Consider the following 123,154-nt stretch of genomic DNA (forward strand, 5'->3'; position numbering starts at 1 on the left):
TCTCTACTTCCACCCCACCCCCACAAACCCAGCTTCTCCCCCCAGCCACCTCCACAGACCTATCTACCCCCAGCTTCCTCCCCAGCCCTTTGCCCCGGCTGCCCTCATTGTCCCCCTGCCATTCCTACAAACCCAGCTTCCCCAAGCCCCACTCACCCAGCAGCCCCCCCAAATCCAGCTTCTCCCCTAAGCTACCTGCACCCGGCAGCCCCCCCACCTATCTGCCCCCAGCTTCCCCCCCAGCCGCCCTCATTGCCATCCCTACAAACCCAGCTTCCCCAAGCCCCACTCGCCCAGCAGCCCCCCCAAGTCCAGCCCCCCCCCTTATCTCCAGCTTCCCCCAGCCACTGAGCTTGTCCCATCTCCCCCAAGGCAAACCCAGCTTAGCCACCGAACAGCCCCCCTGAAGCTGCCGCCTTCCCCCCAGGCACCCCCACAAACAACTCCCCCCTTGCCCCCCCCGCTCAGAGACTCCCCCCCCCACGACCCAGGCCCCGCTCAGCCGCCCGGCGCGGGGCGCTGTCTGAAGCCGCAGCGCCGGGCCCTCGGCCCCTGCTCGCTCGCTCGCTGCGGCCGCCGGGGCCGCTCCCGGTCCCGGTCCCCGTCCCGGGCGCTCGCTGCGGCTGCCCCGCAGGCGGGGCCGGGGGTTTCCCGGGGCTGGGGGAAGCCGCGAGCGCCCAGCCGCCGCCGCCGGGCCAGGCTCCCCGAGCCCCGCCAGGAGCTGCGGGGGGCCGCCGAGCGGGGAGCGGCCGCGGGGAAAGGGGGCTGCTGAGAAGGAGCGGGGCGTGCAGCCGCCCAAACGTCTCCGGCCCCCGGGGGTCCCCTGCCCGGCTGAGACGGAACGGCAGCCGCCCCCTCGTCCCTGCAGCAGCAGCTTCCCTCCACCCCACCCCACCCCGGTCCTGCAGCAGCGAGCCCGGCCCGCCAGCTGGGCGGAGCGAGCTTCCTGCGTTGATAGCTCGCCCTCTGCCCCTGGGGGAAGGGGCTTCTCCCCCCGCACACCTAGGGGGAATATCCCCGCCGCCCTCTTCCTTAGTGTCATGAGCAGCCCACCCCCAGCCTGCATAACGAAGTTGTCGTCCGCTGAGCAGCCTGGCTTTCCTTTCCACCTCTTCCCCCCCCCGCCAGGCGTTTAACTCCGGGTTTTGTTTGCAAGGGAGAGTCCCTGGCAGAGCGCAGGAGCTGAGCCCCGGGGTGGGTGGGTGGGTGCACGCTGCACACGTGTGTTCCCGAGCCATGCACTTGTTTGATTTTATTTTCTCTTCAATAATTTTAAGCTACGCCCATTCCCTCTCCTCCTCCATCATTTTTCTGCTGGGTGTCTGTGCTTGACAGATTCCCACCCACCCACCTCTGCGCACACGCTCCAACAAGACACCCAGTTGGGCGCCAAGGGGAAGAAGGGAATTGTCACCAAAAAAGCAGAGAAAAGAGAGAGAGAGAGACGGAAAAACACACAGACACGGCATCTGCCTCCCAAGACACCAGCTGCTGGGCAAGGAGGAGGAGGATGCAAAGAGAGGGACGCTGAAGATGGATGAGCGGAGAATCCAGAGGCAGAGTATGGACTCTGAATGGGGTTTTCGGCTGAGAGGGGCGCTCGGCTCTTAAAGAGACGTCTGTTTAGTTTGGACTCTGCCACCCATCCGTCTTCTCCTCCAGGCAGGACGTGGGCTCGCCCAAGAGCAAACAGAAGCCAGAGCAAACTGGTGACTGGCAGGGAATGCTAGCAGCGTCGTGGGGCTTCCAGGATCTGCCCACGCCGTCACTCTCCCAGGGTAGGAGACCACCATTTCCCACAGCCCTGCTTTAATTTCAACAAGGCCTAAACCAAAGAAGCCGAGAGGCTCTTCCCCACATCCCCTCCTGTCAGCACTGAGATGGTGAAGGGGGAGAGCTGGCCTTTTCCAGAACAAGGCCAGGGAACGGGCTACCTGGATTGATGGGGGAGCTGAAAGCAACAGTTGGGAGCCTTCAGGGTTGACAGATCAGTGCCTCTTCTGCTGACTGTCCTCCCCACCCCCCACCCCTTTTTTTTTCTTGTTGGCGACCCCGGATACAAACAAAATCTTCCTCCCTTCCCATTAACAGCTGGATGAGAATCAAAGACCTGCAGGGTGCATGGAATGGCCGGCCAATGCTATTTATGCCTTTGCCCCCACATGGAGGGGGGAGCAGGTGCGATTTGGGGACCTGAGACCCTAGTGCATTGAGGAATATCATCCTGGCATTCAATTTGCAAATGGTTGCTGGGGACGAAAGGTCCCGAGAAGACCAAAGGGGGAAAAATTGGGGAGGGAAAGGGGGAGAGAGACCCCAGATTCTGGCTTCTCTACTAAGGAGGCAGTGAGACATTTGTCTTTTTTTGTATTCTGTTTTGATTGCAGCCCCCGAGAGCACGGGGACTGGGGAGCGACTGGAGGAAGCTGGGTAGTTGGAGTTGCTAGTTGCAGCTCGTGATTCTGTTTGTTTGGAGCCCAGCCAATTGGTTTTAAATTGAATTTTATTTTTGGTGACATTTGAAAGGGGCGTGAGTGGGAAGGGTCGAGGTGTTACAGAGCAGCCAGTTGAAGGCTTCAGTGCAGGGGGAGGCAGCTGGCACGCTCCCCCATTTGGAGCCTGGGTTTCTGACTGGAACGTCTGGGTTGGGGAGGACGTGGGTCAGAGGGGGAGAACTGAGATGCCATTGCTCATGCCTCCTTGCCCTTGCCTGTTGCTTGCCCTGAGGTAAATGGGAGCCGGAGCTCCTTTGGCGTAACCGTCGGCTGCAGACGGTGCCAGTTCTCCAAGGGTTGGCTGGGAAAAGAGGGCAGGCAGAATGCCCGGGAACAGGGCCTTCTCTGAGCCGGAGTACTCGGCCGAGTACTCGGCTGACTACTCGGTCAGCCTACCCTCCGACCCTGAACGTGGGGTGGGCCGGACCCATGAGGTGACGGTGAGGAACTCAGGCTCATGCCTCTGCCTGCCGCGCTTCATGCGGCTCACCTTCGCTCCCGAGTCCCTGGAGAACCTCTACCAGACTTACTTCCGCCGGCAGCGCCATGAGACCCTCTTGGTGCTGGTGGTCTTCGCTGCCCTCTTCGACTGCTACGTCATTGTCATGTGCGCTGTGGTCTACACCACCGACAAGCTGGCCACCATCCTGGTGGCCTCAGTGGGCCTGGCCGCCCATATCTTGCTCTTCGTCCTATGCAAGTACGGGCTCCTGCCGGACCGCATCTCCCGCAAGTTCATGCCCTATGTCCTCTGGATTCTCATCGCTGCCCAGATATTCTGCTACCTGGGCCTCAACTTTTCCCACTTCCACGAGGCCAGTGACACAGTGGGCTGGCAGGCCTTCTTCGTCTTCTCCTTCTTCATCACCTTGCCTCTGCGCCTCATGCCCATTGTGCTCATCACGGCCGTCTCCTGCAGCATCCACACCCTGGTGCTGGGGGTCACCATTGCCCAGCAGCAGCAGGGCGCCATCAACGGAGAGGCCTTGCTACGGCAGGTAAGGGGAGCCAGGATCCTGAGGCAGAGGTAGGCCAGCGGGAAGGGGCCTACTAAGGGCAGGAGGTTGGAGGGCCTATAATGTGGGGGAGTCAGTGGGGCCAGAGAGATATTTCATGTGTAACTGACCTTCAGGGATGGGTACAGGGAAGTGAAGGCCCCTGTCACACACTTTGCAGGCTCCTGGGGTGAGGTAGTGAGGCAGCCTGTGCTTATGTTGAAGTGGGCCATGACTGGAAGCTTGGTCCAGAAGAGCATGTACCACCAATGGTGTCGCCAGCAATACTGGTCAGACCTTGGGTCCGTCTTCCCCACATTAGGGACATTTAAACACCATGGCCCTTACCTTACATGCACTCCAAGCCCTGTGCACCTGGATCTGGGATAAGGGGACAACGTTTCTGTCTTTGGGGCTGTCTAGTTGCCCAGAGAGCAATGGTTCTCGAGCTGTGGGTGACCATCTCCCCAAGAGGGGCTCCCCACCAGTTATTCAGAGGATCAGAAACCACCTCCTGTTCTCAGCTCCTGCCAAAGCAAAAATAGCCATTGGCAACGGTAGCCAGGGCCATTGTATACATCATCACACAATTCCCCCAGCACCACCTGGCTGCCCACTGTGCCCTGTATATTAAACTCTAGGCACCTGCCCATCACGGCGATGGGCATTTTAACGATGTCATCGGGGAGAGAGTGAATAGTCTGGGGTGCCAATGTCCGTTTGTGTATATGGATAGTATTTATCATCCAAAGATCTCAAAGTGTGTCACAAACTGGGGAGGTATCATTCTCTCTGTTCTACGCCTGGGGAAACAGAGGCCAGGGCAAGGAAGTGACTTGCCCAAGGTCGCATTGTATGTCGGTGGCCGAGTTGGGGGCAGAACCCTCACTCCCAGTCTGGTGCCTTCTTTGCAGGTTTACTACTTATGGTGGCCATACAGACATGCCAGGAGAATCCCAGCTCCTTTGCTGTTTTGGCCTCCCAAATGGCTGCCTGGGGTTTTAAACCAGCTTAGAGAAAATATAAACACAGATGCCCTAGAATTATTGTATGCGGGGATGGAGTTTGCACCGCTGTGAGAGGACATGCCCATCTTCTAATCTATCACAAGGATGGAGCTTCCACCAGCAAAGTGGGCCGCCACTATTCCAATGGCCAAATGCTGGTGCCGTTGGAGCCACTGGGAGTTGTGCTGTTTTAGATCAATGGGAGCGGGCTGTGACCCCAACCTGTTTCTCTAAAGGAGACCCTCCTGTAAGCAATCTGCTCTAGTGTGATTTTTTTTTTTTTTTGTAATGCTCCAACCCAGGCTGGTCTCCGGCTCGTGGATGAGCCAATTCCTACTAACGCTGTTTGCAACGGGACCAGCAGTGACTTCCATTCCACCGCCCGCTTAGTGCTCTCTGTTGGGCATTCTGCAGAGGAGTGAGGCTGCTGCTTTCACCGCTATTCAAAAAGACCTTTATTTGCAAAACCCATTGGTGGTTTCAGGTGCCCAACCTGTGACCCCGTAGAGTTGTCTGATTGTCAGAAATGCTGCGCGCCCCCCAAGTGAAAGTCAGGCTCCTATTAGGCACCCAAATTCACTAGACATTGTTGAAAATTTAGGCCAAAGGCTGTGTGACGAGAGTGCCCTACTTCTATATATGGGTCAATAGGTAGTTACAAGCTGAGGTGCCAGGAGATGGTGCTCCGGAGCACGTAGCATAGCTCTGGGCTTTGTAGGCCTAGTGAAACTTGCTGTTACTGTGCACTGCAAATGGCTTCCCTTGTGTAGTGCTTTGCATTGGCTTTTAGCAGACCGTGAGCTTTTAAGGGCTGCTATAAGAGTACAGACTGCTGTGGGCTAGATCCAGCTCTCATTGGCTTCACCAGGATCAGGCTCCCGGTGCAACAGTACTAATTGGGATGGGCTGGTGTGGGAGTCAAGGGCTATATTTTTCCCTTCGGTAGTGCCATGAGGAGCTCATCCCTCTTTACAGCGGTGGGGAAGTGTTATTACCACTGTTTTCCAGGTGGGAAAACAGCAGCTGCATGACTTGCCCAAGGCCAGGCAGCGAGTCAGTGACAGAGGAAAGAATAGAACCCCATGCCTGCCAGCTGTGTGTCCTAACTGCTTTGCCTCTGCACCGATACACAATTCAAAGCATGGCAACGGCCTGTGATCTCACGCCAGGCATAGCCACCGCCCCGTGACTTTTCCATTGGGACGAATTCAGTCAAGTCTGACTTTTGCAGACAGCCTGTATCTATATTTCTATTGTTTCTTTAGTCACCACCTAGTCATGTCCATGCGTCTCATGTCTGTGACGCTTTCCTCCTCGGCCCTTGGTCCTTTTCCAGATGTGCTTCGTCTGGTCTTGAATGGTCTCAGCTGTTTGCAAGGGGGCATTTGGTTGTGAGTTGCACTCAGTGGGCTGTCTTCTCTTGTTGCAGGTTTTCCACAGATGTTTTAGTGCAGGGGTTCTCAAACTGGGGGTCGGGACCCCTTAGAGAGTCACGAGGTTATTCCTTGGGGGGGTCGCAAGCTGTCAGCCTCCACCCTCAACCCCGCTTTGCTTCCAGCATTTATAATGGCATTAAATATGTTTAAAAGTGTTTTTAATTTATAACGGGGGGCGGGGGTCGCACACATGCTTGCTATGTGAAAGGGGTCACCAGTACAAAAGTTTGAGAACTTACTGTTTTAGTGCATCTGTTCTCTTTGGATGACAACTGGACCCTGGTGTGTGTGTGTGAGTGAGTGAGAGAGACCAAGGGGTGGGATTGCAGTTTTGGAAGCAGAGCAGAGGCAGGGTGTGAAAAAGCGTGAGCGTGTTTGAGGATGTTGCCACAGTTTTAAAAAACCTCGGTACAAGACTGTTCCCTGTTTAACTGTTCAGCCCAGCCATTCTTTAGTGGTCTGACAATCTAGGCAAGAGCTGCCGAGAGGTCGATACAATACAGTACATCAAGCATTTGCCCAGGGAAGAGTTGCACAGAACTAGTGGGCTAAAGACTATCAGATGCTTGTAAATATCGGGACAAATTCATCCCTGCCGGAACATCAGTGTAATCGATGGGGTTTTTACATCAGGAAGTGAATTTGGCCCGAGACATTTTAGACACAATGCCAGGCAATTGAAACAATAGCATTCACCATTCTCTTACTGCCTTGGACCTGCTTATTGGGGCAGCCTTTATATTAAACCCCCAACATCCCTCTAAAGGATAGGTATGGGCAGATCCCATCTCATGAACAGAAATCTGCACTGGGCAAGTATAAACTGACCGATGCACTAGACCACATAGCTCTTTCCTGCCTCAGTGTCAATAACTTTATCAGCATGACGACAAATGATGCATTGAGTTTTTACAGTATATCCAGTGTCTGTGTCTAGGTTTGGCTTTCATAATGGGCATGAGTAGGCCTGAACTTGGGGAACTGGACTGAGCCAAATAGCTCAGTGTTTGTATGGGATACCATTTATACCGTCAAAATAATAAATCTGGTGTGTGCTTCAGACCCACAAATGTCTCCTGGAGGCAATTTAAAAAAAAAAACAAGCTGTTGAAAATATATAGACTCATTGTTAGCACATAGAGATCCTGGCTATAAATTCAAGCCCTGGACATACACAGTAAGGGACGGTGTTTGCCCCTGAAAGCTTACAGTCTTAACAGACAAAATAGATTATTATCCCCAACTAGAGAATTGAGGCGCAGTGAAATTAAGTGACTTACCCAGGGCACACATGAATCCATGGTAGAGCTGGGGACCCAGATCTCAAGAGCCCCAATCCACTGCCTTCATCACAAGACCTTCTCCCCACAACGACAGTACAAATCCTGGAACCTTCCCACACCTCTAATGTGCCCGTTTTGTATCACTGGCCATTTCAGATTTGGTGCTAGCTGCCACATATTAGGAGACTGTTTCTGCAATACTTTTCTTTCTTCCCAAGTCACACACCGTTTCCCTTCCTTGCCTCTTATCAGGAACCATCTGCGTCTTTCCAAGAGCTTCTTTGCAAAGCAGAAAGTGTCTTTCATAGTCAGTTTTTGTCCCACATATGAGCTACTAATTCTTTCCTCCTCAGCTTTCCTGTGGGCCCTTTGTGGCCTGGCTTTTATTTCCAGTTTGTACCCATGGATTCCGTGTAGGGGAAGAATCTGACTGTGTTTTGCACATTCAGCTGTAGTAAGATATCTGTGCACTGGATTTTTGAAAGGTTCTGTAGTAATCCAGCTTGTTGTGGGGTTTTTTGCTCTGTTTTGTCCAGTAGGCAGTATGTTACCTTTGTCAAGGTTAGTGGAGCCTCTTGGGCACCGCTTATCTTTGAGTAGGGTTGTTTACATCCTGGCTGTGGATGTGCTAATGATTAGGGCCCCACCAAATTTACGGTTCATTTTGGTCAATTTCACGGTCATAGGATTTTAAAAAGAATAAATTTCATGATTTCAGCTATTTAAATCTGAAATTTCAGTGTTGTAATTGTAGGGATCCTGACTCAAAAAGGAGTTGTAGGGGGTCACAAGGTTATTTAAGGGGGGGTTGTGATATTGCCACCCTTCCTTCTGCGCTGCTGCCTTCAGAGCTGGGCCCTCAGTCAGCAGCCGCCACTCTCCGGCCTCCCAGCTCTCAATGCAGCAGCGCAAAAGTAAGGGTGGCATGGTAAGGTATTACCACCCTTTCTTCTGAGCTGCTGGCAGGGGCGCTGCCTTCAGAGCTGGGTACCCGGCCAACAGCCACTGCTCTCTGGCCGCCTAACTCTGAAGGCAGTGCAGAAGTATGGGTGGCAATACTGTGATTTCCCCCCCCCCCCCCACCCCGCAACTCCCTTTTGAATCAGGACTCCCAATTTGAGAAACGCTCGTCTCCCCCTTGAAACCTGTATAGTATAAGGTAAAAGCACATAAAAGACCAGATTTCATGGGGGGAGACCAGATTTCATGGTCCACAATGCATTTTTCATGGCTGTGAATTTGGTAGGGCCCTACTAATGATGTTGAGATCGGAGTGTGTCTTTAGCACAGCTCTGTCCCGGGTTCCGCAGTGCTATGATAGGTGGAATGCTCCACTGCTCTCTCTCTGTTTCTCTCTTTTGCACGTGTGTCTGTGTGTGCTGCAGACCCAGTGATCAGAGCGCACGGGACCTCCAAACCGCAGGGTCATCCAGCAGTGGTCAGGGCATCGCAGCAGTCATGTTGTGGAGTCCTGAAGTGGTCTCCAAATGGGCATGGCTGTCCTGTGAAAAGTGGCTGGCCCAGCATAGTCACCTTAGCCTCTAATGGAGGGCTCGAGGCCTGTTAAAGAGGTGTGACATGTGGGTGAAGACAGGCTACCCACTCCATATGTTTCCAGCCTCTTTGAAGAAGTGGCCAAACCCGTGAGGTTTAAGGTTTTGTCATTCCCTGGGGCTTTGCCCTGATTACCAGTAGTGACCAGCAGCTGTGTCATGAAGACCCCTAGTGCAGATAGCCAAAGCTTCTATTTGCACTGGTATAAACTCATCCCTGGGTGCATGGCACCACTGTAGAACCGGCTAATAGTGGCTAACTCTGCCTGTACTAAGCCGTACTGTGGGGTGGAATTGGAGCAAATCCCCAGGCCTGAGAGTTTACGATGGGCCTCCCCTTGTAATACATTGCTGTGAATCCCAGGTAAAGAGATGATCCGTTCCGTGTCATCCACTGAAACCAAACCCTCCAACCCAGCACCAGCCTTTCAGTGCTCTGTGTTAATTGTTTCTGTCGTACAGGGCATACGGGGCCAGGAAAACCTTGGCAACTCGGCAAGCCTGAGTCTCTGCACTCTGGAAAAGAGGAACATTATGTCCAGAAATAAACATATGCGTTATTATTAAAGACATTTATATGGTTCCTGGAGGGTTTTGCTATTAATAGGGTGTTGCTGGGGCAGTTCTAATATGGGCTGGAAGGCTATAACGAGCAAAGCCAAGAAGTTCTGCTCCTGATCAAGCTGACAAAGAGAATGATGCACCGCAGCAGGGGGTCAGAGTTCAGGTTCCAGTAAGAAATCAGGAAGGATGGATGGCCCAGTGGTGAGGGCACTAGCTGGAGACCAGGTTTCAATTTCCTGCTCTGCCACAGACTCCCTGGGTGAATTTGGGCAAACCACTCTGTGGTTCTGTGCCTCAGTTTCCCAGGTGTTCTATAGGCATAATAGCTCTGCCCTGCCTCACAGGGGTGGTGTGAGGATAATTAGATCCTGCAGTTGTGAGAACCAGCTACTTCCGGGAGGTAGGAGAAAGTCAAATGTTCTCCAAATCTCTGCAGTCCGCATTGTCATAGGATCCAGTCTCTGGTAGGTTGGGCTGTTATATGGGAAGCATGGCTGCGTTCATGCTATCTTGGTGCTTGCAGCCCCCAGAGTAGCCTGGAGGTCCTGGGGAATGGAACAGAATGGAGAAGAAAAAAGAGAAAGAGAGTCAAACCTCACAAAAGCTTTGAGTTCACAGAGAGTTTTGGATGAGGCAGTTTCACCATAGGGGGTGGGTGGTAGAGGCTTTTATATAATTCAAATAGCTTGGTCCTGTCTGATGCAAAGTCCCTGGAATATAAATAGTGAGACCCACAGGGCTCTCTTGTCTTTGTGCCTTCTTCCATACCACACTAGAGGTTTGGAACTGTCTGCCTCCTCTGAGTGTGTATGTGTGTGCTGTCATCCTCCCGGGGCAGGCCCAGAGACTAGCCCATGCTTGGAGGGTGGGACCTGTAGATTGCGTTCCCCAGTGGTCAGATTGGAAGGAGGGGGAAAAGGGGCAATACACTAGTCAGACTCTATTCACAATCCTAGAATAGCTGGATGTTTTTGCTAAAATTAGCAGCAGCAATACAGTTAACAATGTTGACTTTGGAACAGTCACTATTAGGTTTCAGAGTCAACACCAACATTGCAATAAATGAGGGGAGGAGTTCACCCTTCTCAGACACATTGCCACAAACTCTCAGGAAGTCAGTGCTGCCTTGGGTCACACTTGCTGAGCCCCCAGAATTCCCAGGCCACTTAATGAGGTGCCTAAATATGGATTTTTGATGCCTTATTGTAAGTGATTAAGGTAGCAAATCTTGGCCTGGGTTTTTCTCCCTGCTGCCAAAATGCAGCAACTCTTGCCAGCAGCTCCATGTCAGCTCTTAGGGCAGAGCCTGCCTGTTTGTTATATGTTCGTACAGCACCGAGGACAGGGGTCCCACTAAGTGCTGCGTTAATATAAATAATAAATACCTCCCTGGTGTCCTCGAATTCTATGACCTCATCCTTTCCAGCCGATCCAATTGCCGCTTTTAAGATCTTCTCCCTTCTTGATTCTCTCTACTGGGTTCCCAGTTTCTTCTCCAATCACAAGTGTCTCCTAACTTTCAAAGCTCTCCATACATTTGCTCCTGCCTCCATCTCCCCCGGCTACGGCCAATCTCCTCTCCTGGCTGCTTCTCTTGACAGATCCCATTTGAAGCTTCGTTTCTTCTTTCCTCCCATACCTGGGATGGCCTTCCAGGTGTAGACCAGGTTCCTTCCCTCTCCTCCAAATCCCACCTGTCCCAGAGAGCCTATTGACAATGACAAATACATTCCTGTTGGCCATATCTACGCTGCTACAGGGCTAGGGGAAGCGGGCTATGAAGCGGTTCAGGGGGGCGGTGTAGATGGGATGGTAACTATGTCCCAAGTCCAGTGACAGCCTTGGGTTGGCTCAGATCCCCTGGCTAGTACACAGGGGAACACAGGGTTGTGACTAACCAAGCCTGGGGGACAGACATTTTTGTCCCTGTTCCTCAGGTGGTGTAAATCAGCTCTTCTGAGGTCACTTTACACCATCTGAGACTCTGGCCCATGGTGCCTAGAGGCTACAAGCGCCTTGGGGCAGGGACTCTCTGGGTGTCGTGCTAGGATGTGTCTCCTGTGCAGGGCGTTGTGATCTCCCAGCGCTATGGTGATGATCGAAGCAGGGAGGTTATTAACCCTGGTTTCTTTCTCCCCGCCTGCTCCCTCTCTCAGCTTGGGAATTGTTTGTGTTTTAGTCTCTCCTCCCATTCTCTTTAAAGCCGGCTCTCGCTAATTGTTTGTATTTAGCGTTAAGTAAGTGAAGCCCTGGGCAGCCTCTGCAGGGAATTTCCTGCCTCCCGACCCACAGGCAGTGCAACAGCACCTCTGGGGCTGAATTAAAGGTGTTAGCAGGGATGAAACTAATGGGGTCCTAAAACCCTTCCACTGCGGTTAGGCTTGGAGTGTAACCCATAAGCCCTCGAAAGTTTATGCCCAAATAAATTTGTTAGTCTCTAAGGTGCCACAAGGACTCCTCGTTTTTTTTGCTGATACAGACTAATACGGCTACCACTCTGAAACCTCTTTCTCCAGGCGCTTCTGTTTCTAGAGCTTGTGCTGGTTCTGCTCGCCTCCTCGGTGTAGCTGTTCCCTAGCTCCCTCTGCTCCCTGCTTTCTGACAGGAGATTGTTGGCAGAAGGACATTGAATCTACCTACTAGTTTAGGGTTGCCTTGGGCATGGGGTTGCATCTCTGACCATTTTGGCTAGTAGCCATTGATGGACCTATCCTTTATCTCTTTCTTCACTGCACCCAGTTATACTTTTGGCCATCAACATCCCATGGCAATGAGTTCCACAGTTTAACTTGCCATTGTATGGAAAAAGTACTTCCCCTTGTTTGTATTAAACCTGATGCCTATTTAAAATAAAAATACCTTTGCGTGTGCCGCTGCTGTTCTTTCTTACTCTCTCACCCTGCCCCCTTCCAGATGTTCTTAAAAAAACCTTATTGGGGTGCGGTGGGGGGTTAATGAAGAGCCGCAGAGCCTTCTGCCTCCTAGTCCCAGGTGTGAGTCCAGCTCACCTGGATGCACACCTGGGAGTGAGTGACTGAAATGACCATTTGGTGGTCTGTGTCCAGTGCCTAGTGGACAAGAACCAGATTCGAAGGAAGGCCACTCGCTTTAAACTTGTTTGTTCTTCCGTTCCTCTTTGGCACGATCAAGAGGACAGAGGATTAGAAATGCCGCTCTTCTTACCCAGGAGGAAAACAGACCTAGGAATCTCCTCTGGGATGCTGGCCGTAGAGGAGCCCCCTTCGTTTGAGCCTGGGGGTTGTGTCTGATGAAACTTTCCATTCATTAAATGAAGTGGGAATTTATTTATCTTCGAGGGTAGCAAAAATTCTGTGCTTTGGCTCAAACTTATTTTAACCCCTTAGTTCTGTCACAGGGAAAGGGAGCGACTCGGTCCAAACCTGCTCCCCACACTTGTCAGGCTAGGCGTACGCTGAGAAAGACCTTCTCGAACGCAAGGGCTGCACTGGACGTTTTCCACACATGATCGTACGGGAGTCACCACTGAAGAGGAGTCTAAAGGCCAGATTCCCAGATGCTGATGTAAATCATTGTAGCTCCATTGTCATGAGACAAAGCACAGAAACCCGAGAGCGGAGGCATGGTTGGCATGGGGAAAGGAGACCTCGGGGAGGAGGAGGAAATTCCATCTTGCTAAGGTAGCCTGAAAGGACTCCACCAGCCAAGCCCAGCCTGGGCCCCCCTCTCTGCAGCGGTTCGTTACTGGGCTGAGGATCTCTGGGTTCAGATGCTGAATAATAATAAGTGCACGTGAGAAGCTCCCTTGGAGAGGTGGATTTTGTGCAGCTCTGGTGCTTGCAGAACACTGTGGGGGCCTTCTGAGCAGACACAGCCTCCTCAGAACAGTTAGTTGTCATGACAACGTGGGGGAGTTGTTTAAAATAGCAAGTGGCCGGCGTTTGGATGGTTGTGCCCCCGCCACCCCCAGAACCTTCTCCCTCCATCTCCTAGGAGTCTCTGTTGAGGGGGTTTCCCTTTCGTTGGGAATCCCCCATCCCCTCCTGCCAGCATGATTGCATTGCGCAGCCATTCCCGAGTGGTCCTGGTGGGAAAACCATCTCTGTGGACCTGTCAGCCTGAGCTGACACTTGTGTGGTGTCTCGCCGGCTCCAGGGCAGATGGCTCCCTCAGAAAGGAGAAGGGTGGGTTCTGTTCCCCTCTGACTGCCACCCCTCTGCAGCCCAGCTCTGGGAGTCAGCCTGCACCTCTTCCCTTCCCCTTATCGTCACTGGGTCTGGACATCACTTAGCACAGCAAGGCCCCAGTCCTGGTTGGAGTTTCTGAGGGTACATCTATGCCGCACTGTAAACCTGGGTCTGTGGGACCCATACTTGTGGACTCGGTGTTTCCAGGTCTGGGCTTGAGTGTCCACACTACACTGTAAAACCTGGGTTTACAGTGGCTGGACCCAGGGCTCACAGCCGTGCTGGCGCATCCATTCTGCACTACACCGACGTTCTAACTTGGGTCTGCGTCCACGCTGCAAAACGACAGGGTTTGGACCTGAGTCACAGCAGGAGTTGGGCTCAGACCCAGGGGGACCTGGGTCCTGAGTGTTTGCTGCCGAGTCACACTGATTTGTGTATGGACAGTAGGGAGGTTTGGGCTCAGACCTGAGTCAGAGCCAGGGTTTACAATGCAGTGTGGATGCACCCAGAGTGCTGTCAGAGCAATAATGCGCTAATAGCATCTGGATTGGAAATGCCATGTGGACAGGGCTTGGCGTTTGGGACTGTGATGGGGTGTGTGCCCATGCTGCAGAGAGGAAGATCAGGGTGCTGCTAGTCTGGGACTTGGGAGAGCCAGGGTCAATTCCCTGCTCTGCCAAGTGCTTCTTGTGACCCTGGGCAAGACACTTGGCCCTCCTGTGCCTTATTCCCCAGGTGGAGCATGGAAGTAATGGCCCTGCCTCACCTTGCAAGAGGGCGGTGAGGATAAATACACTAAGATTGGGGGGTGCTCAGATGCTGCAGAGAGTGAGACCCGGCCTGCTCAGTATGCTCACACCTCGCTCCAGTGCCAGGAATCATAGATAGCATCTTGCGGCCGGTAGCTAAAGATCTCCCATAGCTCAGGCAGTGCCTGGGGGCTTACTTTTGGTGCTGAAGATCATGGGTTCCATCCTTGCTGGTGTCTTGTTTGTATGTGGCCACGGTGTGTTAGCCTGCACCCAGCTGGTGTTAAATCCTGTCCCCCAGGGGAGAGCAGAGATCGGGAAGGCTGTGCATTAGCTGCCAGGCTGGAAGGGAAGGGTCTTGGCCTGTGTCTTGGTAAGAGGCATTTGTACTAAGTGGGGTGGGGGAGGACTGGGTGTTTCTGACGCTGTGTTTTCCTCTCCCGCCCTGGGAAGATCTGGGAGCAGTTCCCTGATGCCATGGGGATCATGGGCACTCCTGGGTTTGCCAAGGAGCAGCCATTTGTTCTTCTCCCCTGGCAGAAGTGGGGAATGAGAAGAGGAGTTAGACTTTGTCTCTGGGCACCAGCTAAGGATGGAACTGGCCTGCCTGTCCAGAGGGGAAGCCTGAGAAACTGCCCCAAGCCTGGAGGAGAAGGGGCATTGCTTGCTTTAAACACCCTGTTTTCCCCACCCCGACCTCTCTTCATGTTAGCAGCCCCTTATTGCCTGGGGGGCTGGCAGGAGCCCTTGCTGCTGAGAGTCTTGGGTTTTGTGACCTGGTCCTTTCCGTCTCCAGCCTGGAAGGGACTCTTGGTGTTTCCTCTTCCAGAAGGGAGAGAGACCAGCTGTGTGGGGTGGGGGGAGAAAGCCAGCACTGGAGAGACTGCTACGGGCAGAGTATGGTGGAATCGGGGAAGGGAGCTTGTGTAAAATCTGCTGTCCTGACTAATTGGCCACTTGTGCTTGAATCTCTGGGGCTGCCTAGTAAAGCTAAAGACACCTACGAATACTCAGCATTTTTACAGGACTTGACGAACACCAACTCCTTAATCCTCACAGTGCCCCTGGAAAGGAGACAAGTAACTTATCCCCTGGTATGGGTGGGGAAACTGAGGCATGGAGAGGTCAAGTGACTTGGCCAAGGTCCTGGGAAGCCCATGGAAGAGCTGGGGTAAGGACTTGGGTGCTCATAGCCCTGTGCTCAGACCACTAGTGGCCTGACTGTACAACTCCATGTTCTGATTGGCTGCCTGGATGCTGTCTCAACTGCGCACCAGCTCCCATGGGTGAAGAGCTGAGACCTAATCACCACCACACACACAGTTTCCCTGTGCCCCAGGGACCACAGCACACACAATATCCCTACACCCAGAGGGACAAGGTAGTGGACAAAGATTAGGGCAGGCTACAAAGTGAAAGGGGTAGAGGGTCAGCTTTTCGGGGTGGGGGGGAGCTGAAGGAGAAGATAGTTTTTAAATGTCTCCTTCCTCTTAATGGGTCAGGCTGCCTAGTCTGCAGAAGTTGGTGGCTCTTTGCACCACCTTTGACTCCACGTTAGACAGGAGCCGCTCCGTATTCCCAGGTTGGTGTTTATAACAGAACATGAGTGGCTGTTGGGCGAGCGGGGTGTCAAAAGCAGAGTTTAAAAATGAAGACGAGGAATAAGAACATAACACAAGAACGGCCCTACTGGGTCAGACCAACGGGCCTTCTGGCCCGCTGTCCTGTCTTCCGACAGTGGCCAGTGCCAGGTGCCCCAGAGGGAATGAACAGAACAGGTAGTTATCGAGTGATCCGTCCCCTGTTCTCAGCTCCTTGCGTCTGGCAGCTAGAGGCTTAGGACGCCCAGGGCATGGGGTTTGTCCCTGACCATCTTGGCTAATAGCCATTGATGGACCTATCCTCCATGAACTTCTCTGGTTCTTTTTTGAACCCTGTTATAGTTTTGGCCTTCACAACATCCCACAGGTTGACTTTGTGCTGTGTGAAGAAATACCTCCTTTTGTTTGTTTTAAACCTGCTGCCTATTAATTTCCTTGGGTGACCCCTGGTTCTTATGTGAAGGGATAAATAACACTTCCTTATTCACTTTCTCCGCACCAGTCCTGATTTTATAGACCATATTCCCTGCCTTGGTCGCCTCTTTTCCATGCTGAACAGTTTGTCTTTTTAATCTCTCCTCATATGGAAGCTGTTCCATACCCCTAATCATTTTTGTTGACCTTCTCTGTACTTTCCCCACTTCTACTATAGATATATTTTTGAGATGGGGCCACCAGAACTGCATGCAGTATTCAAGATGTGGGTGTACTGTGGATTTATGTAGTGGCATTATGATACTTTCTGTTTTATCATCTTTCTGTACCTTATTATTACCTTTCCTAATGGTTGCTAACATTCTGTTCGCTTTTTTGACTGCTCCTGCACATTGAGCAGATGTTTTCAAAGAACTATCCACAATGACTCAAAGATCTCTTTCTTGAGTGGTGACAGCTAATTTAGACCCATCATTTTGTATGTATATTTGAGATTATGTTTTCCAGTGTGAATAGGTTCAAACTTTTAAAGATGAGGCATTTCTAGCCTTCCCCCTGCTATTTCACTTATCCTCTTGGTAGGAACTATTTGTCAGAGTGGAAGGAAACATTGCATCGTCCCACCAAAAGAGGGTGTTTTTGTTTTTGTGGGGTTTTTTATTATTCAAGTGCAGCTCTGCTCTAAAAAGTGACTCTGCAAAGATGCTGCTGTGGCCCTCAGGTGACCAGATGTCCCAATATTATTGGGACCATTCTGATATTAGGGGCTTTGTCTTATATAGGCAACTGTATCCCCTCCCTCCTCCAAAAAAAAAAAAAAAAAGTGTCCCCATTTTTCACATTTGCTGTCTGGTCACCCTATGTGGCACTCAGTGTTTATTGTGTGTCAGCAACTCCAGAGCAAATGGGCTCCCTTTAAAAGTAAGACAGTTTTATTCTCAAAGGAGAAGGTCTCCCAGCTCCCCTGGGATCTGAGTGTCAAGCTAGGTTTTTTACTTCTCCTGCACCATCACCTACCGTAAAGGCTCTGCAGGTTAAATTATGCCCTTGTGCTTTGCCTGGGATAGGATAAAAAGGGTGGTGTTAGAACGTATAAGCAACCATATTTGAAGAGTCTAGACATGGAACTCCAACTTCGCATCTTGTCCGTCCGAGGCATGTGCTAGTTAGATGTGTTAAGTAACATCACCCCTAGTCTAGACAAAGCCTCAGTCACTCCCGGTGTCTTCAAATGAAGCCCTCAGTGACCTCTGTGCCTTCCATGTTTTTGAACAGGTGTAACTGATTGGAACTTAGTGAGCAATTCTGTTGCTGCACCAGAAGGAACAGACCAGCTCATTCCTGGAGCTGGGCTGGCTCTGCAGGGTTAATGGAGAAAAGAAAGCAGTAAAAACTTACCTGGGTCTCCCAAGGCTGAGGGATACAAGTGGGAAGCAGGATCTGGGGAGTGAGAAGGGGCTATTTTTACATGCTCTTCAGAGCGGAACCGCACTTCAGGGTTAATGATTCCTGCTCTGATAGCAATGAGCCATGCCAGGGTGTGCGTTAATAGGCTGTTGGCCTTTGACCTCTGAGCTGGCTACACACCTGAGGTGTGCAGCAATAAATAACAGAGAGAGCAAGAGATTGAGGTGAGGGAGGAGGAGTGATGTTTAAAATCTGTTCGAAGCCTCTCTGCAGTGGCAATGCGGCACCAGAAGGCAGGTGTTGCTCAGAAGATTCCTGCACCAGAGGTGGTGATGCTGTGGAGGATCACAGAGGAGGCTGGTGCTGAATGAATGGATGGGGTATCAGGTGTGAGACTGGGGGCTAGGCTCTCAAGAAGAACAGAACAGGAGGGGCAGCCTGACGGATAGGGGGCAGTGGTGGCTTTGTGCCGCCAAGTTTCTGGGCTGCTATGGGGCTGGGAGGGTGCACATCAGAGCATCTCTTGGCTGCCTTTGGGTTGTTGTGCAGCTCAAGGTAGCTGGAGAAGAACAATCGTGCCTCTTCCACCTCCCGCTCCAATATACCCAGGCTGTGAGGCGGGGAAGCATAAGGCCCAGCACAGCAGTCCCTGCACTGGGGGAATTCCACTGCTTTGCCCCCATATGACTCCTGCATGCTGCTGGAGCTCCATAAGGGCTCCAGTATCTGGACCTTGCTTCATGAGGTTGTCCAAAGAAAATCCACAGAGGGCCTTAAAAACAAGGAAGGTCTAGAGCTAGCTCCTGAAACGAACCGGGACCCAGTGGAATTGTTTGAGGGTGGGAGAGGAAATCTGCAAAGCTGCACTCTAGGAGCTGCTGTAGAGTTTGGCATAATTTCTGCTCTCCCTCCTCCACCCCTATCCAGCACGACAGCTGCATTTTGCAAGTGTGGGTGGATTTCTCTTTGAAGCAGCGAAGTGCTGGGGCCTTCACGTCTTTCCAAGGGTCTGACCTGCTGGAGAGGGCTGGGCTTTCACGACACTGTTTTCCATGCAGAGGCAAAGCTCAGTGCATTTCAGAAGAGGGCCAGGAACGTCACTGAATAACACTGGAAGATGCAGTGAAGCTAGCAAGGACGAATGAGGAGGGTTAGCCAGTCCCCATGGCTCAAGGCGTCATCTGATTGACAACGAGGGTCATGTAGAAATTCCCCCTTATCCCTCTGGGACAGTGTTGCAGGAAGGGGCGGTCTGACATTAGCCGCTGATGGGGACAGGCAACTGGACTAGATGGACCATTGTTTTATTCATTGTGCTAATTCCTATGGCTTAACAGTAATTGCAAGGAATGTGCGAGGCAGGGTCCCCGCTGAGGAGATAATGTGCAAGGAGTGGGCCAGAAGGGTTGGGAGATCAGGGTTTCCGAGAATCATGAGTGTTTCCTTTCCCAGTGCACTAAAAAGAAAGCCAGGGACAAGTTCCATCGCTTCAAAATGAGCTTCCCCATCTCTGGTCCTTGAAATGACTCATCCTTCTTATCTGTGTCCCTTCCATGTGCTCCAGCCCAGGAGTGATATGGAATGCAATGGCGATGCAGGCTGTGAACAGGGGTGGAACCATCCCTCTCTTCTTCTGAGCAGCGGTAGGGGTGGGTGACAGAAATTGTACCAGAATTTGCATTATTCATCTGTGCCGATGCACATCAATCCAGTAATGCTGCTCCCTTCTATTCCAGCCCTGGGCTCCCCACAGACAGCTCTGTCAATGGCCCTCAATCCTGACCTCCGCTATTCCAGTTCTGTTCTTGCCACCCATAGCTTTGCCGATGCCCCACACTCCCAACCTGCAGCCCCTCTGCTATTTGAGCTCTGGGCTCCCCACATGTAGCTCTGCCGATGCCCCTCAATGATGACCTGCTGCCCCACTGCTGTTCCATTCCTGGGTCTCTCCTGAGCAGACGTGCCAATGGTACTGAAATGAGCATTGTTTTTAATGTGGCGACATGTCCACTAGGGATTGGTGAGGTGTCAGCATTTGTGCCTATCCGTCTCTTCCACAGACCGAGGATTCCTGCAACCCCACTGAGATGCCTCCCAATCACTGTAAGGCTAATGACAGCTCAGCCTGTTGTACTCAACAGCCGTCCTTACTTTTCCTAAGCATGGGGCTCGCATAGACACCTCTGTCATCCAGAATGCCTAACCAAGGATGATCTTGGAGTTAAAGCACGGGGCTGGAACTTGGGAGGTTTAAGCTTAAATCCTATCTGGGCAAGTCACTTCCTCTCTCTGCATGTGCTTCCCCATCTGTAACACGGGGATGATTCCACTTCCCCCACCCCATGGAGGGGCTGAGGGATTACATCCTTAGCGTTTGGATGGGGCTGTGAGATCCTGTGAAGGGAGGTGCTTGAGGAGTGGATCGGATTATTATGCATCACTGGGATCGAGGAAAGCTGGCCAGCTATGGGGTTGAAGGACCCTTACCAGTGGTTTTTGCTTTTTGAGAACTTAAAGTATGATGAGTGCAAATAAACTGTATGTTCTCTGTTGGCTTGACCAGCTCTATAGAAGTGAGTATGATCTGAATTTGTGCCTGGAGTTGTTTGTATCTGGACCTAGTGTAAATGGGTGCAACACCTTTCCGTGGTGCTGTATCGGCGTAGACCTGGCCCCCCTAGCCTCTGTGTTCAGCATAGTAAAGTGCGTAGCTTGGGGCAGAACTACTCAAGAAGTTCCTTTCCCCTGGGGCCTTCCCGGGAGATTATAGGCCTGATGACTTTTTCCAAAACAGCTAAGCAGGTTTTAATGAAGAGAAGTTAGAATGTGTCTCCCCGGGGTGACTGAAGGGGCCGTAAGGCCAGTACAGAAAACAGAGTGCGCCGGCTTGGCAGGTGTTACAGCAGTGGCTTTCTCATATCTGTGATCTTTAACGGGGTGCTGCCTGGGAACAAGTAATGGCCAAGGTGACTAGTGGTTGAGACGCCTTATAGTATCGGTCTGACTTTTTTTTTTTTCAGAGGGTTCAGCAATTCTGAAAATCAGGCCCCTGGAAGGTGTCTTGAGTTGGGCGCCCAAAATCACTGCTCCCTGTCTGAGAGGGAGGCCAATATATGTAGATGGTAACTCGGCTCCCTGGCTGAGTCAATAACCACATCCTGGCCCAAATGCAGGGAGGCTGCAGCCTGTTACAGGCAAGGGGGGATGCAGAGCGAGTGTGTGTGCATGAGACATGGTCTGCTCCCGGTGGCAGGCTTGGGAGAGAACTTTTGTGGTGTGTTTTGAAGGGCAGTGTAGGGGTTTAGGAGGCCAGAGAGGAAGGGCCGGGTCTTTGAGGGTGGAGAAGGAAACAGCAGAATTTGTACATGATGTGAAGGGCCTAGGTGTGAGTGGTGGATGAGAGGAGAGGTAGAAGACTGGCAGATGGGTTAAGACCAGAAGGGACCAGTGTGATCTCCTGAGTAACGCAGTCCAGCCATTTGAGGCCCTGCACAGCGGGGAGGAGCAACTTGGAAAGGGCACCAGAACAAAGCTGCATTTGTACAGCACCTAGCACAACGGGGTCCTGGTTCATGACTGGAGCTCTTAGGCACTACAGGAATACAGATAATAGTACTTGTACAAAAAGTAAGAACATAAGAATGACCATACTGGGTCAGACCAATGGTCCGTTTAGCCCAGTGTCCTGTCATCTGACAGTGGCCAGTGCCAGGTGCTTCAGAGGGAATGAAGAGAACAGAGCAGTTATCGAGTGATCCATCCCCTGTCGTCCAGTCCCAACTTCTGGCAGTCAGATGTTTAGGGACACCCGGAGCATGGGGTTGCATCCCTGACCATCTTACCTAATAGCCATTGATGAACGTATCCTCTGTGAAGTACCATGTCTGCCCAGAACAGACGTTTTGCAGATTTGCTTTCAATGGCTCTCACTCCAACCTAGACGACTCAGCTTGCCTACCTTGAGCAGATGCAGATAGGCTGCTGAGATTTGAACTGGTGGTTCCAAGGAGACTAGGAATGTCAATCCTGATGCTTAAAAGGGTAAGCCACCCCCTTCAGTTTACACAGCACCAACAGGCCTTGCTTACGTTACTCCTAAATCATCAACATCATCATCATCGTCTCAGATTTTGTTTATACAGCACTGTGAATGTGCGTGACACTTTAGAGGAGGAAAAGACACCCTCCCCCTCCCGAGCGAAGGCAACTAATCTAAACGAGCACATGGCATGAGGAGGGGAGGGCAAGGATGAACATAATAAAAAGATCATGTCCTTCTGCTAGTGTTATTGATCATTTATTTAACATCTATATATAGCAGCACAGCAGAGTATGTCCGTGCTGTCACTTTGAAACCCTGCTAAAGAAGTTACCATGGTTTCAGATTGACAGTGCGGTGTGCCTGTCCGACAGACTCTAAAAATATGAAGTCACACTGGAACCTTGCTGAGCAGGGAGCAGAAATCACATCTGGTAGCATGGATGGGCTCCTCTGTTCTTGCCAGAGGTTTGACTCGCACTGCTGCTACACAGTACAGGAGCAAGCCTATGGAATGCTGACCCTTTGCCCCTCTGGGGGGAGGGATAGCTCAGTGGTTTGAGCTTTGGCCTGCTAAACCCGGGGTTGTGAGTTCAATCCTTGAGGGGGCCATTTAGGGATCTGGGGCAAAAATTGGGGGTTGGTCCTGCTTTGAGCAGGGGGTTGGACTAGATGACCTCCTGAGGTCCCTTCCAACCCTGATATCCTATGATTCTCTCCATGTGGTATAGGATCCTAATGAACTGCTTAGTGTACGTGTCTTACTTCCTTCTACTAGATGGAGCCAGAGCTGTTCAACTGTGTGTCATAGGCCCTCTTCTGTTAGTGGGTACAAGGAGGTTCTCCCTTAAATCAGGGTGCAGTGCAGGAGGAGCTGAGATCTTGTTGCGCAGTCACCATGAAGTTGCAAGTGATCATACTGTGCAGCATAGTGAGAGCCAGGAAGTCCTGGGGCGTTCCAGATTTATTACAGAATTGATCTATGGAATGTTCAATGACATGGAAAGGTGGCAAATTTAAACCTGATAAATAGGAATACTTTCCTACACAATGAGGATTTAGACTGTGGATCTCATGGCCATGTGAAGTTGATGAAGCCATGAACAAGATGCAAAGAGGACAACAGGAATATCCAGAGTTATAATGCTAAAGACCAAGAAATGAGAATTTAAGGAGGGATATAAAGCCTCATATGCCAGGACTATTGTGGGTTAGGATGAGATCTTCCGGGGGCGTTTCTTACACCTTCCTCTGAAGCAGCTGGTGCTGGCCACTGTGGGAGGCAGGACGCTGAGCTAGATGGACCATGGGTCTGATCCAGTCTGACAATTCCTGTGTTCCTATAGGCCCCTGGTCAGGCTAATTCAGGGTGGTGGTGGTTATTCCTTTCTCTGAAACATTTGCAGCAGCCTGCTGTGGGAGACATGATTCTGGGATACATGGACCATGGGGCTGTCCATGTGGCAGTTCTGGTGGTGGTGAGTGTGGACAGCAATGTCCCTGCCTTCTCCCCCAAGCTCCCTCTTGTCTTTCCCTTCTGCACTGATGACGTCACCCCTTCTCTCTCTCTCTCTCTTTCTCTCTTTCTCTGAAGATTCTGTCCAATGTCGCCATCTACCTGTGCACCATCACTGTGGGCATCATGTCCTACTACATGGCAGACCGCAAGCACCGCAAGGCCTTCCTGGAAGCACGGCAGTCTCTCGAGGTCAAACTCAACCTGGAGGAACAAAGCCAGCAGCAGGTAAGAGCAGATCCCTGATTTGCTGCCAGATGCTTGTGTCTTCCTGCCAGAGAACATGTCGCTGGCCTGTCATCTCGCGTGGCAGGAAGGGAGATGTGGGAAACTTACTGAGGATGGAGGAAAGCTGTTCCACTCTGGGGTTGACTCTGTCAGCTCCCCAGATCCCCCCCATCCTCTGCTGTTGCCAGTGGAAAGTGTTCGCAGAGAGACCTTGTGCTAAATGATGGATCCTGACGCTAGTCAAGGGCTGGGCCTTTAGCGTGGTGACACTCTGCTTTCGGTGCTGCAGGTCAGCCTCAAGGTGCATCAGCCAAGTTGTGTGCAGGGAACCTCGGACTGAGAGCGTGAACTTTTTGGTGCAGAGACCGTCCTCATGTTCTGTGTGCGGACAGCTCCTAGCGCGGCGAGGCCACTGTGCATGACTAGGGCTCCTGGAGGCTACTGCGATACGAATAGTAAATAACAATAAGAGGAGAGGACTGAGGGGCACTGGCAGAGCTAGGATGGGGGAGGGCCGGGACTGGATTAGTAGTGGGAGGCTGCAGGTGAGGATCAAGGTGCATTTGAGGAATTGTGCGCGAGGCCCAGTGCAGAAGCCAAAAGATGAGAAATCTGACCTCCTAAAGAATGGCTGCGCTGGGTAGAGGAAGTCGGTTCTTCCCCCACCCATCCCTGGGCTAATGTGACTGTTTTGTGGGGGTGGCCAGTGGGAGCTATGGTAACGGAACTGAGATCGAGGTCACTGTCCTGGCTTTATACTCTACCTTCCTGTCCCTACCGCAGTGCCCATGACTTTAATGTGGCTGAGCTCGTCTCTGCCTGTGTGTCTCTGTGACCTGGCTTTCTGCTGTGAGCGTCCGGTGAAGAGCCCCCCAGGTTCTTATGCTGCCTCCTTCTCTAAAGGGCAATGCATCAGCTGTTTGCGTTCTAAGTCCAAGGGCTGAATTCATGCAGTGAGAGCAGAGGGCAGGCAGTCGGGAGAACCTGGAGTATGGTAGGGAGACAGTGTTGCCTAGTAGGTAGAACGCTGCACTGGGACTCGGAGACCTGAGGTCTATTCCCAGTTCTGCCACTGAACTGTTGGATATCTCTGAGCAAGTCACTGCACCCCTTTATGCCTCAGTTTTCCCATCTCTAAAATGGGGATAATGATCCTGATGTTCTTTGTAAAGCACTTGGAGACCTACTGATGAAAAGTACTATCAAAGAGCTAGGTGGTATTTATTTATTTATTTATTTATTTATGGCTGGTTATTTTTAGGCCATTTGTCCTCTGGGATTTTACCCACTACACCCTGGTAGCTGCAGCAGTGCAAAGCTCCAGGGTAGACATGAGTTGCACCGGAGTGAATCCTGTCTGCTTTAGGGGTTTGTGCCAGTAGCTAGAATCCCAGTGTTGCCACAGCCCCTTTTTGGCAGGGCTGATCATTCCATTCTGCATGACCTCTGATGAGTCACCGGGTGCCCTTCTGCCTCTCCTCCACCGAGCTGGAATATTGAATATAAACTGAGAGCAGAAAATCTCATCTCCCTGAGAACCAGATGCTGCGATAAGTGCACTCCGCTTTCCTGGGTAATTATTAATCATATGCAAGCCATGTGATATAAACCACATGGACGTGACGTTACAAGGGTGGCTGGGAACAGCTCTGGGAAGACACAGCTGCCCGCTTGTTCCTTCACACTGCAAAACCTTTAGCTGTGCAGACGGCAAAAGTCAGGCGAGCATGTTTCCCAGGCCGCATGCTGAATGGGTGCACTGTCCTGTTCCCATTTCAAAGGCTCCAGCTTGCCGTTCCCAGAGGAAACAGTGGTTTGGGGAATGGGATTCAGGATGGAGCAGGAGATACAAACTGGGGTTAAAGAGGCTCTAGATTTCCAACAGAGGCCAGCATTCAGACCAAAAGCCAACCTCTAACTACTGGGGTTAGGAAGAAATTTTACCTGAGGGTAGGTTATCCCATATCTGCTGACTGCAGGGATTCTAGCCTCTTCCTCTGCAGCAACTCATGCTGGCCACTGGTGGAGACAGGACACGGGACTAGATGAGGGCTTAAAGACGGGAGGGTTGCAAGGGGTCGCAGATCCAGAGGAAAAAAACATAATTAAATGTGGAGCTGGGTCCCAGAGGGGTGCACTTTAAGCACAGCTCTCGGGTTATGATAGACCCCTCCTGCTGACACACTTTTTTCAGACCACTTTAAGCACTGACTAGATGGATCCTGGGTCTGATCCAGTCTAGCTGTTCCTGTGCTCAAACCCTGATACTTTCCCACTTGACACTGAGCTCGGTGGGTCCTTTCAGAATCGCCAGTGTTTATAATCCCCCACATCACAGAGCAGTTGGCTCATCTAGAATAGCTCACACTTCTCCAGCACCTGGCATCTGAGTGCATTACAAACTAAATTAAACCCTGCAGCCCCCTGGGAGGGCGGTATCGTTACCCCCATCGTACAGGTGGGGAAACCGAGGCAAAGAGCAGGCAAGTGGCTTGCCCAAGTTCTTGCCACAAGTTACTGGCAGAGCTCAGAAGGGGGCCTGCAGGCCTGATTCTTCTTTCGCTGTCAAGTGGGAACAGCTCCCTAGACGTCCGTGGAGTGACACTAACATAAACAGGTGTGAGAGGAGACTGTGGGCTTGTCTCTGTGGGCTCCCAGCCCTGTGTGTGTAGTTACAGCTGTGTCCATTCACCGAAGAGCTGTTAGCAGAGAGCTGGCATCTCACTGACAGGAACCTGGTTAAAAGCCGTGCTTCCTCTTTCCTGCTTCCAATTATGAGCTGGGCTAATTTTAGCACCTTATATAGGGCCTGTCTCCCTCTCTCTCTCCCCGTCCTGTTATCTGTCCAATGTGCTGCCAGCAATCTGCTCCCAAGAGCGACAGAGGCATGCACCCATCCAGGTCACTGGCTGGGTGACAGAACCGTGCCGGCAGCTTTCTGTTTGATCAAGGACTCTGAGCAAAGCTGTCACGTCTATCCTAGTGCCCCAGGACAAGGGTAGGGTGGTGGGGCAGGGAGTGGTCCGCTGGCTGTACTGCCTGGATATTTTGTGGCCTGTTTCCAAGAGGAATCTCTGGGTTTATTGCACGGGGGAAGCGTCTTCTGGCACAAAGTGGCCATCAAACCAGAGGGATCTCTGGTTGATGTCATGAGTAGCTTTGCACCTCCTACTCCTCCCTGTCCCAGCCATCATGGTGAGGTGTGTGGTTAAGCAAAAATGGGGGGTGACAGGAGTGTCAGAGCTCTCCAGCAATTCCCCAGCTGGCGTCGTCACCCTTGTGACCGTGACCATCCATCCCTGCTGATGAGATCCATCCCATCCCTGCTGATGACAGTCATGTCTGTTCATATGTGGCCAGGGAGACTCTCTCAAGTTCATTGGCCCAAACTAGCCTTCAGGGCTTCTGCATCACCAATGAAAAGGGGGAAGACAGCAGAAATACGCTCAAACAATCTGCAGAAGCTGTTTTATGCCATACTCTTCCCTGTCTCTGCTCCACATTTTGTTTCCCTTTTTGCCATTGGGTTCTCTCTCCCCCCTCTCTGCTCCTTTTCTCCTAAGTGGAACGTGAAGTGTCCCCAGTAATGCTGGCCTTTGAATCAAACTTTTGAACCCCAGATGTCTGAGCTGCAAATTAAGTTGCATGCATTGATCTGTCTCTAACATACAACGTTGGTTAGTGTTTGCAGAGACCTGTTTTTATGAGTCACTCTCCTTCCAGAGCTCTCTCAGTTCAGTTGTCCCTTTCCTTCCTTCCTTTCATCCTCTCCATTTTCCTCTAGTTTCCCTCTCCATCTGTATTTCTCTCTCTCTCTTTTCATTGTCTCTCTGCCTTGAACGATTCCTCACTACTTGCCTGTCAGGAGGACACCACATGTTCCCTAAAAGTGTATCTCTAAGACATTAGAAAAGACCAGCACTAATGCTGTACACTCCATATACAAATACTGGAACCAGCACATACCTCGGTCCGTCATCCGTTCTGCCCTGGGACTGGTATTTTATTCAGGTGAGCATCTTGAGGTTCAAACGTCAGCCATAAACTCCCTACATACTACCGTGATGGGTGTTTGAGAAATATAGATTAGATCCTGTAAAGAAGCAGCTACTGTGTATGTGTAACCGCTACCCTCTACTGGATGGAATCAGAACTGCTCAGCTATGTGTGATAGGCCCTATACTGCCATCTGCTCCGAGTCTCTTTTGGCTCAAGTAGGAGGGGCCTGTGTTTTGGAGCAGGAATTCTATTCCTCCTCTTCACGTTACGTTCTCAGTGGGTCATAGTGCACAGCGTAGTGTTGTCTGTGACGTCCTGGATGCTTGAGACTTTTGTTGTGGTAGATTGGATTTCTTTTTCTTCAAAAGGGTCAGCGGCAGCCACCTTTTCCGCTGGTGCCTTTGAGCTTTGTGGGACAAAGGCAGATCTCTGATAACAACGTCTTTTGTGATAGATTAAGCATGATGCAAAAAGGCAGGTCATTACTGGAACCAGCTCTGCTGTTGCTCTTGGTGCTATATAGCTGTTTCATGGCTTGTTTTGAAAGCATTTGAAAAAATGAATGCAAGCTTCTCCCGCCCACAGCAATAATAGAGCATCCAGGGTGGAAGTTTAAATGCACAGATGTCGGAGAACTGGAAAGGGAAGGTTCCCACAGCAACATACATTCAGCCACGCTGCACATCTGTGAAAGGGTAGAGAATATCAGTGGATGGAATGAAGCAAATGTCAATTTAGCTTGAATATCTGGGGAAAGTGTCTTAAATACAAGGAATGGTCTGTCCCCAGGGGAGTAGGGAAAAGACCCAGGACTTGAGATATTTTAAATCTGAATGGGACAAAACACTGGCAAATAGACTGTAAGGAAGAGTCTTGCACTGATTTGGGTAGACTAAATCAGTGGTTCTCAACCAGGGGTACACAGAGGTCTTCTAGGGGGTACATCAGCTCATCTAGATATTTGCCTAGTTTTACAACAGGCTACATAAAAAGCATTTGCAAAGTTAAGTTCAAACTAAAATTTCCTACAGATAGTGACTTTTTTATACTGCTCTATATACTACTATACTCTGAAATGTAAGTACAATATTTATATTCCAACTGATTTATTTTATATTGATATAGTAAAAATGAGAAAGTCAGCAATTTGTCAAGAACAGTGTGCTGTGACACATTTGTCTTTTTATGTCTGATTTTGTAAGCAAATAGCTTTTAACTGAGGTGAAACTTGGCGGGCATTCAGGACTAATCAGACTCCTGAAAGGGGTACAGTCATCTGGAAAGATTGAGAGCCACTGGACTAAATGATCTAATAGGTTTCTTTCATTTCTAATAGGCCAAATTCTGCTCTGACTTAAAACTGGTATAAAGTTGAGAACAGAGCCACTGATTTCAATGCAGATACTCCAGATTTATACCCAATTAACTGAATTTAGCCCTTGATCCTGCACCATTAAAGTCAATGGGAACTTTGCCACTGACTTCAGTTAGCATAAGATCAAGACCTGTGTCCTATAATCATTGTTAAATGTACACAGTGTGCCAAGTTCTTGTCTGGGGACAGTTCCATGGGGACAGTTCCATCTGCTTCCAATGTAACCAAGGGCTTGATCCAAATCTTTTAAAATGAATCTGAGTCTTTCCATTCATTTCAATGGGTTTTGGAGCAGATCCTGAGAGCCTGGTGGGGCCCAGTATATGTGGCAGGGCTGAGTTAGCGCTGGGGAACTTGTATCATGAATGGCCTGTTTTTAGGTTGAGTGCTGCAGGGTGTCTGTGTGACCATTTAGTATGGACAGCAAACCTGACCTTGCTGTTACATGCTTTGCTAGCTGTCATTTGGACAGGAACAGAACTTCTGTTTCACCCCACCAGAGCTGGCTGCATTTCAGTGATATAGGGGGAAGCGATCTGTATGAATTGTGTGTCAGATTTTGAACTGCTTTGGCGTCATCAGACTGAAAGGCAATATATAAATTATTATGACACTACTGCAGGTTCTGAGCTGGACATGGGGAGAGAAATAAAGTAGACATCTTGGGGTGTGCCATCTGAATGAGCCAGGCCAGGGGAAGCTGGAGGGGAAGATCAGGTGAATAGACGTTAAGGCCAGAAAGGACCATTAAGATCATCTAGTCTGACCTCCTGCAGAACACAGGTTAGAGAGCATCATCCAGTGATTCCTGGCCCAAGCCCAGAACTTCTTGTTGAGCTCAAGCTTTCAAGTGATGGCGAATCCACCAGAATAGGAGTCCACTGATGGGAATTTCCTAACTTTTGAAAAGTTTGCCATTTCCATAGGCAGCGTGCAAGCTGAATGCTGTCCCCTAAAGCAGACCATACCCCACAAAGGTCCATCATGCACCAGTTAGACCCACTACACTTTTCAAGAAAAAGACATTGCAAACCAGAGAGGTTTCGCTCTGTTGCTGGTGGACTGATACTTTGGTGCTCTGACTCGTCCTCTCCCCAAAATACATTCTTTCACTGGGTGCCCTGTCTCAGTTGCATTCATTGTCTTTTGATGGAGTCTGTCCAATTAATTCATTTGCATTGCATCTGCCTTTGAATTTGGTGTCTGGGGCTTTCTGCTAACGGTGCTAGGTATTAGACTGTTGAATAGTCTCCCAAGGGGGCGATAGGAAACCTCACTCCTTGGCATTTAAAACTCGGCTGGACAAAAAACTAGAAACCATAGTGTGGGGAACAATCCTGCATGAGGCACCAGAGGATGGACGGACAGACAAATGGATGACCTTTCCGTCACTCAATTTCTAGAAGTGTGAATATTCCTGATTCACATGTTTTTAGGACCCAGGTGTATCCCTGATTTCTGCATCTTGTTAAAGCCCTGACTCTGTACTCTGCGCTATCCACTGTGCAAAGACAAGCTCACTGGTGCCAACCCCAAATATTCAAAAATCATGAGTCAGGTCCTAAATCGTGACATTCGTCTTTAAAAATCACGAGTTGCTTTGTTTTTTAATGATACATTTTGGATTGTTTTCTTTGCCTTTTGGTGTTGGAGCCTTTTGGGTTTCACTTTTTCAAGATTACCTCTGCAACCACCAGGGCTAGAAACATTCTTTTCTTTTTAAATGCAAGCTGAGATTCTCATGAAATAACCTGACTCCAGGAGCTGGGACTTTAAGAAAACAAAACCCACCAAATATCACAAGACTGGCGATAAAATTGTAAGAGCTGGCAACACAAGAAAGTGTAATTCTACGAAGGGGCCTGAGCTGAACCTACCCAAACATGCTCTCTTACCCTTACAGCTTATTTTTTTTAACAAATTTGTTTGTTCCAAGGGCCAGATTAGACCCCTGATTATTATTATTATTATTATTTATTATTAATCATGTTTATTACAGTTGTGCCTAATGACCAATGATGATCAGGTCATTGTTCTAGGTGCTGTACAAACACAGAGTAATAGATGATCCCTGTTGGACCTGCAGGTCTTCCTGGGGAGGGAAAAGGAGGACAACAGACCACCTGGCTTCTCCCTGAAATCCCTGGAGACTGGAGGAGGGGGACAAAGCAGCCCGCTCTCCTCACTTGATGTAAGAAGTGGTGGAGCGGGAGCTAGTGGCCTTTTGGGGGTAACGGGGACAGGGTGGGCTGGGGGAAGCGCCAGGCTGTTTGGGTGCTGGTTGAGCTTGGGGTCAGCCATACATAACAGACTATTCACCCTTCTTACTAGAGACAGCTCTAGGCTGCTGCTGGCTGCTCCAGGTCTGGGCACCTGAACTAAAAGCAGGGAGACAGGTTTCAGAGGGGTAGCCATGTTAGTCTGTATCAGCAAACACAACGAGGAGTCCTTGTGGCACCTTAGAGACTAACATTTATTTGGGCATAAGCTTTCGTGGGCTAAAACCCACTTCATCAGATGCATGGAGTGGAAAATACAGTAGAGAGGTATAAATACACAGAATATGAAAAGAGTGGCCTTACCAAGTGGGGGATCAGTGCTAATGAGCCAATTCAATTAAGGTGGAAGTGGGCTATTCTCAACAGTTGACAAGAAGGGATGGAAATCACTTTTGTAGTGCTAATGCGGCCAATGTAAACAAGGTGGCCCATTTCAAACAGTTGACAAGAAGGGGTGAGTATCAGCAGGGGAAAATTAGTTTTTGTAGTGACCCATCCACTCCCAGTCTTTATTCAGGCCTAATTTGATGGAGTCCAGTTTGCATTTTAATTCCAGTTCTGCAGTTTCTGGTTGGAGTCTGGTTTTGAAGTTTTTTTGTTGAAGAATTGCCACTTTTAAGTCTGTTATTGCGTGTCCAGGGAGGTTGAAGTGTTCTCCTTCTGGTTTTTGAATGTTATAATTCCTTATGTCAGATCTGTGTCCATTTATTCTTGTGTGTAGAGACTGTCCGGTTTGGCCAATGTACATGGCGGAGGGGAAAAGTTTGGCCACTACTGCTATAAGGCATGTTTTCTAATCCTTTAATCATGGCTCCTCTCTGAAAACTCTCATATTTATAACTCCTTCTTAAAGGGTGGGCACCAGAACTAGACACAGTATTATAGCAGCCGTCACACCAGTGGCAAAGACCGAGATAAAATAACCTCTCTGTTCGTATTCGAGATTCTGCAGTATGTGTGGCCCAGGATCCCATTAGCTCTTTTGGCCACAGTGTCGCACTGGGAGCTCATGATCAGCTGATTATCCACCACAAGCCCTAAATCTTTGTCAGAGTCTCTGCTTCCCAGGATAGAAGTCCCCCCAGCCTGTAAGTACGGCCTGCATCCTTTGTTCCTAGATGGACGCATTTACATTTAGCTGTATTAAAACGCATATTGTTTGTTTGCACTCAGCTTACCAAGCAATCCAGATCACTCTTCCGGAGACCTGTTCTCTTCATTATTTACCATTATTTATATTAGAGACAGATGAGACTTGTTAGATCATCGAAGGCCCTGTCCTGCAAGGTGCTGAATGCTTCCTGCGAAGTGCTGAGCACCGTCAATGACTTCCACCGGCCTTCGTCGTCCAGCTCCCTGGAGCCCATGCAGAATTGTTCCCTGTAGCCCTTCAGTCTAGTATGAAATGCCCTAAATGGTGGGGTTTCTGTTGTTCCCCTGGAAGGGCTGTTCCACAGATTGATTGCTGGAAAGGATTTCCTCATCAGAATTCATCCTCAATTTCCCTTTGCTCACTTTCATCCCACTTCTTAGCCATGCCCTCTTGGTATCAGTCACCCCCACTATGTAAGGGGGAGAAAGATCATCTGTACCCGCTGAATACCTATAGAAGGTTCTCATATCCCAGCTCATCATCTCACCAAGTGTTACAGCTCTAGTCTGGTGCTAATTGAGTCTGATGACTTACCGTAATCAACTGGCCCCCTTCACTCGTCCTTCCCTGATCCCAAATGATCCTTATGGAAAGCAAATCTGAATCCAGCTGCTTTGACAGACAAAACCTTGTTCCTTTGTCATAGCGTTCCTGTTACTTGTGGGTGGGTGAACGAGGTCATCCAAATGTGGACTGAGTAAACATCAGGTCCTGCAAGCTAAGGTTCGAGATCTGGGATGAAATGCTGGTGCAACTGAAGTCAATGGGAATTGTGTCATTTACTTTGGTGGGGCTAGGATTTCACCCCTTATGTGTGTGGTGGTGGGATAGGGTGTTCCCAGTATTTGTCCCACTTGGGGAAATAAGTTAATTGAATCATAAGAGGCATTTCCATGACAGCTCTTCTCATCATGGGGTCATTCAGAGCCACATCTTGAAGGCAGAGCTGGATGGGACAAGGCACTGGGGAATACGCTGTAGGGAATGATGGGAGAAATGGACCTGGTGACCCAGTGGATCTTTTCCGGCTCTAACTTCGAGAGATGGGCTCTGACCAGAACTCTGGATCCAAACACCCTGGAGATGGGCCCAAATGTCACAGCTTGTCCTGTTTAATTGATTCTGATCATATAAATGGGCCAGAGGTGTTAACATAACCCAGTCGGTGTCCAACATTAAACAGTGTTAAACGAATTTTGGGTTTGGTATGTAGAAACCTCAGCTTGTGTAACCCACACACCTCCTGGTTGTGGTGCTCTGTTCCCTCTAGTGAAACTGAGACCACCTTAGAAATTAATGAGTCTGCTACAGCCTTACCTAACAGCCATGTGACTTTTAGGTTTGATCCTGGGGTCTCTCAGTGTTGTACTTGTTTAATACCATGGCAAGCACACCATTAAACATCCTTTTAACCTTCTATCAAAGAGACAGAAAAGAATCAAAATGGTTAAAGCATTTGGAATACGATGAATTAAATGAGGCTTTCATTTTAACAACAACCCTAGTTCCCTTTAGTTGGAGAGAGATTTTAGAAGGAAACCCCCTCTTGTCTGACAGTCTCTTAGCGGGTGTCACAGACGGCAATAATTGTCCTTTTGGGGAACAGAGAAGAAGTTGAGATGGGCTGGAGCTGCTATTGTTGCGGTTGTTGTTATTGTGTTATCCTAGGTGGAGTTTGGGATTTAGCCAGAGCCGGTGGAGGTGGAGATGTCATCTGGGTCCCTCTCCCTGGCCTGGTCTGGTCAGGCTTAGGATGCAGAAGGTCTGGGGTCCCAGGAGATGGTGGGGGTGGCAGCCATGATGGTGACACTCGCTCCAGGAGCCAGTTTTTCTTCCCTAAAGTCTCTCTCTTCAAGGACCCACAAAGAGAGTGGTGGGCGGAATAGCCCAGCCCCTCATCACGTCATCCACCAGCTAGGACTAGTTTCTGGCACACTAGTTTTGGTTCACTGATTTCTGGTTCCATGCTGTTCTTGTTTACCAGCCATGAGCTTAACGCTGTCCTTGAGTTATACCAGGAGGCCTTTTTGTTTGGACTGATTCAGTCTTTCTCCCTTTTGCACCTTTTCCCATCAACATTTGTTACCATAGGTTATTGTGACAACGTTTGAGCTCACAAGTGGGGTGTAAATTTGTAGGCCCAATTATCACTATAGTCCCCAGACCTTGATTATCTCATTGTAAGATGGTTTTGAACTGCCACATAATTGTGCTCCATGATCATAGTTTTTGTTATCCCCATTTCATATTTAATTGTGATGGCACAGAAAACCCTCCTGGTATGAATAGATCATAAATCACTGTAAGGACGACTGCTGGAGTCTGCAGAAAGCCTGAAACAATCGCTCAGAGATGTGCCATCTGCCTCATTCACGTCAGTAAGGTTTTTACACTGCAGTCCAGTGAAATGTCAACATTAACTGTGTTACTGCTGGTTATTTTAGGCTGGATGGAAGCAGGATGCTGGGACAGAGCGTAGTGGGGAGCTAGCTGTTGGGGTAGGGAATGAAGAATCCATATACTCTCCCACCCCAATTTAAAGCCAGACCTGCCCAAATGAAAGCGTCACTGGTGTGAGTAAGTGAGGAACGATTTCTGGTTTGTTCAGGTTATGATCTCCTGAGATTCATTGGGGAAAGCCTGGGTTTGTTATGCAGCACATTAGCCACCTTAGCAATGGCAAATGACTTCCATCTAGAAGGTCATCCAGTACCCACCTGTTGCTAGGTCATAGGTAGCTTAAAGGAAGAGATGCTGGAAGCAAACACTGCATGCCCCTCCCAGTGTTTTCTAATGGACAAGGAGAACGGGTATGGGGAGGAGTGGAAAGGCTGCCGCTAACACAGCACAGTCTCACACAGTCCATGTTCGGGTACTAGGGAGGTCTGCTACAGTGCAGCAAAAGCATCAGCTACCAGCGTTAGCCAGAGTTGGCCTGGTTTAATCTGGATCTTTGGTGAACTACTAAAAAGCAACAAACAGGAGGAGGATGTAGGACTCTGGACCAGATCCATGGTCCACCAAGTCCTGGCATCCGGGCTCCAGCAGTGGCCAGCACAGGATACTTCTGACAGAGCTGTAACCTTCACTGTGCAGTAGTATCTCATAGAAGGAAATTCCTTCCTGACCCACTGGTGGTCAGCTTCTGCCCTGGAGCATGTGACCTGCTGTTCCGTTGGGACGGCAGATCTCCATGTCAGAAGGGTTCAGCCTTCTTTATATTTTATCGCCAGCAGCTCCCAGGGAAATCGAGAACTTGGAAATGGAGACCAAAATGACAAAGCACGGTTCCCATAGCAACACACTCTCTGTATCTGCAGCTGTAGCAGAGTAACCCCTATAGGCTCTGAGTGAAAACCCACTTAATTAACCAAGTTATTTACGGTTAGTGCAAATCCCCAAATTAAAATTAGAAAGATTTTTTTTTTTTAAATGTTGAGATGCTGTTGTTTGCTGCCAGGACCGTTACCCAGATGGAGTAACAGAGAACTGGAACCTCAGCAGAGCCCGCTACTGCACCGCACATCGCCGCAGTCAGTATCACTTGCACACTTCCACTCCCCTGGGACCAGTAACCGTTTTTTCTTGACCAGCCAGGGATATTATCTTCCCTTCCGCTGTGCTCTCTGTGTGGTGCTGAGAAGTAATGAGAATTGTTTGTGCTTATCAGGCCAGATTCTCCAAGAGTCAGCACCCACTGGATTGTCAACGGTGCGCTGGCACCCAGCAGCTCCCAGGATGACGTTTGCGGTTAGATTTTCAGAGGCCTCCTGTTCAGGTACCTGAATGGGAGGGAGTACTTCGGAAAATCTCACTCACCAAGCTGTTATCATAGAATATCAGGGTTGGAAGGGACCTCAGGAGGTCATCTAGTCCCACCCCCTGCTCAGAGCAGGACCGATCCCCAACTAAATCATCCCAGCCAGGGCTTTGTCAAGCCAGGCCTTAAAAACCTCCAAGAAAGGAGATTCCACCACCTCCCTAGGTAACGCATTCCAGGGCTTCACCACCCTCCTAGTGAAACAGTGTTTCCTAATATCCAACCTAGACCTCCCCCACTGCAACTTGAGACCATTACTCCTTGTTCTGTCATCTGCCACCACTGAGAACAGCTGAGCTCCATCCTCTTTGGAACCCCCCTTCAGGTAGTTGAAGGCTGCTATCAAATCCCCCCTCATTCTTCTCTTCTGCAGACTAAATAAGCCCAGTTCCCTCAGCCTCTCCTTGTAAGTCATGTGCCCCAGCCCCCTGATCATTTTGGTTGTCCTCCGCTGGACTCTCCAATTTGTCCACATCCTTTCTGTAGTGGGGGGCCCAAAACTGGACACTACTCCAGATGTGGCCTCACCAGTGCAGAATAGAGGGGAATAATCACTTCCCTCGATCTGCTGGCAATGCTCCTATTAACGCAGCCCAATATGCCATTAGCCTTCTTGGCAACAAGAGCACACTGTTGACTCATGTCCAGCTTCTCGTCCACTGTAATCCCCAGGACCTTTTCTGCAGAACTGCAGCTTAGCCAGTCGGTTCCCAGCATGTAGCAGTGAATGGGATTCTTCCATCCTAAGTGCAGGACTCTGCACTTGTCCTTGTTTAACTTCATCAGATTTCTGTTGGCCCAATCCTCTAATTTGTCTAGGTCCCTCTGTATCCTATCCCTACCCTCCAGCATATCTACCTCTCCTCCCAGTTTAGTGTCATCTGCGAATTTGCTGAGGGTACAATCCATCCCATCAATTAGATCGTTAATGAAGACGTTGAACAAAACTGGCCCCAGGACTGACCCTTGGGGCACTCCGCTTGATACCAGCTGCCAACTAGACATCGAGCCATTGAGCCCAATGATCTAGCCAGCTTTCTATCCACTTTCTAGCCCATTCATCCAATCCGTACTTCTTTAACTTGCTGGCAAGAATACTGTGGGAGACCGTATCAAAAGCTTTGCTAAAGTCAAGGTATATCATATTCACTGCTTTCCCCATATCCACAGAGCCAGTTATCTCATCCTAGAAGGCAATCAGGTTGGTCAGGCATAACTTGCCCTTGATGAACCCATGTTGACTGTTCCTGATCACCTTCCTCTCCTCCAAGTGCTTCAAAATGAATTCCTTGAGGACCTGCTCCATGATTTTTCTGGAGCATGATTATTCAGAGATCTCAAAGTGCATTCTAAACATGGGTAAGAAATGTTATCCTCACTTTTCAGATGGGGAAACTGAGGTACAGTTCAGGGCTGTGTTAGAAAATCAACAACAGAGCTAGCATAGAACCCAGGAGTCCCGACTCCCTATCCCTTGCCCTGAGCACCTTGCCAATGTAGGGTGGGGACTTTGGCCAGGCTGTAGTAATAATCATGATAAACTTTTAATCAAAATATTTTATAAACACTCTATAGGGATTCCTTATTCATCCCTGGAATCCCTCCACCTCTGTGGTGGAACACAGTAGCCGTTTAACTGATCACAGCAACCTCCTGCAAAGTAGTTTAGGATAGGCAGTGAAGAACGCTGTATCCCACTGCAACTGCAGAGGGATTTTAGGTAGGAATTATTTACTTATCCAAGCTAGAATTTGGGCAGAACACCAGTTTATACTCTTAAGATAGTGAAAAGTGCCATGGGCTCCCTCAATGTCACACCTTTGGCTTCACGTGGCCAGCCACACCTTTCAGGAGCATTAGCTCGGTCCTGAGTCAGCCACGCTCTTTACTGCAGCCCCGCACCTCTTGCCTGCATCGCCCATCCAAGCAGTGACCCGGCCTGATCATGTGTGGCTCACGCTCTCCGACCTGCTCCCAGCATGGACCATGGGAAGCTGGGACGTGGAAGCAGCCTTTCCTTAGCAGCCTCTCTAAGCTGAAGCAGTGAGCGCTGGTGGCCAGCAGCCGGGGGACAGTTTCTGTGCTGCATCGGGTCAGATTCAGCGCTGGCCCAACCGGGTGCCCTAGTCCATGTTGGTCATGTGCTTCTTCCGGCATTGGCTTTTCCTCGCAAGCATTGCCCCGGCCTAGTCAGCGGCAGCCCAATTACCCACGCCACAGCAGGGCCAATTAAGACAATGCTCTTCATCTTGCAACCTGGTAATAGGACACCAGGAGAATTGAGTGGGGGAGAGGGAGGGGTTTGGTCTCTTCTGCCTTAGCAGAGCTCCAGCTGTATCATCAGGAGCTTTCTTCATTGCTGCTGCGCCCTGATTCCTTGACAAGCCGGCGCTGTGGGAAGGTAGAACTCTCGGCAGGACAGGGGTGTCCTCCTACTCTGCCTTGATGTCAGTATTGGGGGGGTTCAGCCGATAGAGGCGAGGGAGCTGATACGAAGGGTGTTGGGAACTGTTTCTGCAATGTGTCATACAAGGAGCAGAGGTGCAGTAGAGGCCATGAACTCCTGGGTTGTATTCCTGGTTCTGCCACCGACTCACTTTGTGGCCCTGGCCACATCTCTTTCCCACGCTGTGCAGGCATTTCCCTGTCTGCAGAAGGGCGGCAGTGACACTTACCTGCCTCATGCAGAGGATTGATTAATAAGAGATGAAGTGTGGCTGCCCCGGGTGCTCGGGTGGTGACCACCATCTCAATTCCTGTGCTTTCCTGACTCCAGCGCTGCTTTGGCACAAGCCGCCCCACAGTGGGAGGTGGAGCCTTGTTTCCATTCCCTCCCTTGCTCGGTGACTGGCAGATAGGGTGACCAGATAGAAAATGTGAAAAATTGGGACGGGTTGGGGGTAATAGGAGCCTATATAACACCCAAAAATCAGGACTGTCCCTATAAAATCGGGACATCTGGTCACCCTACTGGCAGACCATGCAGGGGTGGGGATTGCATAGGGCACTCTCTGAGGGGTGGTAGCAGCAGGCATGCACCTCTTGTCTGTGCATCCTCAGAGCTCCCCTTGGGGCAGGTTGGCTCCCGTCCTCCCTGTGCTCAGAGCTGGGGCTAAATGGCAAATTAGAATCCGTAATATTGGCACAGTGTGTTGAAGGTGTACTTAGATTGCAAGCTCCATGGGGCAGGGACTGTCCCTTTGCTCTGTGTTTGAACAGCACCTAGCACCAGGGGGCGCTGGTCCATGACAGGGTGCTGCTGCAATATAAACAGGGCTTCTGATTGCAAGTATTAACAGATAAAACACTCCCAATTTAAAAAAAAATGAAATTGGTGTTTCTCCAATGAACACCGGGAAAACACTAGACATGGTTATTCGATTTGCGTGGTCTTTGCAGTTTGTTTATACAGGCGATCTCCCTGCTCCCTGGCTTGTATCTAAAGGCTTGCTTGTACAGAGTAGTCATGCCAACTGTAGGGGTTAGATTTCTAAAGGGCACTAGTGTGTTGTGCCTTAATTTGTCCTGCTGGTGTGTATGAAAGGTTTTCTAGTGTGCTTTAAGCTAGTGCTGTTTGAAACAGCACTAAGTGTGTATATAACGAGAGAGCCTGGAAAGCCCCTGATTTTTGGACATCTACACAGAACTCAAAAATTGCTAAAAACAAACCCCTCAAAATGAAATGAATAAACCCCTCAAAACAGAAGCCCTAAATATATATAGTACAGTTATTTCACATGCTCTGAGATTATATATCATCAAAGAGCCTATCGTAATGCATGAGAGAATTAGGGCAGATGACATTCCCATGGGAACTTTAGCTCTGTGTTCCTCGACTTCCTTTCAACCAATACCTGAATCCTAAAAGGTGTGTGTGTGTGTTCTCAGAAAAGGGGTCTGGGTAAAAATGGCCCCCTGTTCACTCCACAGGTCACTTCCCAGTGTGTCTTTGAGACAGATCCCCCGACTTGACTCCCCTTAGGTCTGCAGAGCCAAGCCAGCTGGGTTCTCTTCTGCCTTCTGCATCAGCAGCAGCGTTGTCAGCCAAGTTCCAGCCTCAGAATTCTTTTCACCAGCGCTAAAGTAGGCGGAGAGATCCCAGGCAGAAAGTGATGTTTGGAAGTGTGCAAGTTTGGTTTGCAAGCCATGGAAGGAGAATAAGGGCCCGATCCTGCTCCCATTGGAGTTGCTGCCAAAAGTCCCTTTTCGTATATTGGGAGCACGAGGAGGTCCTAAATATGGATACCTGTAAAGGACCTGATCGAAAGTCCATTGGTGTCAATGGGAGTCTTTCCACAGGCTCTAGTGGGCTTTGGATATGAAGTATCTTTTCTGAATACATGGGTGGCTTGGGCCCTGGGTTCTACTTCCTGCTCGGCCATGGACCTACTGGGCCACCTTGGGGAAGTCACGTCACCTCCCTGTGCCTCAGTTTCCCCACCTGTAAAATGGTCATAATGATGCTTACTTCCTTTATAAATCGCTTTGTGACCCACTGATGAAAAGCACTAGATAGCACTGGGTATCATTATTACTAGGGCCCTACCAAATTCATGGTCCATTTTGGTCAATTTCACGGTCATAGGATTTAAAAAATAATAAATTTCATGATTTCAGCTATTTAAATGTGAAACGTCACGGTGTTGTCATTGTAGGGGTCCTGCCCAAAAAGGAGTGGTGGGGGGATTGCAAGGTTATTGTAAGGCAGGTTGCTGTACGGCTACCCTTACTTCTGCGCTGCTGCTGGTGGGGATCCGCCTTCAGAGCTGGGCACCTGGCTAACAGCCACCGCTCTCCGGCCACCTAGCTCTGAAGGCAGCACAGAAGTAAGGGTGGCAATACTGTGACCCCCTAAAATAACCTTGTGACCCCTCTGCAACTCCCTTTTGGGTCAGGACCCCCAATTTGAGAAACACTGGTCTCCCCCGTGAACTCTGTATCGTATAGGGAAAAAGCACACAAAAGACCAGATTTCATGGGGGGAGACCAGATTTCACAGTCTGTCACGTCTTTTTCATGGCCGTGAATTTGGTAGGGCCCTAGTTATTACTATCACATGATTAATTCTTAATAACCCATGGGATCCTCCCAGCAATAAGGTTTAGTCATGTTAGTGTTGCAAGATCGATCCTCAGCTGCTGCATGAATTAACATACATTCCTGAATATATCTTATCCATCAGCAAGTGCGTAGGTACGTCTCTCACACACGCACAGCAGAGAGAGACTTTCCAGACTGCCATCACTTGGAAGCCGTAACTTGTTTAGTAAAATCCTGTCCCAGGTTCTGCCAGTGTAATTAACTCTCGAGTGTATAATCAAATCTCCAGGCAAAAATGAAATCTCTCTGCTGTCTGATGGCTGGGCAAGATGCTGCAATAATACCAAGTTCTCTTCTGCTCCCACCTCACCAAAACAACCCCATCACCACTGCACTGGGAACCTGGGGGAAGAACTTTAACACTGCGCTTTTATTACCGTTGGGAGAAGAGGCAGTGTAATACCAGACTCTGAGATTCACAGGGCTTTACAGTGGAGCCGAGTATCAGCAATACTGAGTACTGCACTTTCATACAGTAAGGGTCAGAAATGTTTGCTTCCCTTCACTGGTCCAGGACCAGGTCTTGGAAAAGTTTGGTGGTCCAGAAAGTATTGGTACTGGTTTGCTAAGATTTAACCCCCTTGACATATTGTGGTATTGAGCCACGGAGCCAAGATTTTCAAAAGCAAGAGCTTAATGTTAGGCTCCTAAATCCATATTTAGACACTAGATTAGAAGTGTCCTGATTTTTCAAAAGGGCAGAGCCCCCTAAATGCCTGTTGATTTCATTGGGAGCTGGGTGCGCACCACTCTTGAAAGTCAGGTTAGTTCTGTCAGCTCTTTGGGGCAGAAACCGTCTCTGTTCTTAATTTGTACAGAGCCTAGCACAGTGGGACCTGGTCCATGCCCAATGCTTGTAAATGCTACTGCAGTCTAGATCATTAATATTAGTATAAACCTACATCAGGATTTTGGAGCCAACTTTAGGCTCCTATTTTTGACAATATTGACCTTAACCCCTAATTTATGAAAATTACATTTTAAAAAATCCCGTCGATAGTCTTAAATTTCTAAAATCTCTCTGCAGCTCCCCAGAAGGCCCTAACCATGTTCTGGGGGCGTGCACCTCCTGTGGCAGCCTGTGCTGAACTCTGAGGACGAAATGGCACTGAACTCTCCGCGCAGGGAGAGTGCTTGGAAATGCCCGGGAGCACTATAGAGCAAGCGAAGGGCATGACAGTTCCATGGTTTGTACGCTGGGAAGTCCGAGTGGCTGTGGGCTTGTCTAGGCAGAACGTGGCAATGGGTCAGCTAAAGGTGTGAATTTAAACCCATTCAATTAAACTGGTGCAAATCCCAGAATAGACACTGAGGGCTTGTCTGCGCCGGGAGTTATGCAGGAATAGCTGTTCCTGAATAAAGCTTGTGCTAGTGCTGATGACCCAAGCAGGGCCTACTCCCATGCTTCAGAGGAGCCAGATGGGCCCAGTGGAAGGACTGTTAGATTTAAGGGGAAAAGATAAAGTCCAAATATCTTCTCCACTTAACTTCCCGGAGCTAGGTGGCTCCTTTGAAGCAGGAACTGCTTCTAGCTCCTCTGGGCAGGGATTATTTCTGACTCTGTGCTTGTATACAGAGGGACCCCGATCTCAGCTGGGGCCTCAGGCTGCTACTGCCGTACAAAAACTGTTAGCAGCACCATGGATTTCACGCAGGGCAAGTCTCCGGTGCAGGAGGATTCAGGAGGTGGTGTGGATGAGGGGAATAAGGGAAAGATCTGGTGCAAAGATTGGGACCAGGCAGGGATGTATGGCAGTCTTCTGGAAAGGCCTCTTGGAGGATGATGTTTCTGGGCTGGGTGTCTGTTTCAGTGTTGGGCGGGGATGGTGGATCCTGCCTGAACCTAGCTCTGTGGCACATGGATGTGTCATGGGGAGGACAGTTTTAGCTGCTCTTTGGGGTGGCGGTGGGGGGGGGGGAGGGTGGTGGTTACCTAATTAGATCCCATGGCTATCTGCTGACTGTATTACAATCACCCACTTGTCAGGCCCAGGAAAAGCTCAGCTGTAGCCTATTTAAAGCTTCCATTGTTCCTAAAGGCCGTGGACAGGAGACAAGCATGGTCCCATGCTAGCGTTCATGCGGAGCCCAGGGCAGAGTGGATGAACATTCAGCCCTCACTCCCTGTCCACTCCCCGGAGAGCCAGGGATCCCTGCTTGCTTCCAGCCTTGAGGAAACAGGTGCGTCTGAGGGACTCTTTACGGGGCCTGATTCCGATTGCACTCCTGCCTGCGTGGCTCAGGAATCCCTCCTCTGAGGGCAGAGGTGGCTCGTGGTGTGAGCAGGAGGAGAACCGGGCCTAATCTCTCCCACCAAATACCGTATCATTCCAGTCCTCCAAGTTCCCTTTATCCAAACATCCTAGTTATCTGAATCCACAGCGTGTCCCCTCTCCCTATAGTTAATTAGTGTTAGTGTTAGTTAATCATCTTCTAATAACTTCTCCATTAGCCTCTTAGCGCTTGTTTCAGTGAAACTGCAGCTCAAAATAGCACTTCCGTGTATCCAAAGGCCCGGTTATGTGAATGTTTCAGAAGTCTGCCAGGCCATTCAGGTAAACGGGAGTGTATATTGCATCTGGATCAGTTTCGAGGTTCCAGGCCTGAACTGAGTGCCATTAGGTGCTACCACTGGATCCCCTGACAGCAGGGGATGGTGTGTTACATTGTGATAACAGGCTGGTTCTCACTCCTGTTCCACCCCCTTGGTGCCACCCAAGGGATGCAAAGGTAGCAGAGACATGGGGGGGGGAGGGCGGTGGGAAAACGGGAGTGTGGAGCTGGGTTGTACATCCCCTTCCCACGGCTCCCAAAGCCAGGGGCATGTGGGGCTGGGAAGGAGCGGCCAGAATACGATGCACTCCCCAAACCCCCAGCTGATGGATGGTCCCTAAGGTCAGAACAGCCTGGCCCACGGCTGGGCAGATAATCGAGGAGCCGCATTTCCTGCTAGCACCCCTGTTCTGCTGTTCCCAAGCATTAACAATCACCTTTGAGAACTCATGGAGGAGAGGTGAGGTCCCAGGGGACTGGAGAAGGGCAAACTACTACCTATCTTGAAAGAGGGGAACGAAGAGGACCTGGGGAATTATAGACCAATCAGCCTAACTTCAGTATCTGGAAAGATACTGGAACAAATTATTAAACAATCCATTTGCAAGCACCTAGAAGATAATAGGGTTATAAGTAATAGCATGGATTTGTCAAGAACAAATCGTGCCAGACCATCTGAATTTCCTTCTTTGACAGGGTTACTGGCCTCATGGATGGGGTGTGGGAAACTGTAAGCCTGATATACCTTGATTTTAGTGAGGCTTTTGATACTCCCACATGACATTCTCATAAGCAAACTAGGGAAGTGTGGTCCAGATGAAATTACTATAAGGTGTGTGCAAAACTGGTTGAAAGACTGTACTCAAAGAGTAGTTATCAATGCTTTGCTCTCAAACTGGGAGGCCGTCTCCCGTGGGGTCCCGCAGGAGTCAGCCCTGGGTCTGGTACTATTATGTATTTTCATTAGTGACTTGGATAACAGGGTGGAGAGCATGTTTATAAAATTTGTGGATGAGGGTTGCGAGGACTTTGGAGGACAGGATTTGAATTCAAAATGACCTTGAGAAATGGGAGAAGTGGTTTGAATTCAACAAGGTGAAATTCAATAAAGACAAATGCAAAGTACTAAATTTAGGAAGGAAAAATCAAATGTACAACTACAAACTGGGGAATAACAGGCTAACGGGTCGTACTGCTGCCAAGGGTCTGGGGGTTATAGTGGATTGCAAATTGCATATGAATCCAGAATGTGATGCAGATGCGAAAAAGGCTAAAATCCTTTTGTGGTGCATTGACAGGAATTACTGTATGTTCCATTCCATGCATCCGATGAAGTGGGCTGTAGCCCATGAAAGCTTATGCTCTAATAAATGTGTTAGTCTCTAAGGTGCCACAAGTCCTCCTGTTCTTTTTGCGGATACAGACTAACACGGCTGCTGACTCTGAAACCTGTCATTAACAAGAGTGTTATTTGTAAGACACGGGAGGTAATTGTTCCTCTGTACTCGGCACTGGTGAGGCCTCAGCTGGAGCACTGTGTCCAGTTCTGGATGCCACACTTTAGGAAAATGTAGATAAATTGGAGACAGTCCTGAGAAGAGCAACAAAAATGATAAAGGTTTAGAAAACCTGACCAGGGAGGGAAGGTTAATAAAACTCGGCCAGTTTAGTCTGGAGAAAAGAACCCTGGGGGGTGGGGGGCTGATAAGGGTCTCCACATGTGTTAAGGTTTGTTATAGAGAGGACGGGGATCAATCATTGGCCATGGCCACTGAAGGTAGGACAATAATCTGCAGCAAGGGAGAATTAGATTTGATATTAGGGAAAATGCTCAAACTCTCAGGGGAGTTCAGCTATAGAAGAGGCTTCCAAGGGAGGTTGTGGAATCCCTGTCACTGGAGGTTTTTGAGAACAGATGGGACAAACACCTGTCAGGGATGGTCCAGGTTTACTTGGCCCTGTCGGAGTGTAGGGGGCTGGACTAGATGACCTCTTGAGGTCCCTTCCAGCCCGACATTTTTAGGACTCTCTGCCTCTATAACTAGGTGCAGCAGGGAAGCTGGCCTGGTCTTTTGTATGTCCTTAGCCCCTTTCGTTAGAACAATCCATTTGTATGGCAGGAGCAGGGCCCCGCTGTGCTGATCTAGGCTAGTTAGTGGCTGAAGGCTGTATCTCTCTGCAAGCTGTTTGTCAGCCTTGGGGTTGGATTTGGCCTCAGCTGAGAGGCACTAGGGAAGTAGAGGGGTCTTCCTGTTGTAAACAGCCCCTTTCTGCCTGCCATGGGGCCGTCCAGCACTTGCCCTCTTGTCCGCAGAGTTCCTCATGTCCGCCCCTTGGGCGGAGATGAGTGGCAGCAGGAGAAAGCAGCTCGCAGTGCAGCTGGCCAGCTGGTAACCAGGCCTGTGCTTAGAGGCCATCCAGCTCTGTGGCTGCCACTCCCACCCCTGCACAAGTGCTAAATTCATTGGTAGGGGGATATATGTCATAACAGTTCTTTGAATGGGTGAAAGAGCAGCTCCGATAACTAAGGAGCACTCAGGGGCTAATGGCCCACTTCCCCTGCTGGAGAGAGACCTCAGCGCTCCCTGGCTGGTGCTGTGCTCTTTCAGGTTTTGATAATCAGGATCAGGACCTCCAGTTAGGCCCTGAGCCAGATTCTCCACTCTAGCCAAGATCCGTGTGGCACACCAGGGAGAGGGGCCAGCAGGGAGCTGGTTGTGGCTCTGGGGTGGGGACTGGACCATCCTTATGCCTGCTGGGGCCTCCCCCGTGCCAAAAAAGAAGGAGAGCATGGGGGAGCATCTACCCTTCTGCATTCAGGACATGGACTGTCCTAGTCATCACATTTCTCGCACCACCACTGAAATGCAGCCAGCTCTGGAGTGCAATGGGATGGATAAGCAGAGCGGAGGGGGACATTTTACTTCAGGTTGTAGGAGTAAAGCCCTCGTGTATGGAAAAAACAGTAGGACCTTGAACCTCCACACAGCATCTTGGGTTTTTTAAGGCATTGGCTGGCAGGACCCATCCCGCATGTAACATAGCCATCGCGAACTGCCTGGATCTCAGGGCTGCCAGACCCTGAGCCTTTGGCTCCAGGAATTTCACACATGGTGTTTTAACCCCTGAGCTACCCGGGTTCTGTCGCTGGTCCTGCATAGCCGGCTCCGGCCGGATCCCCCCTTTCTGACTCTGTGAGGAGCCAGTGAGCTCACAACTGCTCATGGGGACAGGGTCAACATGTTGTTCTAACCTCTTCTGCCGAGGTAGGAAAGGGCACTTCATCAGCACTTCCCGTTGCCTTGGCGACGGCCGCTGTGGTAAGCATCCTCTCTGCTCTAAAGGCCTCTGCGGACATCAGCCAATGGGCTGCCAAAGGGACATCGCCGAAAGCTGAGTTAAAGAGAGACCAGATGGAGGGCAGGGGTTGTATTCTTAGAGGAGACCAAGACGTGATGCTTCCCCTACCATTGCTGGGAGATGATGATGTGGTAATGAGCTGGCTTAGTGTTTATATGCTGTCTCTGCTGGATAGAAGCAGAACTGCCTAGCTGTGTGTCATGGGCCTCAACTGCCACCAGCGAGTGGAGATTCTCTGTTTGCTCCGGGGGTAGGTTCCCCTGCTCCCAGACACAGCAGCAGCCAGGAAGTCCTAGGCAGGGATCTGCGCCATTACTGGTTAAGTGCTGGCTCAGCTCTCTACAGCCAGGTGTCATGGCCCCAATCCTGGGAGCGTGCAGTCTCTGGCGGGACGTGGGTGGAAAAGTGCAGGTGCACCGCAGGAGACACAAGCCCACAGAACAGATTGTCCTTGACCGGCCTGGTGGGAGTAGCTTCGTTTTAAAAGGGGGAATGATGGTGACTAGGTGCACGAGTGGGAGACATGTCTAAACACCGGGGTGGTGCACGGATGAAAGTCGGGTAAGGATTTAAGGGGATACTTAGGAGATATGGGTGATTCTCATGGACTCTTTGGCCTTTCCTGTGCGTCTTGGGCCAAATTCTGCTCTGCTACCAATGCAAACCCTGAGTAACCCCAGTGACTCCATCGGTCGCTCCAGCTTTACTCCAGAGCGACACAGGAGCACCATGAAAGCTGTGTCGATTGTTCCAGGGCTCCTCTCATGAGCTAATTGGTCATCATCCTAGGGGCAGATACCTGTTGGCTGTGCGAGTAGCAGCAGAGGCTTTTGAGCTGGGCCATCCATCCCCCAGCCCAGCCCCTCTGCAGAGCAGCGAAGCGGGTGTATTTATTTTGGCCCTCTCTATTACTCCCCTTTCTGCACAGTCCCCCCTCAAATCCAACAGAGGAACAGCTCCCAGCCTAGAGCCGGCAGCTATTTTTAGACAGCCGCTTCCGGCTGAAGCCAGGCGTCCCCTTGCTGAATGTTAATGGGAACTGAGCACTGAGCTGGGGGAGGGGAAAGGATAAAGCTGAGCAGGGGTTAGACTCCTCTATCCGTCCACCCCAGTGCAGAACTCCATAGCCTCAGCCTTCAGCAATGGGCCAGTGCCATCAACCCTGCCGCTAGCTGGAGCACTTTGCTGGGCCCAGCGCAGGGTCCGTTCCTTGCCACCCCGTCGTCCCTGGTGTGAATTCAGTTCCCCAGCAGGGTCAAGAGGATCTTGCCAACGCCCAGACCGGGGCTCAGGCTGCCAGCCAGTGCAGTACGCAGCGGTAGTTCCTTGCTGTGCCCCACTGGGTCGTTCTCTGCCTCTGGCCACGCTAATGCCTCCCCTGCATTTGGGCTCAAGCCCCATGAGATGGGTCTAAAGCAGACGCCACCAGGGACACACCTTCAGGCTAGTAGAGAGGAGGCTTATGAGCTCTGATGGGCTCAGTCAGCACTACCCAGAAACCCCTGTGAGGCTTGTTGTGCTGGAGGGAGGAGGCTTGAAAGAGGGAAAGCCCCCCTCCCCCCCAAGGGGTGGTGATTGGGAGGGGAAGACTGCTAGCTACAGAGACAGGTCAGCAAAGAGGAAGATAGTTGCAAACCCTGCTGTCCCTGATGCTGGATCGACTGGGTTTAAAGTGGGGGTTACCAAAATGAGGGGCTGGAGGCAGACCCTGACCAAGGACACGGGCGTGTCCAGATAAGCCAAACCCCCAAGGTGTGAACAAAAGACTTGGCCACCTTTTGTCTTTTTCTTTTACTGTGATTCCCCCTTTCCCAGGGGAGGGGCAAAGAACCCCTTTTGTTTATGGGACGAATCCCCTTTTGTGTCCCAAGCAGGGGAAAGACTCTGTAAACCACCCAAATCAGGAGCAGCGGAAGTGCCCTAAAAGTGGGGGGGCCACCAGGGCCTGAACTGTGGCCCCACGCCCCAAACCCCTGTCCTCACACCTCCCCTTCTCTCCAACCCCCTCCCACACTGCCTCTTACCCCAAGACCCCACCCCCACACCGCCTCTTCCCCCCAAGACCCAGCTCCCCACTCGCTCCTCTCCGCCCCCTCCCTCCATCATTCACCCTTACGAGTGGTAAAAAGTGGGGGGTCCTTGCCCCCCTGTTCCGGCACCCCTGGCCCAAATTGTGGTCTGGTGGGGACTCAAGGGGGTCTTCACCCATCGTACCACACAAAGAGCTGATCGCGTGACCCTTCTGCCACATGAGGCTGGGATCCTGTAGAGGCAGCCCATGAGATTGTGATGCTTTTGAGCCCCACCCCTAGGCCTGATTCAGCCTCAGATCCTGAAGCCCAGCCTAATTCTGTCTAACTCAGAGGCCCCCAAGCCCTCTATTCATGGCTAATGATGATTGTTATTGCTTTTCAATGCTTTTAGCAACGGGTGGCAATCTGGAAAAAAAACCCTAGAGTGGTATTTTCCTAAGCTTCACCCACAGCCTAAGCTCTGCCTACTCCTGACACCAAGATGACATGCCACTCATAGCAGCTGGTGCTGGTCCTTCTGTGAGCAGTCCCCTCCTTTCTTTGATTAGTGCTAAATAAGTTATCAGTGTTGGCATTCAACCGGTCATCTTTAGGTTTCAGAATTCACACACACTTGAAATGGCATGGGGTAGTAGAAGATTGGTTCAGGCTGTCTGCAGATTCAGGCAGACGTGGCTCTGGTGGGTCACATTTTGAAGGTTCTGGAGCACAATATGGCAGCCACCAAAAAAAGAAAACCAGCTTGCTGCTCACCATTCAGCAACCACTGCTCACTATCCTGAACTCCACCATGTCCTCCAAGACAATGGGGAGTCAGATTGTAAATGACTGCAAAGGAAGTTCTGGACAGTGACTGTCCCGGGGAACTCCGACATTGGTTCCTCTCCAAACACTTGAGAGGGATGGGGATGTTCTCACCATATGTAGAAAGCTTTCTCTCCCCCACACTGGTTTATGTGCAGAGCCCTCCGTTGTGCCTGTAAAACCACCCATCACTGGAAGGGGAAAACAGTTTGTTCCTGTTGAGATTTCTCCATTCGGATTTATTAGATTCCCCCCCGATTGTATCTTACTGCCTGGTAGATTCACACGTGCAACCCCACCGAGAAACGGTACAGACTGTTCAGATCTGGGCAGTGAATACAGCCTGCCTGCTTGCATCACAGAGCACTTGAAATCCTATTGCAAATGAGGGGCCCGATGGTGCAAAGGGGCAGAGCTTCCTTACTGCCCGCCTGGCCTGATCCTGAAGCCCAGACTTGGTATGCGTTCTGCCCTTACGCAGGTGAAGTCTGCGGGCGTGCTGCGTGTTGGATTTGTCCCACTGAAGCCAATGGGAGTTGAAGGCACTCTGCAGTATGTCGAGTCGTGCCTGCAGCATCCAGTCTGCCCAGCAAGGCACAGCCCAATAATGGTTTTACTTAACACTGGGGGACTCATGGCGGGAGCGCTCGGGGCAGCCTCACCGAACTGTCAGGCAGCAGAATGGCCACAGCACAGCTCATCTACCCTCTCCTGCTCTTCTGACGGGACACCCTCACCCCACTTCCCCGGCACCGGGCAGGGGAGTTCAGTCTCCAGGGCTTCCCTTCTGAGTCTGCCTCAAGGGTGTTAATTGTGGCATAGGTGATGTGGACACCTGCCCTTCAGGAACTGGTCTGAGACCCACAATGCTCGTTACATATGGGCCACTGAAAAGCTAACAGAGCAATGGTTCTCAACCAGGCCTGGGAGGTACACAGAGGTCTTCCAGGGGGTACATCAAATCATTTAGATATTTGCCCAGTTTTACAACAGGCTATGTGAAAAGCACTAGGAAAGACAGTACAAACTAAAATTTCATACAGGCAATGACTTGTTTATACTGCTCTGGATACCATACACTGAAATGTAAGTACAATATTTATATCCCAATCGATTTATTTTTTAATTATATGGTAAAAATGAGAATGTATTTTTATGTCTGATTTTTGTAAGCAAGTCATTTTTAAGTGAGGTCAAATGGGGTACGCGAGACAAATCAGACTCCTGAAAGGGAAACAGTAGTTTGGAAAGGTTGAGACACATTGAGAGACACTGAGATAGAGGAGGTCAGATTCTCAGCTGCTGAGTGCTGCTGAAGGCGGATCCAAAGGATCCCTTTGCAGCCCCGAAGTCCTCAGTCCTGAGGCTGGCTCCAGATCATTCTGGTCCCTGGTGTACATTAGAACAGCCTTGGGGCTGCTCTAACCTGCACCAGCTGCTAAGGAGCTCAGGAGCCATGCTGGCAGCTGAGGATCCCCGTGACTAAGGGCTGCTATTCCCATATAGTACAGGGAATTCCTCCGCTGACTTGAGGACAGCTTTGCATTAGGAGCCTAGCACAGAGCTGCCCTAGCATACCCAAGAGTCAGAATCATTCAGTCACTGTTGATCTGACGTGGCTTTGAACCAGTGTCTTGGGGGTGAAAGTCCTGGTAGCCCATAGCCAGAGCCCACCTGCCTTGATTCAGCTTCCAGGATGAAGCGGGGATAGAGAGACAATCTGTATCTTGTGCTGGGCCAACGCCACTGGCAGTGCGTAACAAGTCATAGATTTTTTCTTCCCAGGTGCCACTGCTCGCAGCCTGCATCCCAGCTCTGTTATTCTAGCCAGCAAGGTGTGGTGGAGCAAAGGAGGGACTGTTGGATAGCAGAAGGAAGGCTCCCCCTGAATTCTCCTGGGAGATGGAGGGATGTTTCTTTCCCCTGTCTGGGTGTTTGCTGTTGCACGACATAGGAAGCCAGCAGGGGCAACTGGCAGTGGAGAAGTTTGTCATTTGCTGTCATGGAAACAGGTTGCCATAGTGATACAATTTGACATACAAGGCAAATTACAGGAAGCCAAAGGAAATGAACGGAGGGGGTTTGAAATGCACCAGGCGCTGCTCCTGTCAGTACAGAGTGAAAAACCATCCCTCCCTGCCAGATTGCACTCCCTTGCCTATGGCCCTGCCCCCATGAGGGAGCGTGCCAGAGAATCGCAGATTGCCCCGAGCGGCTTTGCAGCGCCAGTGTCATTTTGAGGATGTTGTGGCTCTTTTAGTGGGCCAGAAAGTTGGTGATAATCCAGGAGACTGATTTTAAAAAACCCCAAACCCTCCTCTCTCCTCTCATCCCCAGCCTGAGCTGCCCATAATCACAGGCTCTAGCTAGCAGCCCAGCTCACAGCCCCATTTCCAGACCTTTCCAAGCAAATCTTTCTGCACCTGCGTTTGCGCCCCAAGATTTTCAGTCTCCTGCTTCCTGGTCATGCCCTGCCTCTGTCCCAAAGCCCGAGTAGATGAGTGTGGTGCTGGATGACATGGACGGGGAGGCAGGGAGACACAATCCTGTCGACTTCAGGAGCACAAACAGCCTCTGCAAGTCCCGCTTCCTGGGAGACTTTGTTTGTAGTTGTGGATTCCCTGGCTATGCCCCTGCCACACCCCAAAATGTCATTGTAAATGTGGAATCATCGCGCAGGTTTGAGTGAGGCCCTGCAGGGATTAGGTCTTGGGCCCAAGCTATTTAATGTTTTTATCAGTGGTCTGGAAGAAAACGTCAAATCATCACCGATAAAGTTCGCAGATGACAAAAAGATTAGGGGACTGGTAAATAACGAAGAGGACAGGGGACTGACACAAAGAGATCTGGATTGCTACATAAGCTGGACACCAGCAAACAATATGACTTTTAACATAGAGAGATTGCAGGCCACACTTATACTATCCCAGGAAGCAGTGACTCTGAGAAAGATTTGGGGATCGTGCAGATAATCAGCTGAACATGCACTCCCGCTGTGACACAGTGGCCAAAAGTGCTAATGCGATCTTTAGACTCATAAACGGGAATCTTGAATAGAAGTAGAGAGGTTATATTACCTCTGAATTTGACACTGGTGTGACTGGTACTGAAATCCTGTGACCAGTTCTGGTGTCCATAATTCAAGAAGGCTGTTGATAAGTTGGAGAGGGTTCAGAGAAGAGCTACGTGAATGATTAAAGGATCAGAAAACATGTCTCAGAGTGATAGACTCAAGGAGCTCAATCGATTTAGCTTAACAAAGAGAAGGTTAAGAGGTAACTTGATCCCAGTCTATAAGTACCCACAGAGAACAAATATATGATAATAAAGGCAGGGGTGAAAGTAACTTAAAGGACTTACCGGTACACCGGAGTCCTGAGCAGGGGGCCTGGCCTCAACCGGAAGAGGCAGGGCCTTTAAATACCCGGGCCTTTAAATCACCCCGGGAGCTACCAGCTGCAGAGGCAGCTGGGAGCCCTGGGGCTCAGGGCGATTTAAAGGGCCCAGGGCTCCGGCCGCCATTACCGCAGCGGAGCCCCTGGCACTTTAAATCACTGCCAGAACCCTGCTGCCACTACCCTGGGGCTCCGACAGCAGGGCTCGGGCGGTGATTTAAAGGGCCCGGGGCTCTGGCCACTGCGGGGAGCCCCGGGCCCTTTAAATCGACAGCCTGGGGAAGCTGGTCCAGTCCAGCACGGCGTACTGTCTCTTGCTGGTACGCCGTACCGGACCCTACTGGCTTACTTTCACCTCTGAATAAAGGGCTCTTCAGTCTAGCAGACAAAGGTATAAGAAGATCCAATAGCTGGAAGTTGAAGCTAAACAAATTCAGACCAGAAGGCACATATATTTAACAAAAAGAAAAGGAGGACTTGTGGCACCTTAGAGACTAACCAATTTATTTGAGCATAAGCTTTCGTGAGCTACAGCTCACTTCATCGGATGCTGTAGCTCACGAAAGCTTATGCTCAAATAAATTTGGTTAGTCTCTAAGGTGCCACAAGTCCTCTTTTTCTTTTTGCGAATACAGACTAACACGGCTGTTACTCTGAAACCTGACATATTTAACAGTGGGGATAATTGACCAATAGAACAATTTACTAAGGGTTGTGATGAATTCTCTATCACGGGCCATTTTAAAATCACGACTGGGTGTTTTTCTAACTGATATGCTCAAGTTCAAGTAGGAGTTATTTAGGGGAAGGTCTCTGTCCTCTGTTATACAGGAGTTCAGACCAGATGATCCCAATGGTCCCTTCTGGCCTATTAATGCATGTATCTGTGTCCACCCTGCAGTGTGGTAAGAACCGCTGTGGAGCTGTGGTCTGCAGAGTGCAGGGTTGTGGTGGGAGAGTTGTTTATTTAACCCTGTGCAGCCTCTTCAGAGCTGGGAACCACCCACTTCCCTTACCTTGTGAAGCATGCCTTGGCTCAGTTTCAATATCGGGCTCTTATTGATGAATTGGTGTCCTAGCAGAAGGATGGCAGTGGGCTAGGAAGTCAGATAGAAGCTGCCGTTCTGGATTAGACCATCAGTCCAGCTAGTCCTGTATCCTGCCTCATGCACTGAGGATGCTTCAGAGGAAACCCAGCCCCTTCTTCTTCCCCCTCAGCCCCATAATGCACCTGGCTAGTTGTGCAATGCTGTATGCAGTGGGGAGGGGAAATTTCTTCCTGACCCCACCAGTCCACCATCTTCCGGCCTGATGCATGAGATTGGATTGCCCTTTGAGTGCTCTCAGCTCTGCATAGCTGCAGCTGTTATTAGTGGTAATAAAATTACTCAGCTCCTTTTTAAAAAATCCAGCTCTACAGCTGGTAAATTTTACTTCGAAGAAGTCACAATTAACAGCCCCACTGCTGGTCTGTTTTTGTAGATAACTAAATTATTTTTAGCCAGCTTTAGTTTCCAGGAAGAAATATATGTACAATATCCTATATGACATCATTCGACTATTTACTACGGCTGTTTGCTAGAATGTGCTGTAAATCAACACATAATACACCTCCAGTAACTACAACTCAGCAATAGCACGTGTACTGATTACACAAGGTGGGTCATACGGAGACCTGGAGGTAAAAGAACAGATTAATTGGGATGATCCAAATGCTTTGCAGCTGTATGGCTGCTTTGAGTCACCAGGGTGTACCACGACATCTTGGCCCAGTGATCATACATACATAATAACCATACTTCACACCTTTATAGTAGGGTTTATTCATAGATCACAAAGTGTTTCGCAGCCATCCACCACTATGGGGCAGCCCACTGTATAACGTGGTGCAACAGTTTAGGACAGGAAGAGAAGGAGAATATGAGGCTCGATTCTCCACGGCCTTGTGTCGTCATTCACACCCAAGCACAAGGAGTGTGATGTCCCTGCAGTCCATGGTGGTTTGGTAGCTGTTGATACTCACTTTACGCGGGTGCACATATGCGTACACAAAGGGCAAGGCAGTGGAGAACCAGGTCCACTGTCACCAACAGAAGCTGCCAGGGAGATTTTAGGGAGCCAGCACATGGTCCCCCCCTGCTGGAATTTGGCCAGGACTAACACCCTTATTCTTGCAAAAAACTCCCTGACTTATTTAATGGCCACAGGTGGCTGGGACTTCAGTGTGACGTCTCACCCCAGGGAGCTGCAGCCCAGTCTTATGGATGAATTGATGTCCAAGCAGAGGGATGGTAGTGAGCTAGGAAGTCAGATAGAAGCTGCCGTTCTGGATCAGACCATTGGTCCAGCTAGTCCTGTATCCTGACTCATGCACTGAGGATGCTTCAGAGGAAACCCAGCCCTTTCCCCTCTCCCTCCCCCATAATGCGCCTGGTTAGTTGTGCCATGCTGTACATGGTGGGGAGGGGAAATTCCTTCCTGACCCCACCAGTCCACCATCTTCCACCATGATGCATGAGAATGGATTGCCCTTGGCGTGCACTCAGCTCTGCATTATGTCTCTTCTTCACACAACAACTGAAATATGAAGGAACCCCACAGGCCCAGAAGGGTCCAGGTAACTGTGATTACTAACTCTATACAGCACACCAGGCCTAGCGACAGACACACATTGCTGCTCCGGCTGGTTTCTGAATCATAGAAGACAGTGAGGGTCACTAGAGGACTCACACACTATTTAGAGGAATACTACCCTGCACTACAGCCTCCTGACAACACCCTGAGCCATTGGCTAGCACTGACACTGCTACTAAATCACCTTAACCACAGCATCACAGCACTTTGGTGTATCATAGATTCCAAGGTCAGAAGGGACCAGTTTGATCATCTAATCTGACCTCCGTTACACTAGAGGCCAGAGACCTTCCCCAGAAACTGAAAAATTGTCGGCAATGGAGAATCCACCATGGCCCTTGGTAAATTGTTCCAATGGCTAATTACCCTCACTCGTAAAAATGGACGCTTTATTTCCAGTCTGAATTTGTCTAGCTTCAGCTTCCAGCCATTGGATCGTGTGATGCCTTTCTCTACTAGATTGAAGAGCCCATTGTGAAATATTTGTTCCTAGGTATTTAGAGACTGTGATCAAGTCACCCCTTAACCCTCTCTTTGTTAAGCTAGTTAGATTGAGCTCTTTGAGCCTGTTAAGGCAGGTTTTCTAATCCTTCAGTCACTCTCTTGGCTCTTCTCTGAACCCTCTCCAATTTATCAACATCTTTCTTGAGCGGTGGACACCAGAACTGGACACAGTATTTCAGCAGCAGTCACAACAGTGCAAAGTAACCTCTCTACTACTCAAGATCCCCCTGTTTATGTATCCCAAGATCACATTAGCTCTTTTGGCTACAGCATCACCCTGGGAGCTCATGTTCAGCTGATTATCCACCATGAGCCCTAAATCTTTTTCTGAGTCACTGCTTCCTAGGATAGAGTCCCCCATCACGAAAGTATGGCCTGCAGTCTTTGTTCCTAGAGGGACATATTTACATTTGGCTATATTAAAACACATATTATTTTCTTGCTCCCAGCTTACAGATCCAGATTGCTCTGAATCAGTGACCTGTCCTCTTCATTACTTACCACTCCTCCAATGTTGTGTCGTCTGAAAACTTTATCAGTGGAGATTTTTATGTTTTCTTCCTGGTCGCTGATAAAAATGTTAAATAACATAGGGACCCCACTAGAAACACACCCCTTCCATGAGGATTCCCTCTTTACAGTGACATTTTGAGACCTGGCAGTTAGCCAGCTGTTAATCCATTTAAACTTGAGAATTGGTGTGGCACTCAGATGTACTGCATTTGAGCAGCCCTTCCTCTTGTGGGTGGCCCCAGAGGTCATAACAACTCTTAATTGCAGGCTGTAGAATTACGCCTTTGTCTCAAGCAGTGGGGTCTTGTACTTTTGATGCAGAAGGTCTTGGGTTCCATCCCTGTTGCTGACCAGCTGGGATGAGCCTCTGCTTGGTTGTATCAGCACATGGCTGGATGACTGCAGCTTCCTAAACCTTCCATGCAATGACGTTTAAGTGCCCAGGAGTGCGTTGTTTCAGGCCAGGCTTGTCTGTTATGAATAAGTATTTTGAGCAGACTCCAAGCACCACGTGAAGGGCTGGACGCTCCTCTCACACCCTGGTGTCATTCCATGGTCTGCCCAGGTGCTGCTCCTCCCCCACATCACTGTGACTGCGATCAGCGTCAGGCCCAGAGAGCTGATGACCCAGGTGGCTATGAGCGGTGAAGCTGGCAGCCTGCGAGCCCTGGGGGAGCTCACTCTGGGGCTGTTTGCCACAGCGTGTGGGCTCACTGGGAGTAAGTTGCAGAGGATGCAGTGGGGTTAATATGATCATTCTCAGCTGCTGAGGTTTTAATGAGGATGATTTTCTCAGTGATTCAACAATCCAGATACAGTTAGGAAATAACAGGGAGGCGCTAAACTGGGCAGGACTCCTCCACGTTAGAGAAACAGCTGGCTCTGGCTACTGAGCTTGGGCTTTCATGCCTAGGACACAGGATCAAACCCCGCCCAAGGTAGTAGTGACCCAAATATCTTCCCCTCAGGTGGCTGTGGAATGGGCTGGATATTCTAAATCTAGTTTCTATTGCACATGTAATTATAACACGCAAACACCCATCACAACTGGCCCCCTTGTGAGCTAAGCAGAGAAGCTACTGACTGAATGAGTCTGGAGAATTAGCTCCAAATCCACCCCTAGAGAGGTCTCTCCAAGACATGGTAGGAGGAGCTTTGCCTTTGTGCCCATCACTTTAGCACCTGTGCACCCCTCCTTTTGTCTAACCAGATGCCATCTTGTGGCGGCAATAATTGCTCGGAGTATGTGGGTCACTGGGCTAAATGCGACACGTCACACACCAAAATGTCAACCGGATTTGAAAATAGACTCGCTAATTCCATCTAAAATTAGCTCCTTCTGGCAAAAAACATAACAAAAAACTCCAGGAGCGGCTTCCAAAACTGGATGCTGGGAGCTGCTTTCATGCACATGTCCAGTCTGGTCCCTGATGTCTCTGTGACGGAAATCTGCTAGTATAGTCACCTTATAGTATGATTATTTACAGCATCCGGAGGTGAGCGAAACACTTCTCAGAGCAGATACGATGCACATGCTCCCCGCACACAAAAGCTCACAGTCTGATTTGACACAGGACTTGATCCAGACAGGCTGTGTGGTCTAGTGGCTAGGCCAGTGAACTGGGAGCCAGGATATGTAGGTTCTATTCCTGGCTCAGTCACTGATGTGATGTGAAGCAAATCCCTTCTTCTTCCACCTTTTGTCTCTTCATACTGTAAGATCTTGGGAGCAGGCACTGTCTTTCACTGAGTGTCTCTGTACAGCACCTACCACAATAGAGCCTGGATTTTGGAGTGCAAATAATAATACTAGGGACTGGAATCTTCTCCAGAGGAAAGCGATAGAAGCCCCATTACTGGAGGCATTTGAAACCGGACTCGACAAAGGACCGTAAGGAGAAGCTGTGCCGTTGCCCCTGCAAGATGGTGTGTTCCAGGAGAGACCAAATCGTGAGACACCCCTGGTTTCCGAGAATCTCTGACAGAAGTGAACCTGCCTGATCTGGATGCATTGCCCGTGCTGAGGACCTGAGCGGTCTATGTGTGGAGGTAGAGCTTTTAACCGCTGAACGCCCCATGGTGCCCTGCATTGAGGAGCTTCCCTGTGCACCAGCTGCCTATAGAGATTGCTTTGGCCACTCAGTCAGAGTCAGTGGCTTGGCAGCATCCTTGATAGTCAAGTATGTGTGTACGGTGTGCGGGCTGTTCAGTCCCTGGTAGTACATAGCAGAGGCTCCGTGCTCCTGTTAGCTCTACCTGGATTGACCGTGGTTGGTTCTGGGCAGTTCTTTGAACTTCCCGTCTGGTCCACTGCGGGGAGAAAGGGAGGGGCTGCTTTCCTGGGTGACATCATGTAACTGCTCTCCTCTGTTTCGCATGGTGGGGCAGTTGGCTCCTGCCCATCCCTGCACCAGCTGGACTCAGAAACTCTCTGCTGGGTCCCGCTGAGCTTTGAACGGAGCTCGGGCTGAGATGCCGGATGCCGCATTCGCCCTGATATCTATTGCGCTGTGGGGCATCTGTTGCGGGTGAGATGGGTAGAGCTACTGGCATCAGCGGGCAGGGGTGCGGGCTGCAGAATGTGGCCAATATTCAGATGACACAGCAAGCTATTCAATCCACCCATCCCTACTGGAGGGTCTATTGATCTGATCGGTTGTAGCAGGTGTTTCCAACATCTCTTATCAGTTTGGTTGGTTGACTGAGTGCCCAGTGTTGCACAGTTGGCCATGTTCATCCCAGGTGAGGATATATTCAGCTCAGTATTCAGAAGTCTCAAATACATTTACATATCCGGGGTCCATTGTGCTAGGTTCCCTAATCAGAGACAGCCCTGAACAGCTTACAATCTAAACAGAGAAAGCATGGGAGAAATGAAGTGTTGTTATCCCCTTTTTACAGGTGAGTCACTTAGGCACAGAGAGATAATGGGTCTGTCTACACTGCACATTACACCTGGGTTCTGACTCAGGCTTGAGTCCAAGCCCCACTTCCATCCACACATAAATCAGTCTCACTTGGGTCAGTCAGCACTCAGCTCCTAGGCTTCTGCTAGGGGAATGGGTCAGATCCCAAGTCCCGCTCTGACACAGGTTGAAGCTCTCTCCTCCTGCAGTATGACAGGTTAAATAAATTGGTTAGTCTCTAAGGTGCCACAAGTACTCCTTTCCTCCTGCAGTGTGGACACAGCTCAAGCCAGAGACCTGAGTCAGAAGGTCTGTGTAGTGCAGTGTGGACACATTAGCAAGGCTACGAGACCCAGGTATACAATGCACTGTGGATGCTCAAGCCCAGGGTAGGAAACCCCAAGTCCACAAGCCTGGGTCCCACAGACCCAGTGTAGACATACCCTAAGTGACTTGACCGAGGTCACACAGTGAGTCTATGTCAGAGCTCTGAGTCTAATGCCTTTACCATGAAACCATCCTTCCTAATTTTAAGGCTTTAAATTAAACTGCAAGCTTTTGGGGCAGGGACTATCTTTTTATTCCACGTGTGTACAGTGCGCAGCACAGTGGGGCCTTGATCCCTGACAGGTGCCTTTAGACACCACTGTAATATGATATCAGCAAAATATTAATAACAGCATTGCTGATGTGTCATAAAACGCCCCATCCACCAACCACAAATCCCAAAGGAATCAATTCTTCATCAGATGACAGCTCCTCCCCCCAGCCAAAGCGCCAAATCTTTGTGTCTTGTAACCCATCCTGATAGAGGCTAAACCCATTTTCCTCTAGCCTGTGGCTTCCTTCATGGTTCAGTGATGGAAGTTCCTGTGTTTCTGTAGCCGGTGCCGAGGGTTAGGTTGGCTGGAAAGCTGTTCGTGACCATGGTCCGTCCTACTTCCTCCCTCTTGCCTGCCAGAGATCGCTCCCTTAGTGGCTGAAATGTAAACCTGCCCACATGTCTGGCACTCTTTGGAGTTCCAGCCACGGGGTGTGACCAGAGTGGAATTCTGGCTTTGAAACTGCATCCGGTGTCCCTGGGCAGGAGATTACTGTCAAAAGGCTGTTTCTGCTAGGATTAGCAAGGGCTGCAGCTCAGGAGATAACACACTGCCTCTTTGTCCAGCCTGGCGATGAGCCTGGACCAAAAGGAGCTTGTGGCTTCAATTCATTTCCCCTTGTCTGCTAGGGCATGTCACAAAATGAGCCCCCCCTAGCAAGGCAGGATGGAGTTCCTGCTAGTCACCGCACCTCGTAATGTGGTACTTGGGCGTGAGATCTCTGGGGCAGGGACCTCGGGCCAGATCCTGGCTCCTGCTGCTTTGCATGTATGTGGCAACACAAAAGCAGCCAGAAAGCTGGCTTAGCCTGAGATTTGCTAGAGGGTGTGGAAATCTCCAGGTGGCCAAGGGCCAGGAGTAGCCTGAATCCAGGGTGGCTTGCACTAAAAACCGAAGTTTGTTGGACTGGAGGCAGTAGCGGACACCGCTAGAGGGGAACAGAGCATCGCGCCATGTTAATGTTAATTCCCGTTGCCAGCAGCTTGGCTGGAGGGGTATAAATGAGCGAGCGGGCGGTCGTGGCCCAGCACGGCATTTCCTCAAGGAGAGCCAAAACCCAGGGTCAATTCCCATTGGAGTCAGTAGGCCTGATCTTGTACCTGTTGAGATCGAGGGTGGGGGGTTGCCATTCACTGCAGCAGGAGCAAGTGGGGAGGGGTCTCGCCAGACTAGCCGCTGAATCAGGACTTCGGGATTTGGCCTGAGGGTGCGGACACAGGGAGTGTACAGTGCCAATGCCATGAGGTAAAGCAGGAGGAGCTGGACAGTGTGTGAGTTTTTATGCTGCTGTGTGTTAAGCGGCGGAGCCTGGTTTGTATCCAGTTCCCCCAAACACACACTCTTCTTGCTGCTCTGCTCATTTTCACTGCGTCAGTGGGGTCTAGTCTCTAGTGGACAGAGCACTGCACTGGGGCTCAGGAGACCTTGGGTCTATTCCTGACTCTGCCACTGGCCTGTTGGCTCTCCTTGGGCAAGTCACTTCCTGTTCTGGGCCTCAGTTTCCCCATGTGTAAAATGGGGATAATGATGCTGACCTCCATTGTAAAGCACATTGAGATCTGCTGCTGAAAAGTGCTAGGGGGTATATTATTGCTATGGGTCTTTATCACAGCAGCAGACTGGCACATCTGGGCCTTGCCACAAGGCACACTGCCCATCCCAGAGGTGCAGCTAGTCACAGCTGCTTGGGCTGGCTTGATCTGTGTGAGTGCATTATGCCAGCCAATTGTGTAATTGAACCCTGGGGATTTCTGTTGTGGCTATGAGTCTAAATGAATCCGCTTGGCTGGCAGCCCTGTCCTGACACCTGCTGAGCCTACAGGGCTTTGCTTTGATCTGCCCTGAGCTCTGATTATCCTCTTCCTCTTCCCTCCACCTCAGGAACGGCTGATGCTTTCCATCCTTCCCAAGCACGTGGCAGATGAGATGCTAAAGGACATGAAGAAGGACCCGAGCCAGAAAGAGATGCAGCAGTTTAACACCATGTACATGTACCGCCATGAGAATGTCAGGTAAAGGACATGCCTTGCTCCATGGGTAGAGGGTGGATCTCCATGTGAGACATCACTTTTATCACGGTCACCTTGTCTACACTCAATTCAGTGAATGTGCATTGGAAGGAATAATATGAATGACCTATGTGCTTGTCTGGGGGGTTACATTAATTGTAACCACGCAGGGGAAAAACCTGGACTCCATAGAATCCAGGGCTCAGTGTCACAAGGCACACGAGATGTTCGGCTGCACAAAGAGTGGGATGAAGGATAAGACCAAGGCTCTTTTGGTGCCACTCTGTAAAGCAGTGGGGTATGCGCCCCTGCTGCACTGTGTCCGGTTCTGGTCACCCCCTCTGCCAAAGGAGGACAGAGCAGAAACAGAGGGAATTCAGAGATGGGCAACAAGTATGATTAGGGGCCTGGGCAGATGTCCGGCTGAGGAGTGATGGGAAGGATTGGGGTGGTGTGATTGGGAGAGGAGACGAGTAAGGAGGGACATGACCGGGGTACACTGAGGTTGCTGACTGGTCTCTCCAGCCCAAGAAGGACTGATATCATCACACACAAAGTCTGGATCAGGCCCTTTCTCTCAAGGCTCCATGGATCCGTGGCAGCAAGAATCTTCAGCAAAACCCCCAAATAAGCAGTTCAGCATAAACCCAACAGCTAAACCAGGTCCTTTTTCCTGGCCCAGCAGCTGTGCCAGACTCTTACTCCACCAGGCAGTCCTGCCCCTGTCCTCCTAGTCTAGAGGCTATCTGCCTGGGAGTCCCCCTGCTTCAGGCCCTGCCACCAGAGCCAGCCTGCATCTGATGAAGTGAGCTGTAGCTCATGAAAGCTCATGCTCAAATAAATTGGTTAGTCTCTAAGCTGCCACAAGTACTCCTTTTCTTTTTGCAAATACAGACTAACACGGCTGCTACTCTGAAACCTCCTGCCTGTAGCTCTCCCGCCCCCTTGAGCTCTGTCAGCTTTGTGGCAATCAGGTGTTCATCAGGCAGTCACTGGGGCTCTGCCTCAGAACAGGGCTGGAGGGCCCCAGGCTCCCTGGCCTTTAAAGGGGCAGCCCACCCTGTTACATAGATGAAATAATGAATGGGGTAGAGGAGGTATATTGGGCACTCAGCCGTAATGCAAGAACAAACGGGCGTTCAATGAATTTGAAAGGCAGCTGGCTTAAAGCTGATAAAGGAGCTGGCTGTCTTATGCAATGTATAATTAACCAGTGGAACTCACCGCCTCAAGGTATCACCGAGAACACGAGCTTAGTAGGATTCCAAAAAAGACCAGACATTTGAGGACAATGAGAAAATTCACAGTTGATAGGATGGGAAAAAAATGTGTAAGCAGGTATATAAACTCTCATGCTTCAGGGCGTGCACCAACTGCCAAGTGCCAGGGGTCAGGAAGAAATCCCCCCCCACCCGCCGAAGAGGTGATTCCATTATCATCCCTGGTGGGGTTTCTTGCACCTTCGTCTGAAGCAGCTGGTGCAGGGCAGTGTCAGAAAGAGGATAACGGACTAGATCAGGGGTTCTCAAACTGGGGGTTGGGACTCCTCAGGGGATTGTGAGGTTGTTAGATGGGGGGTCGCGAGCTGTCAACCTCCACCCCAAACTCCGCTTTCTTCCAGCATTTGTAATAGTGTTAAATTTATTAAAAAGTGTTTTTAATTTATAAGGGGGGTCGCACTCAGAGACTTGCTATGTGAAAGGGGTCACCAGTAAAAAAGTTTCAGAGCCACTGGACTAGATGAAGCTTGTCTGATCCACTAGGGCAGTTCTTATGTTCCTGGGAAAGCCCCAAGATTCCTTGGCATGAGGAGAACAGAGTGGGATATTTCACAGTAAGAAAGCGGTGGAGAATAAACTGCAGGGAAAAATCCTACCCTGGACTGCCCCAAATCTACTAGGTCTTCAGCATCGCTACTGCCTCTGATTCTGGTTTCTCCGCATTCCTCTGAGTGGCCATTACAGCCCTGTCATCTATATGGTGCTGCCACTGACCCAATTACACCAGACTGGCAAGTCTCCCTGTGGGCAGCTGGATGGCTACAGGAGGAGCGGGGAGGTCTCCATTGTTCCTGAGTGGAGGCTGGCTCTGGGCGATAGTCCCATTGTTACAATTTCCCAAGGGTCATGGTGGATTCTCTGTCACTGGCAATTTGTAAACCAGGACTGGCTGCTTTTCTAGCAGATCTCCTCTAGGAATTATTTGGGGGCAGTTCTCTGGCCTGTGCTACACAGGGGGTCAGACTAGATGATCACTATGGTCTTCCTTCTGGCCTTGGACTCTGTGAAACCAACTCACGTTTTCTGGCTTGTGTTCTCTTCTTCTCCCAGCATCCTCTTTGCTGACATAGTTGGCTTCACCCAGCTGTCATCCTCCTGCAGCGCCCATGAGCTGGTGAAGCTGCTGAATGAGCTCTTTGCCCGCTTCGACAAACTGGCAGCGGTACGTACGCCCACGCAGCGCCTGTCAGTCTGGACGCTCTGGTTCACAACCGGCACCGCAGCAAACGCAAGCCTCGCAGGAGGTCACAGCTTCTCTGCCACCCGAGTCTCCCCGGGGCTCAGCAGGGTCTGGGAATGCTGTGGTGGCAGAGTAAGCAGGCTTCGCTCCTTGCCCATGGGAGGAGCTGTGCGGGTGAGCTCCAGAGGGGGTCACGTCTGCCCATCCCCGTGCAGAGTGAGGCTCACCAAGAGGTGAGGCCTAGGCCTTGCCCCTGGTCACCTCAGGCTCCACCTGGCGGTGGGTGAACCTTGCTGCCACACGATGGCTGTTAGCTGGGTTACGTGTAGTGGGTTTGGTGGGTCTGAGCCAAGTTCCCTGTGGCCAGGGGTTTGCATAGCGAAAACTGCCACCGCTCTGGACACCATTAGCCCCTGTGGCGGCAGTGGCCTCTGTGTAAAGGCCAAGGGCCGAATGAGCCTTGGATACTGAACTCCCCTCTGACTCCTCCAGGGCAAGCGGAAGGCCTGCTGAGTGGAGGGGCACCGCGGCTGCCTGGACTTTGTCGGTTTGGGGGATAAATAGGGGGCCCCTGGGCTGCCACTGCATCCCTGAGACCAAGGAAAGGTTCAGCCTGTGGAGGACTAGCCCCAAAGTGAGCGCCAGGAGCAGCCCGGCCCTGCCTGCACAGGGAGAAGTGCCCTCCCCGAGGTGCCTGACACCCGCAGGCCTCACCCTCAATAGTGTCACACAGACTGCAAAAAGGGGCCTTAAAGTGGGTGCAAAAGGCTCCCTCGCCAGTGCAGAGCTGGCATAAGGGCCCCTCACTAGCCCTGCTCCCAGCAGATCAGGGCTGTGTCTGGAGTGCAGTGTACCATGGCCATTCGCTGTTCCCTAGAGGCCAGGGAAGCTGACTGCCCGGAGGCTGCTCTAAGTTACACTGGAGGCTGGGCAGGGCCCTTCATGGCCCCAGAATACAGGGAGTGCAGCGGTGGCTAAAAGTTACCTGAGCCCCTCCATGCTTGCCCCCCTGAGTGTAACTGAGAATCTAGCCCTGCAGCCCCGGCGGGGCTGTTTTCCCAGCAGCACTGAGCTGTGCCTTGCGGCCGGGAGAACTGCCCGCTACCCTTATCCTTGGGGAGGGAGAGGAATGGAAAATGAGTTTACTTCTGCATGGCCTGGGGTTGAGTGTCCTTGGACTCAGGTCAAACTCTGCGCCTGCTGCTGCATGGGAAAGCACTGTGGGTGTGAAGCATGTCAAGCAGCAGAGTGGGAAGGGGAGATGGAGGAAAGTCACGTTAACCATAAAGGGAGAGACATTTTCATTTCATTTCTACCTAACCTAAATTCTGAGTCAGTTACCGGGAAGGGGAGCGAAAGGGGGAACAGGAGAGAGACGGAGGAGGAGGGAGAGTTGGCGAGGTCAGTAACAAAGGAATTTGGAGAGAGGAGAGCAGTGCTGAAAGAGGAAGTGGAAGGAGGAAAACCAGAGACCCAATTTTACCCTTGTGAATCCAGACTGGCACTTGCTTTTACACTGGGGTAACTGGGAGCAGAAGTTTGCCTGTGTATGTGTTGTGTGTTGCGCAGAACACCACAGATAGTTAGCCCAGCCCCTGCCACAGGGAGCACGGGGAATTCATAACACACTAAAGCCAGTCACTGTAACCTCGTGATGAGCTGAATCAAGTCAGAGCAGTGCAGCCTGGGGGCAGGTCTTTCCCCAGCCCCTGTGCATAGCGCGGCCTGGGGGCAGGTCAGTGCCTTTCCCAAACAGTGGAGAAGGGCAGGCCACGACCAACGTTGCTGACGAGGTAGGAGATCAGTATTGCCAACCCCAAATGTTCAAAAATCCTGAGTCTGGCTCACCAGAAATCACACAATTGGCTTTAAACTCATGAGATTGTGTAAAAATAAGAGATTTGGTGTTCTTTTTATTTGCCTTCTGCTTTTTGAGCCTTTAGGGTGCCCTGGGGTCACATTTGGAAGCTTTCTCCACAGCCACAAGGGTTAGAAACTTAATTTTTCTGTAAGAACGAAGGCTGAAGTCATCACACATCCCCCTGACTCCAGGAGCTGGGGCTTTACGGGAAACAATAATTATTTTGAGATTCCTGACAAAATCATGAGAGTTGGCAGCACTGGGATATTCACAGAACAGTGCTGGACTGCTGGGCGGAAAGTGTGGGGCTGGGGTGTTTCCTTCAGGGTGGAGATGGAAGGATTTGGGTGTACGTGAGCGGAGAGACCCTGGCTCCAGGGGCAGTGTGGAAGGAGGTGCAGGGAGAGGCCAGGCATACACAAGGGCTGGCAGAGCACAGAGGGGGGTAGCCCAGAGATGTAGGTAGGAGCCTCTCTCCCAGCCATTACCATGTGGAGGTCACAGGTTGTGCTTCCCCCTGCTCTCTCAGAAACACCACCAGCTGCGCATCAAGATCCTCGGAGACTGCTATTACTGTATCTGTGGGCTGCCGGACTACCGCGAGGACCACGCCGCCTGCTCCATCATGATGGGACTGGCCATGGTGGAAGCCATATCGTAAGCGCTGCTCCCTTCGTCCCTTACTCTTTGTTCTCGAGATAGATAAGCACTTCCCCGGCCCCGTCGCTTCCCTGTAAACGAGCAGCGCTCGCGGGGCTCCTTTAGCCTGTTCTGCATCATGACGTGGGGTCCACCCATCACGCCTCTTCCCTCCCCGTGGCCAGTGATGTCTGTTATCGGTGCTCTGGGCCGATGGCACCTTTGTCCCGTTGTGACTTTGGGAGTGCGTTCTTGTGTGTGTTTAGATGTGCAGCCTTCATTTTGTGCCAACAAAGTTGGCTGTATGTGATTTCCCTGTTGTGTTTTTTAAAGGATTGAAGAAGGGGGAGGGAGGGAACAAGACTGAATTAAAAAAAAAGTCCCCTTGCTTTAGTGTTGTGGGGTTGTACAAGTGTGCAGCACCCTAGGGTTTGAATTTGAGTGTGCACGTACACACAAAAACTAGCTGTAGCATATACAGAGCTGCAGTAACTACAAGATGGGATTTTTATGGGAAGAGATGGGATTGTCAAAGGATTTGTCCACCTAAATCTTCTAAGTGCCTTTGAAAATCCCAGCCTAGGTACTTCAAGACTCCCTAACCAGTGATTAGGGCACTAGCCTTGGATTTTGGAGATCTGAGTTCAAGTCTCTGCTCTGCCACAGCTGCCCTGTATGACCTAGGGCAGGTCACTTACCCTTTCTGTGCCTCAGTTTTCCATCTGTGTGGTGGGGTTCATAGCCAGGCCTTGCCTTACTAGGGTATTTGGAGGATAAATACATTGAAAATTGCTAACTGCCCAGACAGGATGGGGCCAGATATATACCTAATGTGGAAAAAGTGGTATTTTTACCCCGACCTATAACTGAAAAACATCTGAAGAGATTTTTTGCCCCAAAATTCACCTTTGAGCTGAGAGCAGGGATTGAAAATTTCAGCCAAAAGAGAGATTTATTGAAAGCTTTGAACAAGGGTTAGTTGTGGGAGCTATAATGAAAGCTGGCTTGCAACTTCAGCTGCAGGAATGAGGATCCCTGGGGGCATGTGGCCTGTTGGTTAGAGCAGTGATCTACGCGTCAGGAGTGCTGGGTTCTGGTCCGGACTCTCCTGCTAACTCACTGTATGACACTGGGGAAGTGCCTATCTGTAAAATGGGATTAATGAGAGGTAACATGTTCAAAGGCATCTGAAGTGAGTTAGGACGTTCCTTTGACGTTCAAGTCATGTGGGTGTTTTTGACCAGGTTGCCTGATACCCACCACGTGAGGAAGGTGGGTTGTGAGGGTTAGCTCACTAATGTGCATAAAGCACTTTGAGATCCTTGGGCAAAGGGTACGCAGGAAGGACAAACTATCGTTAGAGCTTTCACGCTGCAAAAGCAGTACGGCCGTATTTACGCTGGAGCAAACCGGTGGAACTCCATGGGCTTCACAGGAGGTCTGTGACTTCACACCAGAGGAAGATCTGGCCCCTCGCGTGTCTGCACATGAATGTGTCAGCAGGGGCCGGACTCCACTAGACCAGCATCAACCCAGAGTAACTCCCGTGTCTTTGGTGGGGCCTCTCCCGATTGGATCTGTCCCAGTATCTCTGAATGCTGCCGAATGCCCTGCCAGGGTGTGGGGGTGAGGCTCAGCTGGGGGACTTACCTGCTGAGACGTGGATCCAGCGACCTCTCTGTGTGACCCCTGCTCTCCCTCTCCCAAAGCTACGTGCGAGAGAAGACCAAAACGGACGTGGACATGCGGGTGGGGGTCCACAGTGGCACAGTGCTGGGTGGCGTGCTGGGCCAGAAGCGCTGGCAGTATGACGTGTGGTCCACAGACGTCACGGTGGCTAACAAGATGGAGGCCGGTGGCATCCCTGGGTGAGTATCTCCAGGTGGACGGACAGCCCAGGCTGAGCCTTAGCAGGGGCGTGGGGAAGCCTGCAGCGGCTAGACAGCATCAGGGCCAAAGGGGTGTCGGTCCATCTCCGTCCACTAGCCCTGACATTCACCTTAAACGTGTCCTGTGTCTCCATTGTGCCAGCCCTGTGATGTGGCTTGTTTTGGGGTCCCTCTGGCTAACCTCGCTGTCTGAGTGCACAGCGCTCTGTGTCCTCAGCCTCCTGCTGAGGTGATGTCAGTGCCGGTGCTGACCCAGTGCTTCACCGACGGCGGGCAAGAGCCTGAGACCCCATAAGTAAGGCTCCGTTTTAGTCATGGGTATTTTTAGTAAAAGTCATGCACAGGTCACAGGCCGTGAACAAAAATTCACGGCCTGTGACCTGTCCCTGACTTTTACTATATATCCCTAACTAAAACTTGGGCCAGGGGGCCGCGGGTGCTCTGAGGGGGCAGTCTGCGGGTGCTGGGGGGGTGGCCTGGGACCCCCGCTGATGCTGTGGGGGAGGTGACGTGCGATCCGGGAGCCCTGCTGGTGCTGGAGGGGAAAGAGGGGGCGGCACACTGCCCGAGACTCCCACTGGTGTTGGGGGGTGAGGGTTGGTGGGGCTGGAAGGCTCCCTACCTGTCTCTGACTAGCATGTCCGTGCAGCTCCTAGGGGGAGGGGCAGCCATGGGGGCACCACGCTGCTCCCACCACAAGCACCGGCTCTGCAGTTCCCTTTGGCCGGGAACTGCAGAGCCCCCTGGCCCCTCTGCCTAGGAGCTGCAGGGACATGCCAGTAGGAGCCAGGTAGCCCTCCTCCCCAGGTAAGCGCCGCCCTGCATCCCAACCCCCTGCCCCCTCCCACACACCCAAACTGCTGCTGCTGGCCCAGGGGCTGCCCACCTGAGCCAGCACTGGCCGCTGCAGAAGTCACAGAGGTCACGGAAAGTCACGAAATCCGTGACTTCGGTGACTTCCGTGACAGACACACAGCCTTACCCATCAGGGCACCGTCTGTCTCAGACTCACTGCATTCCCCTCCCCTCAGTCTTTGTTAATAACAACGCCTAACACTGTGCAGAGATAGGACTTGGCCCTGCCTCCATTCAACCCCCAGATAACAAACCCATTGGCTGCACTGGGAGCAAGATCCTGGCCAAAAATAGCAGAATCCTGATCCTGTCAGCTCCTCCCAAGCAAGAGCCGTTTCTAGGATCTGGCCAGTATTCGTCCTCTTGGGTCCCACCCAGTCCCATCTGCCACCCAGTGCAGGATTGGTCCCCAGGGCACCTCAGTAGGGTTTTGTGCAGTCAAGTTTTACATGTCCCAAGTGACATTCTTCCCCCTTCTTTGCCTGGCCTTCCGGTGTGATCTGATGGAGAGGCCAGGAGCTGGCAGAGACAGAAAGGTGGAGCCCATCAAGAGGGCAGGCTCGGGGAAGCAGGACACCTTCCAGAAATCCCAGCCTGCCTTGCCCCCAGCAGCCAGAAGTGGCCCTAATAACCTAGCCAGGCTCCCATGTGGTAAACATCCCAGGGCCACATTTGGAGCCAGTTGAAGTCAATGGGCTTAAATTCTTATAGAGTATTTCCCGGACCCCCCTAACATGCTATAGAAGCCCCAGAGGGGTGGGAAATATTTACCGGAGCTCCACTCCAGACAGCTCTGGTGGAATTCAAGCCCAGGGAGTCACACGCGCTGCGTTTGTTCCAAGGGCAGTCCCTGTGGGCTGGGGGGTGGCCCATGGTAACCGGCAGGGCCTGGAGGAGCAGGGAGGTCTCCGGAAGGATGGTGACCCTGGTTTGGAAGCATTTCCTCTGTGGCCGAGCACCCTGCAGGCCTAGCTAAATCCAAATACCGCACAGCACATCCGGTCTTGTCATCGCTAAGAAATGACAGCCTCGGGGCAAGGAGCAGCCAAGTGCAGCCAGCTGGAAAGCCACAAGGGTAACAAATCTGCTTTCTCCGACTGGGGTCAGCAGCAGTGCCCTCGATCTGCCTGGGTGGAGATGCTGGGTTTGATTATTAATAACAAGAATAGCCATTTAGAAGGAGCAACCGCTCTGAGGCGCTGGGAAATCGTCGGAGACAGCCAGACGCCTTGGCAGGGATTCTGAGCAAACCTCAGCTTGGAACGCCCCCCACGTGGGCTCCAGATTTGGATTCCCTACCTGGCGGCTAGAGCCAAATGGGGCCTCGTCGCAAGTAACTGGGGAGGGTCCTGTGCAGAGGGATGTCGGACGCAGGGAGTGGGGGCTGACGTCGGCACCCTGTGAGCAAGGCGGGAGGTGTTCCATGCCCTGGCTCCTGCTGGCTGGCTGATTGCGCCCACCCATCCTGGGCAGGAGTTGGAAACAGCTTGTCAGCAGGCAGAGTGCTGTCTCCTTAGCAGGCCAGGCTGTTGTGAGCACACCAGCCCCTTGTTCCTGCCCCACTGCTGGGCTCCCAGACGGCTTCTGCTGCCCCAGCTCCCCACGGGTCAGGTCCCGGCTGCATCTGCCGCTACGCTTCTGCCCACCCCCCCCAAGACATGGGCCTTTGCTTTGCTCAGTCCATTCCCACCTTCCCCATGGAAACCAATCGCCGCTGGGACCCAGGGTTCTGTCTGGTAACGCAGTCCTGCCTCCTTCCCCAGTGGATGAAGGGGACAAGGGGCTTTGTGTGGATACCTCAATACCTTCGCAAGATGTTCTCCCTGAAACCTGCCGAGTTCTGCCCGGGCTGGCACGAAGGCAGCTGGCGCCTTACTGATGTCTTCTTCCCACCCGGCCCACAGGCGTGTGCATATCTCCCAGAGCACCATGGACTGCTTGAAAGGGGAGTTTGAGGTGGAGCCCGGTGAGGGGGGGTCAAGGTGCGAGTACCTGAGGGAGAAGGGGATCGTCACGTACCTCATTGTGGTGCCCAAGCAGCCCCTCAAGAACGGGATCAACGGAGTGGTGAGTGACCTTCCTCCTCCTCCAGCTCCTTTCATCTCCCCCGTTGCCACCTTCTATTCCATGACCTGCCCTGGGCTCCATTCTCTGGCTTGCGAAGCCCTGTCTCCGTCTCTGCCCTTCTCACGCATGTCAAGAGGTGTGAATACTTGGCCCCATCCTCCTCTCTCCTGGCTCCCCATTCCTGTGAGCCTCTGGTTCTAAAACCTTCAGCGCTCCTGTCCCTTTCCTAAAGAGACTTAATCCATCTCTGCCATCCGAAACTTCTTCTGCTCCTTAATAACCACCCTACGTCTTCCTCTGCTCCAGTCACTCTCGTCCCTCCAAGACACCCCCTCCGCCCCCATTCCTGAGCCACCCTTCCTCTTTCCCATATTGGTAGCCTCGTGGGTGAATTTCACCTCATGCAGCGAGGCCAGCATGAGGCCTAGGCAGCATGGCCAGGAAACAGAACGCCGCATCCCGAGTCGTTCCCCCTTGTTATAGCCCTCGCTCCTGATGGCTGAATTCCCACCTGCTCCTTTGTGTTCTAGAAGCTGTCCCTGACGTCCTCCCATGGGAACTCCCCGCTGCTGATCAACACCAAGGAGTGTAACGGCAGCATCAACACCACCTGCACCACGCCCGACGAGGCCGAGGAGCTGGACACCAGGGTGAGAGCCACCCTGGGGAGAGGGGAGGCTGGGGAGGGGTATTGGAGCCCAGCAGCAGGGGCTGCCCCCGGGCATTTAGAGCCGCAGCAGGCTCGAGGGTGACCGCACAGGGCGGGTACTTGTTACCCCTGGGGTTTGATCACCCTGTAGAATTCTGACACAAGGAGAAGGGGGACAAGCACGTGGGCCTTGTACTTCTCTGCCAGGCTATGAATGGAACTGGCCACGGTGACCCTCCCCTAAGAATGAGGGGCCAGGTCCTCAGCTGGTGGAAATGGGCTCGGCTGCATGGAAATCGGTGGAGCAAGGCCCATTTACACCTGCTGGGGATCTGGCCCAGGCTGGCCAGTGGCGTTCAAGAGGAGATGGCCTGTTTCTCAGGTTGCACTTCTGGTTTTGTCAGCCAGTAACCCCGGGGGTTTGCCTTCGTCTGACTCTCCCCCCCGCCCCCCTCCTCCCCCGCAGGTGGTGAACCCCTCCTTCCCCAACCCCCGGCGGCGCCTGCGCCTCCGCGACCTGGCCGAGAGGGTCGTCGACGCCTCGCAGAACGAGCAGGAGCTCAACAACCTGCTCAACGAAGCCCTGCTGGAGAGGGAGTCTGTGCAGGCGTGAGTGGTCCCAGCCCCTCCATGTCGGGGGGGGCTCCCCAGTGCAGCCCGGCTACAGGGACCCAGGCCCAGCCCCCCTGGGTCACGGAGTACTCCCCAGCGCAGCCTGGCTACAGGGACCCAGTCCCAGCCCCTCCATGTCATGGGGGGCTCCCCAGTGCAGCCCTGCTACAGGGACCCAGTCCCAGCCCCTCCATGTCAGGGGGGGGCTCCCCAGTGCAGCCCAGCTACAGGGACCCAGTCCCAGCCCCCCTGGGTCACGGGGTGCTCCCCAGTGCAGCCCGGCTACAGGGACCCAGTCCCAGCCCCGCTGGGTCACCGGGGGCTCCCCAGTGCAGCCCTGCTGCAACCTGCCCAGCCACCTCAAACCTGCCGTAGTGTCCTCCTTAGCCCAGAAACTAACTGAGCTGCAATGGATCTGCTCTCCTTGCACCGCTAATGGGGGTTACATGCACTGCGTATCAGCCGGCCCAGCGGTGCCCTGGGAACAACGGCCGGGTACGGTGTGTGTCTCAAACAGCACCAGGATGCCATTGATTGAAGGTGCTGTTCCCCTACCTCCCCCTGTGGGGCTGTACCCTTTGCCCCCAGATACCCTGTCCTCTCCCACAAATCCTCTTCCTCTCTCCAGGATGCCGCAGGGATCCTCTTCCTCTCCCCTCCCCCCTGGGATGCTCTTTCCCACGGCCCTCGTTTCTTTCCTCATGGTGATGGCAATGCCCTTGCAGCAGCCCCCCAGCAGAGTAAGGACCCTCCCTTTCCTTTTCCCCTTTGCCCACGGTCTCCAGCATCTCACCAGGGTTCGCGGTGTCTCCGGCAGGCTGAAGGGGAAGTACACCTACCGCCTCTCCATGCGTTTCATCAACCCGGAGATGGAGACGCGCTACTCCGTGGAGAAGGAGAAGCAGAGCGGGGCCGCCTTCAGCTGCTCCTGCATGGTGCTCTTCTTCACCGCCCTGGTGGAGATCTTAATCGATCCCTGGTGAGCAGGTCAATCTGGACAAGGAGCAGGGGCTGTGTCTGTGCAGCCCCTGGTACAACAGGGCTCTGCGCTGGGTTGGGGGCCTCTAGGGCTGGGAAGGATTACCCTGCCCCACCCCTCACCCTGGGCAGAGCTATAGAGTGGGCCAGGTGCATCACTTCTTACACATATTCCCCCAGAGGCCTGGTTGATTCCTCCTGGGCTGGACTTGTGTGTGGCTGTATTCACCTGAGGTGCCCTAGAAACCCAGGGAGGCCGGGGTGAGCAGGCCTGGCCCCCAGAAGGTGTGTTTGGCAGGGAGATGGAGCAAACACAGCCCAGGCAGTGGCAGTTAAAGCTTCCCCAGCACCATCCTGCCCCAGCTCCTCAGCTCTGACCTAGAGCGACCAGCTCTTGGGAGGCACTGGGCTTTCTCTCCACTGCCTGCGGCGTCCTTGCCCTCTGGGCTGAGACTGCCAGCCAGGATGCTGACTGCAGGAGTAGCCTATATAATGTGAACCCCAGATCCTCAGAGACTGGGTTGAGACCTCCCCCAAACTCATTTCACAGAGGCCACTCTACAGCCCATCAAGCGGCATCTGTCTTGAATGACTCTTGCCAGGCTGCAGCAGGGGCCATGGGTATGGAGAGTTCCCTGGGCCCTCAGCACCCAGGTTTTCCTCTTTTCTCTCTGGCTGCTCTTGGGCTCTCCTGGGAGCAGCACCTGTTCTGAGAGCAGCTGCCAGGGGACATCGAACCGGCCAGTGGGGCGGTTTGCCAGGCGAGAGCCACCGGCTCAGCGCGCAAAGCACTGCAGCTTGTCCTCACTACGTCCTATTGACAATCGCCTCGGCCCGCACTCCTGGGGAAGGGCAATCAAATAATGAATCGACGGGACCAAGTGACCGTGCAGTGCCAGCCTCCCTCCCTATCTGATTGTGGGCAGGTTGCCATGGGAATGCCCGGTGAGAACATGCATTTGCCATGCTGCTCCAGGGCTGGTACCCTGCCTCAAGCCTAGCAGGAAAGTGACTGTGTGGCTCTAATGCTTAAATCGTTAGCTCTCCAGGGCATATCTCCCTATGTGTTCGGAAAGCCCTGGGTGCTACATGGCTGTTGTACGCCATCAATGTTACCTGTTATTCCTTGAAGGGGAATGGCAAGTGGGAATGGGCAAAGCCCAGAAATCGGCACTGCTGTGAAAAGCCCCTGGCTCTTCTGGCTTCACTAGAGCTCCCCTGAAGACCTTCTCTTTGGGACTGCAAGGTCCTTCCAGCAGGGGCTTTGTTTAGACGTCTGTCCTGCACAGAACCACGCCCACTGTTGGTGCTTTGCAAATTCTTGTTGTCCACAGTGTTGCTACAGGGGGCGGGGATGCTGGAAAAGCCAGCCAGCTTTCACAGGAGCTGGAAGGATTTTTAGGAAGCTTAGTTAAAAAGTGTGTTGAAATAACATCCCCTCTTCTCCCCACACTCTCAGGGACTAATATGGGCCCCGTTCCTGTAGTATCCGAGCACTTCACAACCCTTCATGTAGTTATCTCTTCAGCAGCCCTGTTATCCCCATTGTACAGATGGGAAACTGAGGCACAGAGGGCTTTGTGACTTGCCTATGATCACACCAAGTCTGTGGCTGAGCTGAGCTAAACCCTTGTCTCCCAAGTCCCAGGCTAGCGCTTTGTCATCCTCTTGCTCTCATATATATTCCCCCTCAAGAGTTGGCCACAACACAGACCCTCTTCCACATCAGCTGGAGGAGTAGCCAGTCTAGTTACTGGCTGCAGCCAACATCCATTAGCTCCGTGTCTGCTTTGCCTTTTGAGAACATGGGCTTGGGAAGTGACCTGCAGCTTTCTCAGCCCCACGCTGGCTACTTTCTGTCCTCTGCTTGCGTTGCGCTGCCCGCTCTTCCTAGCCCTGCTGCAGGCTCTCTGCGCTGTTCATCCTGGTGGTGCAGAACCGAGTGAAACGTACTCAGCAATCTGATGTTGCTGTGAAAAGCAGTGGAGTCCTGTGTGAACCCACTGGGCTGTGTGGGTAGCACCGTCACTGGAATAACTTCCCACAGGGCTGGTTTTTGACTCTCTCTTTCTCTGCAGGCTGGTGGCCAATTATGTGACGTTTGTAACTGGAGAGATCCTGCTGCTCATCCTGACTCTCTGCTCTCTAGCCGCCATTTTCCCCCGGGTAAGAGGACAGAGGACCTGCTCCTGAAAGGTGCTGAGCACCCGCGACTCCGAAGGAGTCAGTGGAAGCGGATGGAATCCGCCCTTCTCAACTGTGTGTCATAGGCCCCATATTGCTAATAGCTAATGGAGAGTCCCCTTTAGCTCTGGTCATAGAGGGAGGAACTTTTGCAGTAGGAGGGTCTGTCTCCACATAAGAACGGCCATACTGGGTCAGACCAAAGGTCCATCTAGCCCAGTATCCTGTCTTCCGACAGTGGCCAATGCCAGATGCTTCAGAAGGAATGAACAGAACAGGGAATCATCCAGTGACCCATCCCCTGTCGCCCATTCCCAGCTTCTGGCAAACAGAGGCTGGAGACACCATCCCTGGCCATCCTGGCTAATATCCATTGAGGGACCTATCCTCCAATCCTTCATCTGCTGTGAAGTCCTTCGTGACCATGGATTTGTTGAAATGTTGTAAAGATCAGTCCTACAAAAGCAGAAAAGTACTGAAACATTTTGGTGTCCTTGAGTTACTCGTTCCTCCCCCTTGACCAGCTGTTTCTCTTTGGCCCAGTTTCCATCACTACATCCAACAATGCTGCGTAGGTACCTTAGCTGGATGTTTCTCCTAAAGCGATCGGCGCTGAACCAGTGAACTATGTTACCATTGTAATGCTCATCATTCAGCTGTGGGGTCAACCCCCCCCGTCCCCCCCCGCTGCTGAGGTGAATGGCGCAGTTCATACCTCTGTTGTTTCGGGCTGTCTGCAGATTCAGGAAGGCAGCACTGCTCTGTGTTTGGTAGGGTTCCTTCACAGGGATAACGGCGAGAAAGCTAATTGAAAGCGGAGATTGTGGGCCACCCAATTTCAGCCAGGGGCGCACCCTTCATCCAGAAACTTCCAGAAAATGTGGGGTTCTGGAGATACTTGATGGCAATGTAGATTGCTCTCACCACGGTGTGATGGGGGGTTAACAACTGGGTCCACATCCTCAGAGGCATTTAGGCCTCTAACTCCCATTGAAATGAGTGTTGACAAAGCACTTTGGAATTCTTGGTGCCAGGTACTTACAAGGTGCCCATCATTGTAGGCTCTGGGACGAAGGGCTGAGATTCACGTCATTAAAAACCTCTTCTCTTCATAGGTATTTCCCAAAAAACTCGTAGCCTTTTCCACTTGGATCGACAGGACCCGGTGGGCCCGGAACACATGGGCCATGTCAGCCATCTTTATCCTCACCATGGCTGACATTGTGGATATGGTGAGAACCCTCTCCCCTCCCCCCGCCGCCATTTTCCCTGCCAACTCACACCAGCACATGAGGTTGCTCCATTGGGTGCCTCGGAAGAAAAGTCTATCGACATCCAAAATCAAATGCATGAGTACAAAATGGGGAATACCTGGCTAGAGGGTTGTACGGCCGAAAAGGATCCGGGGTTATAGTGAGTCACAGATTGAATCTGAGTCAACAATGTGATGCAGTTGTGAAAAAGGCTAATATTATTTGGGTGTGTATTAACAGGAGTGTCGCCTGTAAGACATGGGAGGCAATTGTTCCACTATACTTCACACTGGTGAGGCCTCAGCTGGGGCACTGTCACTTTAAGAAAGATGCGGATAAACTGGAGAGATGTGGATAAACTAGTAACTAGAACAGTGGTTCTCAACCAGGGGTTTACGTACCCTAGGCGTATGCAGAGATCTTCCAGGGGGTACATCAGCTCATCTAGATATTTGCCTCGTTTCACAATGGGCTACATAAAAAGCACTAGCAAAGTCAGTAGAAACGAAAATTTCATGCAGACAATGACTCGTTTTGTACACAGCTGTATTTATATTCTAATTGATTTACTTATATCGTAAAAAGGAGACAGTAAACAATTTTGCAGTCACAGTGCCCTGTGACACTTTTGTCTTTTTATGTCTGACTTTGTAAGCAAGCTGTTTTTAACTGAGGTGAAACTTGGGGGTACACAAGACAAATCAGACTCCTGAAAGGGGGACAGTAGTCTAGAAAGGTTGAGAGCCATTGCTTTAGAAAACCTGATCTATGAAGAAAGGTTAAAAAAGCTGGGCATATTTTGAGAAAAAAAGGCTAACTGGGACCTGACAACAGTCGTCCACTGTTAAGGGCTGTTATAAAGAGGAGGTCATCAGTTGCTCTCTGTGTCCACTGGAGGTAGGACAAGAAGGAATGGGTTTAACCTGCAGCAAAGGAGATTTAGGTGAGATATTAGGAAAACCTTTCTAACTAAGGCCAGTTACGCTCTGGAACAGGCTTCCAATGGAGATGTGGAATCCCCGTCATCGGAAGTTTTAAGACCAGGTTGGAAAACCCCTGTCCGGGATGGTCCAGGTTTACTTGGTCCTGCCTCTGCGCAATGGGCTGGACTCGATGACTTGTTGAGCTCCCTTCCAGCCTGGGAGGCCCATTAGCACCACTGGGTCCTGCGCAGCCCTGGAGTATCTCCATGCCTGGTCTGGGTTTGGACCACGGTGCCTATTTATAAACCTCTCGGTGTGGGTGGCTGACCCCATCCTGCCTGCCCTGTTCCTGTCCCTAGCCCATGCAGGCAGGGAGCTCGAAATGCCATTACTCAGTTTATACGTCCGTTCTGACCTTCCCGTTCCGGGTGCGCCAATAATTGTTCAGAGCACCATGCCCTGCAGGCCATTAAACAAAAGTAGCAAAGATCGACGGCAGCCAGACATCGTTAGCAGCGTTATTAATGGGCGAATCCCTAGGGCCTGATGCCGACAGCCCTTCCGCAGCCGTGTCACTCCACCCCCCGATTTACACGGCCGTGACGACAATCAGACCCAGTGTTTGCATTTACACCAGCTGAAGTGATCCTAAACGTTCCAGTGCTAAAGCTAGGGGCCGACCTGAGTGGGACCATGCATCCTCCTCGCTAATTGGAAGCGGGGGCAGCCAGGGAGAGGATGGGTCCCAGCATGCAATGCTCTGCCTCCCTCCTAAGAGCCCAGCATCACCATGTGATAGGGTCTCTCAGCAGCTCCATGGTCAATGGCGGGGCAGCCCAGACACCTACATTTAGCAGAGACCAGGTGCAGCCCGGGGCTCCTGGCAGGTTGCCAAGAGGGGCAGAGCATGGGTACCTCTGGCACAACCACATCATACCCACATCAACAAGGGCACAGCAGTGTGCCCTTGTTGCCAAGAAGGCCAATGGCATTTTGGGATGTATAAGTAGGGGCATAGCGAGCAGATCGAGGGACGTGATCGTTCCCCTCTATTCGACATTGGTGAGGCCTCATCTGGAGTACTGTGTCCAGTTTTGGGCCCCACACTACAAGAAGGATGTGGATAAATTGGAGAGAGTCCAGCGAAGGGCAACAAAAATGATTAGGGGTCTGGAACACATGGCTTATGAGGAGAGGCTGAGGGAACTGGGATTGTTTAGTCTGCAGAAGAGAAGAATGAGGGGGGATTTGATAGCTGCTTTCAACTACCTGAGAGGTGGTTCCAGAGAGGATGGTTCTAGACTATTCTCAGTGGTAGAAGAGGACAGGACAAGGAGTAATGGTCTCAAGTTGCAGTGGGGGACGTTTAGGTTGGATATTAGGAAAAACTTTTTCACTAGGAGGGTGGTGAAACACTGGAATGCGTTACCTAGGGAGGTGGTAGAATCTCCTTCCTTAGAAGTTTTTAAGGTCAGGCTTGACAAAGCCCTGGCTGGGATGATTTAATTGGGGATTGGTCCTGCTTTGAGCAGGGGGTTGGACTAGATGACCTCCTGAGGTCCCTTCCAACCCTGATATTCTATGATCCTATGATTCTGATACTTTACAGCAGCGACCTCAGCTGTCCTAAAGGGAGGAAACGGGACTTTCCAAGGGCTACAGACTCTTCATAAGGGCCCAAGTTCCAATCTAAACACAAGCTCCAATTCCTCCTTCCTGACCCCATCCCACTGCCCTGCAGCTGCCTATCAGCTTATGCCCTGAAGCATGAGGTTTCATCCTCCTCTGGCCATTACCTTATCTTTCCAAGGTCCATATGTGATCAATGGTGATAACAGTACCCAGCTGTGTGCAGGGGTGACCATGGGTGGGTTTCTGCCTGGGGAAGGCTCTGTCGTGTTTGGCTAGGTTTCCTATAGCACCTGGCCATCTGTGCGGCACGGACAGTCCCTGTTGTGTTTGGGCACCATACTGAATTTTACATGGTAACCAGCAGTGGAGCCTTTCACCCCTGAGTCGCTGGTTCAAAGCGAGCCCAGATCAGTGAAAACCACAAGCCCTTACCCTCGGAGAGCTGCGTGAAAGCCTGGAGAAGTGGGAGTCCAGTGCGTGGTGGCCCAGGTAGCCACATCACAAGGAAAGCCACCTCCTCTGGAACTAATGTGCTGACAAGGCCTGCATGGCCCATGCAGCTCAGCTGCCCTCTCTGACCTCTCCAGCCCAGGGTCTGAGGCAAGGCGGAGTGGGCCGCTGCCGGCAGGGAGCGCTAAACGCCATTACTCAGTTCATACTCAGGGCACTGACTTTGAGGAGACCTGGGACTTCAGGCTTGGGCCACTCCGATCCAGTCTGGCCATTGGTACGTAACAGCCTGCAGCCCCTCACCCGTCTCTCTGCCGCCCCCACAGCTCAGCTGCCTGCAGTTCTACTCCAGCACCAGCAACAGCACTGCGGGGACCCTGCTGGCGGGGGGCTGCGTGGAGGACCCCAAGTATTACAGCTTCATTGCCGTGCTGGCCCTCATCGCCAGCATCATGCTGGTGCAGGTCAGCCACATGGTCAAGCTCACCCTGATGGTCATGATCACCGGGGCCGTGGGTGTGGTCAACATCTATGCCTGGCAGCAGATCTTCGACGAGTACGATAAGGAACGCTTCCAGGAGAACGTGTAAGGGCATTGGGCGTGGCGGGCATAGAGGGACCGGCCAGCGCTCCAGGAGCAATGTAGGACTGTTCCCTATTATGGTCCTGGTTTGGTCCAGTTTCAGCCCTTCTACCCCTCCCCTGGGGAGACCATTCCACAGCCCAGAGTGGGGAGACGTTTCCTCCCTGTCCAGTCTGCCCCCTTCTGCACCGATCCATCCCCTCTCTCCCAGTTCTTCTGCCCGTGTCGCACCCTAAACAATCCCCTCTCCCTAATGCAAACACACGGCCGTGGCTGCTTAATTGCTTTGGGGGGAGGGGAGTAGCTGTAACCCTTGGGTGCTCCCAGCTGGTCCAAAGGCAGCTGTTCTCAGCTGATGGCCGAACGGGACAAGAACTTTCATCAAGTGGCTGTTTGGGTTGTCCCTGTCAGGCCTCTCATGGAGCTGCCCCTGCATCCTTCCAGCAGGGGCTAGCAGGACGAGGGAAAGCCCCTTGAAGGTCTTCAAAGCCCTCATGTGATCGCTGGGTGCTGGCCTGGGTGTAAGGATATGCTGGCTGCCATGGAATGGGAGGCAACCCAGCCATGGTGGGATGAACATGGCTCATTCATCTCTCCTTTGGCAGGTCCGCCCTGGTCCCCTCCAAGTACTCCATGACAGTGATGGTCTTCATCATGATGCTCAGCTTCTACTACTTCTCTCGCCATGTGAGTGATCTGTCCAGCTCCCCTTCCTTTTCCATCCTCACCCTCCTGGGATCCCTGGAGTTCTCCTGGCACAGCCACCAACAGGGCATTGGAGGACACAGCCACCTTCCCCTGCACTGCCCCACTGGAGGGCATTTTCACCCTGTCCCATGCAGAGCCCCCTCTCTCTCTGTTCTGGAGTTCTCCTACATGCATCCCTCCCCTTCCAAGTCGCTTGTGTCTCTGCCTCTCTCTCTTCCATCTCTGCCCTCCCTTCTCCTTTGCGGTTTCTCTTGGTTCCTTGTCTCACTTGGTCCTAGCCCTTCTCTAGCTCCCTGCAACCCAGCGCTGAGCTGGAAGGGTTTGGCTAGGTTTCCCTCCCCCACCTCCTTATACCCCCCGTACCTGCATTTCCCTCTCTCCTGTCCCTTTGTTCTCTCTCTCTCTTTCTCTCACACTGCCCTGCCCTCTTGCTGGAGCCGTGAGTGGCCCAAAGATCCATCAGGAGCCACGCCCATCTGTTTTGTGCCTAGCTGCTGGAGACCATCTTTGGATGGCTCTTGGATGGTGTAGCATTCTCTGAAAGGGCTACCTTTGCACAGCAGCCAGGAAGCCCATAGCCTGCTGACCTGGAAAGCTCCCACCTGTGGGTGTTGGAGTGACTGCGTCACCACAGTGAAAAGCTCGGTGCAAGGGAGACGGGGGCAGGGCAGTGAGAGGCAGTGGTGTTGAGTGGTTAGAGCAGAGAACTGGGTGGCGGGACTCTTGTGTTCCGTTCCCGGCTCTGCCACAGACATGCCCGCGGTACTGTAAGCGGGTCCTGCCCCAGCCCTGCGCGTCAGTGAGCCCATGGGGAGGTCACTGTGTCCGAAGCACTGTAAGGCCCTGTCTGACTGCAGCACTTGCCCCTCCTGCAGGTGGAGAAGCTGGCCAGGACGTTGTTCCTGTGGAAGATCGATGTCCATGACCAGAAGGAGCGGGTGTACGAGATGAGGCGCTGGAACGAGGCTCTGGTCACCAATATGTTGCCGGAGCATGTGGCCCGGCATTTCCTGGGCTCTAAGAAACGGGACGAGGTGAGAACGGGCGAGCCAGACACTGTGACATGGGGAGAGCTGAAGTTTCCAGTCTCCTTCCATTGGCCTCCCAGCCCAAGCCAGAGAATCCTAGAAATCAGAGATGGAAGGAAACTTACCTAGGCCCCGCACTCAGAGCCAGTGCTAGGGCATTCCCTGCACATCTGCCTCTGCAGCTTGCCCCAGCTGTGATGGCTGCCTGCTGTCCAGCCTTCCCTGCTCCATGCGGGTGAAGGACCCAGTCTCTGGTCATGCCGGATCCGTGGAGGCGTCTCACAGAGTGGTGAACTCAGCCTGAATGAGCAATGTGGGGCTCACAGGAGTGCCTCCTTCTCCTGCCAGCTGTGGAAGCAGCGGGGTAAGGAGTGCCAGCCACCCTGTATTGGAGGAGAGGGGAGGGAAAGGTGCACAGAAATGAGGGATCGAAAAAGCCGGTGCGGTGACCTGGTCCAGCTTCTCCTCCAAATCGCCCCCACATCAGCAGGAGTCGGGCTGGGCGGGCTGGAGAACGAGAAGCTGCCTGAGGGGTTCCTGTGTTGCCCAATGGAGTGGGCACTGGGCTAGGGGAATGACTCTCCCGCGCACGCTCTAAAACCAGTGTGGCCACAGTGCCCTGGGCGGCTGCCTGAGCACAGCCCCGGCTGAGATCCGAGGGCCGCCGTCGCGGCCACCCTGCTAATGTCAGTGCGCTAGCTCAACCTGAGCTGGGCATCACACCTCCCAGCTGCCGTGTAGACGGACCTCAACTCTCAACCCCAACCCTGGGGGCTAAAGCCAGCCCTGCCACTGATCTCGTGGGGGACCTCGGGCAAGTCCCTTAATCTCGCTGGGCCTCAGTTCTGGAAAGTAGGGATGAGACTTACCTACCTCCCGGGGAGCTGTGAGGATAAATCGATTAATGACTGCGTGCGAGGAGGGCCGGAGAAGCCCCTTAGCGCGTTGGATCATACGGGCAGATCGAGAGGAGCGGCTGGGGTCTGTGCCCCAGTTTTAAAAAGCTGGGTGCCCTTCCTGGTGAAGTCAGCTCCACCCCATTCACTACAGCTCTCTTCACCGTGAGACCAAAACCAGCCCCCCACCAGGAGAAATGGGGAGAGGAGGGGTCTCCCAAGGGCCAGAGCTGACACCTCCTGTGCGGAGTGGGGTGGATGCCATTTTCTGACGCGCTTCTAAGGGCAAAACTGAACCTCTCTTGGCCTCCATGTGGCCAGCTGTAAAAAAAACAGGCACTGATGCCTTCCCCACAGGGGTTTGTGAGGGGCCTGAGATCTGTATGTGAGTGATGTTATGGGGGCACCCAGGCTGCCCCCCGGGATCCCTTCACTAACCCTTGTGCTCTGCCCAGCCAGCCCTGTGGAATGCTGACCGGTAGGTTAGATAGGGAGTGCCCACTGCTGTTACTCAGCCCCACCCAATGGGCTTTGGGAGGAAATTGGGCGCATAGGTGAGTTTGTGGCTCAGTGGAGCCAGGGGAGCTCACAGGGTGACCAAGCTGGGAGGAGTTTTGTCAGGGGCTCTTTGGGACTGTCTACGCTGCAGTTAAACACTCGCAGCTGGCCCATGTCAGCTGACGTGGGCTCATGCTAAAGGGTGGCTTAATTGCAGGGTAGCTGTTCTGGCTCGGGTGGGAGCCTGAGTGCTGGGATACCCCCCCTCCCCAACCTCTTGTGGGGTCCCAGAGCCCAGGCCGTAGCCCGAGAGAGCTGACACGAGCCATCCGCAGGTGTTTAACTGCAGTGTGTAGCCATACCCTTCAATGTGCTAGAGCCGGGGGGTCTCAAACTTTTGTACTGGTGACCCCCTTTCCCATAGCACGCCTCTGAGTGCGACCCACCCTTATAAATTAAAAACACTTTTTTATATAGTTAACACCATTATAAATGCTGGAGGCAAAGCAGGGTTTGGGGTGGAGGCTGACAGCTCGCGACCAACCCCCCCCCACCATGTAATAACCTCACGACCCCCGAGGGGGGCCCGACCCCCACTTTGAGAACCCCTGTGCTAGAGCGACTAGGGCTGCAGGTTTAATAAGGAGCCGGGTAGCAGAAGCAGTTGCATTGTACAGAACTAGTGAGCCCAGTAGCTGGCTTGGGCTGCCCTAGAATAATAAGCGGGTTGGCTCCGTGGCATCTCTGGGTGTCCTCCCCCGGCTGGGTACAGCTAATATAGTGCAATACACGAGAGTGCACTGCAGGCCTGATTGACAGGCCTGCTTCCTGGTCCCGCAGGAGCTGTACAGCCATTCGTACGACGAAATTGGCGTCATGTTTGCCTCCCTCCCAAACTTTGCTGACTTCTACACGGAGGAGAGTATCAACAACGGCGGGATCGAGTGCCTGCGCTTCCTCAACGAGATCATCTCGGACTTCGACGCGGTGAGTCCAGCCTGGACGCCAGCCTTCCCCAATGCCAGTCGGACGCTGGCCCTTCAAGGGAACACTTGGGAGGGTGTGGTCTGGAAGTGAAACGTAGGCCACCCCACTGGCATACAGAGCTCTTTCCTGGCCAAGCTGAGCAACTGTCTCTCGCTGTGGGGTCCCCTTGCTGAGACTGCTACTGGATGGGACTGTAAGCAGCCTTAGTTTGGGGCCAGCGCCTTCCCATTGCCAGCTGTCCAGATGTGCATTCCCTACCGCTGCCCAGCCCATCTGGAACCAAGCTTCACGCCCTGGAGACTACAGATCCCAGCATGCAATGCTGCACCAGGTTCTGAGCAGCCTCCCCTTGGTTTCAGAGAGAGCAGGGCATGCTGGGCCGTGTGGTATCCTTGAGCTGCCTGGCCAGAGTCAAGGGGAGGGTAACTGTGCTCCCAGTGTAGAGCTCAACTGGCTGCAGGATGCGTTCTGGCCTCTCCAAAAGAAGCCTGCAGCCAGGGCATCAGTAGATACAATGAGCCAGCGAATCTGCTAACCAGCCACCAGGTGTCACTGTTGTTTTAAATACAGTCGAACCTGAGCGTTCGGCACAGCTGGGGAAGGGAGGTGGTTCATAAGTCTGAAATGTTGGTAGCTCTGAACAAAACGTTGTGGTTCTCGCACACGTTCACAACCGAACATTGACTGAATACAGCTTTCAAACTGTACTGTGCAGAAGAATAAGGAAAAGTTATTTACTTGTTCCCGTAATATAAGAACTAGGGGCCACCAAATGAAACTAACGGGCAGCAGGTTTAAAACAAATAAAAGGAAGTTCTTCTTCACACAGCGCACAGTCAACCTGTGGAACTCCTTGCCTGAGGAGGTGGTGAAGGCTAGGACTATAACAGGGTTTAAAAGAGAACTGGATAAATTCATGGAGGCTAAGTCCATTAATGGCCATCAACCAGGATGGGTAAGGAATGGTGTCCCTAGCCTCTGTTTGTCAGAGGGTGGAGATGGATGGCAGGAGAGAGATCACTGATCATTACCTGTTGGGTTCACTCCCTCTGGGGCACCTGGCATTAGGCCACTGTCGGCAGACAGGATTCTGAGCTGCATGGCCCTTTGGTCTGACCCCGTATGGCCGTTCTTATATTCTTAAGAAAAATGCTGCTTTTACCTATCTTAATTTAAACGAAACAAGCACAGAGTTTCCTTACCTTGACAAATCTTTTTTTGTTAGTCGTTTATGTTTAACACAGCACTGTACTGTAGTTGCCTTTTGTTTGTCTCTGCTGCTGCCTGACTGCATACTTCTGGTTCCAAATGCGGTGTGTGGTTCACCGGCCAGTTCGTAACTCTGAGCTTCAACTGTAACTACAGCTAATTCTGGCCGGACACAAGTTCCTGTAACCTCACCATTCACCAGCATTTGAGCTGTTTTTCCAGCCACCTCCTTTGTTTGTGGCTTTGTCTCCTGTATCTCACAGCTCCTGGATGATCCCCAGTTCCGGTGCATCACCAAGATTAAAACTATTGGAAGCACCTACATGGCTGCTTCTGGAGTGACCCCTGATGTCAATACCAATGGCTACAACACCACCATAAAGGTACAGGGACAGCAAAGAGAGGGAGGTTGGGGAGGAGGTGAATTGAGCTGTCTGAGAACTCAGGCCTGATGGGGAAGGATGGAGAAAGGGGAATGGGACAGGCTGATCATTGCCTCCTGGGGTGTGGGAGGGTCTTTTTACCTCCCTCAACCTCTGCCCTTGGCTTTGCATTGCCCTTGCAGAAAGAGGAGCTCTCGGAGAAGGAGCGTTGGCAACACTTAGCTGATTTGGCCGACTTTGCCTTAGCCATGAAAGTGACCCTGATGAACATTAACTACCAGTCCTTCAACAACTTCATGCTCCGAATAGGCAAGTGCTGCGCCCTGGGAATGACTGGAGTCTGCTGATTGGGTGGGAGATTGGATGGGGGTAGCCACACTCCAGCACTCTGAGACCAACCAGCCCAGCAAGCAGAGAAGGGCTTCAACTCCGATCCCTGCACGCGGAGCACTGAGCTGTCACTGAAATATCTGTGTCTTGTTTTCTTTCATTTGTGAATTCCTTTAGGGCAAGGCCTTTAGTTTGTCCCATTACTCTCCAAGCCCCTTTCCAGGTGAGCAGAGACATGGTAGAGTGACTATCAAGCAGATTATTTATTGTGGCTGCTGGCCATAGACAGACTCTGTGGTTCTCCCTAGCTCCCAGACTGGCTTGTGTCAGCACCCAGGGTCTCCTTAAGGCCTGACCTGGACTATGCAGCCGTAGAATGGATTGCTGAGCACTCTATGCTGGCGTGGCAGCAATGCTATCCTGTGATTAGAGTAGGGAGCCAGAGACACTCGAGTTTTAATCCCAGCCCTGAGTGTGACTTGCTGTGAGGCTGCGGACACGTTGCTCCCCTTTCGGGGCCTCGGTTTCCCCGTACGGCGCTGCTAATACATAGCTATATCTCAGGAGTGGGAGAAGGATGAATTGTTTGCACAGAGCTGTGAAGCACTAAGTGGTAGCATTCATAGCAGCATGAAATGGAAGAACCTTGGTAAAGGGCCCAGCCCCTTTTAGGGCAGGGTGTAGGCCCCACCAGAGCACGTCTCCAGTGGCATCCACTGTTCCCAGGAACAGACATTGTTCCACAGATCAGCCATCAACATGTTTCTCCGTGGCCTGAGTGCAGCATCGGGTATGAGAACCCCGAACCCCTATTGGCTGCTGAAACATTTACAGAGCTGATCCCAGCCCCGTAGCACCACTACGTGTCAGTTGTCAATAAGACTTAATATATTTATTTTAAAGCAACTATTACATAGCAGGGGAAAGCAGGGATTAACGAAGATGCAGCCATCAGCGCTGGGCTGGTTACCGCCAGGAATCTTACCATGAGCATGGCAGGAGCTCAGGGAGAGTTGCTGGCCCCAGCCCTCTGGTGGTAGCGCTGGGGGCTTGTAGCTGAAAAGTAGGGGACCAGTAGCATGGGGAGAGGGAGCAGATAGGGGCTGGAGAAAGGATCGTCACAGCAGGGCTCCTGCTGGAGGCTGGAACGCTACTTGCAACTTCAGCCAAACGCTGCTTTTTAGAAAAACTTCTAGGGGGACCCTCACTTAAATGCAACAACTTAAAGTACGTGCACCATTGCGGTGTGTGCTGGCACCACAGGTGTGTACTAGGGCTGTGGGTGCATGATGTGTGTGTGCATGTGTGAGAGAGAGAGATGGCACCATGCGTGTGATAGTGCCATGGGTACTGTGTACCTGCAATATGTATTGTGGATGATGCTGGGGTGCCGCCTATGACATGTGTGGGTGCCCTGTATGTTTGTGCATTTGTGTTCCTCTGCACCCAGGGCAAGGGCTCCCGCCCCACTACAGGACCCAGGTAGTAAAGTCAGGTTGTCCTTATGCCCGATTTCCAGGCATGAATAAAGGGGCGGTGCTGGCAGGAGTGATCGGTGCCCGCAAACCACACTATGACATTTGGGGGAACACGGTGAATGTGGCCAGCAGGATGGAGTCAACAGGCGTGATGGGGAACATCCAGGTGGGTGAGCACATCCCCCTCAGAAACGCCAGGCATGACCTGTTTCAGTTCAGATGAAAGTTGTGAGCTAGTGAAAATAGGAGGGTGGAATGGAAATGCTTAGGTAACCTTAACCACAGCACCGATAGACACTGAGAAAGGGACAGCCCCGAGGAGACAGCAATTGCAGTTTGACCGACAGGGTGGTGTGACGTATCAGAGCAAGAGTGAGTGCATGTAGCTCTGGAGACAGGGGAGCTAACTGACAGAGCCAGGTTTGGAGAATGAGGTCACCTGACTGGTGGAGGCTGTTCCAGGCCTAGGGGCCAGTGCAAAAACGAGGACGCAAGCTGCGAGTGATGGGAGGGAGGAGAGACTGGGCAGAGGGAAAGGCATGGTTGCGTGAAGGAGCACAGAGGGAGACAGAAAATCAGATGTAGGGATTCCTATGTCAACCATTACACTTGGGGAGTGCGGGACAGGAGCTCTGGAACTGTTCCTGGGTCTGCTATGCCATGAAGTCACTGAACCTCTCAGATGACTCTCTGCAGCAAAGTGCCAGCTGGTCCTTGAATGAAAGGGGTGATGTAAATGCTTCATGCCTGGGGTAGAGGGCGAGGAGTTATAATGGGAAGATGCGCGTGAAGGGATGTGACAGCCCTTAGCAAGGGCACTGCCCAGTAAACGCAGCTGCGCGGTCGTGTCTGCTCATCTGTGCAGGTGGTGGAGGAGACCCATCTTGTCCTGAAGGAGTACGGGTTCCGCTTTATGCGCCGGGGGACCATCTACGTCAAAGGCAAAGGGGAGTTGCTGACTTTCTTCCTGAAGGGCCGGGAGAAGCAGGGCTCTTTCGTCAATGGCTCCTCAGTGACTCTTCCGCACCAGGTGGTCGACAGCTCATGATGGAGCTGGGCTCCATACTCCCACTAGCGAATGAAGTCCAGTGCCTCCCACTGGCGAGAGACAAGCAGCTTTGAGTGCCCAGCGCTCTAGAAATGAGACTGATAGTAACATCTTTCAACCTAATGTCTAGATTTAAGAGAAACCAACCCCTGGCCTGCTCCTTTTTTCCTGGAGGTTTATCTTAGAGGGGTCTGCTTGACTTCAGCTCCCCATCTGCAGCTTAGCAGAAGGGAGATAGGGGAGGGACTGATCCGATCCCCCTACAGCTCACACACACACACACACACACACACACCCACCACTGTGCTGGTGTGGGTCTGACTGTTCGGAAGCCTCACGCAGCATTTCAGGAGCACTCCCAATTGCAGTAGGCTCCTGTGTACCCTGTTAGTGTAATCGAGAGAGGCAGGTGGCTTGGATTTAATTTAGTGCCACAGACCCAGCCTCCACTTAGTGTTTGTTGCTAAGAGATAAAAACTCAGGGTGGGTGGTCAGAGGAAAAATCTCTGGTGTGCGCCAGGAGAGCTAAAACAGGAGCACTTGGGCTTTCTGTTAGTTCACACGATGCTCATCCTTGCCCTATGCCACCGTAGCTAGGAGATCAGAGAGAGTGCAATATTTCCTTTGACTTGGAGGTGAAGAAATAAAAACCAATGTTGTGTATTTCAAATATATAAATATATATATATAAAAAGATACAGATTGACATTTATATTTTTAATTGTGTCTGTTAGACTATTTGCGGATTTCTCTTTCCGATACTGCCTTGCACTCCGCTCGCTGCTGTCGTCACCTTTGCTATCGCTTTAAGGACGAGATGGACAGGTATTGGCAAAGAACAAGACTGTTTTATTAAAGCCTTCATCCAATATTCTGTTTGAAAACAAAAGCAGTGTAATTATTTCTCTAGATTCTTGAATAGAACAAGTTGAATTTAAAAGACAGTGATTCTGTGTCCAGTTTGTCCTGAACACTTCCATGCTCTGGCCAAGGCTGCTGGATGGTCAAGTGCCTCATGGCCTCACCCCATGAGGGGCTCTGCGCAAACACAGCAAGGAAGGGAAAACACGTCCCCACATGAATTTCCAGGCCTGTAGTGTAAATACATTCTCTGAGCTGTGAAGCTACTAGGAGAGAGTAATACAAATCCTTAGCACGTGTATAACGCCTTTTCAGCTGGAGGTAAGCCAGCACTTCACAGCAGTGAGTATCTTTAGGCCCTTTCCAGATGTGGAAACTAAGGCAAAGAGGCCCAATTTTTAAAGGTATTCAGGGGCCTAAAGATGTGGATTGGTGCCCAGGGAGCTTTTCAGAAGTGCGTAAGGGCTTGTCTACACTTAAACACTGTGGCAGCACGGCTGACTTTCTCCTGCCGGCGTAAGTAATTCATCCCCCTGAGAAGAGGTAGCTAGGTCGATGGAAGAATTAGTCAGTTGACCTAGCACTGGCTCCATGGGGACTTAGTCCAGCTTAACTACACGGTTCAGGGGTGTGGATTTTTCACATGTGACCAATGTGGTTAAATGGACCTAATTTTCTAGTTAGACCAGAGGTAAGTGACTTGCCCCAAGCTTACTTAGCTGGAAATAAAATCCAAAGGGCTTGACTCACAGCAATCTTCTTCATCCACTGGACCAGAGCCCTTGTGGGTTTCACTGTCATGAACATCACCCAGTCCCAAATTCAGTGGTGGTGTAAATGAAGTGGTAGTTGGTCATACTCTAAATAGAGGCAGAAAAGGAGTGTAGCTTGTACAGCTTGCTTGCTCTTGGGAGTGAGGGAAACAAGTAATTTACACCCATTTGGCATGTCACCCTACTATAGGTGGGTGCAGCTTTGCTGAGCTCAGGGGGTTCTAAGTATGGCCATTTACACCAGGTCTGAATTTGGGCTTAAGAACATCAAGGCCAGTGCAGCCACAATTAAAGTGTAGGTCTCATGCACCACTGCCTTGCACTGTCACTTACAGCTGTGCAAAGTGGGTGTATACACCACCAGACCAGAGGGAGGAGGACAGTTTACTTGTTAAAGCAGATGCCTAGGAGTTGGGAAACCTGAGTTCAAGTCCCTGTTCTGTCACAGATTCCCTCTGAGACGTTGTGCAAATCACTTAGAGGATCTGGGCCTAAGGTATTTAGGCCCCTAACTCCCATTGACTTCAATGATCGGGGCCTTAGTCTTGCTGGGTATCCCTCTCCCAGCCCCAAAACAGAGATATAGTACTGGCCGATCTCAAAGGGGGTGGTGGTGGTGGTTCTGAGGATAAATAAAGTGTGTGAGGTGCTTAGGTAATGGGGAACTGTGTAGTACCTAAAATGGGGTTACATAAACAGGTAGAGCAAGGCCCCAGCCCTCAGATCACTTCTACAGGCTCCAGCCACTTGTTTTCCCATCTCCAAAAGGGCCAGCAAACTTTGCAGAGCCTTGGCTTTCTCCCCTGCCACTCTTTCTTCCCAAATCTGCCTCCACTAGTTCACCCTTGGGAAGAAGGAAAGGTTTCCTCTGAGACTGAGGTTCATACCGCAGACTCAGGCAGTAGGATGGCTCACAAGGGTTGGGAAGAGCTGCTCAAGAACATTTGTTCCTGCATGGTTCCCACATTGCAGGCTGAAGTGGCCTTGGAGAGCCTTGGTCACATTGTCCTAGACCCACCGCCTTGGTGGTCCCAGCAGCTTCTACAGCTGTCTTCATTGAAAAGAGCCTGTAAAGCTGCTGGAAACAAGGAGGGACTAATGTAGCTCCCTCTCAAATGGGCTACTGTGAAGAAAAGGAAACAGGAACCAGCAACTACCAAGGAACATCTAGGGGAAAAACTAACATAGTAGCATCATCTAGGGACTAAGGGGAGCAGAAGATGAGATAGCTGGGCAGTGGATGTTGGGGAGAAGGGCAAGAACATACGTGTAAGGGACAAGGATGAGAAGGGGAACAGGCATCACAGAAACATGAGCAGGGAAGCGAGAGGAATAAAAGAATGGAGAGCAATTAATATTTCCAAGCAAGGCAAAACACTCATAGCATTGGAGACAGTTAAATGAATTAGAGACATTACCTGGCAAAGTAATCACAGTAGATGCCAGAGGGATATGATGGCACCAGTAGTGTTCAGAAGGAAACTTTCCTTAGGTTTAGTCCCCCGTCCCCCTTGGAAAAGTTTGAGCCCCTGTGCTATGCAATTCAAACACACACAGGAACAGACTGCGTAGGTCTCCCTCAGTGCTAGAAACAAACAGCCTCTGCTACTCCTGTTGCCTGTGGGTATGTCTACAGTGTAGTGGTGTAGACAATCAGGCTTGGGCTGGTGCCTGGGCTCTAGGACCCTGTGAAGTGAGGGTCCCAGAGCTCGGGCTGCCAATTTTCTACGTCGCAATTAAACAGCCCCTTAGCCCAAGTCAGCAGGCCCAGGCCAGCGCCAGGTGACTAATTGCAGTGTAGACATACACCAGCAGCATTTTTATCATGCTAATGGTCTGACCTCTGTGTTCCATCTAGGTTCTTACAGCGCACCCCTCCTGTTGGCATGCAAGAGCCTGCTTGCTCTTGTCTGAGGGCTGTCTGAGATCCTGAAAGATCAGGCTTTCTGCACTTTCCTTTAAGTGACATCCCTAGCTTTCTGCTAATAGGTCAAAGACCCCTGTAGAATAAGTGGGGGAGAGGGGTGCAATTTGACTGGCTGGTTTTCCTGCCTGTTGCTACCTCAAGAACTGTGCTGACTGAGTCACAGAAAAATGCACATGCAAGACAATAAATGGTTTGTTGTTTCTGTAGTGTCACCTCATGTATGGCTGCTCCTGGACTCCTCAGCCCATAGTACCTTTCATTACTTATACCATGAATATAAACACCAAGGAGAAAGCAAAATTATGTAGTGTCACACAACGAGAAACAGGAAGGAAGTAAGGCTATTGGGCAAACTTGTTCACACTAAGATCCATTAACTCGTGAAAAGGTCTGAGTGAAATGGGTGAAGCTTTGTTTCGGTCATTTACAATTACACAAACTGGAAATCAGGCTCCACGGAACACTCAAACTGGCTAAGGGTGTGTGAGCAGTGGACTAGAAGACCTCATTTGCAGTTCTAATACTGGCAGTTTCTGAAAACTAATTTATCTGAAACAGAAGGTCAGTAAGTTCCTTTTCTGATGACTTTTGCCACAGGTAATATAACATTAGTAATTATCTGAGATTGTTAATCAACCAGGCTTCAGCAGGAACCCAGTCCCTCTATTCTCTGTAATTAATACATTACACTTTTCAGTTTAATAATTGTTACTTCCAAGCTAGAGGAGGTTTTTGTGAAGTTAAAACTAAAAATCTTTAGGAAATAATGTTCATTTGTAATACCTGTACAGGATCAGTGTAATCTGTGCCCAGAGACAAGGGGCTGCAGAGGGTCACAGGTGTAGATTTGAGGGCTCCTCTTCCCTATAACATATGGTTAGGTGGACAGGTCATTTCATTCTCACAAGAGGAAGAGAGAAATCCCCCCTTAACCTATCGCTCCCCACGGATATGCTCCTGCATGCTCTGCAGAAATAGAATGGTATTTGCTTGTGTCAAAGCCACACACACACAATCTGCACACCTAGTCAGCGGCAGATGCCACTGCAGCGGCAGAGGAAGCAGTAATGGCATTGCAACGGGCAAAGGAAGAAACTGCCTTTCACCATTCTAAAAAATGATGGAGGATGCTAGCTGTTATGAACAAACACATTTTCAGACAGGAATCTAGTTAGAGGCCGTACATTATGCAACAGCAACCTGCAGGAATTTTCTGCAACCATCTGCTCAGTTCTTTCATAAATCTTCATGAGCACCCTCCCCAAATTAACGCTGAACATTAGAGGCATAGTCTTCCACTCAGAAATGATGCAGCTGTAATAAAATAAATCTCAGCCAATGTGCCATAGAACTTCAGGTTGCAATTTAAAACGATGGTCAGGTTAAATTTGGACTCCTAAACTATCTTCAAGAGTTTTAATAAACTATTTTTAAAATTCCTCTGGAACAAACCAAAATAAATCAAACATTTCCCTGCTGCATTTGCAACCCCTGCGGCACTGGGCTGGTACATGGGAAGTGGGAAGAAGAATTGCCTAGTCAAATATCACTCATCAGGCTTGAGAGAAATAATTGCCCACCATCATAGTGAAAAGTAAATTAGATTTTTAAGATTCTTGCAGTTTTAATCATGAGGCATATTTAGTAACAAGTTAAAAAGCGAAAGTGCCATTAATAATGAATTTGTAGTCAAACCCGTAGTCTAGCTCACAGAGGGTAAGAGCTCTCGTCACAAAATGCACTATCACAGTCGGCACTAACGGCTAACATCGGCCCTGACCTATGCAGTAGGAACACTGCACCTATACAGAGCCCTACAGAAGTCATGGAGGTTGTCCTGCATGAATCCAGTTGCAGAATTGGAGCCTTCGTTAATAAGCTCAGCATGAGGCCTAGAACTAAACATTCCATTTGCAAAGCAACCTAGAGGAAGCTTACACCTGCTCTACACCATTTGGATACAGGGAAGACTGCAAGCCCCAGGGGTGCTTCCCTGACAGCTTTCACTAGGGCTAAGTTTTGTTACACTTTTGTGAAGTTTACCTGACAACTCTGAAAGTCTCTGGTTTACCATTCCAATGGGGAGATGGATTTCCTGTGTCTGTCTGCTGTCTAGTCTTGTGAAGTATTATGGAGCCATGATAGCAACTATCTTGTTAATCTGTCAGCAACTTGTTAGCAATTCGCCAGAGGAGAGGGGCTCTAGAAGGATATGCAGAGACCAGGCATCTAAGAGCTGCTCAAGAAGACAGTGTTCTCAGTACTATGAACTGGTTTAGCTATTCCTCAGGCATTTTCCTGAAACTCTGCTGCAGTCCAGTCTAAAAAGCATTTACACAGTAGCAACCTCCCAGGGAGCTTTGCAGCGATCAGAAAGCACTGTAAGTGCATTTGATCTGGGGACAGGGCGTTGTCTGCTTACATCGATTGATCCAGACTTTCTGCTGCTCTTTTGAAGGAATCAAAGGCTTTGTGCAGAGCTGTGTGGCAGAATAAGTTTGAATGAGCTGCTGTCTTCTCCACCAGAGAGGCAGAAACATCCCCTGCTTCAGAGAGAAACCAACAAATCAGTGTAGCTGAAAGGAACTCAGTATTACCCCTAACACAAAGCTCCTTGTTTCTGATTTCTCTCCTCCCCACCTCTGCATATGTTGGGAGTCCCATCTGGTTTCATCTGCCACCCTCCCTTCCCCCTCTGTTCCACCTTCCTTACTCTCCACTCTGTCTCCCCTGACATGCAGCTGCTCTGAGCGAGTCTCTCCCCCAGCACTGGAGAGGAAATGGCTCCAGGCCCACTTTTTCCTGGCATTGAGACAGCCATGGGTAGGGTTGCCACCTTTCAAATTGCTGGTAACTGGACCCCCAAGACCCTGCCCCTGCTCCGCCTCTTCCCCCAAGGTCCCGCCCGTCACATGCTCCTCTCCCCATCGCTGGCAGGTAGAAGAACCCCAGCTGAGCAAGATCTTTAATGACACGATACCTCCCCATAGTAACCGGACTTTTGGTTCGGGTGCCATTTAGGTTGCCAGGCCCCCTTTTCAACCAGACTTCCAGTCGAAAGCCAGGTACCTGGCAACCCTAAATGACACCTGGACACAGAAGCCAAAAATTGGACTGTCTGGGTAAAACCTGGACAGGGGGGGCAACCCTAAGCATGGCTCAGGGTGTGTAAACGGGAGGGAAGTGCCGGGGGAGCAGCTTATCTTTCAGACACTGGTGCTCAGAACGGCTGTATCTGAACTTGTTGGGCAAAGGCCACAGCTTCATCTGCAGAGGGCTGACTGGGGGGGGGGGGGGGGGGAGAGAAACAGCTTCAGGAGATCAGACTCCCTTTGGTGTTGTAAGTGGCAGAGGGGAGCAGGAGACTGAAGGTGGTGTTCCGCCCGCAGAGCTGGGCCTCAGTTCCACACCAGCTCTGCTGTTTGGCCAATGGAGCCTTCAGACAACCAGCAACTGGCTAAGAGTAGCTCGAGTTGCTCCTTTCCCCAGAGCTCTGTCTAGCCCGTCACTGGACCAGGTGCAGAGCAAAAGACTCAGAGCCCCCCATTCAGGCGGCCCAGCTGCAGGGTCCTTCTGCAAGATAATTGCTGGGGCAATATTAAAGGCGCACAAAGCCTCGCATTAACTCATTAACCCTCACTGCACCCACAGGAGGTAAGTGTTGCTACAAAGCACAGATAGGGAGCAGAAGCCACAAACTGGCTGCTTTTTAACCATGAAGTCTTTTGCCTATTCCTTGTACGTAAGCCTGCGGTACAGGGACATTCTGGGAAAGAATCCACAGAAAGCAGAATCAGAGTCAACAGGCTGCCAGACAGTGCAAACCTCGCAACTGCTCTGGATCAAGAGGAACTCCTAGATTTCTTAGACCAACCCTTAACATTTATGGCAGCCCATCACAAACCGATGGGGAGACTGTAATATGACAAGCACTATAATTTGACTATAAAACGTTTATATCATTGTAAATTTGGATAAGAGATGATTCCCCTGTCAGTCTCTTTATATCCATCTGTTTTCTCTTGTCGTATATTTGGATTGTAAGCTCTTTGCGGGCAGGGACTGTCTCTGTGCTGTGCCTGTACAGCCCCTAGCACAACAAGGTCCTGGTCCAAGACTATGATAATAGAAAAACAATTTTATGGAGGAGGGAGGACAGATTTCCTGAAGAGGTCGGGGAGGACAGGCAGACCGTTCCCAGGCACAAAGCTTTCTGTCACTATAGTTCATATTATCCCTTCATGTTTCAGGTGAGAGCCATAATCACACTGCCTATCTCCCCCTGTGCCATCACTTGCTTTCTAGTGTACTGTACAGGCCAATGCCGTCAAACTACACAGTATCAAATCTTATTCACAATGAAAGCTCTTCCTCCTTCCTCACCCAGAGAGAGAGGTTTCCCAATCCCAAGGCTTTCATAAGTGTGGAGAGAAATCATGGGATAATCTTTACTACAATGGATAAGTGGGATACTTGAGCAAGTTGTAACTATGGCTGAGAGTGCGCACACTTCTGAATTCATTATGAGCCCCTCTATCCTCCAAACTTTCCTGTTTCAGGGAATTGAGTTGTAACATGACAGGTTCCTCAATCGTTAGAATACAGGTTGATTTGGCCTGCGTGCTTGGCACAGAGCTTTATATATTCCTGTGGGAACCAGAGCAACATGTGGCCAATTCTCCATCATGTGCAATTCATAAATCAAGACTGGATGTTTTTCTAAAAACATCTGCTTTAGTTCAAGCAGGAATTAATTCAGGGAAGTTCTCTGGCCTGTGTTACACAGGAGATCAGACTACATGATCACAACGGTCCCTTCTGGCTCTATAATATATGAATATAATAATATAATCTATTAATATAATCTATGAACTACATGATCACAACGGTCCCTTCTGGCTCTATAGTCTATGAATTTTAGCATTTTTCTGCTATTTGAATTTATTCAAGGTAACAAATTAACGTGCATTTTTCTGAGACTATTTGTATGTGCACTCCTGCACACACACTTATTCCAGTCCTGGTTTCCCATACACCTCAGTCCCGGCAATGCCCCTAATGATCCAGAACCATCTTACAGCCCGGCTAAGATGGGAGCTGTAGCAAGTCTGTAAAATGTTTATAGCATGAGGCCACAACCTCTGCGGAACAAAGCTCTAGCTACATAGGAATCATGTGACTTGCTTTTCCAGAGGGCTCATTTCTTTCTTGGCCTGAAGTTCAAATAGTGAACAATAACAACATGACCCCAAACAGACTATGAAAGCCCCAATGCAGATTATTTTGCTACGGTCTTGCTTCCATACAAATGCTCTCTGATTGGACACAGATGTCCTTCTTTTACCTTTACATGTAATAATGGCCTCAGTTGGAAGACTACGGGTGAGATTGCCGTAAACCAGCTTTGCTCTGAATGGAAAGGTCTTGCTTTCTGTTTCCACATCATAATTAAAGAACAATACATTATGCAAGGAGTTTCTCTGCAAGGTTCCTTCGAGAAAGGCTGAAAAATGGTCCTGTAGGGATGAAGACAAACAGAAGCACTACACTATGAAAGGGACTCACTCAGAGAGCGGAGCTGGGATTTCTCCAATTTTGCTAAATCTTAAACACACTTAGGTCTGACAGATTTAAGGTTGGAAACATATTGTACATACCTCAAACAAAAACCTCGCAGTAAAAACATCAGAGCTGGCACACGTTTTTATTTCAAGTCAGGAAACCTGAAGTTTAGACTGCACAAAATATCTGAAATCTACCCCACCCTGTATCCTGACACATAGAACATCATCCCTATAACAGATGAGGATTGTGGCATTTGTATTCAGTAGACAGAGTGAACATGGCGGACTGTGATTTTAACAATGGTTAATATCAGCAAATGCCCTCTGCTAAAAAGATACGAAGATGTTGCAATATGGAGTATAGAGGGCAGGTGGGAGGAGGAGAGGAACATGTCTGTTCTGTGTACAAAAGGTAGAGGGAAAATATTAGAGGATCAGGGCAGTTTGGAGAAGGTACAAGTCTGAGTCTCTCAGGGATATAGATGGACTGTGTGGTGGATATGGGGTGGAACAGAGTGGAAGTTGTTTGTGGAATCTTAACTCCACATTTCCTGACTTGCACATGTTTATTTTTCTAAAGCCAATGAGTTTTGTTTTTATATATATTTTAGTTATGCATGCGAACACATTTAAGACATATTTCCATCAGTTTTCAAGTGAGTTCATATTTCATGCTATAATTAACAATGCAACACCTAAAACTGGAACCTTGAGTGCTCCTTTGCAGGACCTACGTCTTAACAGCTTCCTATACAGATTCTGACACAAACAATTCTCTGCACAATTTTCATTGCATAAAAATACCATGCAAGCTCTGATGCCCACAGGCTTTTAGGATATTTACAACCTAACAGTTTCTAAGATTTAAACAAAAGATATTATTGTGTGTGTTTAACTCTCCTCCCACCACACATACCTGGAATGCAATACTTGCTTAACATGTGTCTTCAAAGAGCTTAAATGTTAACTCATTAACCCTCTTAACACCCTGTCATGTTCTGCATTTTACTGATGTGGAAACCTAGGTAGAATGGTTTAATGACCTACTCAAGTGCATACCCAGTGACTGTCAAAAGTGGAATTAGAACTCTCAGATCCCTGGTTCTCAAGCCACACAATCTTGAGTCCTTCCCACCTCATATTTATTGTAACTTCACCCACTCCCCCAAATACATGTGGGTAGATAACCCTCTCATATCATTTATCTCCCTTTTCGTACATACAAAAGGTCAAGAATAGATTAATGTGATTGCTGGGGCCATCGGTACCTGTAACTGATCTGCCTGGTATTTCCTTCCAGCATAAGCATTCAGGTGATCAGACAACATAGCCAGGAAACATTTGATGTCGGTCTGCAAGTACTTCTTGGCTATTTGCTCCAAGGGGATGAAGATGGGGACAGAGTGGTGACGAATCTGGACTGGTTGCTGTATGAGGAGGTCGAGGTAGTAGGAGTCCAGGTAGGTGCCTTCATAAGCAGTGCTGATGCAGAAACAGACTCCTTGTTTGGTCAATTTCCCACTAATCCCTTGGGTACAAAAAGGGGTCTTTATTCAGCACCATTCTAGAACACTATTATAAGAAAGCTTTGCTAAGGGGGCATGGACAGCTCAATTTGTGTTGTTCTACATATGGAAGATACTACATACATTTAGTCCTTAGACAGGGCTCCTAAGAGGATTAAGGATTTGGAAGAATTAAGAGGCATGAACCCTGGAATCATTTTTTATAACCCTCCCCTCAGTCTTCTAGTGGGTTCAGGATTTTGTGACCAGCAGTACTCCAGATTCCCAACTTCTTCCACTGAGCTTCTGTGCTGGGTCCTGGTATCTTTCTGCTCAGCTTCCACACAGGTGCATGCACTCTAGCCTGCTATGGAGCTTGGGCTACTCCAAACCAGTCTTCCCATCATGAGAAGTCCAAACTCAGTGCTGAGTTAAAGAATGCACAGTTGAGTGGAGGAAGGCAGCATGCTCTGGCTGGCGTAGCCAAGGTCCAAGACTGATTAAACTGATACACAGTCATCCAAAAAGGTTGAGAAATGCTCCCCTAATCAGCTCATCTGCATCGTGGCAAGATTGGTTCAATAACATTTCAATTAGAGAAACTGGAAATTGTGGTGAAAGTGACGCCCATTAAAGTAGTAATTTGAAAAGGCTCAGAGACAGTTAGAAACAGTATCCTGCCCTTAGGGAAGGCTCAGCCAATGAGAATTTGTTCTGAACACAGTGTGTTAACTGAGTATCATGGAAGCCTCTAGTGGTGGATGGAGAATCCGAGGTGACAGACAAAGGGAATCAACCCTAGATGAATTAATCTCTTTCAAACTCAGTTATCTTCTAGCACCTCAACACTCTTAATGACTTATTTAAAAGCACAATAGAATCACTTTTAATAGAAAACAATCAGCTTGATAGCAAGTTCATCCTTCAAAATGACAACGCTACAAAACCAGTGGCTGGGATCAAGGCCACCTATCAGCCCCTCATACAGAAACTGACTATGGACTGCAGGGCACTAGTCAGAGCTTGCATGGATCTCAGGGCTTTACCTGTCAGATGAAAGGCTTGCAGCATGGCCTTCACATTTTCCACTTTCCATTTTAGAAGAGCTTGCCCTCCGGTCTCCGCTCCTTGGACGGACTCTACATTACTGCTGGTAGCTCCTTCCTGCCTGATGAGCTATAAAAGACAAGACATGAAAGAAAAGCCGCTCAGAAGTCACTGAAACATCAAGTATTCACTGGATGAAGGGTGGCCCAGGCTGCTGCTGGGGATTTGCTCTGCTCAGAGCAGGGCAAGACAGACTGCTTGGAATACTGTTTTGTGACAGGAGAAGAAAAAAGTTCTAGGATAGGGGCACAACAGTTTCTTTGTAAGTAGCAGGGCATGGCAGTGCTGCACCTGCTCTGTGAGCAGGACTTCAGTCTTGAGTTTTCTCAAGCCAGCAGCATGAAGTTATTTAAAAAAAAAGTGAAGGGAAAGAATAGCAGCTAGTTGTATTAGAGAAATAATATAAATAAGTCAATCACACAGTCTGGAAGGACAGAAGTCGGTCAGGGACCTTCTGCCACTTGTACGTGACAAGCACCTAATTCTTACCCCAACTTGCTGCAGGTTCACTTTGGTCTGGAGTTCATCTCTTTGGAGTCTCAGCTCCTGGATTCTTGCTCTCAGCCTGACCAAATTCTCCTGCTGCCGTTGAGTTTCTTCTTGCTTCAGTGCTAGTTTCCGTGCATGAGCTTCCAGCTTTTCCAGATGGGATAGGACCCCTGCAGGAAAGGAACAAACAGATAAATCCAGTCTGCAATTATTTATTTATATTTAGCCTGGGCAGGATTTAAAAATCTATAGACGTCAGTTATTTCAGCTGACACACTGAAATCAACGAAAAAAATCAGTAACTGTTGGAGGAAGCAACAGTTCCCTCACCACGTGCCTGCAGGGATCAGGTGTCACCAGCCCCGGAGATACATGGAGTCCTCTGCAGCCCTGCTGTCACAACCCAGCTCCTTCACTCCCATGACAGCATGGCCTCAGGGCCGGTAACACCCAATCCCTGCGGGGACCAGGTGCAGTGAATGCTGCTGTCCAAGCCCAGTGGAGCAGAGACCCCTGGCCAGGACTGAGATGATGAGGTAAAGCCCCCAGCTGTTGGAGAGGCCACACCGCTGCTGAATGGTTCCAACTCCGGACAGGAGCCATTCAGGAGAATGGCCTCCCTCATTGCTGGGGGGCTCCTCCTCCTCCTCACAGCTCTGGCCACAGGGGTCTCTGCTTTGCCCTGCCAGGACCACAGGCTTCCCCACACCTTGCACCTTCAGTGATCAGGTGTCTCCAGTGCAGAGAATCCTCTGCAGCTCTGCTGCCCCAGCCCCACTCACTCACAAGCCAGGAGTGTGGGAGCTGTCCCTGGGCAAGAACAGTACAGTAGCACTCCATGGCCAAAGGTTTGTCCTCCTCCTTGCAGTCGTGGCCGGGGCCTCTGTTCCACTGTGCCAGGACTGCAGCCTTCTTTGCGCCCTGGCATCTTGGACCTCTCAGCAGCCCCCCTGTCAGTGCTACCCTTGCCCTACCCCCCACCTTAATTTGCAGCAAATGTTTGAAAAACAAAAGTGATACTAATTGATGATAAAATCTTAAAAATAAAAATCTACGTTAACTGTCAAAATTGGGGGGGGGGGGGGGCGGGAATTGAATTCTGCCAAGCCTATGTATATTATAGTAGCACCCAGATCATGCTAGGCACTGTACTGATACATGAAGAGAGACCCTAATCATGACATACTTATATAGGTTAGGGGAAAGAGAAATAACCTACAGTTAAGGGGCTTTTTGGTCTTATGTATATGACTGAGTCCTAATTACCCCTTGATGTAGCCATTGCTAGCTGGCTAATTTCTTAATGCAATGTAGGCTAGTGCAGTGGTTTTCAAACTTTTTTTCTGGTGACCCAGTTGAACAAAATTGTTGATGCCTGCGACCCAACAGATCTGGGGATGAGAGGTTTGGGGTGTGGGAGGGGCTCAGGGCTGGGGCAGAGGGTTAGGATGCAGGGGTGGGGCCAGGAATGAGGGGTTCAGGATGTGGGAGGGGGCTCTGGGCTGGAGTGCAGGAGGGGGGTCAGGGCTCTGGGGTGGGGCCGGGGATGAGGGATTTTGGGTACAGGAAGGGGCTCCGTGTTTGGGGAGGCCTCAGGGCTGGGGAGTGGGGGTTGGGGCACGGGTTTACTTTGGGCGGCTCCCAGTGAGCAGCGCAGTGGGGGTGTAGAGGCAGGCTTCCCACCTGTCCTGGCACCACAGACCCGGAAGTGGACAGCAGCAGGTCCGGCTCCTAGGCGGAGGCGCGCAAGTGGCTCCATGTGGCTCTCGCCCACAAGCACAGCCCCCTGGCTCGCCAATGCGAGTACAGAGCCAGTGCTTGGGGCAGGGGCAGCGTGCAGAGCCCCGTGGCCCCCCTGCCTAGGAGCCAGACCTGCTGCTGGTTGCTTCCGGGGCACAGCGTGGTGTCAGAACAGGTAGGGACTAGCCTGTCTTAGCCAGGCAGCACTGCTGACAGGACTTTTAACGGCCCAGTCAGCAGTGCTGACCGGAGCCGCCGTGATCCAGTACTGGGTCGCGACCCGCAGTTTGAAAACCACTGGGCTAGTGGGTAGTGCACTGAACTGGACCTCAGGAAACACAGGCTCCCAGATCTACTGGGTGACTTTGGGCAAGTCACTTCACACCTCTGCCTCAGCTGTCCTACCTGTAAAATAGGAATAATGATCTTTACCTCCTTTGCAAAGTACTTGGAGATCTCCAGATGAAGAGTGCTACATAAAAGCTAGATTTTATTATTATGGCAGAAATGGATCTTAAGGAGTGATTTTGAATGAGGAGAGGTTTCAGAGTAGCAGCCGTGTTAGTCTGTATTCTCAAAAAGAAAAGGAGGACTTGTGGCACCTTAGAAACTAACAAATTTATTTGAGCATAAGCTTTCGTGAGCTACAGCTCACTTCATCAGATGCATTCAGTGGGGGGAAAAAAAAATAATGAATGAATGAATGCATCCAATGAAGTGAGCTGTAGCTCACGAAAGCTTATGCTCAAATAAATTTGTTAGTTTCTAAGGTGCCACAAGTACTCCTTTTCTTTTTGTGAATGAGGAGAGTATCACTTTCACCGAGCTGAAGAGCACTTTGCACTTAAGACCCAGAGTTTCTTCAGGTCATCGCTCCACATTAAAGGTGAAGGCAGCTGCGGTCTGTTCCCTAGCAACTTACCATCTCTCAGGTAAGCTGTTGCCTCTTCCATTGTCACGTCTAGTTCTTAGGCAATGGCAAAAGTACGTAGTGTGGAATGAAGGATCTTCGTGGTAGGTACTTGCCCAGCAGAATTACGCCACAAAGGCACTAGGGGCTTTGCCACCGCAAGCTTATTTGTGCTGAAAAGAAGAGATCACTTTTTACATTTTAGGTTATCTACTGAAAGAATTAGATGGTACAATGCTTTCAGCCCATGAAAATCCCTGCACCTGTGGCTTTTCTATGGCTGGGATCAAGGATGCCTCCCCCAGGGCACTGGGTATAGGTGCTGACTGTAAGGCATTAGCAGGAGCACAGACACCATGTCTCCAAGTTAATTTCTGAAGGTGCACATGGTATAAAACAATTTTAATCTATTTTCATGAGGTGTCCCATTGACTCTTCCTGCTCCTCAGACAGGGAAGGGAAGGGAAGGGAAGGGGGCGCATATGCAGAGAAGCCATTTTCACAAACAGCTGGTGCAGGAAAATACCTCAGAGCAGCCCTCACTGGAGTGACCATGTTAAAGCAAGTGGGCATGGGACCCTGGTGAGGATGAAAACACAGGACTCCTGGGTTCTGATCTCTGCCCTGGGAGGGGTTCTGGTGGTCAGGTTGGTGGGGAGGGCTGGGAGCCGGGACCCCTGGGTTCTATTCCTTGTTCAGGAAGGGGTTCTGGGCGGGGGGGCACTGGGACTCCTGGGTGCTGTCTGGGGAGGGGTTCTGGTGGCTGGGGTCAGGACCCCTGGGTTCTGGAGGTTTGGGGGCAGTAGGACTCCTGGGTTCTGTTGGGGCAGGGGGTTCTGTTTCCTGTTTTGGACGGGTTTCTGGTGGTTGGTTGCGGGGGGGGTGGGTGAGTGGGTCCGGACCCCTGGGTGCGGGCGGGCGGGCGGGAGGGGGGCGGAGGGGAGGGGTCCGGACCCCTGGGTACGGGCGGGGGCGGAGGAGAGGGGTCCGGACCCCTGGGTGCGGGCGGGGCGGGGGCGGAGGAGAGGGGTCCGGACCCCTGGGTGCGGGCGGGGCGGAGGGGAGGGGGAAGGGGGTCCGGACCCCTGGGTGTGGGCGGGGCGGAGGAGAGGGGTCCGGACCCCTGGGTGTGGGCGGGGCGGGGGCGGAGGGGAGGGGGAAGGGGGTCCGGACCCCTGGGTGCGGGCGGGGCGGGGGCGGAGGGGAGGGGTCCGGACTCCTGGGTTCTGGGGGTGGGACTCCGGGGAGGAGGGGCTCTGCGGGCCGGCGGGCGCGGGGACTGAGCCAGGCCGGACCCCGCTCTGGGGACGGGGACACCGACGCAGACCCTCCTGCCGCGGTTCAGGACTCACCCGCGAGCACCATGGAAACCGGCTACGGGTCCCGCGCTCAAACCTCCCGCGCACCGACCCCGCCCCACCGGAAATACGTCACGAAACTCCCTTTACTCTCTTTCCCAGCATACCCCGCGGCACGCTTGCCCGAAGAGGAAGTAGAGGCGCCGTGCCCAGGGTTTATTTCCGGCATGCCCGCGCTCTCGTTCCCCCGTTACCGTACGACAAGATGGCGGCGCCCGCATTGCTTTCCCAGCATAGCCTGCGTGTTGACTGAGTCCGTACTGGAAGATGGCGCTGAGCAAACCCTTTTCCCGGCATGCTCCGCGTAACCGTCATCCGGTTCCGTACATTAAGATGGCGGCGCCTAGCCTGTTTTCCCAGCATGCCGTGCGTGCTGATTCCGTACTGCAAGGTGGCAGTGGCTGTGCCCCTTTCCCGGCATGCTCCGCGCCTCTCTCTCCCGACAGGTGTCCGTACGCTAAGATGGCGGCGCCCGGAGGTAGCTGCGGGCGACGGCTGGTGCAGTACGTGGTGCTGCGGGGGGACCTGCAGCGGGAGCCGCTCTCGTGGCCGCTGGGGGCCCTGGTGGCTCAGGCCTGCCACGCGGCCCTGGCGGCGGTGCACGCGCACTACGGGCAGGCGGACACCGGGGCCTACCTGGCTGAGGGCGGCAGCATGAGGACCGTGGTGCTGGAGGTGAGCGGGGCCCGGGGGGAGCCCCTGGCTCGGGGGAAGGGCGGCGGGGCCTATGGGACGCGATATGGCCCGTGGGCGTTGGGGCCGGGCGGGGGAGCCGCGGGGCGGGGCCTGGGCCGAGCCGGGCCGCAGGAGTGCCCCTGGTGGGGAGAAGGGGAAGCGCAGGAGACGTGGGGGGTGAGGGGCCCGTGGGGGGGGGGTGAGGCCTGTGGGGAGAGGGGTCCCAAGAGGCCCACATGCGTGGGAGGGCAGGTTTGTGCGGAGCTGGGCGCTCTGCGTACACTGCAGCGGACGGGACCAGCCCTCGGGGTGCCTGGCTTCATCTAGCGCCAAGCGGTGGGTCCGTGCTGCGAATTCATTCCTCCGTGTGAGGGCAAAGCCCCGGGGCCGGGGCTGGTGCCGCTCCCCTTGTGTGCGCCGAGCGCTAAGGCCACGTCCTGGCCCAAGGAAGAGGTGCGAAGCCGCCTGAACCAGGAAAATGTCCTGCAGCGTCTCCTGGCATGGATGCAGGTGCCTGGCTCTGCGAAGCATCCAGGCTTTACTTCCAGCACTGCCCAAGCACAGGGCATTTGGCAGCCCCTGCTTTAGGGAAGGCAGAGAGCGGGCAGGGCTGCAGAAAAGTAGGCCCAGCAGAGCAAAACCAGAGCATCTCATCACCTGGCAGGTTCTGTCTTGATCCAAATGCTCAGTTGCTCATGGAGACTACAGGTTCCAGCACGTGATGCTCCAGAATTCAAATGACTTGTGGAGTCTACAAGTCCCAACTGTCAATTGGATTAAAGAAACTCCATTGGCATAAAAAGAGAAGCAATTGTTAGGACAGTTAAATCTGATACAGTCAAGTATCTGTCCAGTGGGGCATTGCTGTACGGGGATTTCTAAACCATCTGCCCATAAGGTGGGAATTGTTTACTTCTAAACTGTGAGATGAGGGCATGGCCGATTGTGACACCTTAGAAAGCTGTGTCTTTCGGACACTTCTGCATATGATGATTTCCCTCGGTCTGAACATTCAGAATATAAGTAACAGCATGTGTAACTATCCCCGCTCACAAGTCATTAGCACGTTGCTTGAGTTATTGAAAGAGTTTTGTTGCTTGGCAGGAGTTGAAGGCTGCTGTTTATGTGGACTAGCTGAGAGGGACACTACACGCACTTCTCAAGCGACTTGCATGTGAATGGCCTTGCAGTGTAGATAAAACGTGGCATTATGGAACTCATATCCTATCTCAAATCCAAGTAGTCCTACTGAACCTATGCTTCCCAGCTCTTGGTCTATTCATATGTATGAGCAGAACATGAATACTTCAGGGGAAAATTACCCAGTTTTTAGCAGTCTTTGCTTCTAACGAAGGCAGTGTGGTTGGTGGCTATAGCATGGATCGGAGAGTCAGAAAATCTGGGATCTGTTCCTCCAGCTCCACCTACACTTCCTGTGTGACCTTTCTCATCTGTAAAATGGGGATAATGATAAGTGCTGTATGATGGCACGGTTTTATTGTTTACCTAGTAGTAGAAGTGGAATACTTGTCTATGTTATTCTTGGCATTAGCTAGTGCTATCAGTCCCTCATTCCATATAAACTAGCCTCATACAGAAGAAAAGCAAAGTTGTGAGGCTGTCTCACAATTATTAAAAAAGTATCCTTCCCTATTGTTCCTACAGTCTGTTGTAATAAGTCGTCATCTCTTGCCCCTAACATGTTTATTTCAGCAGCTGCATGTGCTGCCAGAACTGAGGGTTGATTTGCCTATTGGCAGTAAAAGATCAGTAGGGGGCAATAGTTTTTTTCAAAACTAACTTGTTGCAGCTTTGAGACACTTATTTGGGAGCTGTCTGCATAGGGAGTTGGTTTCATTCTGCAGTTCTGTCTGTATTCTGGTATAGCCCAACTGAAGCAATGCATGGGGGAAGTTCATTGTTCAATCTGCAGTCGTGTGTGTGTGTGTGAGATCTCTGAAATTGCTCCTGTTGGTACCTGTCCGGTTTCAAGTCTTGGTTTTCACACCCACTGCTGAAAGGTAACGGTAATATTTTGTTAGCCTTGAGTTATGAGATGGTTTGATGTCACAGTAAGACTTGTCCAATGTTCTAGAGAAAATGCCAGCCCAGCACTCTGCAGCTAACTAGAATGAAAAACCAGTCCTTGAGAGCTATCCTAGAATGACAAGCTTATTATATGGTACCATCTATTGCTTTGCAAGCATTCAGGAAAATGAAACCTAGCCCCAAAGAACTTCCACTCTAAACTAGATAGATAATGCAAGGAAGAGGCTACAAATCAGAGAGGGAAACTAGGAGATATACTGTAAAGGAAGAAGCAGCAAAGTGGCAAGAGCCTGGATGTGTGGAGATGATGATGCAAATCTGGGTGACAAAGAAGAGGTTTGAGTACTCAACTGTGTGAGAGTGAGATGGGAGAAAGAGGGCTGAGAGGGAAGAATGGTAGCTCAGGTTTGATAGAACACTGTGACATCTTGGGGGGTGATGTTACAGAGTCAATGAGTTGTGCACGGGCAGAGGTAAGGGAGAAATTTCCCATGCAACAGATTTGTATTCAGTATCGAAGGGATTATCACACACTGTTGAGTGGTGTTAAACTGCTCTCTTGCAGTGCCTTCACAGGTAACATCTGACCTCACAGCCATAGGTTCCTTTTACAGAAAGGCAAATGCAGATGGAAAAACTGCTCGCAAGCTTGAAAATGCCAGAGGGAAGAGAATTGAAGGACTCCATGCCCCATTTGTTGGGCTGACTTGTCACTTCCATGAAAAAAGTAGATCAGTGTGGTAGCAGCCTCCTACACTAACCATCCGATGTACGGTGTGAGCACCCAGGAAGGAATCTGCTTCTCTGCCCGTCGCGTGCAGGAGCTGAATGTCCTCTACATGGACAGAATGCACCCGTTTGCTTCTAGTTCAGCAGACAGAAGAAGGTGGTGGGGAAGAAAAGTAGCAACCTTTATATACACCCTTGAACAATGTGACAGGCAAAGCACCTGAGATGTTTAGTGAGCGGCTATGAAAGGAGTTGTGGTAGCCCACAGCGTGTGGAGCTTGTAGGTCCTGAATGACCATTTCTGAATATGTTGGGCACTTGAATAATCATCTCTATTTATATTGTGCTAATGGTGTGGTATCTAGGTGCCCATCCAATACATGTTGATTGGATTAGTTAGAGTAGTTATCAGTGGTTCAGAGTCATGCTGGAAGGGCATAATTTGTGGGGTCCCGCAGGGATCCGTTTTGGATCTGGTTCTGTTCAATATCTTCATCAGTGATTTAGATAATGGCACAGAGAGTACACTTATAAAGTTTGCGGACGATACCAAGATGGGAGGGGGTTGTAAGTGCTTTGGAGGATAGGATTAAAATTCAAAATGATCTGGATAAACTGGAGAAATGGTCTGAAGTAAATAGGATGAAATGCAATAAGGACAAATGCAAAGTACTCCATTTAGGAAGGAATAAAAAGTTGCACACATACAAAATGGGAAATGACTGCCTAAGAAGGAGTACTGCGGAAAGGGATCTGGGGGTCACAGTGGACCACAAGCAAGTATAAGTCAACAGTATAACACAGTTGCAAAAAAAGCGAACATCATTCTGGGATGTATTGGCAGGAGTGTTCTAAGTAAGACACACGAAGTAATTCTTCTGCTCTACTCCGTGTTGATTAGGCCTCAACTGGAGTATTGTGTCCAGTTCTGGGTGCCACATTTCAGGAAGGATGTGGACAAATTGGAGAGAGTCCAGAGAAGAGCAACACAAATGATTAAAGGTCTAGAAAACATGAACTGTGAGGGAAGATTGAAAAAATTGGGTTTGTTTAGTTTGGAAAAGAAGACAGAGGGGACATACTTTTTCAAGTATGTAAAAGGTTGTTACAAGGAGGAGGAAGAAAAATTGTTTTTCCTAACCTCTGAGGATAGGACAAGCAGCAATGGGCTTAAATTGCAGCAAGGGAGGTTTAGGTTGGACATTAGGAAAAAACTTCTCAACTGTCAGGGGGGTGAAGCACTGGAATAACTTGCCCAGGGAGGTTGCGGAGTCTCCATCATTGGGGATTTTTAAGAGCAGGTTAGACAAACACCTGCCAGGGATGGTCTAGGTCATTAGTCCTCCCCTGAGTGTAGGGGGCTGGACTAGATGAGCTCTTGAGGTTCCTTCCAGTTCTGTGACTGTCTAATAAATCCTCCATCAGAGTCCATGCCCACCCATCCTGAGGAAGAGAGCACCTTCTCCGCTCCAGATGCAGTCAAGATTCACTTCCATTTAAGCATCTGCTCCCATTTAGAGCCCGAACTTGGGGCTTGTCTATGCTCCTAATTTTTTGTTGTTGCATACCTGTACTGGCAGCGTCCCCTAGTGTAGATGCAGTGCAAGCTGACAGGAGGAGGGTTTTCTATTGTGTAGCTAAACCACTGCTCTGAACAATATGAGCTATACCATCAGCAGCGCTCTTCTGTTGGCTCAGTTGCATATACATCAGGGGATTTGCTGGCATAGCTGTATCAGCTAGGGGTGCATGATTATTGTGTAGTATAGATTAAACCTTAGACTCTGAGCTTTTTAGGACACAGATTGAGAGATCTGTAAAGTGCTAGGCACTCCCCAGCATGGTATTTTACTAATCACCTGCATCCTGTGGTGACACTTTTCCCCGTAATTATCCCTATCTGCCCCTTGAATCACAGGAAAGCAGATTCTGCCAATCACTCCTGGTAGTTTTTGGTGAAAGGATTTCTCTCCCGTAGGCAGAATTGCGGACTTGAGTTACCCTCAAGAATTGGACTTATTTTGGACAAATACATAAAAGGGAGACCTTGCCTCCATTAAGGAACGCTAGGCACCTATGGAAGGGTTACCGCTATGTTCTGGCTAACTTTGTGTGAGTCCCTTTGAAGTTTCAGTGGCAGAGTTATTCTTTTTCTATTCCTAAAAAGCTGTGAAGTATTCTGCACCAGCAACGATTGCCACGTTCCATCCCAGAACTAGCTGCATTTCAGTTGCATGCAGGTAATTCTTCTCTCTAGATTTTTCACACGCAGTTGAAGTGCTTTGAGATCCTTCTGATACTGTGTGACTAGAAAGTGGTGTTCGAATTGTCTACGTGTGTGGGGAGCAGTAGTATGGAGGTAGAAGTTCTGATCAGTCAGCACGAGGGCTGCCTTTACTGCTGGCTTCCCATGACAATCTCACGTTGAGCTCACAGTGAATTTTTCACCCCCCCTGTTCTCTAGGCCCTGGATGAGTGTGCCTTGACGACGCTAGCTGAGACTCTGAAGCAACACAACATCGATCACAAAGTGTGGATAGAGCAGCCAGAGAACATCGCTACTTGCATCGCACTCAGACCCTACCCCAAAGAGGAAGTGCACCAACATCTGAAGAAGTTCAGATTGCTCAAATGACCTTTACCCTAGCTTCCCATTATAGGTCCCTCACCTTCATTGTGTCATACAGACTTAACCAGAACATGTAGCTTTCCTGGGTGCGTCTGGCTGTAAAAATGGTACAGATCTATATGGAGACAATAAAGCTGCATGTGTCCTAAAAGCATCATTTTAAGATGCATCTGCTGAAGAACTTATAACCTTTTTACTGCATGTTGCTGTTAAAGCCAGTGCTCTTCACTGGAGATGATGAAACGCCCATGTCTTTCACTTCCATGGAAAGGGATTTTGGTGGAATGTATGAATGCAGCTTATTCCAGAATAAATATTCACATATCAGCTTTGAGCCATCAAAATTGCAGTGAGCAAAGATGGAAAAGATCTAATGGCACACTTAGTCTGTCCCCCAGCCAGAGTGGGTTTTTTCCCTACAACATACTCACTAGGTTGTGTCAATTCTCATTTTTAGATGTCTCCAGGAATGGAGCTTCCACTGCTTCCAGGGGGAAAATTATTCCTTAGACCACCAGGTCTTGCTTTCTAGGGCAGAATTTTTCTCAGACATTAAGCCTAAATTTCACCCCATTATTCCTATCTCTGATGCTGAATTCTTCTCCTGCCACGGCCTATAGAGAATAGGTAGTAGTGAGATGTCCTTTAGTTTGTCTTTCAGTCCTGGAGCTGTTTTAGTTCTGTCAAAGGCAGCTCCTCCAGGTCTCTCTTCCTTTCTCCTCTCTGAGCTCTCTCCAGTTTGTCTGGGTCTTCCAAATGAGTTACCCATATGCAGTCTGTCGTCTAACAGCTGGGGTGATACCGCTGCATATGCAGCCCAAAATCATAGCTAGCGCATCGCATAAGATGCGTGCAGTTACACACAAGTTTGCAATTTGTGGTACCCTATTGTGCTGTAGGTCTCTCAACACTACTGCTGCCTTGCTTTCTCCCTTCCATGGCCTCCCTGTGAAGCAGAAGACTTGTCCACAGCTGTTTGATAGTTACCCAGAGTTTGTGGGGAGCAGCTCTTGTTAAGTGCTATAGGGCAGCCCCCTACTGGCAGGATTTGAAATGAGCAAATGCTAAGAAAGGGAAAAATGTAGGTTGAATACAAGGAAAAGCTTCCATGGAGCTTTGAAGCCCTGGTGACTTAATCTTTAGTGTATGCTGGAAGAAGTGTTCCTGGATCAGTCACAAGGAGTTGGAGTGGGTGAGCTAACTGATCTCTTCCATCTCTGACTTCTGTATGAGGAATCATAACTGTCAAATAACTGCTTTGTGTGACACTGTCAGCTCTGCTGCTGCTCAGCCTTGGTAGCTTTTCTTAGCCTCTTTCTACGTACAGTGAGCACTGTTGCCTTGTCTCTCTTTAATTCACCTCCATGTTGCTCCTCTGCTTGGAGTCACATCTCTGCTCTTTTGCACCCAACAACCTCACTATCAGTTAGGCTTCTCCCCCAGATTCACCCCTTTTACCTTTGTTTCAACTGCACAAGCCCTGATGCTGTTTTCCCCTAAGCAAAAGACAAGGGAAAGCTTAAAAATCTGCTTTAACAAAAGGAATGAGTGTGAGTAAATACAAGTGGTGACAGGAGGGAAGGAGAGCTGTTACTGAAGATAACAGCTTTGCCCTCTGGGACAGCTGTTCAAAGCTCCCAGTGTTAAGTGGTAATGCATTTTGCATTAGGCCTCATTTTTGGCAATTTCTGTTGCCACATGGTTGCAGAGTCTAATGGGGAGTTAAATAAACCCAAGTGTCTTGGTTCAAGCCAAGCATTTAGCTTGTCACCGCAAGGGGTTAATATGATATGGATAGAAATGGTTAATGCTCTTCAAAGAGGGGGTTAGTGAAGCTATTTTTTTGGATCGGATTTAGATTATTCCCCATGTGTTGTTACAGAGCCAGCCACACTGGGCTAATGGCCCAGAGCTAGAAAGGGAAACAGACCAATCTAAAAGCACGGTCCAAGCTAAAGGAAATGCAAAAAGTAAGATGCTAGCACTGCTGGTGAGAGAGTGTGCCCCACTTTCTTAACCCCTCTCCATATGTGACCCCATGCAGCTGTAGTTCCCAATGGAAAAGGCTTGACTGTGTTTTCATAAACCAGATTAGTTCTTTATGCAGGTAAGTCTCATTTGCTCACGTGTGGCTGTGAATTGGCAGTTCTTATTTCAATAGAACTGGGTTGAAAATAAACATGGTTTTCTTTACCAGTCTCGTGTTTGCTCTGGCTTCAGCTTACTGGGTTTGCATACTGAGCACTGTTAATAAGAGACCCCTTTGATCTGCTTTGAGGGGTTATAGATCCCAAACATCCAAGTACAGCTGCTCCTGCATCCAGCCGTGAAAGCTACAGCAGACGTGTCCCAAGGGATCACCATTTCAAACCTCCTCCCATCTGAGCAACTTTCCTCTAGGATTCATAGCAATACAGGCCCATGCATTTGCCAGGCCAGTGAGATGTATCCTATGCAGCACTCACCCTCTCTTAAGTGGCAGAAAACAAAGCATGTCACTGCCTATAAGATGGCCTTGAGTTCTGCCCCATGGGGGTGCAGGAACCAAACAAGTGTCTCAGTTTTTAGTACTGACAAGATTTCTCCTGCCCCTGATTATGGGTGAGTGGCATAGGTGCTGGGAGGTGGTGCCTTTGGCTTTTCAAATACCACTCAAGCCATGGGACCAAAGCATGCTTGTAGCTAGCCATCTGAAAGGAGCGTGCACCTGTGGCCTGATCAGTAATCCTCCACCTCACCAGGGCTGCATAAGCAAAATCTCTCTCAGTAAGGAAAATGCTGCTGGCTGCCAGGTGAGGCGCCAGCTTTAACCAGAGCTCTCCTAATGCATTACCAAGAAGGTAGAGAACCATGCGAGGCAGCATAAGTTACACTGTGCCACAAAAGTCAAGCTGTGCTGTATCATGGCTACCGCCATATAAATAAGGTTAAACAGGGTGAGGAAAAACCACTACAGTATTCTACCCAAATGGGCCAAACCCTGCAACACTACCCGTGTAAATCATGCAGGGAGCTACTCATGCAGGACTGTATTGAGCTTTTTCATAAGGGGCCATCACCTTGTGGGCTGAACAGCAAATAAACAAGTTCATTTAAATGATCGCAGCAATGGCAATTCAACTGGGGGAACTTTCCCTGAAAGGGATGCCTGGGTCTAACACTAATTAACCCTTGTGGAGTGACTTTCAGCCAAGGACCTCTAAGCAGGGGGCAGCCATTAAATAATTGAGTCACCATGCTCTTCTGAGGTCATATCCCCATTCTAAATGAGGGGCAGAGAGATGGAGTGACTCATGCTGGGACACCCAGCAAGTCAGTAGAGAAGTTGGGGGTAGAAGCCAGGTGTCCTGAGCCTCATCCTCTTGCCAGATCAATCTTCCTTGCTACAATAGGGCAAAATACTATTTCACTTCACTATTGGTGCAGGAGCAAGGCCATATTTATTTTCATCTGGGGCTGGAGCCTGCTTGTCCCTCCCCCAGAAACTAACAGGGAGCCTTATGAGAGAAGGGCTTGATTGAGTTCTCCCTGCTTGGGGTGGATGGCATTTTCACTCCATTTCGCCTTTATATTCTATAGGTTTCCTATTTAATTCAATTCAGTGGCCCTTGTAAGGAATAGAGTGAGCAGACTGCAACTAGAAAGCCAATTTTTAAATGACTTTATTTACAATAAACAGTATAATTAAACATTGAATAAAGCTGACACTAAAACAGAAGAAAGCAAGAGTAGTCAAGCAGCTGAAGCAATATGCCTCATTTTAAATACAGGAAAAATATTCAAAACGAGTCACTGTTAAAAATGGCATTTATTTTAAGACAAAAGTGTTCTCTAAATGCCTCATTGCACATTAGAGCTGTTAAATGCAAGATGGATCAATTTTCCATCGTTTATCTCCATTTACCCTAAGCAGGGGAAACCTAATGAGGAGATTTTTCACAATGTAATAATGTGAATTTAACTTTAAGTAGGATCAGTGAAGATAAAACAGTTTTCTAGCCAAACCAAAATATAAATCTGTGCCTTAGGGTTATTTTGGGACAATTTTTAAGAGTGACAAAATTGCTTTCCTCTATGGGAAGTTTTTTAAAAAGTAACGAACAAATATGAAGCACTTTTTAAAGGAAAATAATTAGGATCTCCAGTGACTGATTCTCTTCTAATTCCCGTAAATCAGGAGTAACTCTGTTGGTATTGCTAGTCACACTAACCTAAAATGGGTGGGAAGTCAGGATTCATATTCTCTGACTCATTGTCGTGATTTCCCCTCTTTTTAATAGGGAGGAAATAATAGCTTCACTCACGTTCAGTCTAACCAGGCAGCAGACAGAGCGATTGGTGTGTACCAAGAACACCACCACTCCTAACTTCAAAACTGGTCGTTAGTACCTCCCTAGATGGAAAGCTGTGACTGTAATGTAACCTAAAACTACCCATGTTTCAGTGACCTGAGTTACAGGCCACAGCAGCCTGCAGGACCCCCAGTGCTGCTACTGAAGCTATGTGATAGGCATTGCCCCTGCTTTCACCCATGCATTTCTAAAGCATTGTTGCCGTTTGATCACAGTGCATGTTAAAGCTTCTGAGATGTTTGAGGATGGTTTGGAAGTGCTGCTGAACAGGATCAGGGCCATCGGCTCATCTTATGCCACGGCAGCTAGGGACAGCATCCCACTGGGGTCAGAGTGATGTCCTTGATGCCCTCCTCACTGAGTCAATACTAAACCCAAGCATGGAACTAAAGGCACCATTGTTCAGACAAGATGTACAACCGCTTTCCCCCCGCCCACTCAGATCTTTTAATACAGCAGCACGACTGGTTGCAGAGCTCAGGAGCTGTCTTCCCCGAACTAGACAGTTAACATTGTCCAGCCCCAACCCAGGGCCAGCACAACACAGCTTCCAGAGCAGAGACAACTGTGCATTTAAAAGCTTGGACATTTCTTCTGAGTCCCAAATGGAGAACTTGCTTTGAGCCATGTTTTTATTTTTTTAAAGCTAGGGCACTGGCAGCAAGGTGGCCAGAGACATACAAACAGGATTGCAGACTACCCCTTTGCACGGGCATAAATCCAGCATCACTTCAGGGGAGTTACTCCAGTTTTACATGGTGACCCAGAACAGTGTCCATCACTGGGCCTATGAGTGAACGAAGCCCGAGAGTCATCAGTACTTCAAACAGGTGAACCCGTAGCTGTAATTCACCCCGGTGCAGCTACATCCTGAGAGCAATGGTGGAATCCTCAGTATAGACAGGATTCTGGTGTGATTACCCATGTCACGCCATCTACATTATGGTTTCCCTCTGCAGGGGCTGCACAAGGGATGAACTATAACTATGGATTCAGAGTAGCAGCCGTGTTAGTCTGTATTCGCAAAAAGAACAGAGTACTTGTGGCACCTTAGAGACTAACAAATTTATTTATTTGTTAGTCTCTAAGGTGCCACAAGTACTCCTGTTCTTATAACTATGGAGTTTGCTAGTATAGACAAGGCCTCAGACTCCAGTACCAATCAGTTGGTTCCCCCTAAGATTGCATACATACGTTTTCCTTGGAGCATGAACATTAAAATAATTATTTCCCCTTGATTAAGAGGAAGCGATGGACCAGATGAGTATCATTATTATTACTCAGCACTTTTGTGAGTCTTGCTTCAGCTCTAAAGTGTTTTACGAACATTGTTAACTAAGTAAAGGATGAAGCTGTGACATCTCTACCTGGGTTGGTGGCAAGTCTAGGAATTTGTGGGGTTTTACAAGTGTCCATTTCCAGGCAGCCCCAGCTATTTTTAAAGGTGACCTAAAGGGAAAACATAGGTTTGAGCACTTCTTTACCTGAAAGGTGTTCTGTGTGTGTGTGGGGGGGGAGGGGGTGTTTAAACTCTTTAAGAAGGTTATATATCTCCTTGCTTTTTATCTTAAATATCAGGCATGTCAAACTTTCTTCCTTGGTGGATTCAGATCTGTGAATTGGGAGCTCTCTGAGCCCTTAATTAAAGGAGAAGTAGAAGTGTGGGCGTGTGAGATTAATTTTAAGAAAAGAGTTTTTCTTCCAATTTGTTTCTTATGAGGAGTTAAACAGTCTCATTAGAAATAATTTCCCCCTCTTAATCTAGTTACATCTGCATTGTTTCTTACATAATCTCATAAATTCTCCAGTCTTCCATAGAGTTGCTCAGGAGAAACAGGCCAGACAAGACCTGAATTTATAGCGTAAACAACGAGCAGCCAAATAAATATAAAAGGAATCTAAACCAGCAATCTTTCAGGCCTTCCCTTTACATCATAAAGAAGCAAGAAGTGGCAAAAACCCACTGTTTTCTGCCTTTTTCAGGTCCTCCTTTAAAATCACAATGGAAACCAAGGGCACATTAAAACTTGACAGTCAACTTCTTAATAAGTCCCACAGCATTTTCTGGTAATGGTCCAAACCACTTCACCTCATCCCCCTCTTAGTACGGTGTCTGGGGCCACGCCAGAAGAATACGATGGTACTTTTTATTTTATACGAACAGAGGGAAACCAGCAGAGCAGATAGGCTCGTAAGTGACCAGAAAGCAAAATTAATTTTTTTTTTACTTACATCCCTAGAATTGGTTCCTCTATTTATTTCACTACGTTCTCACACTTCCATCACTTGCAAACAAGTTTAAAAAAAAAAAATCCAACACCCACCTAGTTTAAACTAGTCCCTGAATTCAAAAAAACATGCAGGCAGCAGAGAGAGAAATTATGTCTTCTATGAGGAAAAAACAGCCAGCAACCACGTGGGCTCTGCTGCAAAACAGCTGCCTCTCACCCTAGGATCTGGATTTCAATTTTTTAATTATCAGAACTGTGGCAAAGTGGGGTGGGGTGGGGTGGGGTGGGGTGGGGAAGAGTGTTTCCTGGTAAAAGAAAACAGTAAAATGTGCAAATATAAATTATTTGCACATAAGTAATTATTATATTACATAAATTATTGATTGGGGTAGTGTGCGATTTTATCCAAACAACCCCAGTGAAAATACCCCTAGCCACTTCTGTTCACTAATTAGTTCAAGGATTGGGACATTAAATCCATGATGTCTTTGTCGACCCTGACAATCTCCCCCTCTGAAGCTGGGCCACTCCTCTGAAGATTTCAGCAATGAAAACTGGGCTTTCTAGCACAGATCTATTATTGTCCATTGACGCAAAAAGACCCACTGGGAGAGGGTTGCAGCACCATTTCATTTGCACCTTATGGCTAATGATCATTTGGGCCTCCAATCCTGCCGCTATATTTGCTCGGGTGTAGTGGTCTGCCTGCACAAATCCAATTAGAGCATTGGGGCTTCTGCTCACGAATCTTAATCTGTTGCTGTGGCGTGAAGGGGTAAGAAGCTGTATTGACTCTTAGGGAGGGAATTGTTTCTTGGAGTTACTGCTGGATCTGTCGGTGGGATTCAATACCAATTCATGAGCATATGTTGCGATGACTGAATACTTGAATGGTTTCTGTAGAATAGCACCTACTTAGCTGGAATCAAAGTGTGTTCTTAGTGTCTTTATATCCCAGAGCTTGGCCAAACAGTTTCTGGGACCCATCCCAAGGATCTGTTGGTCTTCTGCATTTATACACTTCCTCTGGGCAGCAGTCTTCATAATCATGTCTCGCGCTAGGGATCCTAAGATGCATTTCTAGCTGCCAACTATGTCTGGAGGCATTTTGGTGTTCGCACCACACAGTATCGTGCACATGCAGTGCCATGTTGCAGTCGTGAAATGCCAAACAAAATGAAACGTGTTTTTTAAAGATGGCTGATTGGCCAGGAAACGAGACTGCTTTGAACTGGGTAGGTTGGCACATACAATGTGTGCGGGGCCCCTGTAGACACTGGGTTCTGGTTGACTGCCACCTGTCTCCCGCTTTGGTCAGCAGCGCAGCTGGGGCTGGAATGCAAGAATCCTGAACCCTCCCCTCACAAACACACTAATCATTAGACTACGCTGCCTTCTGGGGCAGGTGTCCAACAGGACTGGAAAGAGACCAGTGCAGAGAGACAAGTCAGCAAGGAACTGCACCGTGCGTGCACACATCACCATGAGATGGTTATTTACAGCTGTGTTAAAAGATAAGCCCAGCCCCGCACTACTGGTATCTTATCTCAGATCCTTAAAACGCGCCTGGTCAAGGAACTGCTGCTCACAGCTGATTTTAATTCCCAAGTTCGCTTTTCCCATGCTGAGCTCCCATGGGTGTTTTGCACACAGGACACTGAACTCAGCGAGCAACGGGGTGCCCTACAGGAACTGTTCACACCTGAGTAGCTCAAGACAGAACTAGGAAAGGACATGAGCTGAATGGCATTTATATTTCTCACCCCCCTCCCACGACCCCACGGAACGCACTCCTACACTACAGCATGGGAATTGAGGCAGCGTTTGGAAATTCCTTTGGTCACTAGGTTTTGGCCATGCCAGAGGAAATGGAGGGCTGGGGAAAGCGCACACTGATGTCACACACGCAGGTACCAGACACAGACCCCTCCAGACAGCAGTGGCAACTGACCACAGCATCTAAAAGGCAAGAGTAGCTTTCATCTGGAGATTGAATGGGAAGCCCCTAATCCAGCCACCGTATCAGCTCCCACCTGACACCTGTTAATCAGGCAGAGCCACCAACTATCACAGAACTTTTTGGGTACCCTCTTCTTTATCATCTGTGTCCACCCCCTCTCTTCTCCCGTTGAGATCTTCCTTAGCCTTATGAAGCAGAAGGAGAAAGGGAAAAATCCTTCTCTAACCTCTCTGGCTTGTTGACTTCTAAACCTAGGGCCAGGTTCTGGATTGGGACCCCAAGTTCCAGAAACATTGGGATTTTACCAGGCAACATGTTCTTGCTGGGATTTGAGTTGCCACTGGTCCAGACAGATGAGTTCTAGGTACAATAGCAGCAGCATATAGTAAGAGCAGAGATAAGAGGACTAGCACTGTATTAATAGCCATCGTAGATTGACGATAATCCTCATCATTCCTTCTATAGCACTTTCCATCCACGGCCTGCAAATCTCCAGCCTGTCAAGTGTAGCTTCACAACATCCTGGGGAAACAGGTAGCACATCAACACTCCTGCAGATCCCTCGAGACCCATTTCTGCCACATTGCCCACAAATCAGACAGTTGGGGTACACATTTGGGAGTGGTGGTCTTTATTCTGCCTGCATTTTTTTTATCCATCTCCCTCACCCTCACGGATGTGGCTTGGTTTCTTAGATTGTGAGCTTATTGGGGGGCAGGGAGCTGTGTATTGACAGCACCTAGCACATGGTGGGTGGTACTGCAATGCACAGAATACATTTACCTTAATAGATGGGGAAACTGAGGCCGAGAGATTAAGGTCCACATTTTCAAAAAGTGGCCTTTAATTTTGGGTGTGTCTGTTTTTTAGGAGCCCCATTTTAGACACCCAGGGTTGGATGTTCAGAGGCGCTCAGCACTCAAACACCAACGCAGGTCAATAAGCGCTGCAGGCCCACTGGAATCCCGCCCTAGCAGCCCCACAATCCAGGCTCTCAGCATTCGAGGCTGCTTTTGACAATTTGGGCCTGAGTGATTTCAGATTCATAGATTCTAAGGCCAGAAGGGACCATCAGATCATCTAGTCTGACCTCCTGGATAGCACCGGCCATTACATTTCACCCAGTTACCCCGTACTGAATTTAGTAACTTCTGCTTGGCTAAAGCAAATCTTCCCGTCAGGCAGCCAGTCTTGATTTGAAGAGAATCCACCACGTTCCTTGGTAGTTTGTTCCAATGACTAATCTCCTTCACTGGTACAAATTTGCGCCTTTTGTTTAATTTGAATTGGTCTGGCTTCAGCTTCCAGCCATTAGTTCTTGTGTTACCTTTCTCCACTAGATTAAAGAGCTGTTTCTCCTATGAAGTTAGTCAGATACTGTAATCCACCAAGGCTGCATAGGAAACCTGCAGCAGAGCCTGGAACCCAGGCCTGTGCCTTTAACTACAAGGCCATCCTTCCTCAATGTTAGGTGAAACTGCATATGGAAATCCTTAGCTGCTCAGCCATCAGACTGCTTCACCCCTCTAGAAGGGAGCCCTAATTTGCATTGGGCATTCTACCCATCTGGGCTCTGTAACTTCAGTTCAAACTAAAATCCATTCAGCTCCATTGACGCATGGAAACTGTAGGGACTTCTTTGGTTCCTTGAGCTGAAAACTTGGCAAGATATCTAGTGCTAGATGAAGCTTGGAGGCTAAGCAGGGAAAAGGCCCTGTGGAGAATTAAAAAGGCTAGTCTTCTGCCTTCATCGCTGAGGCTAGGGAGGCTGCGGAAGTGGTTTTGATGGTTAGGCAAGGAAGGGCTAGAAATCCCAGAGGTATTCCACATGCAGTGGGGATAAGGCTAGTGTCTCTATCTAATACCAACTTTAGGCTCCACAGGGGAGTTCAGAAATTGACCCTTGGTCTAATGTTCTGGGTTGGGCTAACAAAGAACCCTACCAGGCTCTTAGCTGGGATTCCTTGGTCTTCACACAGAACATGACCCAAACTTTACCCCATGAGCTTTTGACAGGACTCAGACATGTGGCTTTTTGCATAGTTGCCTGAATACCTTCTGCAGTTCTGGACAGGGCAGCCCCTGTGTGAGGACTGGCGAGCATTCTGTATGGACGGCCTTGCACTAGAAGCACCGTTCTTGTCCTGCAGCTGTGCCTCTTTAGGTTTCCTGTACAACC

At 50.4% G+C, this 123,154-nt stretch overlaps 3 protein-coding genes across 9 annotated transcripts; 2 read left to right on the plus strand and 1 right to left on the minus strand.

Moving 5' to 3' along the window:
- Positions 1-1,232: 1,232 nt before the first annotated feature.
- On the plus strand, positions 1,233-90,133 carry ADCY3 (adenylate cyclase 3). Of its 4 annotated transcripts, none has more exons than XM_074947379.1 (20): positions 1,233-2,178; positions 23,328-23,477; positions 62,389-62,519; positions 64,847-64,958; positions 67,367-67,494; positions 69,186-69,344; positions 72,125-72,287; positions 72,818-72,937; positions 73,403-73,545; positions 74,366-74,527; positions 76,605-76,692; positions 77,826-77,942; positions 81,295-81,554; positions 82,157-82,238; positions 83,135-83,293; positions 85,522-85,668; positions 87,141-87,260; positions 87,443-87,569; positions 89,110-89,234; positions 89,934-90,133. In XM_074947379.1, exons 1-20 carry the CDS (start codon positions 2,122-2,124, stop codon positions 90,114-90,116), a joined length of 2,733 nt encoding a protein of 910 aa, XP_074803480.1. In that variant the 5' UTR covers positions 1,233-2,121; the 3' UTR covers positions 90,117-90,133. The 4 variants fall into 4 exon arrangements, with proteins under 4 accessions (XP_074803480.1, XP_074803482.1, XP_074803478.1 ...); XM_074947381.1 differs by having other exon boundaries at positions 1,233-1,778; XM_074947377.1 differs by lacking the exon at positions 1,233-2,178 and adding an exon at positions 2,264-3,493.
- A 734-nt stretch (positions 90,134-90,867) lies between these two features.
- CENPO (centromere protein O) lies at positions 90,868-106,598 on the minus strand. 4 transcript variants are annotated; one of them, XM_074947385.1, is made up of 9 exons: positions 106,345-106,437; positions 105,005-105,165; positions 102,343-102,512; positions 101,793-101,922; positions 100,510-100,769; positions 99,022-99,193; positions 96,100-96,223; positions 94,461-94,541; positions 90,868-90,989 (listed from the first exon to the last, which is right to left on the minus strand). In XM_074947385.1, the coding sequence occupies exons 2-8, from the start codon at positions 105,033-105,035 to the stop codon at positions 94,511-94,513; spliced, it is 918 nt and encodes a 305-aa protein (XP_074803486.1). In that variant the 5' UTR covers positions 105,036-105,165; positions 106,345-106,437; the 3' UTR covers positions 90,868-90,989; positions 94,461-94,510. The 4 variants fall into 4 exon arrangements, with proteins under 4 accessions (XP_074803486.1, XP_074803484.1, XP_074803485.1 ...); XM_074947383.1 differs by lacking the exons at positions 94,461-94,541; positions 106,345-106,437 and adding an exon at positions 106,458-106,598 and having other exon boundaries at positions 90,880-90,989; XM_074947384.1 differs by lacking the exon at positions 94,461-94,541 and having other exon boundaries at positions 90,880-90,989; positions 96,100-96,220.
- Positions 106,599-106,752: 154 nt separating this feature from the next.
- PTRHD1 (peptidyl-tRNA hydrolase domain containing 1) lies at positions 106,753-112,987 on the plus strand. Its single transcript, XM_074947369.1, has 2 exons — positions 106,753-107,025; positions 112,268-112,987. The coding sequence occupies exons 1-2, from the start codon at positions 106,813-106,815 to the stop codon at positions 112,436-112,438; spliced, it is 384 nt and encodes a 127-aa protein (XP_074803470.1). The 5' UTR covers positions 106,753-106,812; the 3' UTR covers positions 112,439-112,987.
- Positions 112,988-123,154: the final 10,167 nt, after the last annotated feature.

This window comes from Natator depressus, chromosome 3 (genome assembly GCF_965152275.1).
Source record: "Natator depressus isolate rNatDep1 chromosome 3, rNatDep2.hap1, whole genome shotgun sequence".
NCBI lineage: Eukaryota > Metazoa > Chordata > Testudines > Cheloniidae > Natator > Natator depressus.

Coding starts and splice junctions, on each gene's coding strand:
- CENPO (XM_074947383.1), bottom strand. CDS start 105,035: ATGGAAGAGGCAACAGCTTACCTGAGAGATG. Junction 96,224..99,021: donor GGCCATTATTACATGTAAAG/GTAAAAGAAGGA, acceptor TTCTCTCTGAAG/CAGGGGATGTTTCTGCCTCT. Junction 90,990..96,099: donor GAAAGTCTGGATCAATCGAT/GTAAGCAGACAA, acceptor GTTTTCAAACAG/AATATTGGATGAAGGCTTTA.
- PTRHD1 (XM_074947369.1), top strand. CDS start 106,813: ATGGCGGCGCCCGGAGGTAGCTGCGGGCGACGGCTGGTGCAGTACGTG. Junction 107,026..112,267: donor TGAGGACCGTGGTGCTGGAG/GTGAGCGGGGCC, acceptor CCTGTTCTCTAG/GCCCTGGATGAGTGTGCCTT.
- ADCY3 (XM_074947377.1), top strand. CDS start 2,819: ATGCCCGGGAACAGGGCCTTCTCTGAGCCGGAGTACTCGGCCGAGTAC. Junction 64,959..67,366: donor GCTTCGACAAACTGGCAGCG/GTACGTACGCCC, acceptor CTGCTCTCTCAG/AAACACCACCAGCTGCGCAT. Junction 82,239..83,134: donor TCTACTACTTCTCTCGCCAT/GTGAGTGATCTG, acceptor CCCCTCCTGCAG/GTGGAGAAGCTGGCCAGGAC.